Source organism: Lithobates pipiens, unplaced genomic scaffold (assembly GCF_037356315.1).
Source record: "Lithobates pipiens isolate NorthernLeopardFrog02 unplaced genomic scaffold, aLitPip1_a1.2 Scaffold_27, whole genome shotgun sequence".
Lineage (NCBI taxonomy): Eukaryota > Metazoa > Chordata > Amphibia > Anura > Ranidae > Lithobates > Lithobates pipiens.
The window spans coordinates 36274688-36397299 of record NW_027507788.1 but is presented as its reverse complement, the minus strand read 5'-3'; the positions used below and the strand labels follow the sequence as shown (position 1 = coordinate 36397299).

General features: G+C 43.7%; 1 protein-coding gene across 2 annotated transcripts; it reads left to right on the top strand.

The window, feature by feature from the left end:
- Positions 1 to 47944: 47944 nt before the first annotated feature.
- LOC143933773 (cell adhesion molecule CEACAM16-like) lies at positions 47945 to 105384 on the top strand. Of its 2 annotated transcripts, none has more exons than XM_077456777.1 (8): positions 47945 to 48194; positions 53759 to 54007; positions 82252 to 82387; positions 86566 to 86588; positions 89173 to 89207; positions 91592 to 91621; positions 99268 to 99332; positions 101364 to 105384. In XM_077456777.1, exons 1-7 carry the CDS (start codon positions 47963 to 47965, stop codon positions 99328 to 99330), a joined length of 768 nt encoding a protein of 255 aa, XP_077312903.1. In that variant the 5' UTR covers positions 47945 to 47962; the 3' UTR covers positions 99331 to 99332; positions 101364 to 105384. The 2 variants fall into 2 exon arrangements, with proteins under 2 accessions (XP_077312903.1, XP_077312902.1); XM_077456776.1 differs by having other exon boundaries at positions 89173 to 89258.
- Positions 105385 to 122612: the final 17228 nt, after the last annotated feature.

Sequence of the window (122612 nt, the reverse complement as noted above, 5' to 3'; positions counted from 1 at the left end):
CAGTGCCCACAATCTGCCTCAACAACGGTGCTGCACCCCAGTGCCACATTTCCGTGCCCATCAGTGTCATCTACCAGTGCCCATCAGTGCCCAGCAGTGCCGCCCATCAGTGCCCAGCAGTGCCACCTATCAGAGCCACCTATCAGTGCCACCTATCAGTGCCCATCAGTCCCATCTATCAGTGGTACCTATCAGTGCCCCTTAGTGCCACCCATCCGTGCCACCCATTCATGCCCATCTTTGCCCATCAGTGCCGCCTTATCTGTGCCCATCAGTACTGCCTTATCTGTGCCTATCGGTGCCACCTTATCTGTGCCTATTAGTGCCGCCTTAACTATGCCTATCAGTGCCCACCAGTGCAGCCTATCAGTGCCCACCAATGCAGCCTATCAGTGCCCACCAGTGCAGCCTATCAGTGCCCCCTCATCAGCGCACTTCAATGAAGGAGAAAAATGACCTGTTTGCAAAATTTTATAACAAACTATTAAACATGATTTTTTTTTTTTTTTGCATCTTTTTTTGTTTGTTTAGCAAAAAATAAAACTCCCAGCTGTAATTAAATACCACCAAAAGAAAGCTCTATTTGTGGGAAAAAAATGATAAAAATTTCATTTGGGTACAGTGTTGTATGCCCGCGCAATTTTCATTCAAAGTGCATCAGCGCTGAAAGCTGAAAATTGGTCTGGGACTGAGGGGGGTTTAAGCACCCAGTAAGCAAGTGGTTAAAGTTCATGTGCCAGTAAAGGCAGGTGTCCCAATACTTTTGGTAATATCGTGTATTTGCATTTTATCAGTGCAAAGAAACATTTTCTTGAGTCAGGGGCAAATTTGATTGTAAAGTGAAGTATGTTTTTTGGTTTGGGATTCAGAACAGTTGGGGTTGATTTACTAAAACTGGTACAGCTCTGTATAGAATCAGCTTGCAGTGTTTCTTGGTCAAAGTTTAACTCAAAGTTTAACTTTTCACTGGTTCTCTTTCTACTTATCCAACCGCACCTTTAGCGTTTCTTACAACCTCCTCTTCTCCTCTTCCTTTCTCAGTTGGGGTCCCCCAAGGTTCTGTTCTTGGATCTCTCCTATTTTCAATCTACACCTCCTCCCTGGGTCAGCTGAGAGCCTCCCATGGCTTCCAATACCACCTCTACGATGACGACACCCAAATCTATTTCTCTGCCCCTCAGCTCACTCCCTCTGTCTCCTCACGTATCACAAATTTACTATCAGATACTGTATATCAGTCTGGATGTCACACCACTTCCTCAAACTCAATCTATTCAAAACCAAACTTATAATTTTCCCTCTCCCATATGCCCCTTCCCCTGAACTCTCTGTCAAAATCGATGGCACAACTATAAGCCCATCCCCACATGCTAAGGTTCTAGGTATAGTCCTGGACTCTTAACTCTTCTTTAGCACCATGTCCAATCACTGTCTAAATTCTGCCGCCTCAACCTCCGCAACATCTGCAAAATTCGCCCCTTTCTAACCAATGACACAACATAGCTCTTAATTCACTCGCTGGTCATCTCTCGCCTCGACTACTGCAACTCCCTACTCATTGGCTTACCTCTACATAGTCTATCACAAAGACAGCCACACAATCCATCATGAATGCTGCTGCCAGACTCATCCACATTACCAATCGCTCTGTCTCTGCTAACTCTCTTTGTCAACCCCTCCACTGGCTTCGCTCGGCCAAAGAATTAAATTCAAAATACTAACACCTACGTACAAAGCCATCCACAATTTAGCCCCCAGCTACACCACTAGCCTAGTCTCTAAATACCAACCTACTCCTTCTCTTCGATCCTCTCAAGACCTTCTGCTCTCTAGCTCCCTCGTCACCTCCTCCCATGCTCGCCTCCAGGACTTTTCCAAAGCCTCTCCAATCCTATGGAATGCCCTACCCCAATCTGCCCGCTTATCTCCTACTCTATTAGCTTTTAGACGATCCCTAAAAACCCTTCCCTTTAGAGAAGCCTACCTTACCCACGCCTAACAACAGTTTTTTTCATTTTCTCCATCAGCTCACACCCCCACAGTTATTACCTTTTGTTTCCACTTGACCCTCCCTTCTAGATTGTAAGCTCTAACGAGCAGGGCCCTCTGATCCCTCCTGTATTGATTTGTATTGTAAGTGTACTGTCTGCCCTCATGTTGTAAAGTACTGCACAAACTGTTGACACTATATAAATCCTGTATAATAATAATGTAGCACTGACCCCCGAAGGAGCTGTTGGTTTTATTAGGCTTACCGTTACCTTCTTGTTTGCTTCTCCATCTAGGGATTCCCGTGGTAGATGGCCCAAAGAAATGTGGAAACTGACACTGAATCTTCTTTTGGGTTAATTATTTGAAACAGAAACAGAAGTCTTTCAATAAGGGTAGAGGGTTAGGCGTGAGTTCAGGTACTTTAGACTGCAAAAACAAAGGAAGTCCTTATAGAAAATCCAGAGAGTTAAGACTGGATTTTACAACCCCCGGATAGACCTCCTCTCACTAGGCCTAGCAGCCGGTAAGGTGTTCGACAAAGTTTCTGCCACAGACTTGTGATGTATACTTGAGCGTAGGATGTTTGACAAAGTCTCTGCCACAGACTTTTGATGCACACTTGAGTGGTACTGAGGGATGTAGACAAATTTAAAGAGCTATCATATGGTACCAGTATCTCTCAGCAGATCCGGCGATACCGTATGAGTGTAGCATCCTTCAACCTAGCCTCCAGGCTCCTTCAGAGAAGCCAGGCTTGCGCATGGCCTTCTTCTGAAGAGTCCTCCCCTGGGGTTTTCCAGTTGCTGGGCCTCTCCCTTCAGATGAGACGGCACCGGACCATGAAATCCATTCAGGCCTGTCCCTGCAGTTGCGTTGCCTCAGGCCAGCCAGCCCTGAGACTTAAAATGCATGGTTCCGCACCCCAGGCCAGGAGGGCCATGGGGCTGGGTCAGGAAGACCACCAGAACTGAACAGACAGAAAGTCAGTTCCGGAACCCCGAAGCACGTGATGTCGGTACCTTAAATACCACCCCTCAGAATGAACAGCAGGAGAACACTCTCACTGGGCTCGCTCTGAGCAAACAGTGGCATTCAATACACCCAGCTAGACTGCGTTTCCAACCTTGCCGGTGGTGACAGCGACACCTGCGGTCATGGAGAACCCAGTGCAACCCAGCTGGACTGGTACTGAAACCAGAAATTTTGAAAATTAACCCCAAAACCCAACTGTGGTTTCAGGAAACTTAACCTTAAAAAAAAAAAAAACATAGCACCTGCTCGTCAGGAGCCAGTGCTACAATAATAATAACTGAAAAAGCTGAAGTTAGAAGCTGATTGGCTACCATACACAGCTGTATTAGATTTTGCAGTCTCCAGTTTTAGTAAATCAACTGGTGGAGGTGTCAGTTCCTCTTTTCTCTACGTTAGAAAGCAGACTGGTTGCAGCAACTGCTGATTATGAAGTATTGAATTTCCTCTCGGTTCGGCCGGTGGTCGTTCGCGATTCGCCAAACTGGCGGACTTCTGGCGCTGTTCATGTGGCGGACATATGCGTTTACATTGTGTGGAACTTTGACCCATGCCACATCCATCATGGGGTATAGGACAGCCAATTGAGACATTTCAGCACATGGACAATTGGACATACCCCCTACCTTATAAATACACCTGATCTGGCGGCCATTTTACATTCTGTCTTTTGTCAGTGTAGGGAAAGGATGCTGTGTGGAGCAGGACAGTCAGTTTAATCACTAGCTATTACTATTAGGTCCACAAAAGTCCTTTTAAGGACTGGTATAGGTGTACAGTATATAGGGTTGTAATACACTTAGAATATACTTTCTTTCAAATATACAAAGTATATTATGGTGCACTGCTGTCTGCTGTGCTGCTGAGTGCTGCCCAATTCTGCAGTTGTCTTTTATCAGTGTAGGGATTGACCGACAGTTTGGTGTTTGGAGCAGGAACAGTCTGCAAATCACTAGCTACTAGGTCCACAAAGGTCCTTTTAAGGACTGGTATAGGTGTACATAATATAGGGTTGTACACGTATAATATACTTTCTTTCAAATATAGAAAGCATATTATAGTGCACTGCACTGCTGACCGATTCTGCAGCTGTCGTTTCTCAGTGTAGGGAGGGACAGTTTGGTGTTTGGAGCAGGAACAGTCTGCAATTCACTAGCTACCAGCTAGCTACTATTAGGTCCACAAAGGTCCTTTAAGGACTGGTATAGGTGTACTATTTGGTGTGCAGTATATAGGGGTGTAATACACGTATAAAATACTTGCAAATATAGAAAGCATAGTATAGTGCATTTTCACCGTGCAGCATTGTGACTGCTGAGCGGTTCTGCAGCGATCTTACAAAGAGTGACAAACGCAATGAAAAAAAAAGTATTATAACTGGTGGGAAAGACCAGTGGCCCCCCAAAATGACCGATTGAAGCGGGGTGTTATATACCTTCTTCCACATACATACTGCACTTCTCTAGAGACTTTTGTCACAGGGTCATTTAAAAAATGACAGGCAGAGGAAGAGGCAGGCCCTTCTGCAGGGGTGGTAGGGGTAGGGCAGGAGCAACAGGCTTGAGCCAAAGTGGGAAATTGCAGAAGGTGCGTTCGATTACGTCAAAGGATGCACCAGACTTGGTTGAGTGGCTCACTCAGCCTTAGCCCCTGTACACACGGTCGGAGATTTCCACAACCAAATCCGTAGGATTTTGCCCGTCGGATTTTGTCCGTCGGATCTTGTCCGAAACTGTTGCATACACACGGTCAGACAAAGTTGGTGAAAAAATCCGATCTTTCAGAACGTGATGACGTAATTTCGTTACGATGGGACTACATTCAGGCTAGTAGCCAATAGCTTTGATGTAGGAATTTGATCTGAGCATGCGTGGCACTTGGTCCGATCAAAATTCTCTACACATGATCGGAGTATGTCCGATCGGCCCAGTTGGTCGGGAAATATTTCCAACATGTTGGAAAATTGGGTCCGATGGATATTCCGACAGAATCAGTCCGATGCATACCACACACAGTCGGATTATCCGACAACACGGTCCGATAGGACACATTCCGACGGATTCTCCGACCGTGTGTACAAGGGCTTACTCTTCTGCACCCTCCTCATCCTCTCGATCTGCACCCTCTTCTTCACTCTCTGCTGTGTGCACCCACAAAGACACTACCACTAACACCATCACCGCCACCATATACCCTCCGCTTGAGTCACAGGAATTATTTTCCGATCCATCACAAGACATTGCCGATGCGCAGCCACTCAGCAGTCTGACGACAGTACCCAGATCAGCCCAAGGAGAAGGTTGGTCCCCGGTGTTGCTGCCTACTCCAAGATCTCTAATTATAGCGCTGGGGAAGGTGACGTTGATGATGATGTGTCTAGTGATGTCACGTGGGTGCCCACAAGAGAGGAAGAGGAGGGGAGTTCAGAGGGAGATATGGACCAGCAGATAGGGAGGAGAAGCCGGCGGAACTTACATTGCACAGGAGGAACAAACCAGACTGCTAATGTATCAGGAGTGAGGCATCAACCATGTACGGTCACATCTGGCACTCCCAGGATGCCAGCACATGGCTCCGCACTGTGGGCTTTTTTTAATGTGTCCGCTGCTGACAATAGTGTTGCCATTTGCAATCTTTGCAGTCAACGCATAAGTCGCGGTAAGCCCAACACTCACCTAGGGACGACCGCCTTAAGAAGGCACATGAGCTGCCATCACTGAGCCCCGTGGTCTAGCAAACACGGGCAGGGAAGGTATATAACTTCTGACGGCCATCAAGCATGTAACCCATGGCACCCATGTACAGTGGTGTGAAAAAGTGTTTGCCCCCTTCCTCATTTCCTGTTCCTTTGCATGTTTGTCACACTTAAGTGTTTCGGAACATCAAACCAATTTAACCACCTTCAGACCGGACCATTTTGCTGGTAAATGACCAGCGGTCTTTTTACACTTTGGCACTGCGCTGCTTTAACTGGTAATTGCGCGGTCATGCAATGTTGTACCCAAACGAAATTTGCGACCTTTTCTTCCCACAAATAGAGCTTTCTTTTGATGGTATTTGATTGCCTCTGCGATTTTTATTTTTTGCGATATAAACGTAAAAAGACCGCAAATTTTGAAAAAAAATGATATTTTCTACTTTTTGTTATTAGAAAAATCCAATAAACTCAATTTTAGTCATACATTTAGGCCAAAATGTATTCAGCCACATGTCTTTGGTAAAAAAAAAGTCAATAACTGTATATTTATTGGTTTGCGCAAAAGTTGTCACATCTAAAAACTAAGGTACATTTTCTGGAATTTACGCAGCTTTTAGTTTATGACTGCCTATCTCATTTCTTGAGGTGCTAAAATGGCAGGGCAGTACAAAACCCCCCCAAATGACCCCATTTTGGAAAGTAGACACCCTAAGGAAATTGATAAGAGGCATGTTGAGCCCATTGAATATTTTATTTTTTTGCCGCAAGCGATTGAATAATGACAAAAAAAAAATATTTTTTTTTTTTACACAAAGTTGTCACTAAATGATATATTGCTCACACATGCCATGGTTATATGTGGAATTGTACCCCAAAATACATTCTGCTGCTTCTCCTGAGTACGGGGACACATGTGGTCGACTTTTTGGAAGCCTAGCCGCGTACGGGGCCCCGAAAGCCAAGCACCGCCTTCAGGATTTCTAAGGGCATACATATGTCATTTTACTCCTCACTACCTATCACAGTTTTGAAGGCCATAAAATGCCAAGATGGCATAAAACCCCCACAAATGACCCCATTTTAGAAAGTAGACACCCCAAGCTATTTGCTGAGAGGCATGTTGAGTCCATGGAATATTTTATATTTTGCCACAAGTTGCGGGAAAATTACAAACTTTATAAATTTTTCACAAAGTTGTCACTAAATGATATATTGCTCACACATGCTATGGGCATATGTGAAATGACACCCCAAAATAAATTCTGCTGCTTCTCCTGAGTACGGGGATACCACATATGTGGGACTTTTTGGGAGCCTAGCCGCGTACGGGGCCCCGAAAACCAAGCACCGCCTTCAGGCTTTCTAAGGGCGTAAATTTTTCATTTCACGCCTCACTACCTATTACAGTTTTGAAGGCCATAAAATGCCAAGATGGCACAAAACCCCCCCAAATGACCCCATTTTAGAAAGTAGACACCCCAAGCTATTTGCTGAGAGGCATGTTGAGTCCATGGAATATTGTATATTTTGCCACAAGTTGCGGGAAAATTACAAACTTTTTATTTATTTATTTTTTTTCACAAAGTTGTCACTAAAGGATATATTGCTCACACATGCCATGGGCATATGTGAAATGACACCCCAAAATAAATTCTGCTGCTTCTCCTGAGTACGGGGATACCACATGTGTGGGATTTTTTGGGAGCCTAGCCGCGTACGGGGCCCCGAAATCCAAGCACCGCCTTCAGGCTTTCTAAGGGCGTAAATTTTTCATTTCACGCCTCACTACCTATTACAGTTTTGAAGGCCATAAAATGCCAAGATGGCACAAAACCCCCCCAAATGACCCCATTTTAGAAAGTAGACACCCCAAGCTATTTGCTGAGAGGCATGTTGAGTCCATGGAATATTTTATATTTTGCCACAAGTTGCAGGAAAATTACAAACTTTTTTTTTTTTTTTTTTCACAAAGTTGTCACTAAATGATATATTGATCACACATGCCATAGGCATATGTGAAATGACACCCCAAAATAAATTCTGCTGCTTCTCCTGAGTACGGGGATACCACATGTGTGGGATTTTTTGGGAGCCTAGCTGCGTACGGGGCCCCGAAAGCCAAGAACCGCCTTCAGGCTTTCTAAGGGCGTAAATTTTTGATTTCACGCCTCACTACCTATTACAGTTTTGAAGGCCATAAAATGCCAAGATGGCACAAAACCCCCACAAATGACCCCATTTTAGAAAGTAGACACCCCAAGCTATTTGCTGAGAGGCATGTTGAGTCCATGGAATATTTTATATTTTGCCACAAGTTGCGGGAAAAGTACAAACTTTTTTTTTTTTTTTTTTTTTTTTCACAAAGTTGTCACTAAATGATATATTGCTCACACATGCCATGGGCATATGTGAAATGACACCCCAAAATTAATTCTGCTGCTTCTCCTGAGTACGGGGATACCACATGTGTGGGACTTTTTGGGAGCCTAGTCGCGTACGGGGCCCCCGAAAACCAAGAACCGCCTTCAGGATTTCTAAGGGTGTAAATATTTGATTTCACACCTCACTACCTATCACAGTTTTGAAGGCCATAAAATGCCAAAATAGCACAAAACCCCCCAAAATGACCCCATTTTGGAAAGTAGACACCCCAAGCTATTTGCTGAGAGGCATGGTGAGTATTTTGCAGCTCTCATTTGTTTTTGAAAATGAAGAAAAAAAAAAATAATGTATATTTTTTTTCTTTTTTTCAATTTTCAAAACTTTGTGACAAAAATGAAGGTCTGCAAAATACTAACCATACCTCTCGGCAAATAGCTTGGGGTGTCTCCTTTCCAAAATGGGGTCACTTGGGGGGATTTTGTGCTATCTGGGCATTCCATGGCCTCCGAAACTGTGATAGGCAGTGAGGAATGAAATCAAAAATTTACACCCTTAGAAATCCTGAAGGTGGTGCTTGGATTTTGGGGTACCGTACGCGGTTAGGCTCCCAAAAGGTCTCACACTTGTGGTATCCCCGTACTCAGGAGAAGCAACAGAATGTATTTTGGGGTGTAATTTTACATATAACCATGGCATGTTTGAGCAATATATCATTTAATGACAACTTTGTGCAAAAAAAATAAAAAAATAAAATAATAATGTATTTTTTCCACAACTTTTGTCAAAATATAAAATATTCCATGGACTCGACATGCCTCTCAGCAAATAGCTTGGGGTGTCTACTTTCTAAAATAGGGTCATTTGGGGAGGTTTTGAACTGTCCTGGCATTTTATGCACAACATTTAGAAGCTTATGTCACACATCACCCACTCTTCTAACCACTTGAAGAAAAAGCCCTTTCTGACACTTTTTGTTTACATGAAAAAATATTTTTTTTTGCAAGAAAATTACTTTGAACCCCCAAACATGAAGTGTTTTTTTAAAGCAAAAGCCCTACCGATTAAAATGGTGGGTGTTTCATTTTTTTTTTTCACACGGTATTTGCGCAGCGATTTTTCAAACGCATTTTTTGGGGAGAAAACACACTTTTTTTTATTTTAATGCACTAAAAATCACTATATTGCCCAAATGTTTGATGAAATAAAAAATATGATCTTAGGCCGAGTACATGGATACCAAACATGACATGCTTTAAAATTGCGCAGAAACGTGCAGCGGCGACAAACTACGTACATTTTTAAAAGCCTTTAAATGCCTTTACAGGTGACCACTTTAGATTTACAGAGGAGGTCTACTGCTAAAATTAGTACCCTCGATCTGACCTTCGTGGTGATACCTCACATGCATGGTGCAATTGCTGTTTACATATGACACCAGACCAATGCTTGCGTTCCACGTTGCGCCTTAGCAGGGGGGGACAGGGGTGTTTTTTTTTATTTATTTATTTTTATTATTTTTTTTGCTTTTTTATTTTATTTTTAAACTGTTCCTTTCATTTATATATATTTTTTTATGATTTTTATTGTTATCTCAGGGAATGTAAATATCCCCTATGATTGCAATAGGTAGTGACAGGTACTCTTTTTAAAAAAAATTAGGGTCTATCAGACCCTAGATCTCTCCTCTGTCCTCAAAGCATCTGACCACACCAAGATCGGTGTGATAAAATGCTTTCCCAATTTCCCAATGGCGCTGTTTACATCTAAGTCATGAAATGCTCGTAGCTTCCGGTGTCTTAGGCCATAGAGATGATTGGAGCCATTCTGGTCTCTGATCAGCTCTATGGTCAGCTGGCGGAACCACCGGCTGCATTCTCAGGTTCCCTGTTGGGACAGGAGAGCCTGAGAAAACCATGGAAGATGGTGCGGGGGGGGGGGACATTCCCTCCCACTGCTTGTAAAAGTAGTCTAGAGGCTAATTAGCCGCTAGGATTGCTTTTACATAAAAGCCGACCGCTGGCTGAAAAGAATGATACCAAGATGATACCTAAACCTGCAGGCATCATTCTGGTATAAGCACTCAAAGTCCCGCAACATACCAGTATGTTGCTGGAACTGGTTGGGCATATATTGTAATTTTTTTTTCATGCAGCCTGTGGGCTGAACGAAAAAAAAATATTGATCGGTGGGTATGCCCACCATTAGATACCTCCCTTCATCCATCCACTTCTAATGGTGGCCATACATGCACCATTTATATATGCCGAAGCATGGGGGCATCCTCCCGCAAAAGGTAGGAGCAGATCGCTCCTCCACCCCTTATGCCCCCATGCTTCGGCATATATGCTCTTTTTTAACTGTGGTGGTGAAATCACCCCCGACAGTGCTGGAGTCGCGGCTTTATGTATCATGGAAGCAAACGCTGTTGCTGTCAAGATAAATAAATCCGCGCTGCAACTGAATGGCGTACCTGCTAAGCAAATGATGGTTAACAATAAAACAAAGTAACATTACAGTATAACAGTAAGACCTGCAAAGCAAATACAAAAAAAATAGCAAAAAATAACACATTTAACACAATCTGTGCCTAAAATATATATATGCCGAAGCATGGGGGCATCCTCCCGCAAAAAAGTTATGCCGCGTACATACATTCAAACTTTTCCACGGGCAAGCCCTCCGTCGGAATTTTGACTGTATGTACGTGGCATTAGGAGCAAAATCGCTCCTCCACCCCTTATGCCCCCATGCTTCGGCATATATGCTCTTTTTTAACTGTGGTGGTGAAATCACCTCCGACAGCGCTGGAGTCGTGGCTTTACGTATCGTGGGAGCAAACGCTGTTGCTGTCAAGATAAATAAATCCACGCTACAGCTGAATGGCGTACCTGAAAACAAAAAATGGTTAAAAATAAAACATTGCAGAATAGAATACAGTACAAAGGAGCAGAACAATAGAGAGAGAGAATAGAGAGAGAGAGAGAACAATAAAACGACAACTATTTTTGGTTTTTTTATTTTATATTTTTTTTGTTTTTTTGTTTTTTTTACTTTTTTTATTTATTTTTTTTAACACTTTTTTATGTAACTTTAACACTTCTGTTGTAACGGTTCCAGCTGTTTGGGTGTCTCAAAATGTGATGGCATCTTGGGAGACCCTGTGAACGTGTGCCTAGCCTGTGCAATGCTGTACCCTACGCTAATACTCAACTAGTTCATGGTAGCGTTCAAAACACTCACCCTGACAAAGACCAGGATTGCCAGGACAGCGTGGACAATAAGAACGGGTGTCACGCCTAAATCCGCGCTTTCTGCAGACACCACATTTTCTTTGGGGGGCTCGTTGGGTAGGGGTACTCGGGAGGACATAAGAATAATGCCTCTCATGCAGCCGGCTTACTGCATCTGGTAGGGGAAGGTGAGGTGGAGCACCGCCTGGATACAGAAGGGCTCTGACGATATCCTCCTGGAATTTGAGGAAGGATCCAGTCCGTCCTGAAGCTTTGTGTAGTACATAAGCATTCAGTATAGCCAATTGGAATAAATAAACAGACACTTTTTTGTACCAGCGTCTGGACTTACGGGCAACTAGATACGGCGCCAACAACTGGTCATTGAGGTCCACCCCTCCCATGTTAAGGTTATATTTGTGGACACAGAGGGGTTTCTCCACAATACCAGTCGCCGTAGGAATTTGGACCGTCGTGTCTGCATGAAGGGAGGTAAGAACGAAAACATTCTTATTATCCCTCCACTTCATAGCGAGCAAATTATTACTGCGCAAGCAGGCTCTCTCCCCCAGCCTAAGACGGGACTCTACAAGCCGCTGGGGAAAGCCCCGGCGATTAGGTCGCACGGTGCCACATGCTCCAATCTGCTGATCAAACAAGTGACTAAACAGTGGCACGCTTGTGTAATAATTGTCCACGTACAAGTGGTACCCCTTTCCGAATAAGGGTGACACCATGTCCCACACTATCTTGCCAGCGCTTCCTATGTAGTCAGGGCAGTTCTCCGGCTCTACGTGACTATCTTTACCCTCATAAACCATGAAACTACGTGTATAGCCTGTGGCCCTGTCACAGAGCTTATACATCTTGACCCCGTATCTGGAACGCTTGTTGGGGACGTATTGTTTGAATGACAAGCGACCAGAAAACTTAATCAGGGACTCATCAACGCAGATAACTTGATCGGGAGTAAACAAGTCTGCAAAATGTTGGTTGAAGTGGTTTATGAGGGGCCGAATTTTGTAGAGCCGATCGTATTCAGGGTCTCCACGAGGACGACAGAGTTCATTGTCGCTGAAGTGCATGAACCGCAAAATCATCTCGTATCGTGCCCTGGACATGGAAGCAGAGAACACGCGCATATGGTGAATTGGGTCAGTGGACCAATATGACCGCAACTCACTCTTTTTGGTTATGCCCATGTTGAGGGAGAGGCCCAGAAAGATTTTAAATTCGGAAACCGTAACTGGTTTCCATTGTCTGGCAAGGGCGGACTGGGGAATAGTGGCGATGTGTTGAGCAGCGTACAAATTGGTTTGGTCCACAATAGATCTATAGAGATCTTCGGTGAAAAACAGTGAGTAAAAGTCAAGTGTCGTAAAATCAACTGTTTCCACGTTAATGCCAGGTTGGCCAGTGAATGGGGGAAGTACGGGTTCTGCAGAAGTGGTGGGCACCCAAATAGGATTGGCGAATTCTGCAGGAAGGGCACTATGGGTACGACGGGCCTGTCTTTGTCTTCTTCTTGGTGGCAGCGGGACACTACTTGTGCTTGCCACCTCGCCAGCTTGAACTGCACTTATGGGACTCGCCACGTCACCACGTGTTACTGCAGTGCTGGATGTAGGTCCAGGGTGTACTAGGCCGCCGGTGCTTGCCAGTTCACCAGAAGGATGAGCGGCTCTAGTACATCTCTGCTCCATACGAGTGGCCTGCGGTTTATGCACCTCAACAACAGAATACATTCGGGATCGGGCACACCTGTCCCTAACAGAGGCCTCATCTCCGTCGTCAGAGCTATCTGTCATGGAGCCGCTGTCCTCTACAGGATCGTATTCTGAGCCTGAATCTGACAGATGAGTGACGTCCTCTTCACTATCTGTCATGCTCAGAAACGTGTAGGCCTCTTCACTAGTGTACCTTCGCTTTGCCATTTTGGGCTCTAAATTTAGGGGTACACTAGTGAGACTCACAGGTAAAAAAGCACCTAGCCTGTCAGCGACTGTTTCAAAACGCTACAAAAAAAACTGTTAGCGATCGCAGGGATCAAGCCTGACTCTGCGAACGCTGCAGTTATGTGTGTTGTGTTTTGTAAGTGACAGTGATCGATCGATACTGCACTTGGGTGGGCTGGGCTGGGCTTGGCGGAGGGGCTAAACGCAGGTGCTAGCAGGTATCTGGGCTAATCCCGCTAACAATGCGTTTTGGGAAACCTAAAATGCTGGCAACGCTAATATAGATCTGATCAGATACTATATTACTAAGGGAGGTGTATGCTGTGCGCGTGGGTGTTAGCGGTACTGGCACTAACCTGACGCTGGGGCGACGCAGGCCTTATCTGACCCTCAAACTTATATCACCCGCCGGGTGATCAGGGGGTTAAACCTTTATTAGGTAATAAATGGCGGGTGCCCTGAAACAAAAAAAAAATAACTAACCAACCAGCGTCACCTGTAACAGTTATATGGTGATCACTGGTGAAAGGGTTAACTGGGGGGCAATCAGGGGGCTATGCGGTAGTATATGGGGGTCCCTGACGCTATAAAAAGCTGCAGCGAACCTAAATACTTACCTGCCTAACTAGCGTCACCTGTGACACTAATACAGCGATCAGAAAAACGATCGCTTATTAGTGACACTGGCGACGGGGGGTGATCACGGGGTTAAACCTTTATTGGGGGGGTTAGGGGGGCACCCTAGAGCTAAAGGGGGCTAGCCCTAACTGCCCTAACAGTTATTACAGTCACAAATGACACCAATGCAAAAAAAAAAGAAAAAAAAGAAAAAAAAAAAAAATGCAATTGGTGTCACTGTGACTGGGGGGGGGCAGGGGTGATTGGGGGGTGATCAGGGGGGTGAAAAGTGTGCCTGGTGTGTTCTACTGTAAGTGTAGTGTTGGTGCAACTCACTGATCCTCTCTCCTTGGTGCCGGCACGAAAAAGACCGACACGAGGAGAGATTACTTCACTTCCTCTGCCTGTGTTTACATTACAGGAGAGGAAGTGATGTCACCGAGCATTTTCATTCGTCGGGAGCGATCGCGAGGGGGTGGCCATGAATAAATGGCCGTCCCCTCGTCCGGGATCGCTCCCGAACGAATACCGACCGCCGCAGGCACCGGGCGGGGGCCCGATCGGGCCACCGACCCGCGGGCAGGCAAGGACGTACATGTAAGCCCTTATGCCTGCCCGTGCCATTCTGTCGACGTACATCGTCGTGCGGCGGTCGGCAAGTGGTTAAACAATAGTCAAGGACAACACAAGTAAACACAAAATGCAATTTGTAAATGAAGGTGTTTATTATTAAAGGTGAAAAAAAATCCAAACCATCATGGCCCTGTGTGAAAAAGTGATTGCCCCCTAAACCTAATAACTGGTTGGGCCACCCTTAGCAGCAACAAGTGCAACCAAGCGTTTGCGATAACGTGCAATGAGGCTTTTACAGCATCCTGGAGGAATTTTGGCCCACTCATCTTTGCAGAATTGTCCTAATTCGGTTACATTAGAGGGTTTTCGAGCATGAACGGCCTTTTTAAGGTCATACCACAACATCTCAATAGGATTCAGGTCAGGACTTTGGCTAGGCCACTCCAAAGTCTTCATTTTGTTTTTCTTCAGTCATTCGGTGGTGGACTTGCTGGTGTGTTTAGAATCATTGTCCTGCTGCAGAACCCAAGTTCGTTTCAGCTTGAGTACACGAACAGATGGTCGGACATTCTCCTTCAGGATCTCTTGGTAGACAGCAGAATTCATAGTTCCTTTTATCACGGCAAGTCTTCCAGGTCCTGAAGCAGCAAAACAGCCCCAGACCATCACACTACCACCACCATATTTTACTGTTGGTATAATGTTCTTTTTATGAAATGCAGTGTTCCTTCTACGCCAGATATACTTGGACACACACCTTCCAAAGAGTTCCACTTTTGTCTCATCGGTCCACAGAATGTCGTCCCAAAAGTCTTGGGGATCATCAAGATGTGTTGTGGAGAAATTGAGACGAGCTTTGATGTTCTTTTTGCTCAGCAGTGGTTTTCTCCTTGGAACTCTGCCATGCAGGCCATTTTTGCCCAGTCTTTTCCTGATGGTGGAGGCATGAACGCTGACCTTAACTGAGGCAAGTGAGGCCTGCAGTTCCTTGGACGTTGTTGTGGGGTCTTTTGTGACCTCTTGGATGAGTCGTCGCTGCGCTCTTGGGGTAATTTTGGGCGGCCGGCCACTCCTGGGAAGGTTCACCACTGTTCCATGTCTTCGCCATTTGTGGATAATGGCTCTCACTGTGGTTCGCTGGATTCCCAAAGCTTTGGAAATGGCTTTATAGCCCTTTCCAGACTGATAGATCTCAATTACTTTCTTTCTCAATTGTTCCTGAATTTCTTTGGGTCTCGGCATGATGTGTAGCTTTTAAGGATCTTCTGGTGGACCTTACTGTGTCAAGCAGCTCCTATTTAAGTGATGCCTTGATTGTGAACAGGTGTGGCAATAATCAGGCCTGGGTGTGGCTAGAGAAATTGAACTCAGGTGTGGACAACCACAGTTATAGTATGTTTTAACAAGGGGGGCAATCACTTTTTCACACAGGGCCATGATGGTTTGGATTTTTTTTCACCTTTAATAATAAACACTTTCATTTACAAATTGCATTTTGTGTTTACTTGTGTTGTCCTTGACTATTGTTTAAATTGGTTTGATGTTCCGAAACACTTAAGTGTGACAAACATGCAAAGGAACAGGAAATGAGGAAGGGGGCAAACACTTTTTCACACCACTGTAGATTTGGTTTTACCGCCACGGATTGCATGCAGGCCTGGCTCTTCTTCTCCTCCTCCTACTCCATCCTCCTCCCTCTCCTCCTCGGCTGACTCCTCCTTTTCCGCTGCTAGCGTCTCTTTCGCTGTTCTGCCCAAGATCCCCAGATGGCAGGTGAGACGTTGCCATGCTGTGCTATGTCTGTTGTGCCTTGAAGCCAAGAGCCACACTGGCCCTGCACTCCTTTCAGCTTTGCATTCACAGGCAGATCAGTGGCTAACACCACTTAATTTAACAGTTGTTAAAGTGGTGTGTGACAATGGTGGCAATCTGCTTAGTGCATTGAAACAGGGCAAAATTACACACGTGCCATGCATGGCACATGTCTTAAACTTGGTCGTGCAGCGATTCGCTGTCAAATACCCTGGGGTTCAGGACATCTTGTGGCAGGCAAGGAAAATCTCGACCCATTTCAGAAGATCTTACACGGCCATGGCTCGCCTTGCTGACATTCAGCGACGACACAATCTGCCGGTCAGACTTATTTGCGATTGACCGGCGCGATGGAACTCAACCTTCTATATGCTTGATAGGCTGCTCCAGCAGAAACGTGCAGTTAACGACTTCCTGTATGAACTATGCTGAAGAACAGGTTCTGGGAGCTTGTTTTTTTCACCGTGTCAGTGGCTGCTCATGCGCTATGCATGCAGACTTCTGCGGCCATTTGAGGAGATCACCAAACTGGTCAGTCGCAGCCATGGCGCCATCAGTGACATTATACCTTATGCCTTCTTTATGGAGCGTGCATTGCATCGTGTCATTGATCAAGCCGTGGAGGAGCAGGAAGATGAGAAAGTCGCAATGCTGGATGAATTCTCAGGGGGGGCTACTCTATCTGAGACAAGTCAACAACAGGAGTCTGAAGAGGAGTCAGAGGAGGATGGTGCCGGGGAGGATGAGGAGGAGCAAGAAGAGCATGCTTTAAACCTTTCTAGGATCCCTGTTGTTGTGCGTGGATGGGGAGAGGAGAACGAGGAGGATGACATTATCCTGGATGATGAGCAGGAGCCAGGCCACCACACCACTTCCAGTATAGTGCAAATGGGGGCCTTCATGCTCTAGTGTTTTAACAGGGACCCCCCCTATAAAAAGCATAAAGGTCAAGGACCAATACTGGGTGACAACGTACTTAGACCCCCGGTACAAACACAAAATGGCAGAAATGTTACCACCATCACAGAGGGCTGTCAGAATGGAGCACTTACAGGCCTTGCTTTGAGAAATTATGCATTCTGCTTTTGGCAGAGGAGGAATTCCCACTCCCAGAGAAAGAGTTGCCGGTACCAATCCAACAGCGCCTGCAAGAAGAGGGCGGTTTGAAGATGTGTTGGTGACTTCTGATATTATTATTATTATTATTATCCACTATTTATATAGCGCCAACAGTTAACGCAGCACTTTACAATGTATAGGGGGGACATCACAATTACAGTACAATACAAAAGGTACAGGAGGGCCCTGCTCGTGGAGCTTACATTCTAAAGGGAGGGGGTGGTGGTACAAAAGGTAATAGCTGCAGAGAATGATTTGATGGGGGTGGCTTGGGGACAGTTAGGTGGGTGTGGGATAGGCCTCCCTGAATAAATGAGTTTTCAAGGAACTCCTAAAGGTGGACAGGGTAGGGGCTGAGTGGACAGACTGGGGCAGGGAGTTCCAGAGGATGGGAGAGGCTCTGAAGAAGTCTTGAAGGCGAGCATGAGAGGAGGTAACAAGGGAGCTAGAAAGCAGGAGGTCCTCGGAGGAGCGGAGGGGCCGATTTGGGCGATATCTGCAGATGAGGTTGGTGATGTAGATGGGGGCGATGTTGTGACTGGCTTTGTATGTTATGGTTAGCATTTTGATATGAGGTCATTCTTTCAGCCGACCTATTGACAGGTCTCATCCAGATCCAGCATCAGAGAAAGCCTAGACCATCAGGTGTCCGACTACATCGGGTTAACGGCCGATGTGGACGCTCTGAGGAGTGATGAACCCTTGGACTACTGGGTGGGCAGGCTTGACCTCTGGCCAGAGCTTGCCCAATTTGCAATGGAACTGTTGGCTTGCCCCTCGTCCAGTGTCCTGTCCGAAAGGACGTTCAGCGCAGCAGGGGGGATCGTGACCAATTAGCGCACCTGCCCAGCTCATGACAGTGTTGACTACCTCACATTTATAAAAATGAATGAGGCATGGATCTCGGAGGAATTCAACACATGTGACCAGTAGACCATGTATATGCATAAACGTTAAAAAGGTAGTGGTGCGCTGTACTAAGTGTGTAAAAGGTAAGTGGGATAAGTGGTATCCAGGAATGATGTGCAGGCTAATCCTAAAAAAAAAGGGTCAATAACTATAAGTGAATAAATATAGCGAACAAAGTAATATTAGGAAATAATGGGACTTGTATAGAAATGGGTGAAACCATTCTTAACATACAAACATGACCCGTAAAAAATAAAGCATATAAAAATATAAATATAAAATAAAAAATTTGCGTGTAAAAATGAACCCGCGTGCTGGAAAATATATAGTTGTGAGGGCTAATATCCAAGGTGTAATCACAAAGTGCAAATAGTAGATAAACTATTTATATTTTTATATGCTTTATTTTTTACGAGGAGAAACGAGAATACAAGAAACCCCAGAAGAACATCAGAAAGAAGAGATGATGCAGAGGGGGCAAGAGAAAATAAAAGAAAAAGAGAATAAAAGGTGAGGGAATTTTCAACCTCAGTGGACAACTATTGTCCCATGAGGAGATAGGTGTTTTAAACAAAGGACTTAAATATGCACCTATTAAAAATCTTGCTAAATTTCAAACCTATGTAGGGATCCAGAAATACGTGAGGAAATTGAACATCAAGAAATACATGATTAGTAATCCCTGCATACCAAAGACACTAAGGCCCACCAATGATATCACGCACAGCACTTTAAGAAATAAATCTACTTTTAACCCTGTAGTGAAAGATAACAGACATATCAAAGTTTTTAAAAGAATTGTTCTCGATGAACTCAAAGAACTAAGAATTCAAAAATGTGAAGAGCCTAAATACATTAAAAGCTGAATTCAGAAGCTCACAAAAAGAAAAGATTTAGTCATACGTTCAGCTGACAAAGGAGGGGGGATAGTGGTCCTCTCAAAAGAACAATAATACAATGCAAGTATGAACATGCTCTTACAGGATAAGAAACGTATGCCCACCTGTTAGGCAATTCTATGTTCAAATGCAGGAAAGCACTTGAACAGATCATCCATTTGGGTTTGAAAAGCAAAAAAGAAGCCAAATATCTGGCACCAGAATCATGCAGAACACCGATTATATATTCACTTCCCAAAATTCACAAGGATAAGGATAATCCACCACCAAGGCCAATAGTGAATGGTATTGATTCACTTACAGCAAGAATGGGACAGTATATCGACCATTATCTGCAATCGGCCGTACAAAAAACACAGGCGTATTTACGTGATACTAAACATGTTCTGCAGTTATTGGAAGATATACCAACAGATGAAGGACCATGGTGGTTAGCAACAGCCGACGTTTCCTCACTATACACGATTATCTTACACCATCAAGCGTGCGAAGCAGTTAAGTGGGGGCTCAGGAAATATACTCATATACCATGCACCCAAAGGAAATATCGCGTAAAATGCCTCGACTTCTGTCTCAAAAATAGCTATTTCTGGTTCAATCGGACCTACTACCATCAAAAAACTTTTTGTATGTTAAGAATGGTTTCACCCGCTTCTATACAAGTCCCATTATTTCCTAATATTACTTTGTTTGCTATATTTATTCACTTATAGTTATTGACCCTTTTTTTTAAGGATTAGCCTGCACATCATTCCTGGATACCACTGATCCCACTTACCTTTTACACACTTAGTACAGTGCACCTTTTTAACTTTTTTTCTGTGGGTTCAGACATTTCCCCCCAGTGTGTGCAGCTGTACACCAGCTAGGAGTCTCCCTATTGGCGCAAGAATATTCCCCTTTCACTCATGTATATGCATAACTCTATAAACGATTTATTTAATCTAGCACACGGACCTTTTTTCTACCTTTGGCTCACTTTTTTGTACAAAAAAAGCACACCATGATATATGCCCGTACCCTCCTGTTTGAAGAGGTTGAGCGGTGTCATATTTTTGGGTCCCGCAGCGAGTTGCTGGTATCAGTGCTGGTGTCAGTGCTCTATCTCAGTGCTGGTGTGGTGTCAGTGCTCTCTATCTCGGTGCTGGTGTGGTGTCAGTGCTCTTTATCTCGGTGCTGGTGGGGGGTCAGTGCACTCTATCTTGGTGATGGTGGGATGTCAGTGCTCTCTATCTCGGTGCTGGTGTGGTGTCAGTGCTCTCTATCACGGTGCTGGTGTCAATGCTCTCACAGTGCTGGTGTCAGTGCTCTCTATCATGGTGCTGGTGTCAGTGCTCTCTATTTCAGTGCTGGTGTCAGTGCTCTCCAGGGGAGGGCTGGGCTGGGGGGCAGGGATGCAATTGCCCCCTGGGCTGCTCTGATATGCTGTGGCAAAGGCTGCTGTGCCATCAGCTCAAGAGCACACATGCGCAGATCTTGAGCTGGCCGAGTCCAGTACTGTGATCCAGCGATGTCTTCATTTCAGGGCTGACAGTCTGTGTTACACAGCACAGCCCCACCCAGCCCCTCCCTCCTCCACACCATTGGCTGGCAGAGGCAGGACCTGCTTCTTTCCCCGCCCACACTCCGGGGCAGCCCGTGTGCTGTCTGTGAGGAGGATGTGTGGGTGGGAAAGTTCAATCTGAGCAGTCGGCTGGAATCCAGTGAGGCTCCTGGGAGGCTGAGACCATCCAAGTAAGTGAACTCCTCCTCCCTCCCCCACTCTGCAGCCTGAGCAGTACCTTTTAGGTGGTATGATGTGGGCTCACACTGGCATGCTGCGGTTTGGCTGCAGTACTGGTGTCCTGGCAGTCTTCCTGCATGTTGCCCCTGGTCCCATAGAGATTGCACATTTTTACTGCATGTTCTGAAAGTGCACAAAACGTCCTGCATGCTGCATCTTTGGTGCAATTCCAGAAAATGCAGCAAAAATGTGCAACCTAAAAGAAGTCTGGGGGACTGTGAAAGCCGCCAGTACACTCGCACTGCAGCACACTAAAGGCTTGTATTCACTTGTAGCAGCCACTCCTCTAAAAAGTGATCCATGCTCAGGTCACTTTTCAGAGGCATTTGACAGGCAGTGAGCAGTTGATATTACATTTCATTCCTGTCTGTTTTAACCCTCTAAATGCCAATCCCTGCAGGTAATTATACGGTTCACTTTGAACTCCACCTCATTTCCATTACTCTCTGTAGATATTAGATGTGCTCTCACCTTATTGTTTGCACATCTAATATCCAAGGATACTTTCACACTCGGGTGGTGTGGGCAGTAGTGGTAAAGCATTGCTTGTTTTAGCAGCGCTAGCGGGGCACTTTTAAAACCCACTAGCAGCTCAACAAAGAGTTAAAACCGCCTGTGTTGCTCATTTCAGTGAGCAGGGCACCTCTCCCAAACCGCCCCAATAATGCTGCTTGCAGGACTTTTCAGAATGTCCTACAAGCGCACCGCCCCATTGTGAGGGCACTCGGGGCTTTCACACTGGGGTGGCATGAGAGGCAGTTTACAGGCGCTATTTTTAGCACTGTAAACGCCTGTAAATCGCCTTCAGTGTGAAAGGACCCTAAAAAGAGTTCTGGAAATAAGGTGGAGTTCAAAGTGAATTTCTACACCTAAGTGGAGCGCTCCTTTCAGAAGATTTGAGGATATTATTAAACAGAGACTGGTGGACTTAGGCCACCATAGACAGATTGAAATTTCTGCTGAACAGGCAGAATTTCAATCAATCTATGTGCAGACTGGCTGCACAGAATTCGATCTATCAACTGACAATACAACCAGCTTGTCTTTATTTCTTTTTTTTGTGATCACTGCTGGCTGCTAAGCTGCCGGCAGCGATCACTGTATTCTGATGGCTTGAAAACTTTCACCTCAGAGCACACACCCACACATGGCTCTTATGGATGCTTAGTATATCAAGTGCCAGGCTTCACTAGCATTACACCTGTGTGACTGTGACCAAGTCTGGGCACAAGCTAGCACAGGCTCCTGGAAACATGGGAAGGGTGGCCAGTAAGAGGAGAGCTGGGAAATGACATTACTTGCCTCATATTCCTGCCACTCCTAAACCTGCTCCACTGCAGCACCAGGCCCACAATGCCCTTAATCTGGCTGGTGCCCCAGGGTGTGCACCTGCATGTGCTTTTCTCACTACCCGCAATTGACACAGGAGGAGCCTGCACCCTGGTGAATATGGTGGTCATGCCAGGGAGAAAGCAGGACTTGCATGTTTAGCCTGCTGAACTCGCTGTGACTCTCGGCTACTCTGCTGGCTTGGCTTGCCCAGTGGTGTGGTGCTCACTCACCAGAGAAGCTCCAGACTCCACAGGTAGCACTTAGTGTGGCAGCAGTGACAGAACAGTCTTTAGACTTCACCTTCCTGCAGTCTTATTGGTCTTTGTACTGGGTGTGGGGAAGGGGCAAGCTCTTTTTCTCAGTCTCTCTGGGGCAATCATGCAGTCCCTCTCTGGGAGACTGCTCCAAAATGATTGCCCCCACAGGGAGTGACTGCTCCACACTGCCTGCACAGAGAGTGACCGCTTCACACTGCCTGCACAGAGTGACCACTTCACACTGCCTGCACAGAGAGAGTGACCGCTTCACACTGCCTGCACAGAAAGTGACCGCTTCACACTGCCTGCACAGAGAGAGTGACCGCTTCACACTGCCTGCACAGAGAGAGTGACCGCTTCACACTGCCTGCACAGAGAGAGTGACCGCTTCACACTGCCTGCACAGAGAGAGTGACCGCTTCACACTGCCTGCACAGAAAGTGACCGCTTCACACTGCCTGCACAGAGAGAGTGACCGCTTCACACTGCCTGCACAGAGAGAGTGACCGCTTCACACTGCCTGCACAGAGAGAGTGACCGCTTCACACTGCCCGCACAGAGAGTGACTGCTTCACACTGCCTGCACAGAGAGTGACCGATTCACACTGCCTGCACAGAGAGTGACCGCTTTACACTGCCCGCACAGAGAGTGACTGCTTCACACTGCCTGCACAGAGAGTGACCGATTCACACTGCCCGCACAGAGAGTGACCGCTTCACACTGCCCACACAGAGAGTGACTGTTTCACACTGCCCACACAAAGAGTGACCGCTTCACACTGCCTGCACAGAGAGAGAGACCGCTTCACACTGCCTGCACAGAGAGAGTGATCGATTCACACTGCCTGCACAGAAAGTGATCGCTTCACACTGACCGCACAGAGAGTGACTGCTTCACACTGCCTGCACAGAGAGTGACCGCTTCACACTGCCTGCACAGAGAGAGTAACTGCTTCACACTGCCTGCACAGAGAGAGTAACTGCTTCACACTGCCCACACAGAGAGTGACCGCTTCACACTGCCCGCACAGAGAGTGACCGCTTCACACTGCCTGCACAGAGAGTGACTGCTTCACACTGCCTACACAGAGAGTGACTACTTCAAACTGCCTGCACAGAGAGCGACTGCTTCACACTGCCTGCACATAGAGAGTGACTGCTTCACACTGCCTGCACAGAGAGAGTGACTGCTTCACACTGCCTGCACAGAGAGTGACCACTTTACACTGCCCGCATAGAGAGTGACTGCTTCACACTGCCTGCACATAGAAAGTGACTGCTTCATACTGCCTACACAGAGAGTGACCGCTTCACACTGCCCACACAGAGAGTGACCGCTTCACACTGCCCACACAGAATAAGACCGCTTCACACTGCCTGCACAGAGCGTGAACGCTTCACACTGCCTGCACAGAGAGAGTGACCGCTTCACACTGCCTGAACAGAGTGACCGCTTCACACTGCCTGCACAGAGTGACCGCTTCACACTGCCTGCACAGAGAGTGACCGGCAGTGTCAAGCACTCTCTCTCTCTCTCTCTCTCTCTCTGGGGTAATGTGGAGCAGTCTCCCTCCCTCTCTGTACGGGAAATGTGGTGTAGATGGATGGTCAGCTGATTCTGGGGTTCAATGGGCCACTTGACTGGACTTGCCCCCCAGGCCTAAGGCTGCCAGCCCTCCCCTGGTGCTCTCCATCATGGTGCTGGAGTCAGTGCTCTCTATCACGGTGCTGGTGTCAGTGCTCTCTATCTCGGTGCTGGTGTCAGTACTCTCTATCTTGGTGCTGGTGTGAGTGCTCAGTCTCTATCTTGGTGCTGGTGTCAGTGCTCAGTCTCTATCTCAGTGCTGGTGTCAGTGAGGGAGATAGCAGCAGAGAAGCCAATCAGCAGGCAGTGCCAGCACCCTGGCTGAGGATCAGCATTGGACTGGCACCTCCGGACCACCACAGTGGAGCCCTGCATAGGTGGGGCCCGCCAGAGGGAGGGGCTCAATTACAGGTTGGCACACTGGGACGCTGGCACAGGACTGCGCTGCCCTGACTGTGGCACTGATCATCTCCTGCACCCCCTTCATAGCCTGACCTGACCTTGCCTCTCCTCCATGGCCTTCATGTGCTCCTGAATTGTCAAAATTTCACAGATAAAAAGAGAATGCTTGCCGTTGTCAATCCAAGATTCACTTAATACTTCTGTTATGTCAGTGTCCATGTGGTGGGACTATGTGTGCACAGCTTTTAAGTATTTTGTGGATGAAAATATGACCTGGAGGCAGGGGCGGACTGACCAGTCGGTCACTCGGGCGCCGCCCGAGGGCCCGAGGTCATTAGGGGCCCGGTCTCGGCCACATGAGAGGCCACTTGAAGTGGCTGTGCCCGTATCACATGCCGCGATCATGCCGATTACAATACGACGCGCTGCTCCCCGCCGGCCCCTCCTTCCCTCCCGTCCGTCCCAGGTGATGTCACAACGCATACAGTACAAGCACCTGGGACGGACGGGAGGGAAGGAGGGGCCGGCGGGGAGCAGCGCGGAGTTAGCCATATTGTAATCGGCATGAGATACGGGCACAGCAGAAGAGTGCAGGGGCCGGCGGGGAGCTGCGCCGTTAAAAGTATTATCGGCATCCGCCGGTAAGTAAAGCCTGGGCCTGCTACAAGTTCTGGGGGGGTGGCGGTACAGATGCATGGGGCCCCGGATCCCCCCAACCCAGTGTCCCCCCTGTGTGTGTGTGTCCCCTGTGTGTGTGTGTCCCCCGTGTGTGTGTCCCCCCTGTGTGTGTGTCCCCCCTGTGTGTGTGTCCCCCCCGTGTGTGTGTGCCCCCCCTGTGTGTGTGTGTGTCCCCGTGTGTGTGTCCCCCCCGTGTGTGTGTCCTCCCCTGTGTGTGTGTGTGTCCTCCCCTGTGTGTGTCCCCCTGTGCCCTCCCGTGTGTGTGAGTGTCCCCGTATGTGTGTGTGAGTGTCCCAGTATGTGTGTGAGTGTCCTCGTATGTATGTGTGTGTGTGAGTGTCCCCGTATGTGTGTGTGAGTGTCCCCGTATGTGTGTGAGTGTCCCCGTATGTGTGTGAGTGTCCTGTGTGTGTGTGTGAGTGAGTGTCCCCGTATGTGTGTGAGTGTCCCCGTATGTGTGTGAGTGTCCCCGTATGTGTGTGTGTGTGTCCCCGTATGTGTGTGTGTCCCCGTATGTGTGTGTGTGTGTGTCCCCGTATGTGTGTGAGTGTCCCCGTGTGTGTGTGTCCCCGTATGTGTGTGTGTGAGTGTCCCCGTATGTGTGTGTGTGTGAGTGTCCCCGTATGTGTGTGTGTGTGAGTGTCCCCGTATGTGTGTGTGAGTGTCCCCGTATGTGTGTGTGTGAGAGTGTCCCCGTATGTGTGTGTGTGTGTGAGTGTCCCCGTATGTGTGTGTGTGAGTGTCCCCGTATGTGTGTGTGTGTGAGTGTCCCCGTATGTGTGTGTGTGTGAGTGTCCCCGTATGTGTGTGTGTGTGTGTGTGAGTGTCCCCGTATGTGTGTGTGTGAGTGTCCCCGTATGTGTGTGTGTGAGTGTCCCCGTATGTGTGTGTGTGTGAGAGTGTCCCCGTATGTGTGTGTGAGTGTCCCCATATGTGTGTGTGTGTGTGAGTGTGAGTGTCCCCATATGTGTGTGTGTGTGTGTGTGAGTGTCCCCGTATGTGTGTGTGTGTGTGTGTGTGTGTGTGTGTGTGTGTGTGTGTGTGAGTGTCCCCGTATGTGTGTGTGAGTGTCCCTGTATGTGTATGTGTGAGTGTGAGTGTCCCCGTATGTGTGTGAGTGTCCCCGTGTGTGTGTGTGTGTGTCCCCGTATGTGTGTGAGTGTCCCCGTATGTGTGTGAGTGCCCCTGTATGTGTGTGTGTCCCCGTATGTGTTTGTGTGTGTCCCCGTATGTGTGTGTGTGTCCCCGTATGTGTGTGTGAGTGTCCCCGTATGTGTGTGAGTGTCCCCGTATATGTGTGTGTGTGTGAGTGTCCCCATATGTGTATGTGTGTGTGTGTGAGTGTTCCCGTATGTGTGTGTGTGTGTGTGTGAGTGTTCCCATGTGTGTTCCCGTATGTGTGAGTGTTCCCGTGTGTGTTCCTGTATGTGTGTGAGTGTGTGTGTGTGTGTGTGTGTGTGTGTATCCCCCTGTGTGTTTTTGTGTGTGTGTGTATCCCCCTGTGTGTGTGAGTGTATCCCCCTGTGTGTGTATCCCCCTGTGTGTGTGTATCCCCCTGTGTGTGTGTGTGTATCCCCCTGTGTGTGTGTGTGTATCCCCCTGTGTGTGTGTGTGTGTCCCTGTGTGTGTGTTTGAGAGAGTGCCCCCCCCTGTGTGTGGTGTGTGAGTGTGCCCCCCCGTGTGTGTGTGTGTGTGTGTGAGAGAGAGAGAGAGAGTGTGTCCCCCTGTGTGTGTGTGTGAGAGTGTGTCCCCCTGTGTGTGTGTGTGAGAGTGTGTCCTCCCCCCCCTGTGTGAGTGTGTGTGTCCCCCTGTGTGTGTGTGCGTGAGTGTATCCCTGTGTGTGTGAGTGTCCCCGTGTGTGTGTCTCCCTGTGTGAGAGTGTGTCCCCCTGTGTGTGGTGTGTCTCCCTGTGTTTGTGTGAGTGTGTGTGCGTGTGCGTTCTCCCTCCAGTTTCCCCCTGTGTGCTCCCCCCCTTGTCTCCCTGGCAAGGTGTGGCGCCCAAGGGGGCCCCATGAGCTTCTATTGCCCGGGGGCCCCATTAGTTGTCAGTCCGCCCCTGCCTGGAGGTTTTTAAGGTTCGCCTGCCATTAAAGTCAATGGAGTCCGCCGCGTTTGCAGTTCGCATTCGCGAAACGTCCCATCGGAAGTTCGTCCATCACCATTTCTCTTATTGCTTAATTCATATATTGCTCTGCTCAGTACAAGGAGCCAGCGCTACAATAATAAAAACTGAAAAAGCTGAAGTTAGAAGCTGAGTGGCTACCCTACACAGCTGCACTAGATTTTTTAGTCTCCAGTTTTAGTAAATCAACTGGTGGAGGTGTCATTTCCTCTTTTCTCTACATTTGAAGGCAGACTGGTTGCAGCAACTGCTGATTATAAAGTATTGCATTTCCTCGTATTGCTTAATTCATATATTGCTCTGCTCAGTACAAAGACAGCCATACAGACAGAAGAACAAGACATAAAATAAACATACGCAATTGGAAATTTACAGATCCAGTAAACTCCAGGATTTCAAAAAAGAAATAACGGAGATCTGAGAAATCTGAGAATCATTTAGATCAAGAAGGTGACAGGATCAGAGGGAAGGACATTTTTTTTTATATTAAAACTTGTGGACGGGAGAGAATGGTGTGCTGATTATGAAATATTACAGGATTTCCTCTTATAGCATAAGTCCTATATTTCTCTTTCCAGTTAAAAGACAGCCGCACAGACACAGAAGACCGAGACATTCAATAAGCATAATTGGAAATTTACGGATCTAGTAATCCAAAAAAAGAATCCAGGAAGTCGGAGGAATCCAAGAATCATTCAGATCAAGAAGGGGACAGGATCAAAGGGAAGGAAAAGTTTGTTATTTAAAGACTCTCAGTTTGTGGACGGGAGAGAATGATCTTCAAACAACACCAGTTTGGCCCTTGGGTTGCTGTGTCAGGTAAGACAAGCAATAGAAACTCACTAAGAATGAAAGGAGATGTGCACATTCGTCATTGCATTTCTGCAGTGCTGGTACCACTTGTAATTGTCTTATTAACTTGCCTAGGATGTGTATCCAGCTCGGGATCTGTGACATAATTTATTTCTCCATAGAAAAGAGAATGATTATCACCTGAGGTGTAGCTTGAAGCTTGTGGGTCCCAATGCAAAAGTTGACCTGGGGCCTTCCCACTACCACCTAAAACTTCCAACGCACACCAAGATACTCCAATTGACTAAAGAGTTATTTCAGATCTTTATTCACATATTGAGAGGGTCATTCAAAAGATTATGGACAAACTGTCCACATTTTGACATAATAAATGAAGGTGCTGTGTCCTGTACAGTGCAAGCCAGACTTTTTGTGGACTGGAGCTGTGTGCAGGCAGCCTATGTTATGCTATGGAGATGCAGCAACTCTGCAAACATAGTCGCAGGTCCTAATATGACAGGCGTTGTACGTATATGTGTACGGCCCCCAAACACAGTGTGCATTCAGGGCCACTTACCCACACCTGCACACCTGTCAGATTAGGACATTCGGTTGTGTTCATACAGACACTGCATGATGCATCCCCAAGGAGTAACAGGCGGCTCCAGACATACAAACTGCTCACTGACACTATATGGGACACAGAACCTGTGTGAATGAGCACTTAATTTTTGTTATTATTTTTACATCCTTTCAAAATGATTTGTTGCAATTTTCTTGTTTTTTGCATGTTTTTCTTCATTTTGCTTTGGGAGGGGCTTTGGTGACATTTCAGGGGTCTATTTATGCCCCTGATGTCTCACTTTTGGGATGGAGAAAAGGACTGAGGAAACACATTCTCCAGTTCCTTTTCTGCAGCCTTAGCTGAACACAATGGGGGTGGCACAGTGGTGTAGTGGTTAACACTCTCAACTAGCAGTAAAATTGGTCCCTGGATTCAAATCCCAACCACGACGCTACCTGCCTGGAGTGTGCATGTTCTCCCTGTGCCTGTGTGGGTTTCCTCCAGGTACTCCAGTTTCCTCCCACAATCCAAAGACATGCAGGTAGGTTAATTGGCTTCTGTCCAAAATTGGCCCTAGTATATGAATGGGGACCTTGGATTGTGGGCTCCTCAAGGGTAGAGACTGATGTGAGTGTGCAATGTACAGGGACAGGGACAATTGTAGACACTCCTTCTGGATGGATTGGTGTCTTTATTCAACCTTACTAACTATGTAACAATGAATACAGGAAGAGCTCTGTACACCCTTCCTTTTCATTCACAAACTGAAGCATAATAAATTCAGTTTACTACACTTCAGTTAAGAATGTGCACAGTGAGTGTTCATTCAGAAAATGACATATAACATTTACCGGCCATTTTCCCTGCACTCCATCCTGAAACATCACCCTGTGTGTCTGCAGCAGCTGATGAGAGAGGAAAGCAGCAGAGCTTTGGGGGGAGGATGGTGCACAGGGAGGGTGATCAGTGCAGCGGGGGGCAATTAGAGGAACCGATCCCCTGTATGGCTCTTTGTGCAGCAGCTGAAAGCGGTTGGAGCAATAACACCAAATTGATGAGACTTTCTAACACTAATGAGTCACATGACACTGGGGAGGGAAAATGGCTAATTGTGCCCAATTTGGACATTTTCACTTAGGGGTGTAGTCACTTTTGTTGCCAGGGGTTTAGACATTAATTGCTGTGTGTTGAGTTATTTTGAGGGGACAGCAAATATACACTGTTATACAAGCTGTACACTCACTACTTTACATTGTAACAAAGTGTCATTTCTTCAGTGTTGTTACATGAAAAGATAGAATAAAATATTTACAAAAATGCGAGGGGTGTACTCATTTTTGTGAGATACTGTATATAATGTTTGGGGGTTCTGAGTAATTTGCTAGCAAAAAGAAAACATTTTTACATGTGGGAGAGAAGTGTCAGAAGTGGCCTGGGTGGCAAGTGGTTAATTATCATAAGTAATATACAAATAATGATTATCTATTATTTTTAAGGTAATTTACTATACTTTCAAAAACTGTACTAAAGCAGATGGCTTAAAAGGTTTGAAGTTTGAATTTATAACTTCCAACCAGTAATTTTACATTAAATGGATAAATAATAATTTATTATGTTATAACATCCGTTAATTGAATATCCCTGACATATAGCATAATAACATAATTTAGCTTGATTAAAATGAAGCCGCCGCCCCCCTCTTCTCTGTTTATGTGTACAGATGGAGAGGGGACCTTCTATGCATGTGCCGCCACTCTGATCTGAGGTACTGAATGGGGAGGGGGGAATGCACTGGGGGGGTTGCACTGAGGGAGGTCTGCACTGATGGGGGGTGTCTGCACTGATGGAGGGGTTGCACTGAGGGGGGTCTGCACTGAGGGGGGTGCTGCACTTAGGGTGGTCTGCACTGAGGGGGTCTGCACTAAAGGGGGGTTTGAACTGAGGGGGGGTTTGTAATGAGAGGAGAGTCTGCACTGAAGGGGGGGTGTCTGCACTGAAGGGATGTCTGCACTGAGGGGGGTCTGCACTGAAGGGCGGGTTGCACTGAGGGGGGTTGGCACTGAAGGGGGGTGTCTACACTGAAGGGGGGGTCGCACTGAGAGGGGTCTGCACTGAAGGGGGGTCTGCACTGAAGGGGAGTTCTGCACTGAAGGAGTCTGTGTAACATGCAGGGGGTCCAGAGCTGTGGGAGGCTGTATAATGTAAAGGGGTCCAGAGATGCAGGGGGCTGTGTAATGTAAAGGGGTTCAGAGGTTCAGGGTGCTGTGTAATTTAAAGGGGTCCAGAGGTGCAGCGGGCTATGTAATGTAAAGGGGTCCAGAGGTGCAGGGGGATGTGTAATGTAAAGGGGTCCAAAGGTGCAGGGGGCTGTGTAAAAGACCTCAGATCTCATATTTACACTAAAATGCAATAAATAAAAAGTCACTTGAAAAAAAAAATTCTCCTTTAAGAGCTATTGGTGGAAGTGATGTTATGGTAGCAGTGGCGTACCAAGTGGGGGGCGGGCCACCCCAGGTGCCACACACTGAGGGGGTGTCAGGCCGGCGCCCTCACTCCGTGACTGAAGCGGTAACCGCGCCGTGGGGTGGATTTAGGCAGCAGCAGATAAGAGCAGCAGGGAGAGGCAGCTGCAGTGGCGATACAAAGGGGGGGGGTGTGGGGTGACAGCGCTGCACCATCCATCCCCTCCTCTCGTGGCCATGGGCTGTCTGAGCGTTCCCGGTCACCGGTGTTCGGCACTTCTCGATAGAACATCTGATGTCACACAGGCACACCTCCCCCTCCTCTCTGTTTATGTGTACAGATGGAGAGGGGTCCTTCTGTGCATGTGCCGCCACGCTGATCTGAGGTCCTGAATGGGGAGTGGGCGTCTGCACTCAGGGGGGGTTTGCACTGAGGGGGGTCTGCACTGAAAGGGGTGTCTGCACTGAAGGGGCTGTTGCACTGGGGGGATGTCTGCACTGAAGGGAGTGTCTGCACTGAAGGGGGGTCTGCACTGTAGGGGGGGGTTTCTGCACTGTAGGGGGGGTTTCTGCACTGAAGGGGGTCTGCACTGAAAGGGGGTGTCTGCACTGAAGGGGAGATCTGCACTGAAGAGGAGGGCCTGGACTGAAGGGGAGTCTGTGTAACATGCAGGGGGTCCAGAGCTGTGGGGGGATTTATATTGTAAAGGGGTCCAGAGATGCAGAGGGCTGTGTAATGTAAAGGAGTCCAGAGGTTCAGGGTGCTGTGTAATGTAAAGGGGTCCAAAGGTGCATGGGGGGCTATGTAATGTAAAGAGGTCCAGAGGTGCAGGGGGATGTTTAATGTAACGGGGTCCAGAGGTGCAGGGGGCTGTGTAATGTAAAGGGTGCTGTGTAATGTAAAGGGGTCCAGAGGTACAGGGGGCTGTGTAATGTAAAGGGGTCCAGAGGTGCAGGGCGCTGTGTAATGTTAAGGGGTATTGAAGGATGCAGAGTTATACAAGGGGCACAGTGGTTTTATTTTACATTTTAATGTAGGGAGGGGGTGCCAGATCTTGGATCTGCCCTGGGTGCCAAATGCTCTGGGCACGCCCCTGTAAGGCAGCTAGCTGCTGCCATAACTCCGGTATTTAGCGTTAAACTACTGATGTACAGGAATGTAGTTTTGCGTGAAGTGGTTAAACTGGCCACTCTGTATGTATCTTCTGAAAGGCTGTGCAAGGAGCCCCATATCTCCAGAACCATAGGTCCTAGGAGCCCCAGTGACCAGTGGTGGGGTAGGACTTTGGCTACCTACCTCCCAATTTTTTTTCAATTTTTTTTTTATGTTCATGGCTCTGCCTCACTTGCCTCACTTGACTGCACGTCCCTGGTACACACCCCCTACCTGGTAGTGCTGGATCACATATCTAATACGCAATCCAGTGCAAGAGAGTCAATTTTCCGCTGTACTCCTGGATGGCAAGCGGATATAAAAAAAGACTTGTGTCCAATACACTGGAAAGTTATACCATCTGACTGTTCGACCTTATTGCTTTTAATCCATAAGATATCGTATGCCCATATTTAGAGATTTGGTTACGCAGATTTTGCTATGTAAGTAATGGGAACCATATTACTACTGCTGTTTTGTCTTTATTGACCTGCATTACTTGTTTGTTTGCCTTTTTTTTTTTTCCCTAATACCCTGTCATTTGTGTCTTTCACTAGAACCCTGTTCCACATAATTTATACTTACCCCTGATGAAGGAGTGTATAATCCCTCCGAAACGCGTAACGAGTATTGGGGCACACCTCTTTACGTATGGGTGCCCAACTCTGCAATATTAACATATTTTTTATTAATTGTTTTGTACTATTTTGTGTTTACTTTTTGTGATTATGTATATATAGATTTTGAATTAATAAAAATATAGTTTTGTACTTCATCGTATAGTAGTACGTGCCGTTAAAGTCCACCTATAGGGATTTCCTCTTCTTTGCAATTATACCCGCTGTTATAACCACTGGGATAAAATTACATTATACACGCTGTTATACCCACTGGTATAAAACTACATTATACCCGCTGTTATACCCACTGGGATAAAACTACATTATACCCACTGTTATACCCAATGGGATAAAACTACATTATACCCGCTGTTATACCCACTGGGATAAAACGACATTATACCCACTGTTATACCCACTGGGATAAAATGGCATTAAACCCGCTGTTATACCCACTGGGATAAAATTACATTATACCCACTTTTATACCCACTGGGATAAAATTACATTATACCTTCTGTTATACCCACTGGGATAAAACGACATTATACCCGTTGTTATACCCACTGGGTTAAAACTACATTATACCCACTGTTATACCCACTGGCATTAAACTACATTATCCCTGCTGTTATACCCACTGGGATAAAACTACATTATACCCGCTGTTATACCCAATGGGATAAAACTACATTATACCCGCTGTTGTACCCATTGGTATAAAACTACATTATACCAGCTGTTATACCCACTGGGATAAAACTACATTATACCCGCTGTTGTACCCATTGGTATAAAACTGCATTATACCAGCTGTTATACCCACTGGGATAAAACAACATTATACCCACTGTTATACCCATTGGGATAAAACGACATTATAGCCACTGTTATACCCACTGGGATAAAACGACATTATACCCACTGTTATACCCACTGGGATAAAACAACATTATACCCACTGTTATACCCACTGGTATAAAACGACATTATACCCGCTGTTATACCCACTGGGATAAAACGAAATTATACCCGCTGTTATACCCACTGGGATAAAACAACATTATACCCACTGTTGTACCCACTGGGATAAAACGACATTATACCCACTGTTATACCCACTGGGATAAAACTACATTATACCCACTGTTATACCCACTGGGATAAAACTACATTATACCCGTTGTTATACCCACTGGGATAAAACAATATTATACTCGCTGTTATGCCCATTGGGATAAAACAACATTATACCCGCTGTTATACCCACTGGGATTAAACTAAATTATACCCACTGTTATACCCACTGGGATAAAACTACATTATACCCGCTGTTATACCCACTGGGATAAAACGGCATTATACCCGCTGTTATAACCACTGGGATAAAACTACCATATACCCACTGTTATACCCACTGGGATAAAACTACATACCCACTGTTATACCCACTGTAATAAAATTACATTATACCCGCTGTTATACCCAATGGGATAAAAAACAATAGTGTGCACCAGGCTTTACATCAAAGATTTTCACACCACAATTTCTGCAGTGCAAATGCGTTTCTGCATGCGTGTTTTTAATGCATTTTTGATGCATTCTGGTGCATTTTCCCCTTTTTTTTCTTCATCTCAGTTGAAGACATGTGCGTTCCAGTGTGTTTTTCCCCCGTTCCAGATGAATTCCATACAGAAAAAATGCAACATGTTCTACTTTTGCTAACTGCACTGGAATGCACTGCACTGATGTGAACTAGGGCCATTGGAATCCATGTGTAACACTGTCCATGCATTTTTTATGCAGAATAAAAACGCACTGCGCTGCAGCTGGTGTGAACCAGCCCTTAGCTCAGAAAATGGGTACTTTTATTTTTACAGATTTGGCTCCCATTGATTTCAGTAGGGTTTGGGTTATGCATCCAAAGTTGTTTGAACTTTTCTAAACTCTGCTCAAACCGAACCCAGGGCAGTGCAGCTCATTGCTACTGTACATCAGGATCTTCATTTTTTTTTCACATGTTCACATTTTTATTTTCTTATGTGTTATAAATGACAGCTCAACTTGGTTGACCAATCAGAACAGTACAGACATATTCCTCTTTTTCCCATGTGAGCTGTGAATGAACTGATTACACTATAATTTTATATTGCTTTATATTTGAAACATACGATCGCTGATCTTCTTATCTGTCACTTATCTCTTGCAGTTCTCCTCGGTGTGTTGGTGGATGTGTCCGGTGGAATGACGAGTATTCAGCTGATCCCTCAGAATCCGATCATCGGAGGATCTGTCACTCTGAGTGTTACTGGGAGTACTGGGATAATTCGTTATTTTATTTGGTTTAAAGGATTAATCACATACAATGATCATATAATCCTTACATATATTCCTGGTGATAAGTCCCCACTGTCTCCTGGACCTCTGTACAATAGTAGGATGACACCTCTCCCCGATGGATCTCTACAGATCTCCAACCTAAATAGAATGGATGAGGGAAATTACACAGTGAAAATACACGCAGATAACCAAAGTGATACAAGGGTATACTTGAAAATCTATGGTGAGTAATGTATCTGAAAATTGTCAGAAAGATTTACCTGAAATGTATTTATTTATTTTTCACTGTATTTATATTAATGTAAAAGGAGTACATGGTGGGGAACTAAAATGTAACTAAAGGGAAAAATGTGGATAGAGTGGTGAGAGGGTTAGAACCTCTGTCAGGATTTCATTGCAGTCTGTGTCCCCCATGCAGCTTGTTTAAACCTGCGGTTGTGTGTGTGTGTGGGGGGGGGGAGGGGATTTAAAAACACATGGTTAAACCACCATTTTAGCACCCACCCCAACCACCCCCTCTTAAGTTGCAAAGGCAGCAGACAAGGGTGTTCAGGTGCCGTAATTATATTACTTTACTGCAGGGCTTTTTTTTCAGTAGGAACGCGGATTCCAGCACATCCATCACTGAATGTATGTAATGCCATGGGGTCTAGGACAGCCCTCAAAATTCCACTCGCCCCCTCGCATTTTGAGAGTGGATTGGGGCTGGCGAGAAGGGCTGCCTGGGAGCGGGGGGGCGAGCACCGCTGATCAGAGGGGAAGAGAGGAGAGCCGCCGGCTGGATGATCAGAGCAGGGAACATCACAGCTTTCATTTCAATAGCTATGTGTTCCCGCGCTGTGCCCCCTATCGCTACAAACTGAGCTTTCAACTTTCTTTAAATTGTATGACACACAGGATGTCAGACCACTTTCAATTTGGGAAACTCATAAATGCTATATCGGGGGATCTCTGATCAGACTTGGGTGTAGGCGCAAAAAAAAGAACACCCTGAAAAACTGAACTCATTACTAACACATATACACCGTATCCAAAACTCAACATAAGAAATCACAAGTAAAGCAATCAATGATAGAACTGGCAAATTTATGGGAACAGGTCTCTGATATCAAAGTCAAAATGAAGATGCTATACAGCAGGACTCTACATTATGAATTTGGTAATAAAGCAGTTAGACTTCTCGCACGTTCTATACAGGCCACATCTACACAGACCCTTATTCAGGTTATTGCGCATACAGAGAATCAAAAAGCTACTAAGGCTGCATTCACACCTGAGCGTTTTGTAGCTTGAAGCCTGAAGCTACAAAACGCTAGAGGGGAAAAAATCCATTATTCTCAATGGAGATGGTTCTCATCTCCACTCCATGTCCCCTGAAGCTCAAACAAGTTTCGGACCCTTTTTTTGTCGCTTGAATTGGGCAGATTTGGGCATTTTTCTTCTTTTTTCATTGGTGACCTTTTGCCCTGCACAAAATCACAGCAAAACGCGTTAAAAAACGCAGCAAAATTGCAGTAAAAAATGCTGCAAAATCGTGGTAAATTTGTAAGATTTTCTGCCTAAAAACGCTACTCTCAAGTGTGAATGCAGCCTTAATCTGTAGATATAGCAAACTGCTTTAAAGATTATTACTCGCTGTGCAAAAGCCGGGATGGAGGTACCTCTGATTTTTACTTCAGAGGCCTCATTTAAAGTCCTAAACTCTTTTCTTTTTCATTACTCGCTTTATATAACCTGCCGGACCCAATGTCTCATCTGGCACCTACCCTTTTATGAGTATGAATACTATTTGCTCATAGTTTATTGGGAAAAGCAAAGATAAACAACACAAGTGGAGTGGTTATCCTTTCTCAATAAACCAAAGGCGCATTTTATACCATTTTCTGGTGAGTGGCCAATCCATGTGGTGGTGATGTTTTCACTGGTGTGGTGGAATAGTCACAAGTAATCACGGATGAGAAATTAAGAACACAGGAATCATATATTCACAGTGGATAGCCCACACAGGGATTCCCAGTGGCTGGAATATTGTATAATAACTGGACTTTATAATATAAAACCAAATGCACAGATATTGGGTGTTGATATTAATGTTATGTTGAAGGATATTATTATATATTATTGTTTTTTTATGACAAAGACTGATAGCGTGTGATAACGATTATACACTATTGGGCCCAATTGGTACCTAATTTTTTAGGTTTTCTTAGTTTTTTTTAGGTAATTTCTATTTTCTAGTCCACGTTTGAAAAGAGTGGTGAATCTTAACGTTATGATATTGGGATAGCGCAGCCAACACCATTTTCATTATTATTTCTTTAATTTATTGGAGGTAAATTGTTTGACTGCAGCAACCAGTTTGATATATGTTTTATATATTTTTTTTTTACACAAATTATAGTTATTCTTGCACTGGTGATTCACATACTTATTTGAAGAAGATTCTATGGTACACATCTGGTGGCGATGTCCTAAAATACGTAAATTGTGGATAAAAATATTTAACTTGGGGGGCGTGGCTTGGCCGCTGACCGGAATGGCCGCATAAGTGCTGAGCTCCACACATCCACTCAGCTACACGCAGCATCCAGCGCCATCCGCCATCGCGATTCATCCCACGGAGCTCCAGGGATCACCCCGCACCTCCGGGGACATGACCCGAGGCAGAGCCGCCGTCCACTGGGCGAAGAAACTCACGGACTTCTACATGAAGCCGGCCGGCGTGCAGGCCCAAGATGGCGCCGTCCGGGATGAAGGCCTCACTCCTCAGCAGAAACCCGCGGCCTCGGCGGCCCCTGCACCCATAGAGGATCACCTCTCTGATATGGAGGACTCTGGAGAGCAGCAACGTTCGCCCACCATGTCACCGGCTGACAGAGGTAAGAGAGCAGCAATCTCCCCAGCACACTCTCCCTCTAAGCCTCCACTAATGAAGAAGCAACATGGCGCTGGCACTTGTAGTTCCACAGCAGCGCTGACTGACACTAACTCCTCGCTGGCCGCTTACAGCACATCAGACAGCCCTGCATCTGAACATACATTGAAAGCCATGCTTCTCTCACTACAAGCTGACATGCAGAAAGAGCTCAGATCCTCCATTAACCATTTGATGGATAGAATGGAAGACATGGAAGACCGCATAGATCATATAGAGCACCATCTCTCTGCTGCTACTAGCTCTCATAACACTGTAGTTGACATTCAAGATGAACATACTTCTGCGATTCGCCAACTGCGTCTTAAAGTCGCAGACCTCGAAGACCGCTCAAGGCAGAATAATATCAAGATCAGGGGAGTCCCAGAGACTGTGTCGCCCCCCGATATTGTCCCCTACTTGCACCAGCTGTTTCACAAGCTCATACCGGCTCTCACACCGCAGGATCTCCTTATTGACAGAGCACATAGAATCCATAAACCACAGCACCTGCCTGACTCAATACCCAGAGATATCCTGGCCAGGATTCACTTCTTTAACACTAAGGAGCAGATTATGAGGGCCGCAAGAACCATACGCAACCTCCCTGATCCCTTTGCTAAGATTCAACTATACAATGATATCTCAGCCGCTACCTCACAGGCACGCAAGGCCTTCTCCCAAATTACTGCGATACTCATAGAACATAAAATCGCATACAAATGGGGATTTCCCACCAAGCTTCTTGTAAACTACCAGCAACAACAAGTCGCATTTCTGACCCCCAAAGACGGTTTCAAACAGCTACATAACTGGGGCATTGCCCCTCATGCACTCCCGGCTCCACCTCTTAATACTAAATCTGCAAAGATCCCTCCTAGATGGGATACGAAACCTAAATCCTGAACCTCCAAAAATTGGGGGGCCGCCCCCCTGGGCCGCCCCCCTGGGCAACCCCCCCTTCTAACCAGGCGCTTGACTTACTAGGTTAAAGTGGATGACTGCTTTTTTTTTCCTCTTTTAAACCCCCCCACGCCGAACTGCCACTGTGTGCCACGCACACGGCATTATTCTCTCTCCCTATTTACTATCGCACCTTACCCCCAGCCACTTTCTGTTCCTTCGGGAACCATTTGGATCCTTGGTTTACGCCTCTATATCTCCCGGTCATCGATATAGAAATTTCAATACTGTTTGTTGGATTTATTGCAATTTCGTTATTGTTTTTCATTTCTTTTGAGTTACTGTTTTATTAATTGATCACCTCGACTTAAAATCAACGGTTATTGTGTTCATTCTCTGTACACAGAGTTAGTGTTTGTACTTTGTTTTTCTGTAAAGGTCCATCAATTTCAGTACCATTTTGACAACTGACCCTAGCTACTAATGTCCCTTACAATCACGTCCCTTAATGTTAAGGGACTAAATAGTCCTTTCAAGCGCTCCCTCTTATGGAGGGAAGCAGTGACTTCCCATTCTGATATCCTATGCGTACAGGAGACCCATCTATCATCCCGGAACCCACCACAATGTACCAACAAACGCTACCCACATATCTTTCATTCCCGCACTGATAAAAAAGTTAGAGGTGTTCTGATTGCAGTGCGCTCTACGGTGGCGCTCACGGTTTCCAATGTAGAGCAAGACCCCGAAGGGAGGTTCTTGATCCTATCCGCCTCTTTCAATAACAAACCCTTGGTGATTGTGAACATCTATGCTCCCAACACTCACCTAAAGCCCTTTCTTAAGTCCATTCTCGCCAAAATACAACACTACCCGAAAGATCAAATCATTTTTTGTGGAGACTTCAATGCGGTACCAGATCACGCACTGGACTCCTCTTCTCCCCAAAGGAGAAGGTCCTCTACCCTCTCCTCCTTTTTGCATCTGGAAGAATTTTATGACCCTTGGAGGTGTCAACATGGTACTGAGAGAGACTATACGTTTTATTCTACTGCTCAGAGGTCATATTCCAGGATTGACCTGTTCCTGACATCCAAAGTGCTACTACAAGCAGTTGCGTCCACTAAAATTGGCGTAATATCGTGGTCTGATCATGCCCCCATCTCTATGGTTCTCAATCTCTCACCTCCTACAACCCCATTCACAATTTGGCGACTGAACCCCAACTTGATCAGCACCAAGGACATTAGGGAACAGGTCAAGACTGCCATAGAAGATTATTTCGCTCTAAATCAACACTCTGTCCCCAAGCCCACCACGTGCTGGAACGCTCATAAAGCGGTTCTACGGGGAATTCTATTGCGGCTAGGGGCTCAGGAGAAGAAAAAGCGCTCAGCGACCCTTAACACTTATCTATATAAGATAAAGTCTTTAGAGAAGAGTAATATGAACTCGCCCTCTGCCTCTACGCACGCAGAACTCAGTAAACTGAGGTCAGAATTGAGTACTTATCTTCAGAATAAACATGAATTCTATCTCCGAAAACTTAAACTAACCTGGTACTCTCAAGGTAACAAATCAGGGAAAGCTCTAGCCCAACAATACAAACACAGGACTGCCCAATCCACAATCTCCCACCTAATAGATTCTAAAGGCAACAGATTGACTAATCCCAAAGACATAGCCAACTGTTTCGGAGCATTTTATCAACAACTGTATAACTTAAAAGACTCCACGACTGAAACGCAGCTCACGGCGGAGAATATCCAGACATTTCTCTCCAACATTGCCCTCCCCTCCCTGTCCCCTTCTCAAGCTGCTGACCTAGCCTTACCTTTCTCACAGCTGGAAATTAAAAACGCAATTAAAAGTCTCCCCCTACATAAAGCCCCGGGTCCAGACGGTTTTGGAAATGAATATTATAAGACATTCATAGATGTACTGACCCCGCATCTATGCAGCTACTTTAATCACATGCTGGCCGGAAGCTTCAGGCTTCATGCCGGAATCCCTAGAAGCAACCATCTCCACTATACATAAACCAGGGAAGGCCTCGCATGACCCAGCTAACTACCGCCCTATTTCGCTACTTAATACCGATCTGAAAATGTATGCCAAACTTCTTGCCACCCGACTTTCACAACACATGACTTCCCTCATACACCCGGACCAGGTGGGCTTTATTCCCCGCCGACAAGCCTCAGATGGCACCCGCAGGTTTATAGATCTTATCCACTGGGCAGAGCACAGTCGAACGCCTTCTCTGCTGATATCACTAGATGCAGAGAAGGCGTTCGACAGAGTCCATTGGGGTTATCTTGAGGCAGTTCTCAAGAAATTTGGCATAGAGGGCCAATTCTTACAAGCTATTCTAGGTCTATATACCTCGCCTACTGCGAGAGTCCGCACTTCAGGCATTCTCTCGAATCCCTTTAGAATCACTAACGGTACTCGCCAGGGCTGCCCACTCTCCCCATTGATTTTTGCGCTAGTCATGGAGCCTTTGGCGCAGTCCATCCGCGTGCACCCCCATATATATGGTATCAATGTGAAAGACACCTGTCACAAGATAGGTCTCTATGCGGACGATGTCATCATTGCTGTCTCTGACCCAGTGAAATCCCTACCTACCCTAAATGAAGTTCTACAAAAATTTAGTGAAGCATCCCTATACAAATTAAACCACTCGAAATCAGCCATGCTTGGCATAGAGATTTCGCCAGCGCTCAAAGCAGAAATTGCTAAAGTATCGCCCTTCTCCTGGGCCCCCGGTTCCTCTTTGCAATATCTAGGCATTCAACTGGTCTCTCCCTCCTCTGGATTATTACGAAATAATCTCGCCTCTTTATTCATGAAACTGAACAATTTATCTTCGAATATGACCTCCTTAAAAGCTTCATGGGCTGGTAGGATAGCCCTAACCAAAATGTTTCTCCTTCCACATATTCTTTATTTCTTTCGGACCCTCCCGCTTCCGACTCTCTCAGCAGACCTAGCTAAACTACAGCGTACTTTAGATTCATTCATATGGGCAGGCTGTAAACCCCGCTTGAAGTCTTCTGTTCTACGCACTCCCTCTACCGTGGGAGGGATGGGTTCACCAGACGTTAAAAAGTACTACAAGGCAATCATTCTAGACCAAGGGAGACAACTTTGGTCGCAAGACCCCAAGGTGGCACCAAATCGAAGCAGCAACTCTTCCAGCTAACCCACGACTGACCCTAGCTGCGATTTGGTTGTCTCTTCCGATCGCACGATCCATCCTTCCCACGGTACAGGCCTACCTAACTCAATGGGCTGCTATACGCCAAGATCATCAAGGCATACACAGAGACGCTTTGAAAAATCTCCCCTTACTAGCGCTCCAACTCCTCTCTCCGGACCTATCTATCAAGCACTGGCATGAAGCCGGAATCAAAACAATTGGAGCCCTGTTTCTTGGAATAGATCTAAAAAGTTTTCAACAACTGATTTCGGAATTTAGTCTCTCGCATAAGGACTTCTATATCTACTTAAGGCTTCGACATATCATCTCTCAAAGCTTGGCATTTCCAGACCCCACCTCCAAGGAGCTTCTCCATTTCTATAACCGCCCTCTTACTGTCTTAAAGGGTATATCCTTCATTTACAAACTCCTCTCCAGACCTACCTCGTCCTCAAAATCTTCGAGCATACTCTATTGGGAATCCCTGCTACACTGCTCTTTCCCTATGGAAGATTGGCATCGAGTACTTCGCACCCCACTAGCCATCTCCAAAAACATAACGCATTGGGAAGCGGTCATGAAATTGTTTCATAGGTGGTACTATACACCGCAAAAGTTAGCGACCATCTTCCCCACCCACTCTTCAAAGTGCTGGAGAAATTGCAACTCCACCGGGGACTTATTCCACATCTGGTGGAGCTGCCCGGCTATTGGATCCTTTTGGCTACAAGTCTCTTCTCTGGTCCAGACTCTAACCAACTCTCCCCAACAGCTGACCTCGCGAATGGCTCTCTTTGGTCTGGATTCCCAATATTGGCCCTCCACCAGTCTACCAGTAGTACACCACGTTTTAATCTCAGCGCGCCTGCTCATAGCTCGTGCGTGGCAAAACCCCCTCCCTCCAACCCTAACTGAGCTTATTAACACACTTAATGTTCATTGTCACATGGAATTTCTTTTCTCCAGAGTAAACATGACAGAATCTAGATTCAACAAACAGTGGTCCTCCTGGTTATCACACCCAAACTGTGTTAAGCTTGTTTAACTAGTAATACATCATCCCCAGACCAAGTGGAGCCGGCAGCGAAAGTCACTGGTTCAGTGTACTATTTCTTATACATCATATGTAAGTTAGCTCTGATTCTCTTGCAGCTCAGGTTACTTGACTTGCATTTCAATCAATTTCCTCCTCTAATCTACCTGTTTCTCTTCCCTTTTCTTTTTCTTGTTTTATACAACCGCCTTGGGACTAAACTTCACTCTCACTCTAACTTACTTTTCACTGTTTTTATCTGGCGTGGCGTCCCCACTCGACACAGCCCACTGGGGTGTCGGGAGGGGACGGGATGCCCCCGGACCTACCGGATCAAGCGATACAGAATGTGTAGTATACAGCAGATGGGCTCCAGGCCCATATGTTTGTTTTTTTTTGTTTTTTTTTTTTCTTTCTTCTCTTTTTTCTGCTAGTAACTCATGTTGTTCAATGTATCTGAGCATTTCTTGCTTCTTTTATTTTTTTTTTCGTCAACACCCTGTATCTTATGTACAATGGTTGATACCAATGTTTGTCACTGCATTATATTACAATAAAATCATTTGAAAATAAAAATATTTAACTTTATACATGAAGTTACCAAAATAAATATTATTAAATCCCCTGACATTGCTCTTTTTCAAAAATTTGCTAAGAGTTTACCTAGCGTGTCAGCTAACGAGGTTAGTAGACTGGAACGTACACACCTCCAGGAAAACCTGGGTTGCTTTAGAAAAATCAGTCATACCGGGCTCTCTACACTTACTCCCCTGGATATCCCCAAACCATTGGCCACAGGAGACCCTCACACACCCTCTCATTCACCTCTCCCTTGTGGCCTTTGGGAGAGTGACAAAAACCGGACTGTCTGTTTCGGTGCCGGGACCGCTGGCTTCCTTAAGAGGAAACCCGGCCTTTCCACCAGGGGAATCCCGCTCGTTTCTGCTTCAAGAATCAGGGTGTCCTAGCTCTCCACTTCTTCTCAAAGGGAGCCCCTCTTACCTTCGAGACCCTGGTTAACACCTCTAAAATGGCCTCATTCCCCCATTGGTCGTTCAGACAATAAAATAAAAAGACAATCAGTGCTCACATGTACCAGAAAAATAGATAATTTTTGCAGCTGAACACCTAAAGGAGCAATACACAAAACACCTCACAATCAAATTAAAATATACAAATGGTGCAGCGCAGATAAAAGTCCACCAAACATTGGCCACATATCACGGTATAACAGCCGGAAAAAAGTACATGGGGAAGACACCACGTAGTGAGATAGCTCTTCTTATATGTGTGATCACTCCTTCCACCAGTAGAAATAAATTCTTATCAGCTGGGTTAGACCTCTGAAATTCTCAGATGGTCAGACATGCAGATTCACACTCATAGTGTGCAGGAGCCTCACTGGTTGATTTCCCACATGTAGATGGAAAGAACTTCAGATCCTGTTCATTGACAGTCAAATGTAGCCGGCTTCCAATATATGCCCAACAATTTCACTCCAGGTATATATGGGCAAATATATGTAGGCAGAAGAACTTCCGAAAGAACCTCAGCCAAGAATCGATGTGCAAAAAGGATAAAAAACGATCTAAGTGTAGCTTAAAAAAGGATCATTTTATTTAATATCCAAAAATAAAGAAATTTTTATATAATGCAAGAGGAGAGATTATCAAAAGAAAAAAATCAAACTGAACTAAACTGGACGGCGGGTGACGTCTGCAAGACAAGCTCCTGGGGAGGAGCTTGCCTGCGGACGTCACCCGCCGTCCAGTTTAGTTCAGTTTGATTTTTTCTTTTGATAATCTCTCCTCCGCTGGGTTCTCTGTTTTGTTTATGATACAAGCTGCCACACTGGCATCTAGTGGCGGCTTATAGTATTAACATTAGGACTATATTACTAAGAAACACATTGGAACTGTGTTTTTCTTTGCTGTGGGCTCTTTGGCAATTATAGGCTACCACTCTGGCATCTTGTGGTGTCTATTAGTATTGACACAGCAATATTATAATCAGTGAGTTCATTGAATTATTGAACTGTGGAATATTACAGTGGAATTTTTGGCTGCTATTATTATTTTTAACTTTTTGCCATTATATAAAAAAAAATATATTTTTGGATATTAAATAAAACGATCCTTTTTAAGCTACACTTAGATCGTTTTTTATCCTTTTTGCACATCGATTCTTGGCTGAGGTTCTTTCGGACGTTCTTCTGCCTTCATATATTTGCCCATATATACCTGGAGTGAAATCGTTGGGCATATATTGGAAGCCGGCTACATTTGACTGTCAATGAACAGGATCTGAAGTTCTTTCCATCCACACGTGGGAAATCAACCAGTGAGGCTCCTGCACACTATGAGTGTAAATCTGCATGTCTGACCATCTGAGAATTTCAGAGGTCTAACCCAGCTGGTAAGAATTTATTTCTACTGGTGGAAGGAGTGATCACACAAATAAGAAGAGCTATCTCACTACGTGGTGTCTTCCCTATATACTTTTTTCCGGCTGTTATACCGTGATATGTGACCAATGTTTGGTGGACTTTTATCTGCGCTGCACCCTTTGTATATTTTTTTGAATCCCTTTGCCACCGTAAAACAACACAGAGACACTTGATAGCCACCCTGTACGCCCTTCCTTACATCAACACCAGCTCCAGCTCCTGCCCCCTCACAGACGGCCTGGGATAGGGACATCCAAACCTCCCTCTCTACAGAACAATGGGACACGGTCTATGAATATGCCCATAAATGCTTCCTGAATGTTGCCATTCAGGAGAATGCCTACAAAATAGCCACTAGATGGTATAGAACCCCGTCGCGGCTCCACAAATTTTCCCCCTCCATTCCCAACACATGCTGGAGATGTGGAAAACATGAAGGCACTATGCTCCACATATGGTGGGACTGTGAGAGCATTCAACCCTTCTGGAGGGAAGTCAGCGAAATAATTTCACATGTTACGACATATACCCTGGACTACACCCCCGAGCAATTTCTCTTACATCACACGCCCTTATCAAAGAAGGCCTACTACAATTCATTGGCTATACATATGGTGAATGCTGCCAGACTATGCATCCCAATCCACTGGCGCTCCGCACACACCCCAATGATTGGAGAATGGTTCAGGAAAATTTCTAAAATCAAAGAAATGGAAGAGTTGATTCACATTTCGCAGGAAAGAACACACAAATTCTCATTCACCTGGGCATGTTGGATTCACTTTACGACTACTGAACGATACTGTCAGCTTTTAAGGTGACGGCTGACACTTGCATGCAGAACCTAACCATAGAGTCACCCCGAATGGCAGAACCTGGTGGGGAGTGAGCCCAGCCGGGAGATGGCTTTCGAGCCGCCTCTCTTACCCTCCTATTCTTGACCCCCCCTCCTCCCTCCCTTCCTCAATACCTCTCTTTCTTCATCCTCCTCCTTCCTCATCCTGTTAGTTTACCCGACGATCACCCGCAATAAATAGATCTCATGAAGGCCCTGCCCATTTACCCTTTTGTAAGATATCGGAACTGGGACCAACCACTCCAACACCTTCTCTCCTAAGCCAGACCTCACGGCCTGGGGGGGGGGGGTGGGGAATGAACAATGAACCTCCACCCCAAATCTATTATTTTATGTTTGCTTGGTTGTGTTGCTGGTTCTTGCATTTATTTTACTTAACATAAGATGTATCCTGCATGTCTTTTGCATGTAAACCCTGCTTGTTGAGTAACCTACCATATATGTTGATTTAAAATGTTCTCCGCTTCTATATACTTAATAAAATCTTTATGGGAAAAAAAAAGGGTTTACCTAGACACACCAAACGCTTAATTTATTATATAATCTTAACTGCTAGAATAACCGTTGCACATTGTTGGACTCAACCTGGCACACTTAACTGACATTAAACTGGGTTATGATCAACGATAAACTGATAAATTGACTACTTTTGAAAATACATGGCAACCTTGGTTACATTATTCATCTTTGCGTGTATGCGTGTGAATATAACTCTTAAATTTCCTTATCTTACCCACATTCTTCTTCTATATTCCTTTTTATTTATTTTTTTATTATATAGTTCTTTTGACTTGAACAACTTTAAAAACACTTTTCATTTGATTAGTGATTCAATACAATATTACTTATTATAAAATAAGAATTAATTATTAAATATTAATTCTGTTAATATCTTATGTATTTATTTTTATCTTATTTGTCTGATATATCCCTACTTTCTTTTTATTAGGGATACCTTTATATGTCTATTGTATTTACATCAAATAAAGAATCAGAAACAGATTTCTGATAAATATCTATGACACTCCTCATGAATTTCACAGATTGTGTCTGTGGAATTAAAGGGGTGGAGCCAAGATCTCAAAGATAAACCTTCCCCTGAGGAGTTACTAAGAGTTGTTAGAAGTCAGAGAGCTGACCATCTTTCATCCAAAACTGAATTTAGTTAATTACTTTTGGTCAACATACCATTTAGTTTTAGGATTAATTATTTGTGTAGTCTGACCAGGAAGGCCTTCATGTAGTCTAGCTGTTCACATTTTCCTCTCTCTACAGATATGGTTGGTAAACCTAACATCATGATCTCCACCTCACTTCCCAAAGAAAATGACACAGTCACCCTCACCTGTACTTCTACTAATGCAGAGTGGATAGAATGGAGCCGGGTCCCTTATGGGGCCATGCTATCTCCAGATAACAGGACTGTCACCTTCTCCAGGATTAAACGTTCGAACTCAGGAGATTATAGATGCCAGGCTGGAAACCCGGTCACTATGGAGAATAGTGATTCCATCACAATAACCGTAGCATGTAAGTAGCCAAGACTGTTGTACTAACAGTAAAACAAAAATTATATGGACTCCAATTAAGCTGGCCTATGATTTATGCGTAGTGTAATGTTGGGACAAAAAGCCGTTTGGATTTTTGCTGCTATTTGTGGCTGTGTTTGGGAGATTTACTCTCATTTCCTGAACTGCTGACAACATTTTACTAGACAGGAAGTGATTGTAGGTCTCCAACAGTGATACAGACAGAAATAAATTGGCTTTCTGTCAGTTGGTAAATAGATTTCTGTGCCCATTACAGATCCCCCACCCTACCACCACACGTCATGCTATTCAATTTCCTTTTACTATTTAGAGCAATCTACCCCATCCACCCAAGTCTCCATGGTTTCTTTTGCCTAGAAATCGCTTTGAAAACACCCCCTAGCATTTCTGGCCATGGCTATCTTGAGTAAGGGCAGATTCATGCAACATTTACTTCCTGGTGTCCATCTGCCCTTAATAGGCAGGAGGGTGTGCTTAGCTGAGAAACCCCCTCCTCCCCTCCTGAAGATTCCTGGGATGTATGACATAATTTGCCTAAGCCAGAAACCCGGAAGTAACTGAAGAAATGTAAAAAAAAAAATTGAAAACAAGAAATACTGTATAATATAATGAATAAATAAATATATTATGGATAAAGACAGAGGTCATACTGCAGCTCAACTGTGAAATCTGTGTTTCAAATGCTGAGGCCTGGATGTTCACTCCTCCATAGCAAATAAAGCCAGCAACTCTGTGTACTCTTCTTGTCTGACTTTATTGGTTACCTATATGATGACCCAGTGTACAGAATTTTAATGCATTTCTGCTAATACAGCCTTCCTGGAGACTGTAATAGCTGAAACGCGTTAGTCTGTACATTGTGTCATCTTATATGTAGCCAACAAAGTTTAACAAGAAGTGTACACTGAGCTTCCGGCTTTATATGCCATGGTGTAAATATAATATATCCTTCTATCTATTTACTAATGCTAGCAGCATAAGAATTAAAATTAGTCAATGTTGATTGAGAGAGTGGAGTTTGCTAGCTTATATTTTAAAGCCCATCTCCAGAGAATGGAAAAATGCTCCCTTGTAGTGAGGATGTCCTGCACTGCAAGGGTCAAAGTGGTTGTAAACCCTTACAAACCACTTTGACCTACAGGTAAGCCTAGATTAAGGCTTACCTGTAGGTCCAAGAAATATCCCCTAAACCTACATGGTTTAGGAGATATTTACTAAAAGACAGGCACCGCTGTATACAGCGCATGCGCCATAGACAGTGGCGCGCAGGCGCACTATCGCTGTTAGCAGCATGCCGCTGCTAACGGCGATATGCAGTTAATGGCGGCTCCCATGCACATGCGCGGGAGTGACATCATTGCTGCTCCAGAGCTGTGAGTGGCCGGAGCAGCGATACCCGGAAGAAGATGGAGGCTCCGTACTACAGGGGACAGCGGTGACATCGTTGGCTCCTGTGTCAGATAAGTGACACATAATGGGCTACTATGCGATGCATAGTAGCCCATTATGCTTTACCTTTGCAGGGAGACAAAGAAGAAGTAAACCCATCAGGGTTTACTTATTCTTTAAATGTTTGTTTAGATCAAGGGGGCCATAAAAATTGTTTTACTTGTTTCCACTCCTCCAGCAGGCAGCTCTCTCCACTACTCTCCTTTGGTGGACTGTTCCTTAGTATCCTCACATCCAATGCATGATTCTCTAGAGCCAATGCAAGGCTCTACATCAAGGTTGATGACTTCAGAGGACCAAAAACCACATACAGTGGGGAAAATTATTATTTGATCTCCTGCAGATTTTGTAGGTTTGCCCACTTACAAAGAAATCAAGGGTCTATAATTGTTATCATAGGTGTATTTTAAATAATAGAGACAGAATATCAACCAAAAACCCAGAAAAAAAAAACATAATACAAATGTTATAAATTGAGTTGCTGTTCAGTAGGTAAAATAAGTATTTTATTCCCTATCAACTAACGATAATTCTGCCTCCCACATACTGGCCACATTATGTGCTCATGTGGTACACAGATAGTCCTGTCAATTTACAAAGGTGCTCCTAACGACAACTCAAATATCGCCACCTATGTGTGTCAACACTGCGCCGGCCCCCACCCTCCCCCAGCTGCCACTTGTGTATAAATAGCTTAATCAATCAGAAGGAAAATATAACCTCACACCTTCACTGTGTCAAATTAGTATTACCTTGTGGCGCTAAATTTATAAGGTCGGTCCCCCTGTAGACACCTCCAAACGTATCTGGTGGTAGTATACAGAAGGAACTTTCCAATTTTTGTTTAATTTCTCTCAAACAAAATATATGTATGTGTAAAAAACAGAAAAAATACAAGCATATAAATCACAAAATCAAATAACCTTAAATCACTCAATAAGTGTATATGCTAAAGATAAGTACTGTTAAATAGCACTTTCAATTGTGTCCATATCCCTTGAAAAACACAGTGTATCCAAAAAATACTATACAAATAGATGTCCCAAAAATTTACATATGTTTTTTAGCGTGAAAGAAAAAAATATTATTTGTGTCTCAAAAATAACAATTATTTTCTGAAAAATAGAAAAAAAAATACAAAAAACAAGTCCTCAAAAAACAAGTGTCCCAAAGAAAATCAATAGGCAGTGGTAAATCAACAATCAGCACATCCTTCTCCTGTGTACTTTCTTATGAGTGTCCCCAGATGATAAAAATCCTTCACCACACCAACAGTGACCCCCCTATAGATGGAGCACTCACCAGATGGAATGCCTAGCACTCTCGCACCAGGCTCAACAAGCTTTGCAAATTAATTAATTGAGGATCACAGGTGTCCAGCGCACAATATTCAGGGAGTATTCATTCCTCTTTGCAGATTCCAATAGAAATATTTCCCCAAATTCCTCAAAAAGAAAAACATAGGCTTCCCATGGTGTAATACTATAAAACAACTTTAATAGCACACTAAAAAGCCACTGAGTAATGCACTCACATGTAAAAAACGTGTAACAAGCACTCCAAAATCACTGCAATACTTCACATCAGCAAAACTTCACTCTTAAGGCATTGGTGGTTATAGTAGAAACTGGTTGCAGTAGCAGTGTCAGTGAAATCTCTCACCCCTCCTCCTGCTGTATGGTACCCTACAGCCAGACTCTCAGTGACACTCTCCCTCCAGTCCTATTCCTCGTGTCAGAGGCACACACACTTTCGCCTTGTTTGCAGAGTAGGTTCAATCAATAGTTGCCAGATAGCCACGCCCCCGACATGTTTCGTCATGTGACTTATTCATAGGGTTGGCTATCTGGATCACAGTCCCTCCTTTTATTATGATGGCAACTATCCCATAATAGGTGAATCTTTCGGTCACGCCCAACTCGTTATGTGTATAAAAGACACCTGTCCACAGAATCTCTTTCTTCCATTCAAACCCACCATTATGGGCAAGACCAAAGAGCTGTCAAAGGATGTCAGCGACAAGATTGTAGACCTGCACATGGCTGGAAAGAGCTACAAGATCATCAGCAAGAAGCTTGGTCAGACAACTGTTGAAGTGATTATTTGCAAATGGAAGAAATACAAAACAACCATCAATTGCCCTTGGTCTGGAGCTCCATGCAAGATTTAATCTCATGGGGTAAGGATGATCATGGGAAAGCTTGTGAAAATACATCTATGATAACAATTATAGACCCTTCATTTTTTTTGTAAGTGGGCAAACGTTGAAAATCTGCAGGGGATCAAATAATAATTTTTCCCACTGTAGGAAAGAAGAGGGTGCGAAGACTGGCGTAGTGGGAGAGGAGGATTGGGTAAGTGCTTTTCCTTAGACCTAAACAGGCATTCAAACCTTGCAGTGGGGGGGACAACCTGGAGTTGAGCTTTAAATTCACACGGATATACCACACTTGTTCACAACACTGTATATTCGTATAAAATGCATCAACTAGCTATACCCTGCATATATGACTGTCATGCGGCAATAAAGGACTTCTTTTTCAAGCATTTGATGGTCTGGTGTGCAACCAATTTCTTCTTCCCTGTATCAAGTCGGGGTTAGCACCTGAACCTATTGCACCTGATTAGTGTCTGATGCAGTGTGTGTGTTTCTTTCCTGGACATTATCACTATGCTATGGGAGGGGCCTAAAAGCTGCAACCACTACACACTGCCTGCAGAAAATTGCAGGAGGGGGCGGAGACAAGACCAGTCACCCTGCACAAGGAGAGAGGACAGAAGTGAGTGGTCTTTATTATACAACGTTTCAGTACAGAGGGATAGTACAGGAGGTGATTTATGCTAGATTTCTGTACAGATCTGGTAGAGATATAACAGAATGGGTAATTGGCTGAATGATCAGACTGAGAATAACTGTAAATTGCAGTTTTGTAAACAGGTACAAAGTTAGAAGCAATAAAGTAAATGCCTCATTGGGGTCCAAACAGGCATGTACTGGCCATTGGGACTATCGGGAGTTTCCCGGTGGGCCGATGGCTCAGTGGGCCACTCTGATGTAAGGGGGCTGGTGATGGGCCACTCTGATGTAAGGGGGCTGCTCACGGGACACTCTGATGTAAGGGGGTACTGATGGGACACTCTGACGTAAGGGAGTGCTGATGGGACACTCTGATGTAAGGGGACTGATAATGGGGCACTCTGATGTAAGGGGTGCTGATGGAACACTCTGATATAAGGGGGTGCTGATGGGACACTCAAAATGTATCTGAGCCAGTCTGGATGAAGTCCAGGGCCAAATTTCTGTCCCAGTCCAGCCCTGGGTCCAAAGGTGACATTAGGTGGCCCAGTAGACCCTTGATGTTTCCATGAAGCATAACTAAAGGCAACATTTATTTTTAGTTTTGGATAGGGTGGAAAGGGAATAGACCTGTCAGGTTTTTCATGCTGTAGTGTTCCTGCTAGGGAGATTCGCCCTCTCTATTTGTTTTGTTAACCATTATCACCAAGAGTGAAAGAAAATCCAAAATTTAGGGTTGTCACCAGAAAAGTAATAGAGAGGAAATCTTCTAAATATCTTTGTATTACTAAGACCGCGTTCACACTGATGCGACCGCGGGTCCCAGCAGGGGGTCTGATGCCTCCCTGTACACAGATTCAGGTGTGAATCGGGTCTGAATTTTTGCCTGAATTTACACCTGAAACTGAGCCAAAGATGCACAGAACCCTTTTCCTATGAGGACCGCGGCCTCCCGGAGCTGTGTTAACCAGATCAATTGAGAGCCAGTCACACTCTTCTGTCATATGAATTGGATGCAGGGAAATCCAATTTGCATAAGCGTGAATTCAGCCTAAGTCAACATTTTTGTTTCTCCTCAGCCCTTTTATTCTGACACTGATTTTTTTTGATATTGCAGATGGCCCAGAAAACGTGAAAGTAAAAGTCAACCTCTCAGTAGCAAGAGATCCTATATTAATTATTATCTTAGTTATATGCAAACCCCAGAGCATATACTGTATATCTTTGTATTATTTTGTAAATTATTATATTTTTTTCCCTTCAGCCCTTTTATTCTAACAAGCATTTTGTTATTGCAGATGGCCCAGAAAATGTGATTATAAAGACCCGACGGTCAGCAAATTTAATTTTATTAAAATGTTCTTCTGATTCTGTCCCACCAGCCACTTACCATTGGAGACTAAATGGGACAGATATAAAAAAAGAGCAGAACGAGCTTCAGGTAGCTCAAAAGGTGGCTGAGATTGAGGGAACTTACACATGTGTGGCCAATAACTCACTGACGCAGCTTACTGCCATGGATTCCATATATGTGAATGTAACTACTGGTAAGTAAAGGAATCATCGGCAATCAGAGCAGAATTATATTATTAAAACCAGTAGGTACAATATATGTGTTGCCCAAAGAAACACTGTTCTTTAATTATTTTTTATTTTATATTTTTTATAAATAGTCTTAAAGTGGGGTTCCACCCTAAAGTGGAACTTCTGCACTTCGGAACCCTCCCCCCTTCCGGTGTCACAGTTGGCACCTTTCAGGGGGTGCAGATACCTGTCTAAGACAGGTATTTGCACCCACTTCCAGGCATAGACTCCCACGGGGTGTCTATGCCTCTAACTGTCCCAGCGCGCTGTCTGCTGGGACACAGCCGGGTCACAGAGACAGCGCGGACCATTCCTATTGCGTTGCGCAACTTGCGAATGCTAAGTAGGGAACCAGGAAGTGAAGCCGCAGCGCTTTATATTTATTCTTGTATTTTGGATAGAGTGGTAAAGCTTTATAACTATTGTTAGGGTTGTATTGCTGTCTATGCCCCCCTATTAGGGAGATTAGTCCTCTATATTTGATCTGGTGACCATTGTTACTGAAAGTAAAAGGGAGGGTAAAATCAAAAATTGTGAGTTGCTACCAGAACAGGAATAGAAGGGAAATCTTGCACTGGTGATGCCTATTCTGGAGACCTCACTTTAGAGACATTCTCTCTCACGTCCTGTTGTGGCTATGATACCAAAAGTGAAAAAATCTCCCTAACTGGGAAATTTTTAAAAATACCTACTCTACCCAAAAATGGGAATAAAATGGAGTTCAGTTATACTTGAAGAGAAAGTATAATTAAAAAAAAAAAAAAAACATATAAAGCGCTGCATAACTTGCTGGCGCTATATAAATCCTGTATAATAATAAAAATAATATGACTCTACTCAAACAAACATGTATTCAAATAATTAAAATCATGTAGTGCTCATATACTGATGAGAATAAAGTGCTATAAGCGCAAAAAAGAAAATTCATCCATATACTCCATTTATCAGCGTATAACACGCACTTTCCCCCCCCTAAAATCAGGGGGAAATCGGGGGTGCGTGTTATACACTGATCCCCCACTATTTCTAACCCTTTCTGCCGCTCTCTGCAGCTTCCGGGTATTTTTGGAAAGCCGAAAGCCGACAAGAACGGGAGAGTGTGGCCGAAAATAGCCGAGAACGTCCGAAAATAGCAGAGAAGGGCCAAGTGCGGCCAAAAATACCCGAAAACCGCCCAGAGCGGCTGAGAACTACCGAGCGCCGCCGAGATACACAGGACATCCACTCTGTATCTCGGCGGCGCCATTTTTAACTAGTTGCTGACCGCCGGCTGTCAAATGACGGCCAGGCGGCGCACCTATTGTGGCAGGAGACCGTCATATGACGGCCTCCCTTTTAAAAAGGGAATGCTTGTGATCGTGCGCGCGCATCCCCGTTTCTTCGGTGGCGGCGTGTGACGGAGACCACCGAAGGGGGTGAACAGCCATTGGTTATGGCTGTTTACCATGTGATCGGCCGTGATGAAGTCACGGGCGATCGCAGATGGTCGCACCCCGATTGTGCACGGCGCATGTGCGCGATCGTGAGCGCGCTGCACGTGCACGTCGGTGGCGGCGTGTTCCCCGGGAACACTGCTCGTCACCGACGCTGGTAAACAGCCATTGGCCGGCTGTTTACCCACGTGATCGGCTGTGATCCTTTCACAGCCGATCACTAAAATGTAAACAAACCGCGGTAACGAGATGTTACCGGGTTCTCCTCCTCACACACCGATCATGTGTGAGGAGGAGATTGAGGTAACATCTCGTTACCGCCTACAGTACACATCAAGCACACTGATTGCCCCCCCTAAAGAGGACCTGTCACCACCCCTCATAGTACCTGTCAATCACAGTCCATCAGAGTACCTGTCACAGTCCATCAGAGTATTTGAGTACCTGTCACAGTCCATCAGAGTATTTGAGTACCTGTCCCAGCCCATCTGAGTACCCGAGTACCTGTCACAGTTCATCTGAGTACCCGAGTACCTGTCACAGTTCATCTGAGTACCCGAGTACCTGTCATGGTCCATCAGAGTACCCCAGTACCTGTCACGGTCCATCAGAGTACTCGAGTACCTGTCACGGTCCATCAGGGTACCCGAGTACCTGTCACAGTCCATCAGGGTACCCGAGTACCTGTCACAGTCCATCATGGTACCCGAGTACCTGTCACAGTCCATCATGGTACCCGAGTACCTGTCACAGCCCATGAGAGTACCCGAGTACCTGTCACAGCCCATGAGAGTACCCGAGTACCTGTCACAGCCCATGAGAGTACCCGAGTACCTGTCACAGCCCATCAAAGTACCCGAGTAGCTGTCACAGCCCATCAAAGTACCCGAGTAGCTGTCACAGCCCATCTGAGTACCCGAGTAGCTGTCACAGCCCATCTGAGTACCCGAGTACCTGTCACAGCCCATCTGAGTACCCGAGTACCTGTCACAGCCCATCTGAGTACCCGAGTACCTGTCACAGCCCATCTGAGTACCCGAGTACCTGTCATGGTTCATCTGAGTACCCGAGTACCTGTCACGGTTCATCTGAGTACATATCACAGTTCATCTGAGTACCTATCACAGTCCATATGAGTACCTGTCACCATCCCTTCAGAGTTCCCAAATACCAGTCACCAGGCCATCAGAGTACCCGAGTACCTGTCACCAGGCCATCAAAGTACCCGAGTACCTGTCACAGCCCATCAAAGTACCCGAGTACCTGTCACAGCCCATCTGAGTACCCGAGTACCTGTCACAGCCCATTTGAGTACCCGAGTACCTGTCACAGCCCATCTGAGTACCCGAGTACCTGTCACAGCCCATCTGAGTACCCGAGTACCTGTCACGGTTCATCTGAGTACCCGAGTACCTGTCACCAGGCCATCAGAGTACCCGAGTACCTGTCACCAGGCCATCCGAGTACCCGAGTACCTGTCACCAGGCCATCAGAGTACCCGAATACCTGTCACCAGGCCATCAGAGTACCCGAGTACCTATTTGCAGCCCATGTCTCATAGAATATACGTTGGGGTGTTTGCTTTCAAAAACGGGGTCATTTTGTGGGTAATTTCACTGTCCTGGTGGTCCAGGACCTTCAAAGGTGTGATAGATAGGAATGAAATGAGATGAGTCATTTATGCTCCTAGAACGCCTGAATTCGGCCTCTCTATGTGGCCAGGCTGTGTAAAAGTCCTACACATGTGATATCGCCATACTCGGGAAGAGTAGCAGAATGTATTTTGGGGTGTAATTTTTGCTATATACATGCTATGTGTTAGAAATATCTTATAAATTGACAATTTTGTGTAAAAAAAAAAATGTGTTTTCATTTTTTTCCACATATTCCAAAAACTTCTGGGAAAAAATTAACCATTCAAAAGACTCACAGATTATACGTTGGGGTGTTTGCTTTCCAAAATGGGGTAATTTTATGGGCAATTCCATTGTCCTGGTACTCCAGGGCCTTTAAAAGTGTAATAGGTGGTTGAGAAATGAGATGCGTCATTTTTACTCGTAGAACGTCTGAAGGTACTACATCAATGTTGGTGCTCTGTATGTGGCCAGGCTGTGTAAAAGTCTCACACAAGTGGTATCACCGTACTCGGGAAGAGTAGCAGAATGTATTTTGGGGTGTAATTTGTTGTATGCATATGCTCTGTGTGAGAAATAACCTGATAATATAACAATTTTGTAAAAAAAAATAATAATAAATAAAAGATCTTGATTTTGCAAAGAATTGTGGGAAAAAATGACAACTTAAAAAAACTCACCATGCTACACTTAATACCTTGGAATGTCTACTTTGTAAAAAGGGGTCATTTGGGGGGGTATTTGTACTTTCCTGACTTGTTAGTGTCTCAAGAAATGAGGTACACCTGATGTACTGAAGGCCTGATCAGAAGTGATCAATTTTCAGTGATTGGCACCATAGTTTTTAGACTCTATAACTTTCACAAAGACCAAATAATATATACTGATGTGGGTTATTTTTACCAAAGATAGGTAGCAGTATAAATTTTGGCCAAAATTTATGAAGAAAAATTACTAATTAGCAAAAATTTATGAGAGAAACAAAGAAAAAGGCATTTTTTTCACAAAATTTACGTTTTATTTTATTTATAGCACAAAAAATAAAAAACCCACTAGTGATTAAATACCACTAAAAGAAAGCTCTATTTGTGTGAAAAAAAGGACGCAAGTTTCATATGGATACAGTGTTGGATGACTGAGTAATTGTCATTCAAACTGTGAGAGCGCTGAAAGCTGAAAATTGGTCTGGTCAGGAAGGGGGTGTAAGTGCACTGTATTGAGGTGGTTAAATGGCAAAGCCACAGACAAGACTGAAAATGACTGACAAGGCTAAATGCAAAGCTGCAAATGACACTGATAAGGCTGCATTGATGGGCATTTAAATGTAAGTTTTTTTTCTTTTAAATTCCCTCCTAAACTTGGGGTGCGTGTTATGCGCCGGTGCGTGTTATACGCCGATAAATACGATATATATATATTTTCAATTAAAGTTTCAATTATCCTAGGTAGAGCATAAAAGACCTCAAGTAATGTTCGCTCAAAATGACAAATCTTCAAATGGGACATAAAATTGGTAAATGATATAGACAGAGCAATCCCAATTCCAAATACCGGTGGTGACAAAGGTTCTCCACATGTGCTTAATTACAGTCCAAAAGTTCTACATTTGAACCTTTGTATGTGCTCCCCCATATATAATAATGAATGGACGCTTACCAGATGAGGAGACCCCAAATGAGGTCTAGACATGCCTTAGTGGACTACACCCCCACTGTGGGTATGCAGGTAACACTCCCTTCACAGGATCCATATGTTAGATGTGTCAACAAAAAGATCACCCGATACTGCGGCCGGTTAGTTGTCATCATTCATTAATCACTTAAGCCCCAGACCATTTGGCTGGCCAAAGACCAGACCACTTTTTGCGATTCGACACTGCGTCGTTTAACTGACAATTACGTGGTCGTGCGGCGTGGCTCCCAAACAAAATTGATGTCCTTTTTCCCCACAGATAGAGCTTTCTTTTGGTGATATTTGATCTCCTCTGCGGTTTTAATTTTTTGCGCTATAAACAAAAAAAGAAAAAACATATTTTTTCCTCAGTATAGGCCGATACATATTCTTTGACATATTTTTTGTAAAAAAAAAAAAATCGCAAAAAGCATTTATTTATTGGTTTGCACAAAAGTTTTTGCGTCTACAAAACAGGGGATAGTTAATGGCATTTTTATAATTTTTTTTTTAGCTAGTGATGGCAGCGATCAGCAATTTTTATTGTGACTGCGACATTATGGTGAACACATCGGACAATTTTGACACATTTTTGGGACCATTGGCATTAATACAGCGACCAATGCTATAAAATTGCATCGATTACTGTAAAAATGTCACTGGCAGTGAAGGGGTAAACCACAAGGGGGAGGGGGGGTGGTTAAGTGTGTCCTAGGGAGTAGGGATGGCCGAACTGTTGGTCGGTTCGCGGCGAATTCGCCCTGCGGACATATGTGTTTACAGCGTGAAAGAACTTTGACCCATGATGACACATCAATCATGGGGTACAGGACAGCCAATTGAGACATTTCAGCACATGGACAATTGGACATTCCCCCTACCTTATAAATAGACCTGATCTGGCGGCCATTTTACATTCTGTCTTATGTCAGTTTAGGGACAGGACGCTGTGTGGAGCAGGGAGAGACTGTAGTGACACAAATCGCTAGCTATTAGGTCTACAAAATTCCTTTTTAAGGACTGGTATAGGTGTACAGTATATAGGGTTCTGGTGCACTGCTGTGCTGGTGATTGCTGAGTGCACTGCTGACTGATTCTGCAGCTGTCTTTTGTCAGTGTAGGGACAGGATGCTGTGTGGAGCAGGGACAGTCAGTTTAATCACTAGCTATTACTATTAGGTCCACAAAAGTCATTTTAAGGACTGGTATAGGTGTACAGTATATAGGGTTGTACACGTATAATATACTTTCTTCCAAATATAGAAAGAATATTATACTTGACTGCTGCCCAATTCTGCAGCTGTCTTTTATCAGTGTAGAGACTGAGGGACAGTCTGCAAATCACTAGCTACTAGGTCCACAAAGGTCCTTGTAAGGACTGGTATAGGTGTACAATACAGTATATAGGGTTGTGGTGCACTGCTGCTGACTGCTGCCCTATTCTGCAGCAATCTTTTATCAGTGTAGGGACTGAGGGACAGTCTGCAAATCACTAGCTACTAGGTCCACAAAGGTCCTTTTAAGTACTGGTATAGGTGTACTATTTGGTGTGCAGTATATAGGTGTGTAATACACGTATAAAATACTTGCACATATAGAAAGCATAGTATAGTGCATTTCCACTGTGCAGCATTGTGACTGCTGAGCGGTTCTGCAGCGATACTACAAAGAGTGACAAACGCAATAAAAAAAGTATTATAACTAGTGTGATAGACCAGTGGCCCCCAAAAACAACAGATTGAAGCGGGGTGTTACTGTATATACCTTCTTCCACATACATACTGCACTTCTCTAGAGACTTTTGTCACAGGGTCATTTAAAAAATGACAGGCAGAGGAAGAGGCAGGCCCTTCCACAGGGGTGGTAGGGGTAGGGCAGGAGAAACAGGCTTGAGCCAAAGTGGCAAATTGCAGAAGGTGCGTACGATTATGTCAAAGGACGCACCAGACTTGGTTGAGTGGCTCACTTAGCCTTACTCTTCTGCACCCTCCTCATCCTCTCGATCTGCACCCTCTTCTTCACTCTCTGCTATGTGCACCCCCAAAGACACTACCACCAACACCACCACCACCACCATATACCTTCCGCTTGAGTCACAGGAATTATTTTCCGATCCATATCAAGACATTTCCAATGCGCAGCCACTCTTGGCTTTGGATCAGGAAGAGGAGGTAGCAACAACCTCCACTCAGGAGTCTGACAGTACCCAGATCAGCTCAATGAGGAGGTTGGTCCCCGCTGTTGCTGCCTACTCCGAGATCTCTAATTATAGCGGTGGGGAAGGTGACATCGATGATGTGTCTAATGATGTCACGTGGGTGCCCACAAGAGAGGAAGACGAGGGGAGTTCAGAGGGAGATATGGACCAGCAAATAGGGAGGAGAAGCAGGAAGAACTTAGATTGCACAGGAGGGACAAAGCAGACTGCGAATGTATCAGGAGCAAGGTATCAACCATGTACGGTCACATCTGGCGCTCCCAGGACGCCGACACATGGCTCCGCAGTGTGGGCTTTTTTTTAACGTGTCAGCTGCTGACAATAGTGTTGCCATCTGCAATCTTTGCAGTCAACGCATAAGTCGCGGTAAGCTCAACACTCACCTAGGGATGACCGCCTTAAGAAGGTACATGAGCTGCCATCACCGAGCCCAGTGGGAGCAACGGAACACACAAAGCCACACTCCAGGCTCTCACCGTCCAGCCTCGTCTTCTACTTCTTCTTCTCCTCTCTCCTCACAATTGTCCTCCACTCCACCTTCCATCACGCCTTCCTCACGTTTTTCTGCAAAAAGGCAGGCTTCCCTGGGCCAAAGGTTCGAGCGTTAAAAAAATGATGACGCCGTATAACCCTCTTGCCCAACGGTTGACTGCTGGCTTGTCAGAACTGATAGCCTGACAACTACTGCCATATAAACTGGTGGACTCGGAGGCCTTTCGAAAATTTGTGGCCATTGGAACACCACAATGGAAGGTCCCAGGAAGGAAGTATTTCTCACAGAAGGGCATATGGCTATATGGCCATGTTCAGCGGCAAGTGAATGTATCTCTGGCACACAGTGTCGGTACCAAATACATCTGACCACAGACACGTGGTCTAGCAAACACGGGCAGGGAAGGTATATTACTTTTACTGCCCACTGGGTGAACCTTCTGATGGCTGTCAAGAATGTAACCTGTGGCACCCGTGTAGATTTGGTTTTACCGCCACGGATTGCATGCAGGCCTGGCTCTTCTTCTCCTCCTTCTACTCCATCCTCCTCCCTCTCCTCCTCGGCTGACTCCTCCTTTTCCCCTGCTAGCGTCTCTTCCTCTGCGCCGCCCAAGCTCCCTAGAACCTATTCGACATGCCAGGTGAGACATTGCCATGCTGTGCTGCATCTGTTGTGCCTGGAAGCCAAGAGCCACACTAGCCCTGCACTCCTTTCAGCTTTGCGTTCACAGGCAGATCAGTGGCTAACAATATTAAAAACAAAAGTTCTTGGCGCACAAATGGAAAAAACCTTTTGTAGAGAACGCTTTATCCAAATATTAGGTTAATTGTTGTCTCATAGAGGGCCTATAATTAGTCTCAATGTGCAGCTGCTAGACCACTTTGGACATGGTGGAAGAAAGCAGAAATTGAACCATCACAAGAACAGCGCATCAGAGAGACTCATAGTCTGATGTGAAAAGCATAAAAACAATTTATTAAAATGAAAAAGAAAAAAACTCAATAAAAGACGTCTGATCCTCCAGGGATCTTAAAACCTTTACATCAGTCAATCACGACAATAAAACAACAGTTGCTTGATGATAAATTAACCCTGGGATCTTCTACTCGTAACTTTGAGATGTTGGTAAAAACAGGGCTGTGTTGCTAGTGTAGTCTATTGTACACGTAGATTGAATGATTGTGGGTGATTATCTCCCAGAGGCAGGGGGAACCAGTGAAGTTCGTATATAGGTGTAAATAAATGGTTGGAACTGAGTTCCCAAAAGACACTCACTTTTGTTAATGGCTGGACTGTAGGGCTGGGGCACCGTCACGCTGAGCTGGAGGAGTGGAAGAAAAAGGGACAATCCTGCTCCCTGTGCTCCGGGACGGAGGTGCAGTAAGCGCTGAAGGATGTTAATCCAAGTTGGACACGAGGTGGCGTCCACCTTGTGTGTTGGAGAGGCTTGGAGCGCAGCGCTTCGCTTGCCCGAACGGTTGCGGGTCACTATTGGTCACGTGGAAGGCTCCGTAGCGAGGGGGGTTGTCATGCCGACCGGCCTGCTAACATGACTTTGATAAAGCGCATGCGCGCGAAACATGTTAGCAGGCCGGTGCTGGTGTCAGTGTTCTATATCACGGTGCTGGTGTCAGTGCACTCTATCACGATGCTGGTGTCAGTGCACTCTATCACGATGCTGGTGTCAGTGCTCTATATCATGGTGCTGGTGTCAGTGCACTCTATCACGGTGCTGGTGTCAGTGCTCTATATCACGGTGCTGGTGTCAGTGCTCTATATCACGGTGCTGGTGTCAGTGCACTCTATCATGGTGCTGGTGTCAGTGCACTCTATCACGGTGCTGTTGTCAGTGCTCTATATCACGGTTTCTGGTGTCAGTGCACTCTATAACGGTGCTGTTGTCAGTGCTCTATATCACGGTGCTGGTGTCAGTGCACTCTATCGCGGTGCTGGTGTCAGTGCTCTATATCACGGTGCTGGTGTCAGTGCACTCTATCACGGTGCTGGTGTCAGTGCTCTATATCATGGTGCTGGTGTCAGTGTTCTCTATCACAGTGCTGGTGTCAGTGTTCTCTATCACAGTGCTGGTGTCAGTGCTCTATATCACGGTGCTGGTGATCAGCTCCTGCACCCTCTTCATAGCCTGCCCTGACCTTTCCTCTCCTCCATTTCCTTCATGCGCTCCTGAGTCCTGAATTGTCAAAATTTCACAGATAAAAAAAGAATGCTTGTAGTTGTCGATCCCAGATTCACTTCATACATGTGTTATGTCAGTGGCCATGTGGTGGGACTATGTGTGCACAGCTAGTAAGTATTTTATGGCTGAAAATATGACCTGTAGGTTTTTAAAGTTCTCCTGCCATTGAAGTCAATGGGGCCCGCCGCGAACCGCATTTGCGGATCGCGTTCGTGAAATGTCCCTGTCGAAAGTTCGTCTATCTCTACTAGGGAGTGATTCTAACTGTCTGGGGAATGGGCTAGCAGTGACACAACACTGATCGCTGCTCCCAATGAGAGGGAGCAGTCGATCAGTGTCCTGTGACTAGGCAGAACGGGGAAATGCTGAGTTTACATTGGTATCTCCCCGTTCTTCAGCTCCGTGACATCGAGTCGCGGGTCCCGCGGGCATGGTCACGGAGCTCGCGGCAGGCGTGCACGTTGGGAAATTCAAAGTAACGTACAGCTGTGCCACCATGATATATCTGCAGGATGCCGTTGGCAAGTGGTTAACCAGGCAAAATTGCAGATAACCGCCATTACTAGTAAAAAAAAAAAATGCCATAAATCTATTCCCTATTTTGTAGAGCTTTTGCGCAAACCAATCAATATACACTTATTGTAATTTTATTGGATATTTATTATAGCAAAAAGTAAAAAATATTGGTATTTTTTTTCAAAATTTTCGCAATTTTTTGGTTTATAGTGCAAAAACTAAAAACTGTAGAGGTGATCAAATAGCACTAAAAGAAAGCTCTATTTGTGAGGAAAAAAGGACGTCAATTTTGTTTGAGTACAGCATCACACGACCGTGCAATTGGCAGTTAAAGCGATGCAGTGCCGTATCGCAAAAAATGACCTGGTCATTAAAGTGACACTTATGGCCCATACACACGATCAGAAATTTCCCCAGCAAAAGTCCGTTGTGAGCTTTTGATCGGAAATTCCAACCGTGTGTATGCTCCATTGGAGATTGAGAGCAGGCTCTCTATTTGCTGGTCGGAAAAAGTTCCGATCGGAAAGTTCCGATCGTATATAGCAATTCCGATGCGCAAAATTCCGACGCATGCTCGGAAGCATTGAACTTCGAATCGGCTCATCGTAGTGTTGTAAGTCACTGCGTTCTTGACGGTTGAAAGTTCAGAGAACTTTTGTGTGACCATGTGTATGCAAGCCAAGCTTGAGCAGAATTCCATCATAAAAACCATCCAAGTTTTTTCCAATCGAAATTCCACTCGTGTGTACGTGGCATTAGGCTCAATTCATATCTATGCATGGTGCTTGCCGCATTTTTGGTCACACGCATTTTTACCGTGATTTGCATTTCCTTTTTACACTGTATATAGCCAGTTGCTAAGGAGAGGGCCGGCGTATCCTTAACAACCAATGAGTCATCAGTTGTGATCAGGCTTCCCACTCAATGTAAAAAAAAAAAAGAATTGCCAGCTAGGCCCTTGGGTCTAGTATGGATTCAGAAAGGACCCCCATGCCAACATTTAAAAAAAAATGCCGTGGGGGTCCCCCCGAAGTCCATACCAGGCCCTTATCCGAGCATGCAGCCCAGACAGTCAGGAAAGGGAGGGGACAAGCGAGCGCCCCCCCCCCCCGAACCATACCAGGCCGCATTCCCTCAACATGGAGGAATGGGTGCTTTGGGGCAGGGGGCTCTACGCCCCCCACCCAAAAGCACCTTGCCCCCATGTTGATGGGGACAAGGGCCTCTTTCCGACAACCCTTGCCCGGTGGTTGTTGGGGTTTGCGGACGGGGGCTTATCAGAATCTGGAAGCCCCCCTTTAACAAGGGGGGGCCCGAGCTCCCACCCCCCATGTGAATGAGTATGGGGTACATTGTCGACGTCACCCCAGTCGTGTTCGTTTTTGTGGACCAGGAAGGACGGGTTGGTCTCTGCGTTGGCGTGTATCCGGCCGGTGCACGTCTTTGTTTTGAACCTGCTTTTAAAGTCTTTTATGTAAGTGTTTACGTTCGTTTTTAAAAAATTAAAGTCATTTGGTTTTACACTATCCGGAGCCTATGTTTTTCCTTATGTGATACCACGTCGAGTTGGGAGTGAGTGACAGCCATAACCCTATCGCGTGGAAGATTCGTGATCACCTGAGGAGGAAGTGTTATCCGGATACCCTTTGACTGCTGCTGCTTGTGGTGACCCTCTGTAACGGGGGGTCGCTTGGATCTGGTAAGGAGCCAATTCATTCATTCGGTGATGGGATAAGCACACCACATCTTTGGAGAAGATTTTTAATTCATGCATCTGTAATTCAGCTGTTTGGAACTTTTCTTCACTGCCGTACCTCATTTGAATTTTTGCTTCACTGGTGTTTGTTTACTATACGGACATTCTATTATTATTAATTTTGACACATGACTATATGGACATTATATAGAGTGTCTCTAAACACAAATATATATTCTTTTGATAGCCCATTTATGCTTAATAGCAAATATTTTTTTCGTATTCTCATTTTTATGGTTTAGGGGTTCATACACAGAGTTTGATATACTTATACTGTGTTTGGGGAATTCACATTATTCGACACGTATTTATGGTTTGTTTTTGTATTCAACTGCATTTATCTGTATATGGTTTACACTATACTTTGGAGGTGGTCTTAGAGACATCAGATACTAAGACCCACAGTGTGGGTCTGGCACTTCTATATACCCTAATCGTATTGGGTAGTTGTGGTTAGCGCAGTTCTTTTTTCTTTCTATTTCTGTTTGGTGTATTTTTGGTGTACATTTGAATTGCAGCTTCCGTTCAATATTATTGGTTTTCCCGTAGCGCAGTTTTATCCTCTTTTTTCCTACATTGTACCCCTACCCATTCACCTGGAAAAAAGTAGTGTAGTGTTAAAAAATACAGTAGAAAGTTTTTGACAAGTCTTTTATTAGGCAGCACTGGAGGTCTCTTCTGACTTCTCCACTCTCTTCTCCTTGCTCTCCGGTTCTTCTCCCGCTGTCCGGTGCCTTCTGCCGTGTTCTTCTGCTCTTTTTCCCGCTCTTTTGCCAGTTCTTGCCCGTTCTTCTCCGTCGTCTTCTTCCCTCTTTTCTTCTTCCGATGTTGACTCGATGCTCACTCCTGTTGTAATTCTGTGTGTGCGGTGCACAATGACTTATATAGGCATGGGGCGGCATCATCGGGTGATGTCTAGAAAAATAAATCAGTGCAATAACATAAATATAGAATAAAAAATAGCTGCTGCACACCAAGGGTCAAATTCCAAATCCCTGAACAAAATGCAGATACTAGAATAGTGCAGCTCCAAGAAAGACACAAAAAAACACTAAAATATTAAATGTCCATATCAAAATACAGCAATCCCAACAGTGTCTTCAGTGATGAGCAAACAATTGATACATGCAGGTGCTCATCACTGAAGACACTGTTGGGATTGCTCATTTTGATATGGACATTTAATATTTTAGTGTTTTTTTGTGTCTTTCTTAGCGCTGCACTATTCTAGTATATGCACCGGGTGATGTCATCCGGTGACCCGCCCCCTTATGACGTCACAGCCCAGGGCATGATGGGTCCGTGATGTCACAAGGGGGTGTGGCCCCATGACATAATCCGATTTCCATGCCCCCATCGTTATTTAAGAAGTGCAGGACAGCGGCGCAGACAGATCACCGGGACACAGCATCGGAGGAGGGTCGTCGGCTGGAGCGGCGACAGAGGAAGAACAACACCGGACAAATAAGACAGAAGAAGAGCGGGAGAAGAAACAGGGGGAGAAGAAAACTGGAGGATGAAGATGCGGGAGAAGATGGAGGAAGACCGGAGGAAGAAGCGGAGAAGAAGAAGATTTTTAATAAAAGACTGTCTACTTTTTTCAAGGTGAATGGGTAGGGGTACAATGTACCCCATACTTATTCACATGGGGGGGCGGGATCTGGGGGCTCCCTTGTTAAAGGGGGCTTCCAGATTCCAATAAGCTCCCCACCCACAGACCCCAACGACCACCGAGCAAGGGTTGTCGGGAAGAGGCCCTTGTCCCCATCAACTTGGTGTGGTACAGGAAGGGGGGCACTCGCTCGTCCCCTCCCTTTCCTGACCTGCATGCTCAGATAAGGGTCTGGTATGGATATTGGGGGGACCTCCACGGTATTTTTTTTTAAAATTTGGCATGGGGGTCCCCTCCGAATCCATACTAGACCCAAGGGCCTGGTATGGTCCACACTTTTTTTTCACAATTTTTTTTTTGCTGGCATTTTTTTTTACATTGAGCAGGAAGTCCGCTGACAGCTGATGACTCACCGGCCCCCTCCTTAGCAACCAGCTATATACAGTGTAAAAAAAAAAGAAATAAAAAAAACGCAAATTGAAAATCGTGGCAAAACGCGGTACTTGCATTTTGGATGTGGGTCCATTGAATTCTATTACAAGCAAAACGCTCCATTTTGTGGGAAAAAAGTCCCCAACCCTTTCCAAAAATGCAGAGGCACAAAAAAGTATTGATGTGAACATGTTCCATAGGAACCTATGTTAAAAAATGTCCCTGCATTTCTGCAAAATGCATCAAAAACGCATTAGTGTGAATCGAGTCTTAAGGTAATTTTTTTTTTTAAAATAACAAACATATCATACTTACCTCCACTGTGCAGCTCATTTTGCACAGAGTGGCCCTGAATCTCATCTTCTGGGGTCCCTCAATGACTCTCTCTGCTCCTCCCCGCATCAGATAATCCCCTGGGAAAAGTGCTCACCTGGGGGGTTACCTTGCAGGCGCGCCTCCCCCCCCCCCCCCCCCGGCAGCCCCGCCATTGGATTTCATTGACAGCAGTGGGAGCAAGTGGCTATGCTGCTATCAACCTATCCAATCAACAGCCGAGAACCCTGGGCAGAGAGACGAGTTCAAGGGTTCAGGTAAGTAAAACGGGGGGGGGGGGGTTTCACCTTAATGCCTGCTGCTGTGATTACTGGCCTGGAAGGAACCCACCCATGCTCCAGACGATGATAGACCAGAGCTAAATGTCCCTATTAGTTCTCATCACACTTTATGTGGTACACTTACCTTAGCCCACAGTAAACTATTCTTGCTATGAAAGGGCCAAATGGTCATATTCTCCTCATGAGCCAAAAATTCCCAATTCTCTATTACTTTCATTTTTAGATTTTTTTTATTGTAGTAAACAACATATGAAAGCTTTGAAGTTGTGATGTTAGTCTCTATGGGAAGTAGGATGGTTAAATTGGTATTGCTCTATTACAGACAGTGTTGCTAAATGCTGTATTACACCACCGAGATTTGTACAACATACTTTAGTCACTGAAGTTTCATTTCACCTAAAAACTGATTTGTTTTTGAAGAGTGTTTTTGAACAATTTTCTCACCATCTTCACATACCTATTTTACAAAATTCTTTAGCTGAAAAACACAACCAAGACTTTCCTATTGTACAGCCAAGATCAGACAAGATTCTAGTTGGTGATTCAAACCACTACCATCGCGCCATTACCAAAACATTCGCTCTGGGCGGGCTAGGCCTTCAACCTTTTGTCGAACAGAGGTCATTGATGCCTAAATGCTCAGTTATTTTTTAGCAGCATTAGAAATGTGTTAGCATGCCAAGAACGCTAAAACGAATTTGCATTAAGAATTTGCATTCACATAAATATAAGGCTTTTATGTGGTACACAAAAAATGTATACTTTAATGCTGTAATTGTATCTGACAATTACAACATTAAACAAATGTACTTCGTCAACTTTAGGCAGCAATGGTATCTGAAGGCAGAAGGCTTATTTTGTCAGTGAAGCCTCCAGCCTTCATGTAATCAGTGTCAGAGCTGACATAGTCATCACATAATCTGAAAACTCGCTGCTTGGCTCACAATCATTAGTGGGTACCTGGGATGCCAGTAACAAGATTTGAGAGAAAGCCAAGGCACTGTAAAACCTTGTACACATGGTCTGATTGTTGGAGGACCGATCGTCTGATTTTTGTCAAAAGGGTGTGTGCAGGATTGTGTCTAGCTAACTATTCGCAAATTGTCGTTTGACAAACACGAACATAGTGACGTACTATGAGAGTATAAAGAGGAAGTTAATTTCTCAAGCACCACCCTTTGGGCCCCTAATGCTAATTTTGTGTTAGTAGAATGGTGAGAGTTGATTCACAATTTTCAGATTGTACAAAACAAATTCCTTTTAAAATACGTTTGCCATAACTACATCAGTATCACCAACAAAGCAGCTTCATTATTATCCTATTAAAGAAGATGAGATGTGCGCTGCATTTCGACATTTTATCAATTGCCGCGTCACAAATGTTAATTCTAGATTACAAGTGGTAGTTTACAAGACCAAACTCTTCCGCCTCGTTCCTTGATTCCGAGCATGCGTGTTTGTACTTTTGACTTTTGTATGACGGATTTCTGTACTGACCATCCGAAAAGCAGATGTTGAGTTCACATCCAACAAAAATTTTGTAGCCTGCACATCCAGCTTTTTTCTGATGTAAAAGTCAAATCGTCTCTCGAATGCACCATATGTCCTGAAAATCCACAGACAGCTAGTTTTCAGACTTTTCCCTTCTTATTTTCATACTTATGCCTCATACACATGGTTTGATTGTTGGACGACCGAGTGTCTGATTTTTGTCAAAAGGGCGTGTGCAGGATTTTGACTAGCATACTAACTATCCGCAAATTGACGTTTGACAAACACAAATGTAGACATACTATGAGAGTATAAAGAGGAAGTTTATTTCTCAAGCGCCACTCTTTGGGCCCCTTATGCTAATTTCCTGTTAGTAGAATTTTGGTGAGCGCTGATTCGTGATTTTCAGATCGTACAAAACAAATGCCTTTTAAAATACATTTGGCATAACTACATCACCAGCAAAGCAGCTTCATTATTTACCATTAAAGAAGAAGAGAATGTGCGCTGCATTTCAACATATTTCATAATTTTGCGCGCCACGAATCTTAATTCTCGATTACGAACACTAGTTTACAAGACCGACCGCTTCTGGCTGGTTCCTTGGTTCCGATCATGCGTGTTTGTACTTTTGACTTTTGTGTGTCGGATTTGTGTACTGACCAAAAATCAGACGTGCAGCTGTCTTTCGCCAAAAATTTACTAGCCTGTCATCCAACATTTGTTGTCCGAAAATTGGAAAACAATTGTTGAAAGGAGTGTACTAACGGTAAGAATGTCGGACAACAGCCTGTCAAACGACAATCCCCTTCTGATTTTCGCATCGTGTGTACAAGGCTTAAAGGTCCTACTTACCTTCACTGTGTAGCTCGTTTTGCACAGAGTGGCCCTGATCCTCCTGTTCTGGGGTCCCACGGCGGCTCTCTCGGCTCCTCCACACAATAGCTAACCCCCTCGGGAAGCTCTCTCCCGAGGGGGTTACCTTGCGGGCTCACACCTGTCTCATACACTCTGCGTCCATAGACACAGAGTGTATGTCTCGGTCCTGCCCCCGGCGGCCGGGCATCATTTTAATTGATTGACAGCAGTGGGAGCCAATAACTGCGCTGCTATCAATCTATCCAATCAACACAGAGACCCTGTGGAGAAGAGGACGTTGGGGACGAGCCGAGCAGGTAAACTGGCTTAGGTAAGTAAAATGGAGGGGGCCGGGGGGCTCGTCACTGCCAGGTGTTTTTTTCACTTTAATGCATAGGATGCATTAAGGTGAAAAATCACGAACCTTTACAACCCCTTTAAGTCCTTGAAGGGAAGACATTTATTATTGTATCTCGCTAAGGAACATTGAAATAGGGATTATAGGCAGGAATGTTTGAAAGAACCAGTAACCAACATGTAAACCTCTACCCTGTATTCAGTACATAGACTAACAATATACCCAAACAAGCAAACAACATTTCAATTCTCCAAACAATGTTGGTGCATTGGGAAAACATGATTGCAAGTCCACTGCTGACATGCTTCACCTCTCCACTTTCTTGGACTTGGATCTAAGTACTCCTTTGCCTTCAATCGATTATTTAAGTCCAGGTCTGACTAGTACAATATAGTAATATTTGGATAAAAAAGTAACTGCTCAGCACCGGCGGGTAGGCCTTGCTTTTCGAGTTTTCATTTTAAGTTTTGCTGGTGGGTTTTAGGTTTTGGGCAGATGTTGTTGGGTTGAAATACCTATTGGCTTCTTAAATACTCAGAATTCAGAACACTTTATTGATCCTAAAGGGAAATTATTGAAGTGGTAGTGTATATTTAGTGGACTCCAGAAATTAGAGTTGTATTTTTGATCACCCCTGCCATGTTCCTGTTTTACCAAGAGAAATCTCAGTCCTTCAGCTGCAATCTATGAAGTGTAACATCAATTAAAAAGCCAACATAAAGAGTGAGAGCCATTCTTCAAGTGACTCTGTTGCTATCCTAATACGTATCATGCAGTTAAATAGGCTGAATACTTACCAGTCCAGCGACTGATGAAGATAATCTTCACTCACTAAGCAAACTGTAATGCTGATGGTGATTTAAGTACCGTATTTATCGGGCGTATGACACGCACATTCATTTTAAGAGGGAATTTTCAGGAAAAAAAAATCATTTTAAATAAGGAACTTTCAAGCAAAATAAGGGTCATTGCCATCAATGCAGCCTGATTAATGCCCATCTGCAGCCTCATCAGTTCACATCAATGCAGCCTCACCATTGCCATCAGTGCAGCAGCCTCACCATTGCCATCAGTGGGCAGCCTCACCACTGCCGTCAATGCAGCCTGATCTGATTCCCATCTGCAGCCTAGAGGGGACAGGGAGGGGGGCGGGATGAACACCAACAGATTACATACAGTGAGAACCTCCTATGATAGACAGAACAGTGGTCCAATGGCGGCCCAGGAGACGGGACTTCCTATTACAGAGGACGCCAAATAAACAGGAGATTCTCACTGTATGTAATCTGGCGGCGCTCGTCCCGCCTCCCTCCCTGTCCCCTCCGAGGCAACTAAAATTGAAGTATTGGCGTATAACACGCACACGCTATTTGCACCCAATTTTCATGATGAAAAAGTGAGTGTTATACGCCAATAAATACAGTACATATTATTTTTAATTATTTGCATAGAGTGGAGATGGATTAGAACATCTGTCAGTTTTTAATTGCTGTCTGTGTCTCTGTTAGGGAGATTCCTCCTCTCTATTTGTCCTGTTTATCATTATCATTGAAAGTGAAAGTAATAGAAAATTCCAAATTTGTGGCTTGTCCATAGAAAAGTAATAGAGGGGGAATCTTCCAATGGGGACATTGGTTCTGGTGACCTGGGATCCCCAAGAGATCCCCCATAACTTGCAGGAATTTTCTCTCACTTCCTGTTTTTACTATGGGACAGGAAGTGAAGGTAAATGTCTCCAATGGGACAAAAGGGGCAAAACGGGGTTATAACCCTCTCTTACTCTATCCAAAATGAAAAAAAAAAAAGTTTTGCATATAGTTCTACTTTAAACTGATTTGCCGATCCAGTTTTTCTAAATTATACGCTTGCGGTCTGGGGCAATTTCTAAATTTTTCAAATACCTGTTAAGATCAGCATTTTTTACTAGAAATGTACTTAGGACTCACAAACAGTATATATTTTCTGAAAGCAGAGCTCCTGGAGAATAAAATGATGGCAGTTGCAATTTGTTTGTCACATGATATTTGTGAGGCTATTTTCTTAAACTCAAATTTCCAGGAAAAAATACACTTGAATACATTTTAGTGCACACAAACACACAATTATACCCATTTTTATATAAAAGAAGATGTTGAGTAGAGTACAACATATCAAGATTCAAAATTGCACATGCCTGTGAAATGTCAACAAACTAATATTGTCCATAAGCAACACTTTAAAAGTCTTTACAGTTTAAAAATTAAACATGAGCTCTGACACTAGAATAATTGCGCTAAATCCAACATTCATGGTGATACCTCACACGTATGGTGCAATCACCATTTACATGTGCATGCCAGATCTATTTGCAGGTTTGCATTTGTGATTGCTGTAAAAAAATAAATAAAAAATAAATAAATAAATAAATATATATATATATATATATATATATATATATATATATATATATATATATATATATATATATATATATATACATATATACATATATATATATATATATACATATATATATATATATATATATATACATATATATATATATATACATATATATATATATACATATATATATATATATATATATATATATATATATATACATATATATATACATATATATATACATATATATATACATATATATATATATATATATATATATATATATATATATATATATATATATATATATATATATACATATATATATATATATATATATATATATATATATATATATATATATATATACATATATATACATATATATATATATACATATATATACATATATATATATATATATATATATATATACACATTTTATTTAAAGGGGAAGTAAACCCTGATGAGTTTACTTCCTCTTTCATTCCCTGCAAAGGCAAAGCATAATGGACTACTATGCATCACATAGTAGTCCATTATGTGTCACTTACCTGACACAGGAGCCAGCGAAGTCGCCGCTGTCCCCTGTAGTCCACCGCATCCATCTTCTTGGTGGGGTCTCGCAGCTCCGTCGCTGTCATTCGGCGAAGCCGCGATGAAGTCACTCCCGCGCATGCGCACAGGAGTCGACACGCGCGGCAGCTCCGTCTTTGAGAATGCCGCACTCAGTGCGCCTGCGCACCGCTGTCTACGGCGCATGCGCCGTAGACAGCAGTGCCTGTTTTCGGGCAAATATCTCCTAAACCATATAGGTTTAGGAGATATTTCTTGGACCTACAGATGAGCCTTAATCTAGGCTTACCTGTAGGTCAAAGTGGTTTGTAAGGGTTTACAACCACTTTAAAGTAAACTATAAACTAAAGGCAAAAAACATGTACTTACTTTTTTACTTTATTTTAGTGTGGAGAGGAAGTTTTTTTTTTTTTTTTGCGGTTTGTACCCCTATTAGCTCTTGTAGACACGGTCAGACATTCCGACCACAAAATCCGTCGGATTTTGTCCGACGGATTTTGTCCAAAACTGGTGTTGCATACACACGGTCGGACAAAGTTGTCGGAAAATCCGTTATGACGTTATTTCGTTAAGACGAGACTACGTTCAGGCTAGTAGCCAATAGCTTTGGTCTAGGAATTTGATCTAAGCATGCGTGGCACTTTGTCCGATCGGAATTCTCTACAATCGGACAAAGTCCGATCAGATCATGTTGTAGGAAAGTTTTATAGCCCAGCTCTAAAACTTTGTCGGTCGGATATTCCGATGGAAACAGTCCGATGGAGCCCACACACGGTCGGATTATCCGACAACACGATCCGATCGGACATTTTCCGCCGGAATGTCCGACCGTGTGTACAAGGGCTTAGAGAGATTTGCCGCCTCTCTATTTGACCTGTTTACCATTATCATAAAAAGTAAAAGAAAATCACAAATTTTGGGTTGTCCCCATTACAATAATAGAGGGGAAATCCTCCAAAAGGTTCCTTCGTTTCGGTGACCCTGGTGACAAACAGATATTCCCTCACTTTGAAGGTATTTCTTCTTATTTCCTTTGTTGGCTATGGAACAGGAAGGGAAGTATCCCCAATTGGACGCATATAGCAAATAAAAAAAAACTGACAGGTGTTATAACCCTTCCTACTCTATTGAAAATTAAAAAAAAAATGTTTCACCTATAGTTCTACATTAAATTTATTTACACTTTTTTCTATTTAACTGTACTGCCATCACAAGGGGTGAGCAAAAAACCCTTGTGATAGCTTTGGACAGGTACTCTTTATGGAGAAATCAGGGATTTATTAGACCCCGGATCCCTCCTCTACCCTCTGAGGCAGCTGATCAAACAGAGGCCTGAAGTGAAACCAGAAGTGAGCAAATCCTTTATACTTCTAGCTTCATTCATCACAGAGGTGAATGTTGCACAATTGCTTATTGCTTATTGCATCAAAAATGTATAATCTAATGTATACATATAAACACATTGGGGGTTATTTACGAAAGGCAAATCCACTTTGTACTACAAGTGCACTGCAAGTGCATTTGAAAGTGCACTCGGAAGTGCAGTCGCTCTAAATCTAAGGGGTAGATCTGAAATGAGGGGAAGCTCTGCTGATTTTATCATGCAATCATGTACATGCTAAAATGCTGTATTTTATTTCCCTTGCATGTTCCCCTCGGATTTACATTGTCTTTACTTCCAAGTGCACTTGCAGTGCAAAGTGGATTTGCCTTTCATAAATAACCCTCATTATGTTAAAAAGTTAACCTTATCAAAATATAAATCAAAATGAAATTTACAAGAGAATGAATATAATTAAAAAATATGGAGAAACATCAGAAATGCCAATGGTACAATTTAAAGTACAACGGGGGTCCTGTTGTGATGTTATTATTGGGACCCCATCATCTATAGAAAAAGAAAGAATGGTTGAATATAGAGGCAGAAAATTAGGACAAAGATTATTGTAACATAGTCTACAACAAGGTGACCTTGTTGACATTTTTAAGGGATATATGAGCTTTAATGGAGAATAGCGATGAGCTTTATGTTTGAGTCAAACATGAGTTCGACTCCAACATTGGCTGTTCGCCCGTTCGCCGAACAGCGAACAATTTGGGGTGTTCGCGGCAAATTCTAAAACCGCAGAACACCCTTTAAAAGTCTATGGGAGAAATCAAAAGTGCTAATTTTAAAGGTTAATATGCAAGTTATTGTCATAAAAAGCATTTGGGGACCTGGGTCCTGCCCCAGAGAACATGTATCAATGCAAAAAAAAAGTTTAAAAACTGAAGTTTTTTCGGGAGCAGTGATTTTAATAATGCTTAAAGTGAAACAGTAAAAGTGAAATATTCCTTTAAATGTCATAACTGGTGGGTGTCTATAGTATGCCTGTAAACTAGCGCATGTTTCCTTTGTTTAGAACAGTCCCTGCACAAAATGACATTTCTAAAGGAAAAAGGTCATTTAAAAATACTATAATGAATTGTCGGGTCTCGGCAATACAGATAAAAGTCATTGTAAAAACGCCATGGGATTCCCCCACAGTCCATTACCAGGCCCTTTGGGTCTGGTATGAACATTAAGGGGAACCCTGAACCAAAATTTAAAAAAAGAATTGCGTGGGGGTTCCCCCAAATTCCATACCAGGCCTTTCAGGTCTGGTATGGTATGGATTTTAAGGGGAACCCTGTGCCATTTTTTTTTTAAATGCCATGGGGATCCCCCCAAAAATCCATACCAGACCCTTATCCGAGCATGCAAACTGGCGGGCCACAGAAAAAGAGTGGGGATAAGAGAGCGCCCCCCTCCTGAACCATACCAGGCCACATGTCCTGAAGGGCCTGGTATGGAATTTGGGGGGGCCAAAGCAATTTTTTTTTACATTTTGGTTTGAGGTTCCCCTTAATATTCATACCAGACCCATGCTTGATAATGGACTGTGGTGGAATCCCATGCCATTTTTTTCAATGACTTTTATGTGTATTGCCGAGACCTGACAATTGATTATAGCCGCAAGTAGTTTTAAATTCGTTTTTTTCCTTTAGAAATGAAATTTTGTGCAGGAACTGTTGTAAACACGGGAAACATGAACCACTTTACAGGCATACTATAGACACCCCCCCAAGTATGAAATTTAAAGGAATATTTCACTTTTATTGTTTCACTTTAAGCATTATTAAAATCACTGTTCCTGGAAAAAACATGCATTTTTAAAACTTTTTTGCATTGATACATGTCCCCTGGGGCAGGACCCAGGTCCCCAAACACTTTTTATGACAATAGCTTGACTATAAACCTTTAAAATTATCACTTTTGATTATTCGTGTTTGTGTCCCATAGACTTTAACGGTGTTCACGTGTTTGAACAAATTGTTTGCCTGTTCGCATGTTCTGCTGCGAACCGAACTGGGGGGGGTGTTCAGCTCATCCCTAATGGAGAATTGAATCATTACATATTCCAATTTCATATTAGCTTAACTAACATACCATATCCAATGACAACTGTTTGTATTGCTTAGGACTGTTTATTTACCACATTTAGCACGTCACTTTTTTTGTGAAATGGTAGGGGGACATTTGTACCCCATTGCCAATTCACACAGGGGGGCCGGGATCTGGGGGTCCCCTTGTTAAAGGGGGCTTCCAGATTTTGATAAGCCCCCCGCCCGCAGACCCCCACAATCACCAGGCAAGGATTGTGGGGATGAGACCCTTCTCCCCATCAACATGGGGACAAGGTGCCTTGAGGGGCTACCTCAAAGCACCCTCCCAATGTTGAGAGCATGTGGCCTGGTATTGTTCAGGGGGCAGGGGCTCTCTCGTCCCCCCTCTTTTCCTGAGGCCTGCCAGGTTGTGTGCTCGGATTAGGGTCTGGTATGGATTTTTGGTGGCACCCCACGCCGTTTTTTTTTTATTTTGGTGCAGGGTTCACCTTAACTACTTCACACCCGGCCAGTGTACATATACAGCTGGGTGGGTGCCCTCTCCTTCTGAGTGGATGTTCAGGACGCCCTTCAGAAGGAGGGGGATCGCACACGCGCATGCCCATGCAGCAGCGGGATCCCGATGCGCTTGTGTCACCCACACACAGCACATCTCTGATTGGCAGGAGGGCTCTGTGATTGGCCCTCCTGATCACATGATGGCCGTGTCCAATCACAGCCGTCATGTGATGTAAACAAACAGCCGGTAGCTAGGCAATTGGCTCTCGTCTCCTCAAACGGAAGTTGTCGCTAAGGAGAGGAGAGCGGATTGCTGCAGCCGGCTGGTGATCAGTGAGTATGAGCTGTTTTTTACAGCTTTTTACTCACTGATCACCAGTCTAATGTAAACACAAATGTAAAACACACGTCCCCACACAATGTCCCCAAAACACACATGTTCCCACACAATGTCCCCAAAACACACATGTACCCAAATAATAAAAACACCTGCCCCCCACAGATGTCCCAATGATTATCTGCACACATATGTCCATGATCACCTGCACACATCTGTACATGATCATTTGCGTTCATATGTCCGTGATCACACAAACCAATTATTATACATTTATCTGAATTTTTTTTACCAAAAACATGTAGCAGAATACATTTTGGCTTAAATTTATGACAAAATTAGATTTTATTGGATTTCTTTTAAAATAGAAAGAAGAAAACATTATTTTTTTTCCAAACTTCCGCAATTTTTTCCCTTATATTTCGCAAAAAATAAAAAATGGAGTCATGAATAAATACCACCAAAATAAAGCTTGATTTGTGCGAACTAAATGATAAAAATTTCATTTGGGTACAGCGTAGCATGACCGTAGCAATTGTCATTGAAAGTGTGAGAGCTCTGAAAGCTGAAAAATGGTCTGGGAAGGAAGGGAGCGAAAGTGCCCTGTATTGTAGTGTTAACCACTCCATACCAGACCTGAAGAGCCTGGTATGGAATTTAGGGGGATCCCCACGCATTTTTTTTTTACATTTTGGAGGGGGATTCCCCTGTGGGGAAATCCCCATGCCGTTTTTATCAATTAACTTTTATACTTTTATGTGTATTGCGGACCGACAATTCATTGTAGCCGCGAGTAATTTTAAATGACTTTTTTTCCTTTAGAAATGTCATTTTGCTGTAAGACTGTTCTAAACACAGGAAACATGCACCCCTTTACAGGCATACTATAGATATCCACAAGGTACAAAATATAAAGGAATATTACACTTTTATTGTTTCACTTTAAGCATTATTTAAATCACTGCTCCCAAAAAAACGGCCGTCCCCAAACACTTTTTATGACAATATCATGCATATAAGCCTTTAGAATTAGCACTTTTGATTATTCATGTTCGTGTCCCATAGACTTTAACGGTGTTCACGTGTTTGAACACATTTTTTGCCTGTTCGCATGTTCTGGTGCGAACCGAACGGGGGGGGGGGGGGGTGTTTGGCTCATCCCTATTTGGGAGCCCTCCTACCTCTGGCTTTCCTTGGATGTCCGCTCTTTCTACACTTCAATACCTCAGAAGTGGGCCTCCAGGCTGTAACACATTTCTGCGCAGACGATCACCTCTTTAATACCGAGCACACTGATTTTATTCTCAAGACCACCCCATTCTGCTTGGAGCACAATTATTTTCTTTTTGAAGGCGGCTACTACCTTTTGGCATGTTTCTCCATGTTTTTAATTATTTTCATTCTCTTGTAAATGTTATTTTGATTCATGTTTTGATTTGATTAACTTTTTAACATTATATGTTCATATGTATATATTGGATTATAAATTTATGATGCAATAAGCAATTGAGTGTTATTGCAACTATAGCCCATCAGCATAGACATGTTATAGTCTCTTTAAATCAGGCTTGTATTTCCCACACTGTCATCTCTGCTCAGTCTCTGACCAGCCTGTATAAGACTGGCAGTTGCAGCAGCCAATCAGGTCTGAGGAAAAAGCGTAAGCTTTGAAACACGTCACCTGACACGTCTTGACATCTTTGACTCCGAGTGCGTTCCAGACTGGTTATGATACCATCAGGCTGAGTCCCTGCTATCTGAACAAAATTTTCTGTGAGAGTGGTGAACCCATTGTGGCTAATCCCGGGGCAACCACAGTGAATTCAGACACCATCTTAATACATGACTGTTGATCTCTTTATTGATGTTAGTAGCCATTTGGCAATTGTTTGAATAAGCCCACTTTTTGGACTTACTGCTACACGTATGCCCTGTACACATGATAGGATTTTTAGACAACATAATTCATGGGATTTTTTCCAACGAATGTTGGCTCAAACTTGTCTTGGATACACGCGGTCACACAAAGTTGGTTGAAAATTACGAACGTCAAGAACGCAGTGACGTACAACACGTACGACGAGCCGAGAAAAATGAAGTTCAATAGCCAGTGCTGCTCTTCTGCTTGATTCTGAGCATGCATGGCACTTTGTGCATCAAAATTGCGTACACATGATCGGAATTTCCGACAACGGATTTTGTTGTCGGAAAATTTGAGAACCAGATCTCAAATTTTGTGTGATGGAAATTCCTATTTAAAATGTGTGATGGAGCCTCTACACGGTCGGAATTTCCGACAACAAGGTCCTATCACACATTTTCCATCGGAAAATCCTATCGTGTGTACAGGGAATTAGTCTGCCACACCTTGTTGTCCTTTTGCTTTGTCTTCTAGAGAGTTGCTTCACTCTAAGCCCTTGTACACACGGTCGGAGATTCCGACAACCAAATCCGTCGGATTTTGTCCGACGGATTTTGTCCGTAACTGTTGTATACACACGGTCGGATGAAGTTGTCAGAAAATCCGATCGTTCAGAACGTGATGACGTTATTTCGTTCCGACGGGACTACGTTCAGGCTAGTAGCCAATAGCTTTGGTCTAGGAATTTGATCTGAGCACGCGTGGCACTATATTTCCGGAAAGTTGGAAAATTTGGTCCGACTGATATTCCGACGGAAACAGTCCGATGCAGACCACACACAGTCGGAATATCCGACAAAACACTCCGATCTGACACATTCCGTCGGAATCTCCGATCATGTGTACAAGGGCTAAGGAAAGCTGCCACAAGTGTTGCTATATTATTCCATGGTCTAAAAAATGCCCAAAATCTGACTTGTATCTTAGTGCAGAAATCTGGGAAAATCAGTGAGTCAATCACACAAGTAGAGAATTACATTTTTGAGATGTACCATACACCAACAATGTATGGAATGCCTTTAGGTTGCCATATTGCATTAAATGTTGCAAAAAATTACAGTGCAGCTGATTAAAAAGTTGGCCTCCCTCCCTAGAAACAAGATGATTTAGTGAAGCTTCTACTCCCAGCTAAACCGCTGGCAACAGGACAGAGTGCCGCTGGCCTCTGCCTAGCACCTACAGTGCCTTCACAGCTTCAGGGAGCTGGGGTGATCGGCCCCTCTCCACAGCAGACAGAGCCCCAGACTGATGTAGTGATTCTTCTACTCCCAGCAGAATTGTTGGCAACAGGAGGATGTAAAAGAAGATCTCTCCAAAAAGAGACCCCATCTTTGGCAGACATCATCAGAACAGATTTACCCATTGAAAGATTTTATTGCCATTCCTGTAAGCCCTTGTTGTTGGACATTCCGACAACAAAATCCGACGGATTTTGTCTGACGGATTTTGTCCGAAATTTGTGTTGCATACACACGGCAGGACAAAGTTGTCGGAAAATCCAATCGTTCGTAACGTGATGACGTTATTTCGTTACGACGGGACTACGTTCAGGCTAGTAGCCAAAAGCTTTGGTCTAGGAATTTGATTTGAGCATGCGTGGCACTTTCTCCGATCAGAATTCTCTACACATGATCGGACAACAGGGACAACAATAAAAACCTGACAGAGGTTCTAACCATTGTGCATTACCATTGTGCATTTGCTTTACATACACATTAACTTTTTACCTAACAGAAATGTATATTGTGTCACTGACATACAAAATGTGTTCTTTTTTTCAGAATCGATAGACAGCACTGATCAGACATCAAGCAATGTAACTATCGCTGCTGGAATAGGAATTGTAATTGCGGTTTTACTGCTGATTCTAGTCACTGTGTTAGCGTACCTTTTTGCCAAACACAGACAGCACAAACAGTAAGTGTAGTACACAGGATAAAGTTGCAATGTAAGTAGATTACCCTACAAATTTACAGTTCTAGCTAAATTAAAGTGGAGTTCCACCCAAAAGTGGAACTTCCACTTAACTGATTCCTCCCCTCCCTTCGGTGCTACATTTGGCACCTTCTGGGGGGAAGGGGGGAGCGGATACCTGTCTTTGACAGGTATCCTGTCCCCACTTCCTGAAAACAGGGCCAATGGTGTGGGTGTGCATTGTTCAAGAACTCTTATGGACTACATAGACCTAAACTTAGAACCCCTATATGACCTTCTTGAAACCAAGACTCAGGACTGGTCCTGACTTCCCCTTGGAATTATGGGCCATATCAATTTGGTAAAGATGATTCTCCTTCCAAAGTTCCTCTACTTGTTTTGGCACGTCCCTTGTACATTCCTTCCCATGTCTTCAAATCCATGGAATCTATCCTTAACACATTCATATGGAGATCTTTCTGTTATAAACTTTCATGGTGAACTCTGAAATGCCCTGTTCACCTGGGCAGTATTGCCTTACCCGACCTTGCTTTTTACTAAATTGCCTCACAGCTGTCCAATTTGTTCTACTATAATCAAGTAGATAAAGATTGATATTCCACTCTGGTATGCTCCTCTATTACTAGCCTGGTAGCCCATCCCTTTCAGGTCTTACTAAGTGGTACCTAGGGGTCCCCATATGTGGGCAACAGATGTCATATGGCGTTTCATCACTGTAAGGTTTGGCAGCTTGCCATGGCTATCACCAAGACCCCTGCATTTCACACCCACACACCATTGTGGGACAATTCCCAATTGCCTGAGCCACTGACTGCTCCTGATTATAATCTCTGGATTGCCAAGGGGGTCATAGATCTCTCACAGGTCATAGTCAACGGCACGGTTAGGTCATTCCAAGCCCTCAAGGATGACTTTGGCCTACCTAATCATATGTTTTTCTGCTACCTCCAGCTCCATCATGCCCTCAATTCCCAACTTAGTGACTCCATTCCCAAACTGGAGTCGTTATTCCTGGTTGATGTAGTTTTTGGTCAGGATTCCAAGAAGTTGATCTCCTCTTTCTACAACCACCTACTGCTACCTACGGCCACTACACAAGCTTACCAATTGAAATCCAAGTGGGTGATGGACCTGGGGGCTGTGGAAGACGAGGACTAGGAAGAGGTATTGGCATTCTGTAAGGTGGTCAGACTGTCTTGTGCACCTCTATATCCTTTATAGGTCCTATCTTGCCCTGATTCGCCTCTCGAAATATAAACCTGAATATAGTCCAGTCTGCCCTAAGTGTGTAGATGCCAGGGGCTAATTTTATCACCTACTGTGGTCTTGCCCCCCCCCCCCCCTTCAGGAATACTGGTCGCAAGTGGATGAATTCCTCTATGACCGCATGGGCTCCCCCCTAACTTTGTGCCCCTGCCAGTGTCTACTAGGCCTTTTTTCCACCCCTGAAGAGGAAAAATACTTAAATATATTTTTGTAAGAGTCCTTGTTTATGGCCAAAATGCAAATAGCCCGGTCTTGGATCAAAGCCTCGCCCCCTACCATTCAGCAATGGATCAGGGCACTAAACATTACACTTTGCCATAAAAAGGTACTGTATTCACATAGGGGTTGCCTGGCCAAGTATAACAAAATCTGGGACAGGTGGGATTCCTCCACCTGCACAGGCGAGCAATAATTCTTATTAAAAAAACGGCCTTTGGTGTTTCCCATGCTATTGCCCTTTGCTTTCATTTAGAATACTTGTATGCCTCCACGTGATGACGAGCTGTGCTACAACACTTGCCGTACTCTCAAGGACTGCTGTGGATCCCATACTCGGGCACATATGGTCCTGTCCCGTAGCTTCTTTGGACTATCCCTGATAATATGATCTGTTATATATTTTATACTTATGATGGTTACTTGAAATGCTTTATCCTTATGATTAGTGCTTGCTGCACTTTGTATTTGTATGTACATCTTTTCTTTTTTTTTCTTTAAAATGAAGTTTATTGAGCAGAAAAAATAAAAAAGTGTCACTTAGCCCTTGTACACGCGGTCGGAGACTCCGACAGCCAAATCCGTCGGAGTAATTCCGACGGATTAATTCCGGAAGAGGTTCGGAAGTGATGTTGCATACACACGGTCGGACAAAGTTGTCGGAAAATCTGATTGTACATAACGTGATGACGTTATTTCGTTACGACGGGACTACGTTCAGGCTAGTAGCCAATAGCTTTGGTGTAGGAATTTGATCTGAGCATGTGTGGCACTTTGTCCGTCGGAGTAGGCTACACATGATCGGAGTATATCCGATCGGAGCATTTTGTCGGAAAATATTATCGGCAAGTTGGAAAAGTTGGTCCGTCGGATTTTCTGACGGAAACAGTCTGACGGAGACCACACACAGTCGGAATATCCGACAAAACGGTCCGATAGGAAACATTCCGTCAGAATCTCCGACCGTGTGTACAAGAGCTTAATGGGAAATTCAGAACTATCCAGGAAAGGAGAATGTTTGCACTAAGAATGATACTTCTACTCTAACATTCTGCTAAAACTTTTGTGAATCAGTACTGCTGGCACCTTGAAGAAGGGGACATACCCCAAAAGTAAAAAATTGTACCGTATATACTCGAGTATAAGCCGAGATTTTCAGCCTCTTTTTTGAGGCTGAAAGTGCCCCCCTCGGCTTATACTCGAGTCATCGCTGTCTGCCCGCTCGATCAGCGTGTCGAGCAGACAGACAGCGGCCATTCTATTCAAAAGCCGCGCCTCCGGCTCCGCCTTCGCCTGTGATAGGCGGAACACTGAATTTCCCAGCAGCCTGTGTTCCGCCTATCACGGACGTCGTATCATCCTCGTACTACGGACGAGGATGATACGACGTCTGTGATAGGCGGAACACAGGCTGCTGGGAAATTCAGTGTTCCGCCTATCACAGGCGAAGGCGGCGGCGCAGCTTTTGAACTTTACAATGGCCGCCGACGAAGAGGGCACGGGACGGCACGGCACGGGACGGGACGGGGGCAAGGCAAGGCACGACACGGGACGGATGCAAGGAGGCAAGGCACGGGACGGAGGCAAGGAGGCAAGGCACGGGACGGAGGCTCGGGACAAAGGTAGGCTGGACACACACACACACACACACACACACACACACACACACACACACACACACACACACACACACACATGGATGGAGACACACACAGGGATGGATGGATGGATGGATGGAGACACACACACACAGGGATGGGTGGATGGATGGATGGATGGAGACACACACACACAGGGATGGATGGATGGATGGATGGAGACACACACACACAGGGATGGATGGATGGATGGACACACACACACACAGGGATGGATGGACGGACACACAGGGATGGACGGACACACAGGGATGGACGGACACACAGGGATGGACGGACACACAGGGATGGACGGACACACACACAGGGATGGACAGGCATGTCTCACCCTCGGCTTATACACGAGTCAATAAGTTTGCCAGTTTTTTTGGGGGTAAATTGGGGGCCTCGGCTTATATTCGGGTCGGCCTATACTCGAGTATATACGGTATGTTACTAAAAAAAATAAAAAGTATCACTGACAGTGCTCAATTGTTGTTGCCAAACAGTAATGAGAAGCTAAGATGCTAAGCTGATTTGTAATATGTCTTCTACTACATCTTATCCAACTTTAGATGAGCTTCACAGAATGATCACTCATCCATTTAGATTGTTAGACTGCAGTCCTGTCACTGTACCATTACTATCAGATGTTCACATATTTGTAAAGTACAGTATGTCTCTGCAAGTAAGGGGGGGGGAGTTTTTTGGGACTTTAAATGAGGCCTGGATACATGCCTCCATCCCAGTAATTTGATACGTATAGAAAGGGAGGTTTGGGACTTTAAATGAAGCACTTGGATAGTGGAAGTTAATTTTAACCATAATTGGATGTTTATTAATTGTTCAATGGAAAACCATAAATTATAATAATAGAACAAATTCATAATATATATAGGCATCAATACATTAAAACACAATATATAGTATCCACATAATAGTACTTGACAATGGTAATTACATTAAATGTATACAGTATGTCTCTATATACTGCAAATGTAATTTGCCATATTTGCAACTCACAACTGCTTTTCTTTTCAGGCAACCAGACAGCACAAACAATGGTAAGTTCCTACAGACCTAAAATAATGTATGTGCTCTGACCAATCAGTATATACTGTATATATAAATTATTCATTGCTTGTTTGTTTTACTTTCTTTTTTTTACTATTTTTGTCACAATTTAAATTGAACTTCATAGCAGGATTTTATATTAACCCATGTATTTCATGATATTGATATTCATTTGCAAATGTGTTATTGACAATATAAAAATTATTCATAGTATTATTATTATTAGTAGTAGTAGTATTATCATCATTATTATTACTAATTCAATATTATTAATTATTATTAATTCAATATTAGGCAATAGTTATTTGTCTTTAGAAATTTATACTATATTATTTCATAATATAGAAAATCTACATCTAAAAGTTGAACTCTAGGTGGCCTCCCTGATTCATATTGGTACTCTTTTTTTTAAGACAGTCACCAGTTTACTGGGTGAAAGTTTGCTGGAATAGAGTTCAGACAGTGTCTGCAAATGCTGATGTTCTTTATTTATTTATAGTAATTACATTGATGTAGAAAAGAGGCAACTGTTGCCCATGGAACTTTAAATGAAGTGTTCATGCTGATCAGAGGGTAAACAAGTATGAGTAAAAAAGTAACAAAGTTTATTTAAATGGTAACAATGGTATCCAACACAGAACATGAGCATGGGTGGCAGGTAAAACAGCAACATAACATAATAGTCCCCTAGACATAGCCATAATGATATAACATCACAGATTATTAATAGTACAAATATGCATTGTACTTCTCTAATCCAACGCGTTTCGCAAGCTTTCCGCGCATCTTAGGGGCTGATGTACATACCTAATATCTGTAACAACAAATAGAATATATATTGGAGTATAACTTATGATTTGGACACGAGCATGAGAACTGATCATCCCAAACTTACTTGTCAGACAGTTGGCCTCAAGGGCTGATCCCAAAGAAAGGTTAGCGGAGGACATCTCCCCCGGGAGCTGAATGGACGGAGACCACAGCATGGAGGACCGAGGCCGGGTGTAGGGCAGGCACGGCAAAGATTTAGAAGAGAAGGTGTGAACCCAAACTTCTCCCATAGACTTGCAGGGCGTACTCACTATGTAAAATGTATATTAGTATAGGTGTGAGTATCTGAAATAACAATGTCCTAAAAGTATAAGGGCGTACTTACTATATAAAATGTATATTAGTATAGGTATGTATATCTGAAATAGCAATGTCCTTAAAGTATAAGATTATGTACAGAGTACAAGATGTTCAGAGGTGTCCTGCAAAGCATTGGAGGAAGATGGTATGAGGAAGACAATGATAAAAATAATAAAAAAAGAGAATAGAATGAAATGTGAATGAAATGCCATACGGTATACGTATAGAGATAAGTAAGTGTACTAGTGATATATTAATATATATGTATACAAAGTATAACAACATGCTTACCAGTGTGGTTAAACCTCTCAAATATGTGTTGGAGGGACAACATAGAAGAAAAGTTTGCCATGCCAAAAGCCCCTGCTTAAAAGCCCGGACATCCGCCGTAGCCTCTGCCCATAACGTCATGCATTTGGCAGTCAAGGGGAGGACCGCAATGCGCCCGCCAAACACGGCTGCACGCCATCGCGATCCCGGCCCACCGCCAAGATGACACACAGCGTCCAAATATGTGGAGACACCGCCTGATGCGGAAATCCTCCAATGGGCACAGAGGCATGACGCCCATGCACTGGTGGCTCCACCCATCCAAGGAAATAGAGGGACAAAGACAGCAGGGGAGAAAACTCCCCATTTGTGCATCACAGCTCCCGGAGGAAAAGTAAACCACCATCCCCAATACAAGGGAACAATACAAAGAAGCCAAGTCTGCAAGTAAAAAGGTTAAAATAAACAAACATGTCTGTTATGGATGTATAGTAGAACAGTATTAACCGCCAAGATCTGGGGGCAAAAATAGACAAGGGCATTTGGGTGTCTTCCACCCAGGTTAAATTTGAGAAAGAGAAAAAGTCTGGATACTGTCCCCTAAACATGAAACTTCTCCATCCCTAAATTACATAGAAAAGAGGCAACGGTTGCCCATGGGACTTTAAATTAAGTGTTCATGCTGATCAGAGGGTAAACAAGTATGAGTAAAAAAGTAACAAAGCTTATTTAAATGGTAACAATGGCATCCAACACAGAACATGAGCATGGGGGGCAGGTAAAACAGCAACATAACATAATAGTCCTCGAGGCATAGCCATAATGATATAACATCACAGATTATTAATAGTACAAATATGCATGGTACATCTCTAACCCGACGCGTTTTGCGCACTTTCCTCGCATCGATGTTTTGACAGCCAATCATATTGTACCACATATAATTCTTTGGTCCTGTTAGTATTATATTTCTGAGCAAGCACCTTAGATTGTAAGCTCCTTGAGGTCAGGGACTGATGTGGATGTACAATATATATGTAAAGCGCTGCATAAATTGACAGCGCTATAAAAGTACCTGTAATAAAATAGATAAATAAATAAAGTAACAAATTTGCTCCCAGCTGCAGCTGCTTTTGGAAATTCATTGCCTGGTTGTTTTGTTACATTCCACAGCATCTTCCTCTCCAGAAGGCCCAGTTTATGAAAATGTAAGTGCTCCTCAATCACACACCTCTGAAACTGCCCTGCCTGGAACTCCGGTAATAACTCTGCACTTACCATTTATGTATTGGTTTATTAAAAATAATATATTCAAGATACATTTTAGCTGAATTATTTAAGATTCTTACTTTATAGCTGTGATGGAACCGTCCTACACTCCACTTGAGTGCTTCTGTCAGTATACCACTCAGTCTGAACAAAGATATCAGATATAATAGCTGCATATTGCAACCAAGAACTAGGCAGGATTAGTTTAGCTGCAAAACTGGAACTCTTTATTTGAAAATTCACAGATAATTTAGACTACACAACCAGGTGGGGCTAAACAAATTATCATACGCAAATGCACCTGTATACAGAAATATAATTAACATGCTAATTAACTAGTCACCTAGACGATGTTGTGATTAATTAGATATACCTACTTCAGGTCAGGACTTGCCGGCATCAAGCTCACAAAGTACAATACACATTATTACAAGTATAAACACAACCCCACAGTAGTTTGCTAGCAGACAATAGGTGTGTTAATTAGCACAATTAATAATGGGTGAAAGAAAGGTGGCTTGAGTTGATGACATCACCATCTGCTTTGAGTCTCACAGTGTGAAGCAGTCACTATTGCCAATGAGGCAGCTAGGCCCTACACAGGGACCCCGGGCCTAGAGTCGCAGAGTCTGTGTGTCTTGGGGAGACATGAACTTGAATTCAGAGTAACATTAGTCCAAGGATCCCACAGGCATACACCTCACAAAGAGTAGTGTTGCCTTAAAAGCCAGGGCCCATAGTCAGTAGGCTAGCCTGCAGTCCCCTCTAAAAGTTTGTCACAAAAGACTTTATAATTCACAGTTTAAAATATTGTTTGACATTTATAGGGCCTCTATTGTGTCTTGTCATGCCAAAATGCAAGATAAGCCTACATGATTAGATAATAGAACCTATGTGACGCCTATACATTCTCAAATTTTTAAGTGCCTCCCAAACCCAGTATGTGCATAGCATGTGTCAGGAAAGGTTTCACCTGCTGGTGGCGCTGTCAGATCTTTGGGCCGCAGTACTGGTGTCCACCAGCGGGTGCCTCCCAGCAGTCTGCAGCCAACATCATCTCCTGCAATCAGGTATCACCTGAGACTGATTGCAGAAGGTGTGTATTTATACTCGGCAGATACTCACACATTTGATTTGGTATTTTCCTTGAGCCCTGACCTGTATTCCTGAATCCTATACCTTGTGACCTGTATTCCTGAATATTGTACCTTGTTTCCTGTGTTCCTGAACCCTGCATCCATTCCTGGACCCCTGTCTTGCAGACGTATCCCTTCCTCCTGTTGTCTGCTCCCTGTTCAATCTGATTGATCTCTTGTGTATGAACCTGGCTTGATTAAGTTTATATCTTACTCCTGTATTCACGTTTGGTTTAGAGAGTTATTATTGTGTGTCACCGTCTCACTCCCATGGGAGTCTATGCCTGGAAGTGGGTGGATATACCTGTCTTCAGGGGCGGACTGACCATTGGGCCACTCAGGCACTGCCCGAGGGCCCCAAGCCACTAGGGGGCCCCATCAGGGTTGCCAGCTTCAGTAAAACCAGGGACAGTATGTAAAAATCTGTGTTTTTTTTTACATCTGTCTCTGAAATGTCCCTTACCGACATCCTTTTGGTCTAAAAATCCCAAGATTATAGCTGCCCCACCTCTCCAGTACCTTCTCAGGAAATAGAAACATGTCTGTGTATACTGTGTGTACATGTATGTGTATACTGTGTGATTGTATACTGTGTGTGTGTGTGTATATTGTGTGGCCCCATAAACTCGGATTGCCTGGGGGCCCCATAATCTCCTATTGTCCGGGGGCCCCATGAGTTGTCAGTCCACCCCTGCCTGTCTTAGACAGGTATATGCACCCCCTCCCCCCTGAAAGGTGTGACACCGGAGGGGTGGAGGGTTCCGAAAAGCAGAGGTTCAATGTTTGTGTGAACCTCCAATTTAACGTAAATAAATACATATCAAGGTCATTTTTATCTCTATTGGTGATATATCTCTTCAAGTTCCCGGGTTTACACACTTGATTTTTTAGTTTAGTGAATGTAAAAGAAGGATCTAGAACACACAAAAGTGGGTGGAATCACCTATAAATCCCAAGTGAACAGGAAGGGTCGGGATTATGGAAGGGTCATTGTGTTTTGGTGTACCCAACACATATTTTATAATTTTTGGTCGACTAACGCTAGAGATGGAAATATAATTTGTTAAAAAAAAGCATCTACTACAAAAAATGGAAACATATTATTAAAATAAATTCTGTGGATTTTAACATTTGTTATTTGCTTTTCCAATGTATTTTACATTTTGGATGCTTTATTTTAACTGTAGGTGCAAGCAACCCAAGAATCTCACTATGAGGTAAGTATCGTTGTCAATAATATTGTTTTTTTGTATTTTTTGTATTTCAAATATAACTTTAACCTCTTGCTTACTCCTGCCCAGACCAATTTTTAGCTTTTAGCACTGTTACACTTTGAATGACAATTGCGCCGTCGTGCTACACTGTACGCAAATGACATTTTTATCATTTTTTTCACATAAATGGAGCTTTCTTTTGGTGGTATTTAATCACCACTGGGGTTTTTATTCTTTGCTAAACAAACAAAAAAACACAGAAAAAAAAAAAAAAGCGTTTCATAGTTTGCTATAACATTTTGGAAATGGGTAATTTTTCTCCTTCATTTACATTCGCTGATGAGGCTGCACTCATGGGCACTGATGGGTTACACTGATGGACACTGATGGGCTGCACTGATAGGCACAGATAAGGCGACACTGATATGCACTGATAAGACGGCACTGATGGCTGGCACTGATGGCTGGCACTGATGGCTGGCACTGATGAGTGGCACTGATGGCTGGCACTGATGAGTGGCACTGATGGGTGGCACTGATGGACACTGATAGATGTCATTGATTGGCACTGATAGATGTCACTGATGGGCACTGATAGGTGGCACTGATGGGAACTGGTATTGATAGGCAGCACTGGTGATGAGGCACTGATTTGTGACATTTATAGGTGGCACTGTGGGCACTGATAAGTGACACTGTCTGCACTGATAGGTGACACTGTGGGCACTAATGGGTGGTACTGTGGTCACTGGTAGGTGGGGCTGGTGGGCACTGGTAGGTAGTGCAGGTGGGCACTGGCAGGTGGCACAGGTGGGTACAGAAGCCTCTGCAGAGCCTCTCCACGATCGGGACTGATGTCCCTCTCACAGCTGCCAGTGATCGGCTTTTTTTTTCTGGTAGCATGAGGAGTAAAAATAGCTGATTACCTGCTCTGTTTACATCACATGATCAGCTGTCATTGGCTGACAGCTGATCATGTAGTAAGGGGTCAGGATCGATCATATTACACCTTACTCCAATCTGTGATCAGCCGAGTCTCGTAAACTTGCTGATCACAGAGCGCACCACAGGGGGTGCTCAGGCCGCTTGAGCACGGGAGGACATCTTTGGCAATGTAGGGCCATGCTTTCAGCTATAGCATGGACGGGAAGTGGTTAAATCACACACAAACACATTTCAGTGCAAATGTCTATTATCACTCTTTATGCCTAAAAATCATTATTGGTGTTTCACTGCCCCCTAAAAATATCAGAAATGATGCTGGAAAGAAAATGCATTTAAAGCCTCGTACATGATTGGATTTTCTGATGGGAATTATGTGATGAAAGGCTCTTGGTGGAAAATCTGACCGTTTGTACGCTCCATCGGACAATTGTTGTCAGATTTTCCACGGACAAATGTTGGATGGCAGGCCTTGAAAATTTTCCAAGGACAAATGTCTGTGCGCGTGTACACAAGTCCGTCAGACAAAAGTCCAAAGTACAATCACGCATGCTCGGAAGCAAGGACGAGCCAGAAGTGGTTGGTCTTGTAAACTAGTGTTCGTAATGGAGAATTAACATTGGTGACGTGGCAAACTATGAAATCTCCAAATGCAGCACACATTCTCTTCTTCTTTAATGGGATAATAATGAAGCTGCTTTGCTGGTGATACTGATGGAGTTATTGCAAACAAATTTTCAAATGCTTTTTTTTGTAGTGATATCAAGAATAATATTATGCTTGTTATTTTTATTATGCAAGTTACCACAACACCATTATCCTGTAGTTTTTAAGATCAAAGATACAATTATGTTGGTGTCCCTTGTCAATTTTACATTGTATGTTTTAAAATGTAACTGCCTACTACCAAACTGTCATTTGAAGTAAAGCACATAGCCAAGGATTATTCTCCACAATTTTTTTATTATGCATTAAATAAAGAAAACAAATAAAATTAGACATGCTTTCTGCCAATCTGCTATCTAAGAGGGCTTTCACACCAAGCTGCCCATAGCCTCGGCAGTAAAACGCAGGTATTTTTAGCGACATTTTACCGTCGGATTTGCACCACATTTTGGCCCCGCTAGCGGCCTAGAAAGGGTTAAAACTGCCCGCAATATACCGCAATAGCGCAGTTTTGCCGGTGGTATTGCAGCGCTGCCCCATTGATTTTTAATGGGGAGCAGCGGTGGAGGAGCGGTAAACACACCACTCCTTCACCGTTCCAAAGAAACTGCTGGCAGGACTTTTCCTGTCGTCCTGCCAGCGCACTGCTCCAGTGTGAAAGCCCTCGGGCTTTCAGCACCCTAGTAGTTCATCCAGAACTACAAGCCACCAAGGCTATTGGTACTTAATTACATAGTTACATAGTAGGTGAGATTGAAAAAAGACACAAGTCCATCAAGTCCAACCTATGTGTGTGATTATATGTCAGTATTACATTGTATATCCCTGTATGTTGTGGTTGTTCAGGTGCTTATCTAATAGTTTTTTTAAACTATCAATGCTTTCCGCTGAAACCACCGCCTGTCGAAGGGAATTCCACATCCTTGACGCTCTTACAGTAAAGAACCATATACGTAGATTAAGGTTAAACCTCTTTTCTTTTAATTTTAATGAGTGGCCACGTGTCTTATTAACTACTTACGCCCCGGATTTGCAGCCAAAGGACCAAGCCCCTTTTTGCGATTCGGCACTGCGTCGCTTTAACTGACAATTGCGCGGTCATGCAATGTGGCTCCCAAACAAAATTGGCATCCTTTTTCCCCACAAATAGAGCTTTCTTTTGGTGGCATTAGATCACCTCTTCGGTTTTTATTTTTTGCCCTATAAAACAAAAATAGAGCGACAATTTTGAAAAAAATGCAATATTTTTTACTTTTTGCTATAATAAATATCCCCAAGAAATAGATAAAACATTTTTTTTCCCTCCGTTTAGGCCGATACATATTCTTCTACATATTTTTGGTAAAAAAAATCGTAATTAGCAATTATTGATTGGTTTGCGCAAAAGTTATAGCGTTTAGAAAATAGGGGATAGTTTTATAGCATTTTTATTAATATTTTTTTTTTACTAATAATGGCGGCGATCAGCGATTTTTATTGTGACTGCGAAATTATTGTGGACACATCGGACATTTTTGACACATTTTTGGAACCATTGTCATTTATACAGCAATCAGTGCTATTTAAATGCACTGATTCCTGTGTAAATGACACTGGCAGTGAAGGCCTTAACCACTAGGGGGCAGTGTAGGTGTTATGTATGACGTTATGTTTTGTTTTTTTATTGTAGGGGGGCATGGCCTGGCATGTGATGTCACTAATCAACCTTCTCTATAAAAGGTGACAGCCACACAGGGAAGCACGGGGAGAGGTTTTCATTTCACGTTCTTCAGCTCTGTGACCCGATCGTGGGACACCAGCAGCGATCAGGTCCACTGGTCCCGCGGCCACGCTCACGGAGCACAGGACCTGGTCGTGAGTGTGTCAGCGGCGACACGCGCTCCCGACCCACGGCTGGGCACTTAAAAAGCAACGTACAGGTACGTGCTTGTGCCCAGCCTTGCCATTCTGCTGACGTACATCGGCATGAGGCGGTCCTTAAGTGGTTAACCTCCCTTCAACGAAAAAGTTTTAGCCCTATTGTGGGCAGGGCTGCTGATAGAAATCATGGGGCCCCGTACAGCCTACCTGATGGGGCCCCCTTTAGCCACATCCCTGGCCCCGCCCCTATACCGAGAGGCTAGGGTATACAGGCAGCACCCCCCACCAATTTAACACAACTAGAGGATGATCAAATGAAATGGAATCAGTATACAGAGGTTAACTTTTTCTGAGAGATATTAAAGGAACACTCTAACCACAATGACCACTTCAGTGATTTGAAGTGATCAAAGGTGGTAGGAGTCAGTATGTGGGATGGCATATGAATATACTAAGGTGGTATAATGATTGGCTTCTAACACGGAGGGCTACACATAGATCAAAATTTGTCCGATTACTGCTAAATTGAATTTTGATGTGTGTGTGTACCCAGCTTTACCCAATTTCTTGCTTTAGCTGGCTTCTTTCAGCGCTGAATGGTTCCCTACAGCGCTTGTGTATGTTTTACTGACTATGGTGTCCTTTTATGAAGCAGTGAAATCTATTCACTACTTCATTCTCCGGCATTCACAGAGGAGATCTTTCTCCTCTGTATGTCAGTTTATAAAGCGGAGTAGATCGCTTCACCCTTGGAGGAGTGAAGCGATCTACAAACGCTTCTAACACTGGAGAACGGCCCCTAATACTGGAATCTCGTGAGACTTTACAAGATTACAGTATGAGAAATTCACCGATACACAGAGATGTCAATTTATCAAGCAGTGATAAATTATCACAGCTCAATACACTGACACGCGGTGTGATTAATGTTAGTAATATAAAGAGTCCCCCTACATAATATATACATGTATACACACACAGACATTATATATACATGTATATACACAAACATTATATATATACACATTATATATAAATATGACAGGGGGACATGGTTACAGTGTTGGGGGGGTCTGAACGAGGCATAAGGAAGTTAATCATCTTCCTCTTTCCTCCTCAGATCCCCCAGATTCTGTCTTCACTCCCTGATTCTCCACCTCTGAGTTGGTGAATCGGGGAATGTGAATTCTGACACAGATCACCAGTGAAGCGCTGAGATCGCAGCTTCATAAACTGGCCGTTTCTGTGTCATTCAATGAGTATTCTCAGTGTGTGGAGATAATTGGCGGGAGAACATATTCAAACACTTCTCCCCCGATTATCTCTGGTTTATAAACTGTTTATGGGCTGTGATCAGCGGCGATTCTCTGGATCACTGCTGATCACTGCTTCACAAACAGACACCTAAGCCCAGTTGCTCACACTTCAGCCCCCCTGCGATGTGATGAGGTTTGGTGGAGGAAGAGGGCTCTGCAGCTGGCTGGAGCATGGAAACAGGTAAGTGAAAGAGTCTATCCCCCCCTCCACACACACTGCAAGGTTGGACTTTATTTCATTTCCTGGAGATGGGCTGTATTATATATATATATGTATACACTTTCTTTGCTGTTAATACTCAACTTTATGAATATGTTAGGAATATACTGGGACTTTTCAGGTGCTATATAAATATATTCAACATACAACTATATTAAAAGAATGATTTTGTGAAATGCATCTGTGTGTAGTCCCTGAAAAGTCCCATTATTTTCCTAACATATTCATGAATTTAGCTTTCACTTCCACCAGACCTGTCCTGCTGAGGTGCAGGGCAAGTTTACAGCACAGATTTGTACAGAGGCAGAACGGGGATCACAGGAGAAGAATGCAATCTGTCACCTGTTATCTTGCCTTGAGGAGAGCTCCGGTGTTCTGTCCTCCCCGAGGAGGGGGAGGGAGGCTCGGGTGCTGATAGGAATACACGTCCCCTCTTCTCTTATCCATAGACCCCTGTGTTATCTGAGATCCAGGCTCCTGGGGTGATGCTCTCCTCCTCCCTCGGTCAGCCCTGTGCAGTCAGACTTTTTTCTTTTTTTTTTATTATTCTAAATGCTGTTAAGATTGCTCGGGCCCCCCTACTGGCTGGGCCCGGTACAACAGGGTCAGCTGTACTGGCTTATCAGCGGCCCTGATTGTGGGGTCACCAGTATGGTATTTATAAATTGAAATTATATCCCCCCTCAAGCGTCCCTTCTCCAGAGAGAATAAGTTCAGTGCTCGCAACCTTTCCCCATAACTAGTATCCTCCAGATTCTTTATTAGCTTTGTTGCCCTTTGTACTCGCTCCATTTCCAGTACATCCTTCCTGAGGACTGGTGCCCAGAACTGGAGAGAATACTCTAGGTGCAGCCGGACCAGAGTCTTGTATAGTGGGAGAATTATCGCTTTATCTAATTGTAGTTCTCTCATTCATAGAACTCTGTGAATCAGTGACACGGGCCTGTGGGCAGAGCCCCGTGCAGCCACACTTTTTTTGGAATGTGTCACCGGGTGCAGGGATAAGATTCCCGGCCTGTTATCGAGGGGGCTCAGGGGGTTGAGCAAGCAGATTCTTAACATGCTACACCCAAAATATGGGTTCAGAAAAGTTAACTTATCCTTTGATCCCTCACTGCAGATCTTAGCATGTAAAAAAAATAGAAGAGTATATTCTTGACTGTATATGTAGCCTGACTGTACTAGAGTAATAAGTAATGATACTTCTGTTTGAGTTTTAACTGCTTGCCGACCAGCACACGACGATGTACGTTGGCACAATGATATGGCTGCGTAAATGGGTGTACCTGTATGTCCCCTTTAAATCACAGCCTAGTGGGCGAGCGCACACCCACCGCGCTTCGTGCCCGCGGGTCCCTGGACTTGATGTCCGCCGGTGTCCCGCAATCGTGACACGGAGAGAGTCCATTCACACAGGGGCAACTTTGGATCCAACTTGAAGTCGTCCCAAGTTGCCTCAAGTCGCACAACATGATAAAATCAATGTAAGTGAATGAGAGCCGTCTTAATGAACACTACTGAAGTCGCTCCAACTTCAGAAAAGGTTCCTGTACTACTTCAATCTGACTTCTAGGCGACTTGTACCCACTGATTTCAATGGACATTGCCTCCAAGTCGGATCCCCTGTCTTAACTGAAGCAACTTTCCAGGAAGTAAAAATAGTTTTCTAGGCAAACCCCGCTCTCCCACAGAGCTGATTATTATGTGATTGGTCACTGGCAAAGTCCCCTGTCCTGGAAGCAACTTCAAGTTGCCTTGTAAGTTGCCTCAAGTCGTGCTGTGATTCATACTCAAGTCGTGTCCAAGTTGCCTCCAAAAGTCTCGCTGGAAGTTGTGTTGCCCCTGTGTGAATGGACTCAGAGGCAGAATGGGGAGATAACTATTTAAACCTATGTCATGTTCTAGTGAGCCCATCCCCCCTATAGTTAGAACACAGTTAACCACTTGATTGTCACCTAGTGTTTAACCTCTTCCCTGCCAGTGCCATTGACACAGTAATCAATGTATTTTTATAGCACTAATCACTGTATTATAAATGTCAGTGGTCCCAAAATAGTGTCAAACGTGTCCAATGTGTCCGCCGCAATGTTGCAGTCATGATAAAAATCGCAGATCACTGCCATTACTAATAAAAAAAATGAATAATAAAAATGCCATAAATCTATCCCCTATTTTGTAGACGCTATAAATTTTGTGCAAACCAATCAATATACGCTTATTGTGATTTTTTTTATTTTACTTTTTTTACCAAAAATATGTAGAAGAATGCATAGCAGTCTAAAATGAGGAAGAAATTTGTTTTTTTATATATTTTTGGGGGATATTTATTATAGAAAAAAGTAAAAAATATAGCTTTTTTTTCAAAATTTCTCTTTTTTTTGTTTAAAAATAAAAACCAGAGGTGATCAAATACCACCAAAAGAAAGCTCTATTTATGGGAAATAAATGACGTCTATGTTTGGGTGCAACATCGCACGATTGCGCAATTGTCAATTAAAGCGACGCAGTGCTGTATTGCAAAAAGTGCTCTGGTCAGGAAGGGGGCAAATTCTTCCGGGGCTGAACTGGTTAATAGCCACTGTCAAAAGAAAGACTACAATCATGTGCAGTTCAAGTAAACTCATCAATTTTCTTTCTTTAAACAGCAATTAACTCATAAGGACAGAGCCGTATACAGCACCCTTGCATCTAAGGCTGGGAAGCACTAATGGTAAGAACATGTTTACTGTATATCCATTAAAGTCTATCTCCATCCATTTTTTTTTTCAGTTCAGTCCCTGTGAAGTCCATATAAGAAATGGAGTCACAGATGGCAATAAATACCTGACGGGCCGCTAACCAATCCCAACTTTACCAAAAAGAAAATGAGAGTTTTGTCTGGTTTTTGGATTTACTCGTGTGTCTAATGATTGTATGACAATACTGATTGGTTCTTTTTCTCTATCAGAATAAATTATTATAGCATGTCCTAACTTTAAACAGCTGCACAATGACCTCACAGACCAGGAGAAAGGGTTTGAGCTGCCATTCCTACATTTATTATTATTTATTATTATTTTGCAGGATTTATATAGCACCAACAGTTTACGCAGCGCTTTACAACATTAGGGCAGACAGTACAAATACAATACAATTCAATACAAGGGGGAATCAGAGGGCCCGGCTTGTTAGAGCTTACAATCTAGGAGGGAGGGTCAAGTTATACAAAAGGGTAATAGCTGTGGGGGATGAGCTAATGGATACAATAGTGCAGTTGTTAGATGGAGGCAGGATAGGCTTCTCTGAAGAGGAAAGTTTTCAGGGAGTGGATACATTTGGAGACACTCTGACAGATTGGGGTAGCGAATTCCAGAAGATGGGCGTGGCTCGGGAGAAGTCCTGTAGGCGGATATGGGAGGAGGTGATGAGGGAGCCAGAGAGCAGGAGGTCTTGGGAGGAATGAAGAGGGCGATTAGGTTGGTATTTTGAGACTAATCTAGTGATGTACAGAGAAGATTTTGTTCATACCTGGCCATCATCCATGATCAGCCCCCTCTTTGCCCACTCCCTCTTCTCCCTTTGGTCTATGATCAGTTCTTATTCTGCATCCTCTACCGGTGGATCATGATATGTTCTCAGTTCTCTCTCCCCCCAACACCTCAGAAACAATTATTATTATTATGATTATTATTATTTCAGGTACTTGTATACCGCCGTCAATTTATGCAACGCTTTACATATATATTGGTTCTACTACCAATGTTCTATAATTAAGTGTTGTCACCCTGTCCTCTATACTCACTTCCATTAGCAGCTCACCATCTGCCTCATTTACATCCCCCTGGTCCGCAACCAGTTGCTGTTTTGCCTTGTTTATTCTTCTTTTTACGTCCATGTTCAGCCTCCATTCTGTCTTCTGTTTTATTCCTCATGGTCCACACACTGCTTCTGCTCTATCTGTCTATCTATCTGTCGATGCTCTTGTACACACAGTCGGAGATTTCGACAACCAAATCCATCAGATTTTGTCCGTTGGATTTTGTCCGAAACTGTTGCATATGATGTTATTTCGTTACGACAGGACTTCGTTCACGCTTGTAGCCAGTAGCTTTGGTGTAGGAATTTGATCTGAGCATGCGTGGCACTTTGTCCGATCGGAATACTCTACACATGATCGGAGTATGTCCGATCAGAGCATTTTGTTGGAAAATTTTACCAACAAGTTGGAAAACTTGGTCCGTCGGATACTCCGACGGAAACAGTCCAATGTAGACCACACACAGTCGGAATATCCGACAAAACGGTCCGATCGGACACATTCCGTCGGAATCTCCGACCGTGTGTACAAGGGCTAACTGTCTATATTGCTTCACTCTGATCCATGGCCAGCTAACGTTCTGTCTCCCCCTGATGAATATAATGCTTAAAGTGGAACTTCACACTCCCACATGGAATCCAGGGAGTAAATGAATCATCTGCCCTTACTCAAGATGGCCACAACCAGAAATGCTAGGGGGGTATTTTTGATTGATTTCTCAGAAAAATAAAGCATGGAGACATGAAGGAATTGGGGGGGATGCTTTGAACAATAAAATTGAATCAAGTAACAAAGTAATGTATACAAGTGTGTTGAATTACCACACTCATCCTAAGTCAACGATTTCACGAGTAGGCACATTCTTGCTAATGTATAGTATATACTATGTATATAGTGTGTGTGTTTTATATATTTAATGGTTTGTATTTTTCCATTTTTCTTTAGGTTTTCATTTAGGATTTTTCGAAATTAAACAACTTGAAGATAAGACTTATCATATGTCACAGGATATAAAACAGAATGCGTTCACCCAGTAAGATCACTGTACCCCTTTTCAACTAGCAATACTTTGAATATCCGGAAGTAAGATATACTAATTCAAATGAAACATAACAACCAAAGTGCACTCGATCATAATAACAATTATAGTGGTAATGCACCAACAAGTGGGACACTTGCATCATGTATCCATATGGCTGTAATCAGATCACCAGTTTTCAATTCATCCCAAATTCAGTTCTCTGGCCTAAGGGAAGTAGGAGAAGTTGAAATGCAGAACAGTAAAAATGGGATATCGAAGAAAAGCAATATCCAGGTGGAGTGACTAAAGTTGTATGTATTCCAGCTCATGGATCCATGTAATGGAAAATCCAGGCTAATTTCCCTGCCCAGAGCCACAGGTGTTGTGTAAAACCACCCACAGAAAGCAATGGCTATACATTGGTATACAGCTGTACTTCATAAACATATACATGCATACCGATGTACACCACTGGGTGCAAAAGTAAAACAAAACTACGCTGCCAGTTTCAGGGAGATGCATATATTTCAATATCTATACAATTACTGTCAATGCTGACCACTAGGAATGTGTGAACGGTTCGGCTCGAGCATAAGTTCAGGCCAAACTTTAGTTGTTCGGTCATTCAGCGAACAGCCGAACAAACGGGTTGTTCGACCAATTCTTCGGCCTCCCGATCCGACCACAATGCATTGCGGCACTGAACAGTGCATTGCAAGCCCTGATTGGCTGAAGCAGTGAAAGCTTCAGCCAATCAGGACACAGAGCACTGTCAGAGTCATGATTGGACACTGTCATCAGGACTTTATCCAATCATGGCTCATTCCCGCCACACAGTAAAAAAGTATTCTTTCAATGGTAGCCATTTTCAGTGTGATTTTGGCATGGAGAGGGATAGAACAGGTTTCCTCATCCTCCTCATCCTCTGTCATGCCAGCAGAGGCAAGTGTGCAGTCCCCTGCAGTTGCCAGAGTGGATAAACCTGCCGCCTTGCCCACATCTATTCCTGCCATAGCCTCAACATCAACCATTGAGGAGTCAGCTGAGTTATTTGACCACAGCATTAGCCCCTTGCTCCTTGATGATGCCCAGACATTACTGGATTCAGATGTTTGTTCTGAGGCTGAGGATGACAGGAACATGAGCCTAGAAAGAGGGAGGAACACTGGTAGACAAATTGGCATTCATGTTCCCCAAACCGCAGCAAGTTGTCTCGAGTGGTAATGATGAAGATGGAGGAGATGGTGATGGTGATGAGGTCACTGATGTGATGGGTGCCAGAGCAGAGGAGGAAACTAAAGGTGAGGCAGCACAACCCCAAGGACCGACTCTTTATGCCTTGCCAAAAATACATAAAAATGTAATGCAGCCACCTGGAATTCTGATAGTCTCCGGTAATGGTTGCTTTACAGAAACTGCTAGCTAACTGATAGATGATTACTTTCAACCACACGTAGAGGGTCTTACATCTTTTTGCAGGACACTTCAGATCTCCTTCAGGCTCTTGATGGGTTACATGTTCTCAAGGGAGCCTGGTTGGTAGCTTTGGATGTTGAGGCTCTCTACCACTCCATCCCCCACAGCAAGGGGTGGCTTTTGTGGAGGGCTTCATCTCTGAATGTGACCCTATTGTTTCACCATACAACAAATTCATTCTGAGCCTTTTGGAATTTGTCTTGACAAACAATATCTTCCTGCTTGCTCGCTGCCACTACCTCCTGGCGCGGGGGTGGTGATGGGGACTAGCTCTGCCCCATTGTACACCAACCTGTACCTGGGGGGGTGGGAGCGAGACCTATTTTGCAATGAGGAAATGCAGTCCTCTCTATGCAAGATACCCCTATGGCATCGATATATTGACAACATTTTTCTTATTTGGACTGGGACCAAGGATGAATTGTTTTCATTTTTTGAGAAACAAAAAATTAATGAATACAATCTCAAATTTACTTTAGAATGCCAGCAAGAAAAGATAAATTTTTTGGATATTCAAATATATGTTAATCCTGATGGAACCTTGGGTTCCACCCTTTTCCACAAACCCTCTGCAGGGAATTCACCCTTGCATGCCAACAGTTTGTATCCAATGTCCTTAGTGGCACGTGTTCCATATGGGCAGTATCTTAGGCTTAAAAGAAATTGTAGTGATATCAAAACCATTGAAATAGAACCAAATGCACTTCAGCTATGCCTTGCACAACGATGCTATAGCAAGAAGTGTCTTAAAAGGGCCTATGCAAAAGCAAAGAGCAAAGACAGATCTTCATTAATCTATGGTCAAAAACATCCCAAGATGAATCCGGGAGTTAGAATGATCACCCATTTCTCAGGTCAGCATAAACAGGTTCGCCAAATTATGCAAAAATATTGGCATCTTCTAATGGCTGACACTGCTATCTCTAAATATTTAAAAACCTATCCTGAAATCACTTTCAGAAGATCTAAATCACTGAAGGAAAAACTTGTCCATAGTCACTATGAATCAAAGGCAGGAACTCAGAATAAATCAAAGGGAACTACACCTTGCAATAAATGCAATTTCTGTAGATATATTTTGAAAGCATGAGAAATCACTCTTCCCAATGGGTGTCTTTTTTAGACCTCAATTTTTGGCTACTTGCCATAAGATAGGAATGGTATACATTATGCTATGTAGTTATGGAGCATATTATGTAGGTAAAACAGAAAGACCCTTTTCCATCGAATCTGAGACCATGTCTCTTTGGTATCCAAAAAAAGGAATAGGCTTATTTCATGGCTTTGATTGTTCACAGATGCATTTTGTTGCATTTGGAATATATCCCATTAAATGAAACAGGAGCTACTAATGATAAAATACTTTTACAACGCAAAGCTCTCTGGATTCATAGTCTGTCAGCTTTGAATCCTCCTGGCTTGAATGATGCAAACCTTTGTTATAGAAAGATATAGTGTATAACAAAGCCTTGACTTTTTAGAAAAACAACATCTTTGAACAATAATGTATACTGTATTTCCTAAACTGCTTGTGTCTTTAAATATTAATGTTTAAAATAAACAAAAAGTGTTATCTATATGCTATTATATATACTCTTGCACTATGATTAATTGTATTACGTTTTTGTACTGAAGCATTAAAATTGACTTTTTTACGGGTATTTAGTGTTCAAATTAAGTGTTTCATTGCAAATATTTTTTTAAATTGAAACTTTTTTGTTGAAGGTAATCCAGCAGGATGACTAAATTGTATGGCAATTGTTAACCACACGGACACCCTGGGCACCAATCCATCTTTGATCAAGCTTAGTTTTGGATCGGAGCCTGCTAGGATTCACTGCAGTGTCACTGTTAGTTGAGCCATCTTTCCAGCTAGGCCTATTGGCCTTGTCTCCCTTCTGTGCCAACTGCCATAACTGCTGTGCTGTTCTGAGTGTTTACGCTCAGCGGCGCTTGCAACATATTGGCAGCCCATACCCAAGATGGCGGACTGATGAACGTGCATTTGCGATGTGCGGTTTCCGCGACTTGGGTTGCGAATGCGCACTAGCACCCTGGAAATGATGCCGTGTTCTGGAAGTGATGTCAGGTGCTTCCGAAACAGGGGGGTTATGAATGTGGCTTCGGCCACCATTCTCTGTCAGAGGATCCTGTATGAGAGAGAGGAAACTACCTCTCCTCTCCCTCTGCATTCCCAATGTAATATTGCCGGCAGGTAAGCCAAAAACATAGTCCATTATTCCTTAACCACTTTTAGACAGATCATTTTGCTGGCTTAAAACCAGGCCACTTTTTGCGATTCGGCACTGCGTCGTTTTAACTGACAATTGTGCGGTCATGCGACGTGGCTCCCAAACAAAATTGATGTCCTTTTTTCCCACAAATAGAGCTTTTTTTGGTGGTATTTGATAACCCCTGCGGTTTTTATTTTTTGCGCTATAAACAAAAATAAAAAAAAAAGCGACAATTTAAAATAAATGCATTATTTTTTACTTTTTGCTATAATAAATATCCCCAAAAATATATATAAAAACTTTTTTATTTATTGGTTTTTGCAAAAGTTATAGCGTTTACAAAATAGGGGATAGTTTTATGGCATTTTTATTAATATTTTTTTTTTTTACTAGTAATGGCATTATGGCGGACACATCTGAGATTTTTGACACATTTTTGGAACCATTGTCATTTATACAGCAATCAGTGCTATACAAATGCACTGATTCCTGTGTAAATGACACTGGCAGTGAAGGGGTTAACCAGGGGGTGGCAGTGTAGGGGTTAAGTGTGTCCTAGGGGCATGTTACTAACTGTGGGGGACTGAGATGTGTGTTAGTGAACACTGATCTCTGCTCCAATCACAAGGAGCAGAGATCAGTGTCACTTGTTGCTAGGCAGAATGGGGAGATGCTGTATACATCGGCATCTCCCCATTCAGCCTCCCCGTGGGATGATCGTGGGTATCCTCGCAGCGATCGAGTCCGTGGGAACCATGACCGGACTTCCAAATGAAAGCTGGATCCTGCTCCCCTTTATCCACACTGTAATGGAAATTAGTAAGTTCTGTATATAATTGCATTCTATTTTATATGTATAGCGTACTGCCCTCACTACTAGCGCTCACGGCACTAATAATGTTTTCAGAACATGTTTACATTCTTTCAAGTCTTGATTAGAATTAGCCTGCCTATGTAACACCCCTTGTTACCATAAACATACAATTGTAATATTAATGTGATACCTACGTAATCATGTGTAAAAAAAACCTTCAAATGTGTCATAATAAAGGAGAACAGTTATTTGGAAAGATGCTGAGCATATCTTTTGTGTCTGTTCCCTACTGCAGTAGTTATTATTAATTTGGAACCACTAATCAATATGAGGATAGGAGTTGCCTATCTATAAAATATCTAATTCAGGTGGTGCGCTTTGCCTAGGAGGGGTTTCCAGGTGACCCTGAGTATCTGAAACGAGGAGCTTGAGACGATCCGGGAATTTCTGATAATCAGATGGCTGAGGAAAGCCTTTTGCTTACATTTGAGTTATCAGACTTCCTTGATCGGTAAGGCATTTTCGGGACAAAGGGTACCTATTTTACTCCCCTTAATCAAACTGTATTGATTGGTGGTTATATGTTATGTTGTCACTGTCTACTGTCCATCGGAGTGTTATAGATAAGAAAGGGAAGAATAGGGCTGTTCGCAGGTATATGTAGTACATCGGCTAGATAAAGTAGTTTAGAGGCAAGAGGGTATAGGCACATGTAGAGAAGACTGACCAGTCATTATGGGCATTAAATATACGGTAGTAAGGGAATAAAGGCTAAGAGACCCTCAAAAATGCCCAGTGCAAGAGGAGCGCTATATATGAACTGATGGTGCGGTTCCGCCTATACTGAGCCCCTAGATTAATGGTTAAAGTGGACAGGGATCCACAATGGGTAACTGGGTTACCACTAAAGTCCACAGGGACAAAGAATCATGCAGATTAAACAGCTAGAGAAACAGCTATCTATGTGAGCAGGATGGGTCAAGGGTAACAATTAACACTAGACAAAAAGGGACATTTTGATGTTAAGTTGTGGGATGAATTTGGGGTCAGACACTACAACAAGTAAAATCAATAAACAGTAATGAGTTAAAACAGAATATTTTATATGTTGTCAGAGAGGGAAGATGGGAAGATGGGATGAGCACTCAGCAGCACTATGCTGCCTGTCTGATCATAGAAGGTACAGTATGTGAAGTATGGTATTACAATACATTGGATGCAAGGGATATCAGAACAAATTAAGGAAAGCAGAAATTTAAACAAGGAAGTATTAAAAGAGTTAAAAGAAAGTGAGAGAATGATATGCATGTGTTGTGTACAAATGGGAAAAATGTAAGAGATTTTAGAGAGATATTCGTGTATGTTTGTGAATGCTGGAACCTTTCGTTGTATGGCTTGTGTCATGTACACAGATGTGACCCCCCTCCTTTGCGCTCTCATGAAAGAATGTGGCTGGGATGAGAGGTCAGTGATAAGCTGGAAGGAAACTATGCCAATTTCATTTTTTTAGACAAAACATTTATAACAAAATGTGCCGGGTTAACAAATCTACACTATAATCTATATATTATATACAATAATTTTGACATGTATACCTACAATATATATATTTTTCTCAGCAGACTGATCCTCTGAAGAAGACCCTTAGTATATGGGTTGAAACGCGTCAGTCCAATTTTTCATACTGTTGACATTTTATTATAAATTTTTTAATTTTATTATTAATGTTGCTATGACACTCCTGTCTGCAAGTGTATATTTGGTTTAGTTTTAATTTTCCTACTGGAGCTAATTTTTTTAACCATCATGCTATTCCCCCTGCGTTATTATGACATTCCTGTCTGCAAGTGTATATTTGGTTTAGTTTTAATTTTCCTACTGGAGCTAATTTTTTTAACCATCATGTTATTCCCTACTAATAAACAACTCTTTTTTCATACAATATTGACAAATTTTTTCACTTTGCTGCCTAAAAACCCCACTCTGGGGGAACCGTTCTCCCTTGTGTTGTATTTTCGGGGGGGGGGGGGGGGGGCAGCATTCTTCCGTCTCCCATTGTGTCTTTTTCTTTGCTACATTTAACCGTGTCTTACACAAATTGAATATCCTTCGATAGTGTTTTTAAAAAAGGTAAATTAAGTAGAATTAAGTAATATGTCCCCCTTTAAGGACATTTATCTGTGTATATACATTAGTGTGTGATATTGAAATTATCATATGATTATTAATTTCTAATATGAGTTTAACAATTTTAGTAATAAATATAAAAATATTGAAACTGGTTTAGACAACCTTTGGTTGGAATTGAAATCCAGGTTAATGGAAAATTGGTAATTTTATCCACTATTCCTAACAATACATATTTTTTCTCTCTATAGGGTCAATTTGGACCCAGCTAAGAGTTTAAAGATGATATGACTACACGGTAGTAAAATATATGCCATATATATATATATATATATATATATATATATATTTATTATATATATAATTAGCGCCCTGCTCCTGATGGGCAGATGCTATTATTTTTTTTCAAATGTAATTGTCTGAAGCTGTAGTTTGGCTCAGACTAATTCTCTCTAAAAGTTCTGGTTTCTGTACCAGTCCAGCTGGGTTGCACTGCTTCCCACTTGACTGTAAGTGTCGCTGTCACCTACGGTAAGTGTGGAAATGCAGCAGGCTGGATGCATTGAATGCCACCTCTTGCTCGGAAATAGCTCAGTGGGTGTGGTTTCCCTGCTGTGCATTCTGGGAGAGGGTATTTAAGGTACCGACACCATTTTTGTGGGTCTGTTTCCCGGGTCCCTGTCTTGGGGTCTGCTATCCCGACCTCATGGTCCTCCTGGCCTGGGGCCTGTGCTGCATGGTTCTGCGCCTCGGGGTCGGCTGACCCGAGGCATTGCAACTGAGAGTGTAGTCCCAGGAATGTCTTGGGGCCTGTTGATCCAGGGGTGGTCCTGTGCTGTCTTGCCTGCGGGGAGAAGCCAAGAAAACTGGAGGATTCAGTGGAGGACTTCTCCGGTGGAGGACTGAGCGTAAGGCTGGTGTCACTGGAGGAGCCTGGAAACTCAGTTGGAGGACGCAATCCGGATCAATATCCATACAGTATCGCCGGGTTGACTGAAAGAATCTGGTACTATATGGTAGTTCTTCTAAATCTCTCAATATTTCTAAGTTCAATTGACAAGTCTGTGGCAAAGACTTTGTTGAGCATCTTATCGGCTGCTAATTGTACATCAACAGATCAAGAGATGTCCTTTTCCTCCTCCTTGGGTAGATCTTAAATGGATGGTCACAGCAATCTCCAAGCAATTTCTCCACAGGCACTGAGTTTCCATGACCAGCTCCTTTTTAAAAAGTTGTCTCCAGGTATAAAGGGTAGAAGAGAAGAGCCTCCACAGTGTAGTAGTAAAAAACTTGCATTTTATTTAAAAAATATAGGCATAACAGTTTAAAAGTGGCCAAAACGCCATCAGCAAAAAACACGTGCCAAACATAGAGACTTACGGTAATGGCTGTGACCGGAAGTGACGTCACTAAGCTCCTCCCTATCTGTTGCGTCACACAAACGTGACTTTGTCAAGAGTATTTTTTTTTTTGCACTTCAGCACTTTACTATATATTCTGTTTACACGTTTTAGTGGCGCATTAGTACTTCACTTTTAAAAGTGAAGACATTGAATTTTTTTCTGACACATGATATGTGATTCCAATAGTGTAGGGATTAATTATATTAAAAATAGTGGATTCTATACAGTTCAGTACTACAAAGCATCCAAGAGAATAAGAAATATGTAATAGCTTATATTTAAATGTATTGTTTTAACCACTTGACTTCTGGAAGATTTACCCCCTTTATGACCAGGCCAATTTTTGCGATACGGCACTGCGTACTTTAACAATTGCGCGGTCGAGTGATGCTGTACCCAAATAAAATGTATGTCCTTTCTTTATTTGCTATTTGATCACCTCTGTTTTTTTTTGCACTATATAAAAAAAAAACAGACAATTTTGAAAACAAAAACAATATTTTTTATTTTCTGCTATAAAACATATCCAATAGAAAAAATGTGTATATTGATGGTTGCGCAACAGTTAATTTTTTTACTAGTAATGGAGGCGATCAGTGATTTATAGCAGGACTGCGATATTGCAGAGAACATTCTGACACTAACTTTTTATAATTTTTGTGGACAAGTGACACTAATGCTCCATACACATGGTCGGATTTTCTGACGGAAAATGTGCGATCGGGCCATGTCGTCGGAAAATCCAACCGTGTGTGCGCTCCATTGGACTTTTGCCATCTGATTTTCCGACGCACAAAGTTTGAGAGCAGGATCTAAAATTTTCCGACAACAAAATCCGATCGCATAAATTCCGATCGTGTGTAGACAATTCCGACGGACAAAGTGCCACGCATGCTCAGAATAAACTAAGAGACAAAAGCTATTAGCTACTGGCCCATTTATAGTCCCATCGTACATGTTCTACGTCACCTCATTCAGAACAATTGGATTTTCCGACCGTGTGTATGCAACACAAGTTTTGGGCAAAATCCGTCGGAAAAAATCCGACAGATTTTGTGGTGGGAATGTCCGACCGTGTGTATGGGGCATTATACAGTGAACCGTGTCAAAAAAGGGCACTGTCTTTGTATTAATTACACTGGCAGGGAAGGGGTTAACATCAGGGGCGATCAAAGGGTTAACTGTGCATAGCCAGTGTTGTACTATATTGTGTGAGGTGCTTTTACTAGGGGAAAAAATTGAATTTATTCCCTGCTTTGCAGGGACACAAATTCCATAACTTCCTTCCTGTCAGAACAGTGATCTGCCTTGGTTACATAGGCAGATCGCAGTTCTGGCTCTCTGCCTAATGATTTGCAGGTGCCAGAGGACATTGGGTACCATGTACCCACTGATCGGCTTCTGCTGTGTGTAGTCACAACAAAAGAGATGCACGCATGTGTGACCCCTACCCAGAAGTCTAAGATCATGTATATATACATGATCTGGCACACAGGTGCAGCCCTGTGGCAGTAAAAATCTTATAGGGTGGATCTTAAGTGGTTAAAGAAGATAAAATATATTTTTTTTATATTTTAGGATTTATTGCATTTGGTGCCCCTAAATGTCAACTGTGTTTTAACCACTTGTCGCCAGCCATATAGCAAAATGACGTTGGCAAAGTGGTTGCGATATCCTGGTGTCATATGATGTGGTCAGGATAACAAGTCCCTGTGCGCCCCTGGGGTTGCGCATCGCGGCAATCGTTGTTGCAGTGTGTCAGTCTAACACACCGCAACTCCAATCACGGCTGATCACATTGTAAACAGGAAGAGCCGTTGATCGTCAGACGCAAGCAGAGGAGAGCCGTTCGCCTGCTCTCCTGACAGGGGGGTCTATGCTGGTTGTTTATCAGCACAACCCCCCTCGGATGCCCACCCAGGACCACCACAGATGCCCACCCAGGACCACCACGGATGGCCACCACACTGGACCACCAGTTATGCCACCCTAGACCACCATCAGTGCCCATCAGTGCCGCCTTTTAGTGCCCAGCAGTGTCATCTATCAGTTCCACCCATAAGTACCCATCAGTGGTAGCCTTTCAGTGCCCATCAGTGTCGTCTATCAGTGTCCATTATTGCCCACCATTGCCACCTATCAGTGCCCATCATCAGTGCCACCTCATCAGTGCCCATCAGTGCAGCTTATCAGTGCCCATCAGTGAATGAGAAAACTTGCTTATTTACACAATTATATAACAAAAACAAAGAAAAACTATATTTTTTTTTAATTTTGGGCTTTTTTTTTTGTTTAACAAAAATAAAAAATAAAACACAGAGGTGATCAAATAACTCTAGCTCTATTTGTGGGAACAACATTATAAAAAAATTGTTTGGGTACAGTGTAGAAGAAAAAGAGAACGTTGGGACTTTAAATGAGGCGGTGGCCGGGTAAGGTCAGTTGCCTCCATCCCTATTTGAATAAAACAATCAGGATGACTGAGGGTTGGGACTTTGAATGAAGCAGGCAGGTGTAAAACATTTAAATTTATTGGGAAATCAATGGTAAGTTGCATGAGGGTAATCATGAGTACACCAAGAAGACCAATATATTCCATTCAATGGATAAACATACAGCAATAACAGTTGACCACTAAAAATACAAATCACATATTACAAGTGATCATTAAGTAAGTAAAACATATAGTTGGCATAAAACATGGCATATAGTAGCTCTATGCATTTCGTGGATTCATCCACTCTTCAGGAGCATGTACATGGACAACTGAATGCTGTAGTATAATAACAAGAATATCTGTAAGGTCTGACCCTGTCACGGAAAGCAGAGATTAAAATAACGTAATTAGAAGTAATATTGGCTAGGATAAACCCCCCAAAACCACTCTCAAAAGTACTTACATTATCTGTATCTATGCAGTAGCAATGTGCCAAAATGAATCAGAATAACCCCATGCGGGTATCACTGGTGGGAGCTGAGGAGGTTAAGGCAGACCAGGACTAGACCAGGATGGTTTCCAAGAAAGGAAATTCCAAAAAATAATAATGGTCAACAATGACCATATGTGCTAAAAATAAAAGAAAGATTGTAAAATAGGTTGAAAGATCATATTATGTGGTACAATAGGTCATCTGTCCTATGCTTGGTAAAGGATAGGATAATGAGATGCTAATGAGTGTATAGGTAAGATTAACTTAGTGAGAGTAGAAAGTTAGAATGATTGGAAAGGTGAAATACATAGAATATAAAAAAGAATTTGAGAAACCATATCAACCAAAGGGGTTAGATGAAATAAAATAGAAGTGCAGCATAAATCAAATGGTGAAAAAGTAAGATCAAATTACCTAAGCCCTTGTACACACGGTCGGAGAATCCGTCGGAATGTGTCCTATTGGACCGTGTTGTCGGATAATCCAACTGTGTGTGGTATGCATCGGACTGATTCCGTCGGAATATCCGTCGGACCCAATTTTCCAACTTGTTGGAAATATTTTCCAACCAACTGGTTCAATCGGACATACTCCGATCATGTGTAGAGAATTTTGATTGGACCAAGTGCCACGCATGCTCAGATCAAATTCCTACATCAAAGCTATTGGCTACTAGCCTGAACGTAGTCCCATCGTAACGAAATTACGTCATCACATTCTGAATGATCGGATTTTTTGACAACTTTGTCCGACCGTGTGTATGCAACAGTTTCGGACAAGATCCGACGGACAAAATCCGTCGGACAAAATTCGATGGATTTGGTTGGCAGAATGTCCGACTGTGTGTACAGGGGCTTATAGACACTTCAGTGTTGAGTGATCCACAAAGTGTGCAGATAAAGGGCTGGAACCACCATGTGAGTCAATCTGCCCCAGAAGACTTATAAGGGCTATTCTGCCACTCCCACCAACGTCACGTGGGAGCATGCACTAAGGAGGATAGGCAGCTGCAGCCGGGCGGAACCGCTCCCAAGCAAAACAGTGCCAAATTATTCCTCCACCTGACTGCTAGATGTAAAAAGCGATGGAAATCGGCGGCGCCAAAGACATTGCGCAGCGGTTCCATCACATAAAGCGTGACGTCGATGCGTAGTGCAGGGCGGGCCACCCACCCGGAGGAAGGCCCACGCTACGCCTCGCAGCTCCCAAGGTGATGGAGCGACTGCTCCTATCTAAAACATGTGACATATGCAACTGCCAGGGAAATTAGCCTATTTAAAATGGGGGTGGGAGGTAAAAAGGGGCCCCATCCCATGGCAGTAAGCCCGGTGGAAGGGGGGGGGGGAATTCCTATATTAGGTAATCTAATCATTACATGGTATAATTGGGTATTAATCAGACCTAAAATGATATAAGCAAGCGCACTTCCATCCCTAATTTTTTTAGAAGAAAAAGGGAACGTTGGGACTTTAAATGAGGCGGTGACCGGGTAAGGTCAGTTGCCTCCATCCCTATTTGAATAAAACAATCAGGATGACTGAAGCAGGCAGGTGTAAAACATTTAAATTTATTGGGAAATCAATGGTAAGTTGCATGAGGGTAATCATGAGTACACCAAGAAGACCAATATATTCCATTCAATGGGTAAACATACAGCAATAACAGTTGACCACTAAAAATACAAATCACATATTACAAGTGATCATTAAGTAAGTAAAACATATAGTTGGCATAAAACATGGCATGCAGTAGCTCTATGCATTTCGTGGATTCATCCACTCTTCAGGAGCATGCACATGGAAAACTGAATGCTGTAGTACAATAACAAGAATATCTGTAAGGTCTGACCCTGTCACGGAAAGCAGAGATTAAAATAAAGTAATTAGAAGTAATATTGGCTAGGATAAACCCCCCAAAACCACTCTCAAAAGTACTTACATTATCTGTATCTATGCAGGAACAAAATGATAAAAAAATTGTTTGGGTAAAGTGTAGCATGACCGCGCAATTGTCATTTAAAAAGTGTCAGCGCTGAAAGCTGAAAATTGGCCTGGGCAGGAAGGTGCAAAAGTGCCCTGTATTGAAGTGGTTAAAAAGCTTGGTGAATGTGGTGAAATTTCACTTTGTAAAGAATACTCAATCATCTGCAACGAAAAAAAAACAAAAAAAACAGCCTATTTGCCTTTAGTAAATCAACCCCAATATTAGCAAAGGCATTCACATGTCTTTGCATCTTATTGGTGAGCACATAAACTTTGAGTCAGGGGCAATTTTTCATGTGAAGTCAAGCATGTTTTTTTGATTTGTAAACCGTGTTGTTGTGTTTTTTTTTTTATATATATAGTATATATAGAAGAAGAAAGACAAAATATACAAATTGGAGGCACCAGTTCCCCTTTTCTCTTTAAATAAATAACTAAAAACAGTCTTGTGAGGGATTGTAAGGGATTTTAAGGGATTATATGACTTCCCCAATCGCATGGTTTATTTATTGTGCTGTCCAGTACACAAAAAATGGAGAGGTACATGAAATCTTACAGATCCAGTAAATTCCAGGATTCAAAAAAAGGAATTAGAGAATATGAAGATTTGAGGATTATATATATATATATATATATATATATATATATATATAGTTGTTCACACCTATGCGATCCAATTCATGTCCCAACTGTCAGTTCGCAGTGGGAAATGCGAGCTGAAATCGGGGTGTCATTAACACTGTATTGACTCAACAGTTTGCATATGGCAGTGTGAACTGGCGTGTGATGCGGGAACTCGCAGTGGATTCGCAGGGTTCCCTCATTGTAGTAGTGTGAACGGGCACTCAGTATAGTTATGGTCCAATACTAATGGAGGAAAATTGAGTAGTGGCTTACTTGTCCTGTATAAATGTGATAGGATTTTTTGGAAAAGCCAGAATGAGAATGGGTTTTTGTTAACCTCTTCCCGCCCACTCTATAGCCGAAAGACGGCAACAGTGTGGGCCTTAACTGCCGGGAGGGCATCCATGCACGGCCTCCCGAGTATGCCGATCCTGGCCCTTTACCACGTGATCAGCTGTCAATCAATGACAGTTGATCATGTGGTATAAACAGAAGATCATAATTAGCTTTTTTTTCTGCGTCAGATGGACATCGGTCCCATACACAGAGAGCCACTACTGGTATGCAGTGCCTGCCACCAGTGCCACCTACCAGTGCATATCAGTGACACCGGCAAGGATGTGGAATTCCCTTCCACAGGCAGTGGTCTCAGCGGGGAGCATCGATAGTTTAAAAAAACGATTAGATAAGTACCTGAACGACCACAACATACAGGGATTTACAATGTAATACTGACATATAAACACACACATAGGTTGGACTTGATGGACTTTTTCAACCTCACCTACTATGTAACTATGTAACCTATCAGTGCCCGCCAGTGCCATCTATCAGTGCCCATCAGTGCTGCCAATCAGTGTCCATCAGCATTTCATAATGAGTGTTACTTATCAGTGCCTGCCAGTGAAACCCATCACTGCCCACCAGTGCTGCCTTATCAGTGCAGCCTATTAGTGCCCATCAGTGCCACATCATCAACGCACATCATTGAAAGAGAAAAATGACCTGTTTGACAATTGTGAAAAAAACAACAGTATCATAGTTTGTTATACAATTTTGCAGTCTTTTTTCATTGTTTTTTTAGCAAAAAAAATAAACAGCCCAGCAGTGATTAAATACTACCAAAAGAAAGCTTTATTTGTGTGGGAAAAAAAAATTATAAAAATGTTATATGGGTACAGTTTTACATGACGGCGCAATTGTCATTCAAATTGTGACAGCGCTGAAAGCCAAAAATTGGCCTGGGCAGGAAGGGGGAGAAGGTGCCCTGCAAGTGGTTAAACCAATATCCATGCGCTCTTACTTTTTATTATGTACTGCAGGGAACAGGTTTGGTGCTCAAAGAACACCTTGGAGTGGTAACTTATCTGCTTCACATTACCCTAACCTCTTTAGCGCATATGAAGCAGCAGGCCGGTCCATACAGGGGCGCAGAGGCACTGCCCCCTAATCCATGCGCCCAACCGCAAATCTACATGCAGGGCGCTGGATGCGTGGATTCCAAGGGTTTTTTTTTTCTATTAGAAGCACATGATGAATATTCGCTATTGGCTTCCTGATTCTCCTCCCAGCCAATCCCGACTCAGGAAGTGGGTCCTGAGATCTGATAGGCCAAGAGGAGAAGCAATCCTATTGGTCACCAAGGAGGAGGAAGGAGGAGATGCAGGGTGCAATATGCAAGGGGTGTGTGTAGGTGTACAAAAAAGACACCACTTGCTCCCATCTATAGCTGACTATCAGGAAGAAGCATTGGAAGGCTAACAACAGGTATAAACAAGACCAAGGATAAATCCAAGGAAAAAACCAAGCTTACCCACTTAAGGACCGCCTCACACCGATATATGTCAGCAGAATGGCACGGCTGGGCACAAGCACATACAGGTATGTTGCCCTTTTATGTACCCAGCCGTGGGTCACATGAGCGCCGCCGGCCCTGAGCTCCGTGACCGTGGCCGAGGGACCCACGGACCCGATCGCCGCTGGTGTCCCGCGATCGGGTCACAGAGCTGAAAAACGGGGAGAGGTAAGTGTAAACAAACCTCTCCTAGTGCTTCCTAGTGAGGCTGTCACTGATCGTTTGTTCCCTGTTATAGGGAAAGACGACCAGTGACGTCACATGCCAAGCCACGCCCCCCACAGTAAAACAACACACACTTAACCCCTACACTGCCCCCTAGTGGTTAACCCCACTAGGGCCAGTGACATTTTTACAGTAATCAGTGCATTTTTAATCGCACTGATCGCTGTATTAATGCCAATGGTCCCAAAAATGTGTCAAAATTGTCCGACGTGTCCGCCATAATGTCGCAGTCACAATAAAAATTGCTAATCGCCTCCATTACTAGTAAAGAAAAAAAAAATATTAATAAAAATGCCATAAAACTATCCTCTATTTTGTAGACGCTATAACTTATGCGCAAACCAATCAATAAATGCTTATTGCGTTTTTTTTACCAAAAATATGTAGAAGAATACTTATCGGCCTAAACTGAGGAAAAAAAAATTTTTTTTTATGTTTTTGGGGATATTTATTATAGCAAAAAGTAAAAAATATAGAATTTTTTTCAAAAAGTAAAAAATATAGAATTTTTTTCAAAATTGTCAATCTATTTTTGTTTATACAGTGCCTTGCGAAAGTATTCGGCCCCCTTGAACTTTTCAACCTTTTGCCACATTTTAGGCTTCAAACATAAAGATATAAAATTTTAATTTTTTGTGAAGAATCACCAACAAGTGGGACACATTTGTGAAGTGGAACGAAATCTATTGGATATTTTAAACTTTTTTAGCAAATAAAAAACTGAAAAGTGGTGCGTGCAAAATTATGCGGCCCCTTTACTTTCAGTGCAGCAAACTCACTCCAGAAGTTCAGCGAGGATCTCTGAATGATCCAATGTTGTCCTAAATGACTGATGGTGATAAATAGAATCCACCTGTGTGTAATCAAGTCTCTGTATAAATGCACCTGCTCTGTGATAGTCTCAAGGTTCTGTTGAAAGCACAGAGAGCATCATGAAGACCAAGGAACACACCAGACAGGTCCGTAATACTGTTGTGGAGAAGTTTAAAGCCGAATTTGGATACAAAAAGATTTCCCAAGCTTTAAACATCCCAAGGAGCACTGTGCAAGCGATCATTTTGAAATGGAAGGAGTATCAGACCACTGCAAATCTACCAAGACCTGGCCGTCCCTCTAAACTTTCAGCTCAGACAAGGAGAAGACTGATCAGAGATGCAGCCAAGAGGCCCATGATCACTCTGGATGAACTGCAGAGAACTACAGCTGAGGTGGGAGAGTCTGTCCATAGGATAACAATCAGTCATACACTGCACAAATCTGGCCTTTATGGAAGAGTGGCAAGAAGAAAGTTATTTCTCAAAGATATCCATAAAAAGTCTTGTCTAAAGTTTGCCACAAGCCACCTGGGAGACACACCAAACATGTGGAAGAAGGTGCTCTGGTCAGATGAAACCAAAATCGAACTTTTTGCCCACAATGCAAAACGATATGTTTGGCGTAAAAGCAACACAGCTCATCACCCTCAACACACCATCCCCACTGTCAAACATGGTGGTGGCAGCATCATGGTTTGGGCCTGCTTTTCTTCAGCAGGGACAGGGAAGATGGTTAAAATTGAGGGGAAGATGGATACAGCCAAATACAGGACCATTCTGGATGAAAACCTGTTGGAGTCTGCAAAAGACCTGAAACTGGGACGGAGATTTATCTTCCAACAAGACAATGATCCCAAACATACAGCAAAATCTACAAAGGAATGGTTCACAAATAAACGTATCCAGGTGTTAGAATGGCCAAGTCAAAGCCCAGACCTGAATCCAATCGAGAATCTGTGGAAGGAGCTGAAAACTGCTGTTCACAAACGCTCTCCATCCAACCTCACTGAGCTCGAGCTGTTTTGCAAGGAAGAATGGGCAAGAATTTCAGTCTCTCGATGTGCAAAACTGATAGAGACATACCCCAAGCGACTTGCAGCTGTAATCGCAACAAAGGGTGGCTCTACAAAGTATTAACGCAAGGGGGCGGAATAATTTTGCACGCCCCACTTTTCATTTTTTTATTAGTTAAAAAAGTTTCAAAAATCCAATAGATTTCGTTCCACTTCACAATTGTGTCCCACTTGTTGGTGATTCTTCACAAAAAATAAAAATGTTATATCTTTATGTTTGAAGCCTGAAATGTGGCAAAAGGTTGAAAAGTTCAAGGGGGCCGAATACTTTCGCAAGGCACTGTAGCGCAAAAAATAAAAAACGCAGAGGTGATCAACTACCACCAAAAGAAAGCTCTATTTGTGGGAAAAAAAGGACGCCAATTTTGTTTGGGAGCCATGTCGCATGACCGCGCAATTGTCAGTTAAAGCAACGCAGTGCCGAATTGCAAAAAGGGGCTTGGTCCTTTAGCTGCATATTGGTCCAGGGCTTAAGTGGTTAACTTACCGACCAGCCCGCAGACAACCAAATGCTTCCTACTGATAGCCAGCTATAGATGGGAGAAAGTGGTGTCTTTTTTGTATCACTGTCGTGTTTTTTTGGTCAGGCGACGCACTGACACCTTTGCAGCCATTGTGCTATATAGCTGGGTGTTCAGTGTGCCAATGTACCTTTAAGAAGGGGTGGCTCCCTTTCAGTCCACCTGCTCTCACCTATCCACCAGAATGCATGCGCCTCCACTGTGGGGACACTTATAAGTTAGTGTTAGGTACCACAGATACCAGGGTGACGAGGCTCTGTGGCTTACGCATGTATTTGCAAATGTGTGCAGACTAAACCCCTGCTTTTAATGCATACTGTTAAACAGGATATTTGGTTGTCTGCAGGCTGGTCGGTAAGTTAAGCTTGGCTTTCTCCTTGGATTTATCCTTGGCCTTGTTTATACCAGTGTGTGTAGGGGGGCTGTGTAATATTCAGGGGGAGCTGTGTAATGTAAAGGGGTCCAGAGGTGCAGGGGCTGTCACGATCATGTCATCTTCAGCCACCTGGTACAAGCCAGGATCAGTATAATCCCAACACGTACCATGCTATTACTAGAGACGATAAGTAAAAGGTTAGCTATGAGTCCAATCATTGTGATAATAGTTATATTATAGTTACAGTGTACTGTTTTCTTCTTCAGAAAATCACAATGCCAAGAAATCGCAGAAAGCTGAATGCTGAATGTCGGGTGTTCCAATACACATGGGCAGAAAAATACTTTTTCACAGAACACCACGGCAAGCCAATATGCCTAATTTGGCATGCAGGTGTTGCTGTGAACAAGGAGCGCAACCTCAGGTGACACTATGGGGTTACTTACCAAAGGAAAATCCATTTTGCACTGCAAGTGCACTTGGAAGTAAAGTCACCATAGATCCGAGATCTTTTGAAAGGAAAAAAAAAAAACACCATTTTAGCTTGTACATGATTGGATGATAAAATCCCTCATTTCAGATCTACCCCTTATGCCGCGTACACACGAGCGGATTGTATGACGTACTTAGTCCGTTGAAACACATTTCAGCGGACAATCCGCTTGTGTGTGGGCTTCAGCGGACTTTTTCAGCGCGCAGTCCGGCGTACTAAGAATTTCGTTTTTTTCAAAATTCTGTCCGTCGTACTCGCATTTCGGCGGACAATCCGGCCGTGTGTATGCCAGTCCGCCGTACTTTTGAAATGAGCTGACTTTTCCCGCCCGCCATGTGACACCGCCCCTTGTCCCTATATAAGTGGCCGCGCAGCGCGTCCCTGGCATTGTGGCCGGAGAGAGCGTCAATATCTCCTGGAGAAGAAGAAGAAGAAGAAGAAGAAGAACGGAAGGTGGCGGCGGCGACAGAAGACCGGGCCACCGCCTGTAAAAGAGCTATAAGAAGGCGCGGTGGCCCGGCAGAAGAACCGAAGAGGGGGACAAGACCCCCGAAGTCGGGAGAAGAGGCCGGTGGCGAGGAAGAAAGCCGGACTCCTCCGCTAGCAAAAGAGCTACAAGAAGATAGCGGAGGAGTCCGGCGAGAAGACCCCCGAAGACGGAAGACCCCCGGAGCTGTGCAATAAAGTATTTTATCTTGTGTGTTGTGTTTTTTTTTGTACTTTTTTTTACAGGTGAATGGGTAGGGGTACATTGTACCCCATACTCATTCACATAGGGTGGGGGGCCGGTATCCGGGGGCCCCCTTATTAAAGGGGGCTCCCGGATTCCGATAACCCCCCCGCCCGCAGACCCCGACAACCCTGGCCGTTGGTTGTCGGGGTCTGCGGGCGGGGGGGTTATCGGAAAATCGGAAAGGCCCTTGTCCTCATCAACATGGGGACAAGGTGCTTTGGGGTGGGGGGGCCGCGCGCCCCCCCCTTCCCCAAGGCACCCCCCCATGTTGAGGGCACGTGGCCTGGTACGGCTCAGGAGGGCGGGGGCGCTCGCTCGCCCCCCTTTCCTGGCCGGCCGGGTAGCGTGCTCGGACAAGGGTCTGCTGTGGACTTGGGGGGGATCCCCACGCCGATTTTTTTCGGCGTTGGGGTTCGCCTTTAAGTCCATACCAGGCGGCGGGGCCAGCGACGTCTCCTTCGCGGGCCCCGCCTACCTGGAGACGCGCTCGAAATGAGCTGACTTTCCTCCGCGTGTGTGGGTGAGTCCGTTCATTTCAAAAGTAGGGCGGATAATACGGCGGACTTAGTACGCCGTATTAGTCCGCTCAAAAAGTGCCGTGTGTGGACAAGTAGCCCGTTCGGAAAGTCCGACGGACAGTCTGGCGGAAAGTACGCCAGACTAAGTACGTCATACAGTTCGACCGTGTGTACGCAGCATTAGATTTAGAGTGACTGCACTTCCAAGTGCACTTTCAGTGCAAAGTGGGTTTGCCTTTCGTAAATTACCCCCTATGAGACTAAACATACAAGATTTCGTGAATTTAGCAAGCAAGAAAGGATGAATATAAAAAAACTTAAACTGAGTCTAGAAAAACAACATTTGGCATTCAAAAAACAAAGTGCAGAATCTCAAAAAAATACACTTTGACACAGTTATGCTGTGCCAAAGCTGATAGCAGAAAAAATGAAGCCTTTCACTGATGGAGATTTCGTGAAAGAGTGCTTCATGACCATTGTGGACATTCTGTGTCCTGAGTGAAAGAAAGTTTTTCAAATATTAGCCTCTCTCCAAGGACAATCATGCAAAGAATAGAATAAATGTCAGCAGATGTAAAAAAAAATATTTAAAGTGGTTGTAAACCCTTACAAACCACTTTGACCTACACGTAAGCCTAGATTAAGGCTTACCTGTAGGTCCAAGAAATATTTCCTAAACCTACTAGACATGTGCGATTCTTTTCGTATGAATCTCAAATTCGTACAAATTTCCCTATATTCGTAAGTTCGGGAGGATCTGAAATACGAATTGCCATGCGTCCGAATTCTGTACGAAACACGAACTTTTGTTTACGAATCCGAAGGAGGAAGTCAGCACAGCACAGGGATGGTGGGAGCCCCTCATCTAACAAAAATTCGTATTTCGGATAGGAAATTATTCAACGGAATTTCGTATTTCGGATAAAAACCAAACTTCCATCAGCATCGACTGTCATATTGAGGTATATTTTTGC

Bases quoted from the DNA above. Each gene is read 5' to 3' on its own strand.
- LOC143933773 (XM_077456776.1), top strand. From the start codon at position 47,963: ATGATCTCCACCTCACTTCCCAAAGAAAATGACACAGTCACCCTCACC. The intron at 86,589-89,172 runs GTAAGTTCCTAC...TACATTCCACAG, and splicing joins ACCAGACAGCACAAACAATG to CATCTTCCTCTCCAGAAGGC. The intron at 91,622-99,267 runs GTAAGTATCGTT...TTCTTTAAACAG, and splicing joins CCCAAGAATCTCACTATGAG to CAATTAACTCATAAGGACAG.